Source organism: Mirounga leonina, unplaced genomic scaffold (assembly GCF_011800145.1).
Source record: "Mirounga leonina isolate KUSES-001 unplaced genomic scaffold, KU_Mleo_1.0 Mir_165, whole genome shotgun sequence".
NCBI lineage: Eukaryota > Metazoa > Chordata > Mammalia > Carnivora > Phocidae > Mirounga > Mirounga leonina.
In genome coordinates this window covers 36836624-36980802 of record NW_023270415.1, presented here as the reverse complement: position 1 = coordinate 36980802, position 144179 = coordinate 36836624, and positions in this window count along the sequence as shown.

Below are 144179 nucleotides of genomic sequence, written 5' to 3'. Positions count from 1 at the left end.
CTCACATTGAGGTTTTTCAACCATTTGGAGTCTATTTTTGTGTGTGGTGTAAGGAAATGGTCCAGTTTCATTCTTCTGCATGTGGCTATCCAATTTTCCCAACACCATTTGTTGAAGAGACTGTCTTTTTTCCATTGGACATTCTTTCCTGCTTTGTCAAAGATGAGTTGACCATAGAGTTGAGGGTCCATTTCTGGGCTCTCTATTCTGTTCCATTGATCTATGTGTCTGTTTTTGTGCCAGTACCATACGAGGATAACAGTATTTTCTTCTGAGAGTTTTTATAAGGAAATAAAATACCTGTAAAGTACTTACTACTGAATCTGACCTACTTTATCATATAAATGATAATTTTGTCCTTTGCTTTTTAAAAATGTTATACTATCCTTGAATTGTAACTACTAAATTTATTACTTTTTAAAAAATTGAAGGGTCATTGACAAACAATATCACATTAGTTTCAGGTGTACATCATAGTGACTTGACATTTATATTCATTAAGAAGTTACCAGAATAAGCCAAGTTACCATCTGTCACCAAAGTTAATACAATATTGACTATATTCCCCAGGCCATACATTACACCTCCATGATTTATAACTGGAAGTTTTATCTCTTGATTCCCCTTTACCCCTCTCACTCCCAACCCCCTTCTCCTTTGGCAAACCTCAGTCTGTTCTCTGTATCTGAGTCTGATTTTGTTTTGTTTTTCAGATTCCACATATAAGTGAAATCATAAAGAATTCTTCTTCCTCTGTCTTTTTTCACTTAGCATGATATCCCCAAAGTCCATCCATGCTATAGCAGATGGTAAGATTTTATTCTTTATGTGGCTGAGGAGTATTTCATTGTACAGTTGATCCTTGCAAAATGCAGAGGTTAGGAGTGCTCCCCTCCAGGTGCAGTCGAAAGCCCATGTATAATTTTGACATCCCCCTGCAAAACTTAACTGCAAATAGTTTAACGTTGACCGGAGGGCCTTACCAATAACATATAGTCAGGTAACACGTATTTTGTGTATGTATTATATACTGTATTCTTAAAGTAAACTAGAGAAAAGAAAACAATAAGAGAATCACAAGAGAACATACACTTAAAGTACTACACTGTATGGGGAAGAAAACTAGTATAAGTAGAACTGCACAGTTCAAACTTTTGTTGTTCAAGTGTCAACTGTATACATAAATACACCACATTTTCTTTTTCCATTTATCTATCCATGGACACTGAATTTCCTTCCATATCTTGGCTCTTGTAAGTAATGTGATGAACAGAGGGGTGCATATCTTTTTCAGTTAGTGTTTTTGTTTTCTTTATATATACACCTGGAAGTGGAATTGTTGGATCACATGGTAGTTCTGTTTTTCATTTTTGAGGATCCTCCATACTGTTTTCCATAATGGCTTTACCCCTTTACATTCCTCCCAATAGCATGGGTGTTCCCTTTTTCCACATTCTTGCCAGAACTTGTGATTTTTTAAATAGCCATTCTGACAGGTATGAAGGTGAAGTGGAAGGAGCCCTGGGGGACCAAGCCGTTCACTGGCACTTGGCGCATCTAGTGGTGTCATTCAAGCGGTGTGGGGGATGGGTCTGGTCACACAGAGTGTCTGGCAGTGTCTGATGGCAGGACAGTTAAATGTCCGCTGCATCTGGGTGGGCTGTAATTATTAAGTTTAATTCCCAAAATACTTGGCAGTAAGTATCTCCTAATGTTTCAAGTCTTTATCTTTCACTTCTATCCTAGTACCTACAGCACTTGAGTTATTTATTTATTTATTTTTAACATCTCGGTTGTTCTCCCACTCCCCCATGGAAACAGTTCAATATTAATCATTTTTAGAGTCCCGTAATGTAGCAAAATACTTGGTTCATAGTAGGTGCCTTATAATGTCTGGTGGATAGATTAAAAAAAAATAGATGCCAACCTGTTAGAAAGATACTTGGTAGTCGATGATTGCTGCAGGTGAGCGATTAAACCCAACATTTAATAATTTCATGATACCTGGTTAGGGCATTTTATTGCTATTACCTGCTATTGTTGTTGTATTTTTGTTGACTTAATTTTTTTTTTTTCCTGTGCTTCACCTCTATGGGTTGTAGTTGGAATAACTGTATGACTGTATTTGGGATAATTGGGATGTTCAGATTGCACGTCTGTGGCTATATTTGCAGAATATCGACATTTGTAACTATTTTAATTTGGGAACATTTGACTCCTTTATGGCAGAGTTTTAGGTATTCTAAGTTTGAGTGTTATTTTTACTAGCTGAAATCTCAGACGACAAATACAATGTTAAAGTGAATGGGGGCTACATTTAAAAAATGTGACGTTTTTATCTCTAACAGAGGCAGATTTTATTGGTGTTTCAAATATGGGTTCAATATTATAAGTGGGTAGCCATACTTCTCAATTCAGAATGAAATGTTTTCTCCTGAAACAAATCCATGGTCTATATAAGATAATAAGTCAAAGGGTTACTGAGAATTTTTATAGTTCTTTAAATCTTCATACCAACAACATGTGTAGGATTAGGGCTATTATATTTACATCTACCTTCATGCACACATACACACTAAGCCTAACAAAGTAAAATAAAATTGAAACAAATCAAAAATTTTCGATGTTATATCAGGTTCACATTTGGGTCTTTGGAGTGGAGGACTATTGGTTATGTGTCGAGGGCTTAATTTCTTTGGCATATATTGATCTTTCCTTCACATCTACAGTATGAACATTTTATTCCTTTTGAATGGTTACATCAAGGTATAGGAAATCTTTAAGTCAAGCTCCTCCAGAGAAACAGGACCAACAGAATAGAGATAAATAGATTTATTTAAAGGAATTGTCTCATGATTATGGAGGTTGAAAAATCTCATGATCAGCTAACTACAAATTGTGGCTGAGGTAGTATAGTTCCAGCCCAAGTGTAGAGGCCTAAAAACCAGGAGGGTGGATAGTAAGAGTGCCAGTCCCAGGGCAGTAGACCCATGTCCAGATAAATGGTCAAGAAGAGAGACTTCTCCATTCGTCTGTTTTCTATTGAGGCCTTCAATGAATTGGATGATGCCCATCCACATCATGGTGGACAATCTATTTTACTCAGTCTGCCTGAAACATCTCTCCCATAAACCTTGTCATTGAAAAACCCAGATATAATGTTTAACCAAATATCTGAGCACCCTGTGACCCAGTCAAGTTGACACACAGAACTAACCATCACAGATAAAGGAAAGCATACATGAACTAAAGATACTTGGGTAAGTCATGTATATTGATGTGTGGAATTGAGAGATGACTTCTATAGTGGACCAAAAAGCTTTGTACCTGTTTAGATGGTTATAATATTTTATGGTTTTTAATTCCTAACTTTATTTTTACTTTTGCTACTTATTATGTGCACACACATGTTCACACTTTCACACATATGTTCCTTAAAAGTAAACAGTCTTTATTCTTTCTATTTCAAATGTGGAAATATTTTTCTCTAATGCCAGGTACTTAAAAGGGAAAATCTATAAAATTCTGCAGAAAGTGAATAAAAACTTGAAAAATGAAGCCATTTATATTAAACAAGTTTTATATAAGCAGTTCTCTGGGACTGGCCTATGCTATTAAACATCAATGCTAATGCTATGACATGCCTAGCTTTTAGATTATAATAGATTCATCAAATGTTTGGCATACCAAAGAAAATGCATAATTCAATTTCCTTTTCAAAGCAGACTTTTTGAGCCATCACAAGACACAGCAATATTGTCACTGTATTAAAAGCTTTGTGGTGATGGTAAATTATTTTGAAGTACTGATTGTGTTGCTGTGCCAATTTCATTTTACAAATCTGCCTGGTGTATATGAAAGAGCTTCGTTAGATTTCTGCTCCATGGCTCATGGAAATTCTCCAGTGCTTTCTGAATATGCAGCCTGTTCCATACACACTCCTCCCCATCCACCCATCCCTTCATTAATACCCTACTGGTATATTTAGCCAAGACTGTGGTGCACAGCAGAGCAGTCAACTATTAATCTAAGGAATCTTTCATGCTTACAGAAACTCAGATATACCTAAACCTCTGATCTGCTAATATCTCTTCCACACTTTAAATGTATTCTCTTAAACCTTGTCAGGAAGGAAAATCTCAACAGATTTATGTTAGTTACTCAAAGTAATACTTGCTGTTTATATGAAGAATCACAAACTTGGTAAATGATCCCCAAATTGGGTAGGCATCCCACACGTAGAATAATTCATGCCTTGAAGAGAAAATATTCTTGGAGAAATATTCACATAACAAATGTGTCTCATTCTGTTTCACTTCAAAACAGAGGTGGTGTGCTCTAACTTAATGATTGGTGAAAAAGAATATGTAAATTTCCATGGAGTTTTAAGTCCTAGTATGTTTTCCCACTTGTTGCAGTTTGAATTCCATTTCTCCTGCCCCCTGTGCCACCCTACATCCTCATTGATGTCTTAATTTACATTTATTTGTAATATTCTATGGATTTTGATATGTGCAAAGTCATGAATCTACCACTCTAGTAATGATACAAAAACTGTTCCATCACCCCCAAAACTCCCTTGTGCTACCCCTTTAATCCCTTCCCATGTCCCGTTCTGGACAACTACTGATTTGTTTTCTTTGTTTCCCAGTTCTGCTTTTTACATAATTGTATATAAATGGAATCACAAAATAGATAGCATTTTGTGTCTGACTTAGCCAGATGGATTCAAGATTCACCCATGTCATTGTGTGAATCAATAATTTGATCCTTTTATAGATTAGTATTCCATTGTGTGGATATACCACAGTTTATCCATGGAACAGCTGATGGTCATCTGGGTCATTTCCAGTTTTGGGCAATGATGAATAAAGCTCCTGTAACACTCATGTACAGATCTTTGCATAAACCTAAGTCTTCTCTTTGGTTAACACCTGGGAGAGGGTATATTGGGCCATATGATAAATGTAAGTTTAATTTTATAAGAAACTGCTGAATTTCCAATGTTACCTTCATTATTTTATATTCCAACTAACAATGTATGAGACTTCCAGTTGTTCCACTTACTTGCCAACTCTTTTTTAAAAAGATTTAGGAGCCTCTGTTTATTGTAGCATTATGTACAATAAAGAAGATATGGAAGCAATGTAAGTGTCCATTGATAGATGACTACAGAAAATGTGTGTGTGTATATATATGTGTGTATATATATATACACACATATATATAATTTTATATATATAAAATTACTATACTATAAAATATACTATATATAAAATTACTATACTATAAAATATACTATATATAAAATTATATAGTACCTGGCCATAAAAAAGGATGAGATCTTGCCATTTATACCAACACAGATGAACCTAGAGTACTATGCTAAGTGAAATAAGTCAGAGAAAGAAATACCATATGATTCCATTTATATGTGGAATCTAAAAAACAAATGAACAAACAAAAAGCAGAAACAGACTCTTAAATACAGAGAACTACTAGGTATTTATCTCTTGCCAACTCTTACTATTGTCAGTTTTTTAAAAAAACAAAATACCCAAAGAGTAACAACTAAAGCTATTCTAAAATGTTTTGCTATCTCATTTTGATTTAATTTCCATTATCCTAATGACTAGGGTGTTTTGTATTTTTTCATATACTTGTTTATCATCCACATAAATTACTTGGGACAATATCTGTTCACATTCAGCTCAGTTTGTATTTATTGCATTGTCTTCGTATTGAGTTTTGTGTGATCTTCATATATTCTGGATATAAGTCCTTTGTCACAAATGCATTGACAAATATCTCCTGTTGGTCTGCAGTTTGTCTCATTCTCTTCAGTGTCTTTAACATAGAAATTTTAAGTACAGTCCAATTTTGTAATTTATTTGGTGCTTTTGGTGTCATATCTTAAAACCTTTTGGTTAACCCAAGGAGTCAGATTTTCTCCTGTGTTTTTTTTTTTTTTTTCCTCCAGAAGTCTTTCTCTTTTTCATTTTTACATGTATATTGATGATCAATTTTCAGTTAATTTTTCTATAATGTTAGGGTCATTTTTTTTGCATGTGGACATCCAATTATTCTTGCAACATTTGTTTAAAAAACCATCTTTCTCTATTCAGTTGCATTTGCATGTTTGTCAAGAATTTGACTATTTGTGTGATTCTCTTTCTGTACTCTATTCTGTTCCATTTTTCTTCCTGTTTTTGTCATCGATACCACATTTTTTTTGTAGTTAACATACAGTGTTATATTAGGTGTGTGACTGTTAAATCACTACATTGCACACTTTGCCCAGTGCTTATCTGGGCAAGTGCCTTCCCCAATTCCCAAATCAATACCACATTTCTTTTTTTAATTTAATTTTATTATGTCATGTTAGTCACCATACAGTACATCATTAGTTTTTGATGTAGTGTTCCACGATTCATTGTTTTCGTATAACACCCAGTGCTCCATGCAATATGTGCCTTAATACCCATCACTGGGCTAACTCATCCCCCCACCCCCCTCCCCTCTAAAACCCTCAGTTTGTTTCTCAGAGTCCATAGTCTCTCAGGCTTCATTTCGCCCTCTAATTTCTGCCCCTTTCTTTTTCCCTCCTTCTCCTAATGTCTTCCATGCTATTCCTTATGTTTCACAAATAAATGAAACCATATTATAATTGACTTTCTCTACTTGACTTATTTCACTTAGCATAATCTCCTCCAGTCCCAGCCATGTTGATGTAAAAGTTGGGTATTCATCCTTTCTGATGGCTGGAGTATATTCCATTGTCAATACCATATTTCTTGATTGTCTTAACTTTTTTTTTTATGATTGCCTTGACTTTATGGTGAGTCTTGGAATTGGGTAGTGTGAGTCTCCAAATTTAGTTTTTCCAAAGTTAGTGTGTCCTTTATTCAAGTTTTAGAACCAGTTTATGGTTATCTACAAAAAAAAAAAAAAATCTTCTGAGATTTTGAATGGGATTGCCTTGAATCTATAGACCAAATTGGAGAGAATTGGCATCTTAACAATATTGAATCTTCCAATCCATACACACAATGTATCTTTTCATTAGTTTAGCTTTTCTTGGATTTCTTTCATCCATGTTTAAAAATTTACCATCTGGAATCCTAAAAATATTTTGGAGAATTTATACCTAAGTATTTTTTTCTTTTCATGGTATTGTTTATGATGCTTTATTTTTAATGTCAATTTCCAAATTTCCACAAATATTTGTTGCTAGTATATGGGAATATAATTGATTGATTTATTTTTTTTTTTGTATGTTGACCGGTGTTCTGTGATCTTACTAAACTTCCGCCACCCCCATAGGCTTTTCATATCTTCTTTGCTATCAAAGAAGACTTTTTTTTTTTTTTTTTTGGGTGCCTGGGCGGCTCAGTTGGTTAAGCGACTGCCTTCGGCTCAGGTCATGATCCTGGGGTCCTGGGATTGAGTCCCACATCGGGCTCCCGGCTCAGCGGGAAGCCTGCTTCTCCCTCTCCCACTCCCCTTGCCTGTGTTCCTGCTCTCGCTGTCTCTGTCTCTGTCAAATAAATAAATAAAATCTTAAAAAAAAAAAAAAGAAGGCTTTTTTTTTTTTTTTAAGTCATAATCTGGTACTGCACTTAGTAAGTCAGTTGAAAAGATGCCTGTGTTTTTATCTTAAGGGAAGAGAGGCTAGTGCTACCACTGAATGAAGAAGATAATTTTTTTTTTTTAATCATCAGATTGGGTGGATAAATTAGTTAAATATATTCCAGACCTTAAGATAATTTAGTAATTTAAAGTTTTATTAATCTTCCTGCTTAATCTGTGTTAAAGATGAATTGTTTCTCTATTTCTTTACTGCTTTATTCTCATGGGAATAATATTCAATTTCAAGTAATAAAGGGAAACTCACTAAATTTACAGAAATAGGTTTTAAATTTTAGAATTAAAAAGATCATTTAGGCTAGATGCTTTTATATCTTTTACCTGTAGAAAACAAAACAAAAATAAAACTTGTAGAGAGGCAGATACTGCAAAAAATTGACAACTTTTATGTAATCCTATACTCTTCAACTGTTTTCTATAAACTAATGCCAATAAGGGGAAATTTTTTGTTGAAATTAGCTCAAAACAGTTTCAAACTAACATGAGAAAGTGTATTTATTGTTTCATAACAAAGTATCTCAACACAAGACAACAAACATTAACAATTTCACTTATTTCCTGCAGATGAATCATTTAGCTGGGTAGTTTTGGCTCATCACCAGAAATTGCAGTTAAGCTACTGGACAGGGCTGTAGCCCTCTAAGGGATTAACTTGAACTACAGGATGTGGTTCCAAGAGGACCTACTCACTTGGCAGTTAACTGGAAGTATCTCATAGATCTCTCTGTAGAGTTCATGACATGAGCAGTTGGATTCTCCCAGAATGATCAAAGAAAGGGCATGAAACAGCAAATGAGAGCAACAAAGATGAAGTATAGTGTCTTTGACTTACTACTGAAAGTGACATACAATCCCTCTACCATATTCTAGTGGTCACACAAACCAACCTTGGTACAGTGTGAGAGTGGTTCCACAAGTGTATCAATAATACCACAAGAGAGGGATCACTGGGGCCATTTTGGAAGTAGGCAGTTGTAATTTAGTACAATTTGATATTATCAAATGGCATGAAAGCAACTTTAATCATTTTCTATGTGAAAGTAGACCTTTAAAAAAACACTTAATCCTTCAGATGTTTTAGGGACAGATATAGTGATTCTACCAGTTTGGTTTGTTCGGAGAATATATTTCTTAATGTTTGCCTATTTTGAAAGATTCATTTATGATCATTATTGAGTTGTTTTGTGATTATTTCAGATGATGTATTGAGTGAATGATGGGGAAGAAAGATTTCATGAACTGCTTTCATGCAGAAGAGAAGAGTTCAGCAAAAGAAATACAAATCTGTCTCCCCAAATCACAAGACAACGAAAAGTTCTTTCAGACCTTGGTGGGACTTTACTATTGTGAAGTAATCAATAGAAATGAAGATTCCACACTGCTAAGTCACTGATACACCATTCCATACTCCCATTGATACTGAAAACAGTTCAGGCTCCTGAACACTTCTATTTTTCCTACTCTAATAACACTTAGGGGAAATCATTTGCTTCATTTCTCCTTCTTGACAAGGAAGAGGCTTCTTAGATAAATGAGAAATCAGAATTCCAGTCAGGTCTTGATTTTTCCATCTTAAATTTATCATGTGGAACTTTCTTAATCACTGGAGAGAGACATGACGTCTGTGAGCTCATTTTGGTCAGAATTTCATTTTTAAAACAAGAAATAATGTTAAAAAACACACTTATATTTTCTATAGAACAAGTAATGGCATAATTATTAGAGAAAAAAATATAGGTAAGTAAAATGTTGAAAAATGTTATCCCCAATTCCACCACTGAGATAATAATATAAAGCTAATTTAAAACTTTTGCGTATACTCATTTATGTAAATCTTCTGAAATTGTGTATGCAAAAATCTTAATATATATTGTTCTATGGATATGTCAATATTGAATAAACCCAAAATAAGGTAGATATTTTTGTTACCTTCATTATTCTAAAAATCTGAAATGAATGTTCTAGAATACAAAATGTATTCCTTTTAAATTCCTTAAATACTTTCTTCTTGTAAATTCTTAGATATGCAATTTACAATGGCTTTCCAGAAATCTCCACAAATTTACATTCCTGCCAATTTTGAATCTTAATTTACATTCTTGCCAACTCTGCATCTTAGCAACATTTACTTTAAATTATCCAAAAAGCAAATGATTTTGTTTTAACTTTGTTGAAAGACATTTGGAGGAACTTTAATTAGTGAATCTTTAAAAATATATTTGGTGTTTCATGATTTTGATTTTTTTTTTAATTATCTGTTTCACCTTTGTTCTCTCCCTTATTGTTCTCCTTATAAAGGACTTGCTTAATCATAATGCCCTCTAATCATTGGTCCATTTTTGTTTCTCTTTTTTATGTGTGTGTATTTTTAATAATAAACATCAAAGTACCCACCATATAATTCAGTAACTGAAATGTATCCAAAACTTTGCTCTGTGGACATATTATCCCCTTGCCTCCTGCAGAGTTAAACAGTATTCTGATTTTTGCATTCATTATTCTACTGCCATCTTATTTATTTATTTTTTTTAAGATTTTATTTATTTAGTTAACAGAGAGAGAGAGACAGTGAGAGAGGGAACACAAGCAGGGGGAGTGAAAGAGGGAAAAGCAGGTTTCCCGCAAAACAAGGAGCCCGATGAGGGGCTCAATCCCAGAACCTGGGATCATGACCTGAGCCAAAGGCAGATGATCAATAACTGAGCCACCCAGGTGCCCCTCTACTGCCATTTTAAATAGGAAGTTGTACAGTGTTTAATTGTGTGCCAAAACAGCATAGTATTAATTTGTCACTGTTAGATCTTTAGAAAAAGGATATTATGCGATAGTTTCTAAGAATTCATTTTTTGCCAAGCGATATGTTAATGTTCAATATTGCATAATATTTCGTTGTGTAAATGTACCACAGTTTATTACTAGTCATCTTCTGTGTGCATTTAGGTGGTTTTCACTTTGGGCTTATAATGAGTCCTTGTGTGAATGTTTTCATGTATGTAATTGTGCAAGAGATTTTCTTAAGTATGTATACAAAAGCAGTATTGATAGATCATGAGATACTTACCTGTTTAACTTCATAAAATAGTGCCAAATTGTTTTTCAAAGTGGTATACTAATTTACATTCCTAGTAGCAATATAGATCTTTATTTTCTACAATTCTTGGGATTGACACAGTCCTTAGTATTTGCCAACTGATGTTAAAAATTGATTTGCATTGCACTTACATCAGTAGTCCTATATATTTTTGTTTTGTGAAATGCCTGTTCATATCTTATAACCAGTTTTCTACTGGGTTCTCTTTTCCTTTTTGGTGTGAATATGATTCGGAAGTTAAGATTTATATGTATAACAACTATTTTCTGCCATTTGGGGGCTTCTCTTTATTTCTTCAATGTGTTTTTTAATGAAAAATTAACTGAAAAATAGTTGAATTGATAACATCTTTTTGACATTTTTGGTCTTGCTGAAGAACCCCTTTCTTACTCCAAGTTAAAAATATCTCCAGTTATCTTCTCCTTAATGTCACACGCTCCAGGGTTCAGTGTTTTTAGGCAACTCTGTTATTTCAGGGATGCCCATGTTTTTCAGGGTTCCTCCTCAATGCTCACCTTTTTTTCAGCTCTGGCCCTGACAATGTGCCTGCTCCGTCGCCCTGGAAGAGAAGCCCAGGCCTCAGGTTGCCTTGGGTTCAGTTTAGTTGTTGGTTGATACCTTGGAGGCTCACACAGAGACTTCTCTTTTCTGTGAGACCAATGATACCTCAGACTGTGAGGCACAGATGATGGGAGTAGCAGGTGTCGAGTGAGAGGCCTTTATCGGATTTCCACCCACTCATCTGGAAACAGACGACCAAGGGGTATATTTCTTTATCTTGCTGATTTGTAAGAGCTCCTTAATTTAAGATTCTTTTTCATTTGTGATAGCTAATTCTAAACATTGCTATTGCCTTTTAGATTTGATAGTAATGTATAACTTTTTACATTTTAATGTTTTACCGAGAGACTTCACCTTTATGATCTCTTTCCTTTTATATTTCAGAAGACCTTCCCTGGACAGATAGGATACAGATTATTACATGTATTTCACTCTCCTATCTATACACGTTATTTTTTATATTTAAATCATCATTCTTCACATATTTGTCTCCATTTAATGAAAAAAGAAGGGATCTATATTTGTTTTTATCAAATGTGCAGACTGATGATCAAACATCTTAATATAGGAAGAATATCCTTTACTTGGAAATGCTATCTACATAACACATATGCTCTCATTTAGCTTTTCTGTTATTTTATACAAATCTTTTGTTTATTTTGCCACCAATATAACCACCTTTTAATATCTAGTATAGTCTTCTCTCATTACTCTTGGAAAATTTTCTCTTTTGTATATATTTTTTTCTTTTGGAGGAAACTTTAAAATTACTTTGTCAAGTTCCAAAAAATCCTACTGGGACCTTAATTCAAATTGCATTGAATTTATAGATCAATTTAAGAGAAAATGGATAGCTTTACAGCCTCGAGTGTTCCTGTCCAGGAACATTGTATGTCTCTTCATTAATTCACAATTTTTTTTATGTCTCTCAGTCAAATATTCCTCATAAAGTTCCTCCAAATGTCTTGTAAAATTTATCCTTAGTCATTTCACAATTATGTTAATGTTTTAAACCTTTCATCAATTATTCAGTAATATATGAGCTCATGGTCACTGTAAATCAAACAATACAAACATATGAAACAAAGTGAAGGTCTGTGTGAAAAACTCTATGCAAATAATAATAACCCTCCTGTGCATATTTCAAGACAGACTTGTGTGTGTGGGTCCAGTGTTATTCTTTGCTAGTATTTTTAATAGAAGTAGGATTATACTATATTCTGGAATTTATGTTTTTATTAAACTGAAAGTATATTTTGGAGATAGTTTCATAACAATTCATCCAGTTTTGCTTCATTTTTAGTTGCTGTATACCTTTCTGACAGGGGCTTATCATAATTAAGCTATTCTGTTGGGGACCGTATATATAGTTTTTCCTTCTTTTATTTCAGACAACTGAAAAATAAACCTCTGAATACAAGTATATTTATGCAAATCTTTATTTTTCTAAAATAGATTTTTAGAAAAATCATTGGGTAAAAGATATGGTGCAAAATTGATCATTATAGCTAAATGATAGCCAGTTTATACTTTCTGATCATTGTTGACACCATTGCTAAAATTAGACTAATAACTGAGCAAACTTGATAATTCATTATTTTATCTATTGACTGGTTCTTAATGAAGTTGAACATTTTTTTCCTATTTTTTTCTTAGCTCTGTATGTATTTTCTGCTTGCAATCTGTTTGTATCCTTTACCATTCTTAACTATGTATTCTTTCTTGTCAACTTCTCTTTATTGTGCACCTTAAACTCCCAATTCAATAGGAAATCTATTTCTTCCATCCTTCCACCTATTTTTATCTTTCTATACAGAAGCTTCAAAACTTACATTGTAGAGTCTATGTTCATAGGAGAGATTTGTGTGCAGTTTATTTTATTGTGTTGCTCCCGTGGTCCAGGTTATGTAGCAGGGATTTTAGTGCCTTATCACAAATAAACATTCTTCAAGTATCTTTTTGCTTGCATTTAAGCTGTGGAATCTTTTAGTGTTCCATGATTTGGGTGGAGAAGGCATTATTTCCCTTTTCTCACAATTAAGGGTAAGTCCCCACTTGTAGCCTTTCAGGAAATGTTGAGTGGAAACTTGTTCTGCATATCTATCCACACCAACCCTTGCAATGAAGATGATGGAGGCCTTTTCCTGCTTAGTAGCTTTCTTGTGGTTCTAAACTCTTTCTCCATATTTATCTAATATTTGTGTGTGTGTCTAGTATATATTATATATTATAATGTCAAATAAGCCACATTATTTTGAGAAGCTTCATCAGAAGAAGGAATACTGCCCTTAGAATATCCATTGATTGTTATCAAATGCTTGTTCTTCTATCTCAGTTAATACACCCTTAGAGGTAGGTTCCTCATCTGTCCTGGTTCATGCCTGCTTCCTCTCATTTCTTCAGTTTAGGTTTTTGTGGTGTTTTGCTAGGATATCCTCTATTCACTTCATTTAGCATTATACTGCTTGCTTTAGAAGGGCAAGTGTTTTTGTGGATGATGACTTCGTTTTGTCTCATGCCATCTGTATTATTTAAAATTATGGTTTGCATTCTGTAGTTTACCTCAATCACGCTCCTGAGGATTTTTATTTCATTTGATCATTTACTTTTTTTCACCACTCCTGTGATGACAAAACTTGGAAGGTAGCTTTTTCTGTTGAATTCCTTTTACTTAATTTTTTTTTTCTTTGCCATCTTTGTACTAATAAAATTTGCTTTACTACACTAGTGAGGCCAGGACTCAATCTCTGCCTAATTCAAGATGTTAAATAAACTAGAAATTAGGAAAAAAGGGAAGAAAGTAAGTTAACAGTAAAAGAAATTAACAGCATGTAGAATAAAACAACAATCATAAAATTTTAAGATAGTTGAAGTTAGAAAAGATGAAATACTGCAAAAATTTTCTACTAAGAAAACTTTGGATTTTTAATTTATTATAAGTAAGGTTTTACCTCAAAACTTTGTCCTTTATTCATTGTTGAAGCAGAACCATACTTTACTACTGTCATCAGCAAGATCGATAAATCAAGGACATGGCCTTCACTAAAACGACTTCATGTAGTTTGAGCTTTCTGTTTTAAATGAATTTAGTTCTGATAATAATACACTTACATATTTGAAACTTTATTTCAATTGATTGTATATGATGTGACAGTTTTATTAGTAGGTTGCCTTAAATCATCTTATTAATGCAATCTAACTAAATGGGTACAAATTAAATCTTCATAAGTAAAATAATTTCAAGTTAACAGATTGAGGACAAATCTGTCAAAAGTGGTATGGGTGATCCAGAAGATACGGCTCTTGTTCAAATAGCTTACAATCAGGCTGGCAAGAGACAATGTATCAATGATGGCTCAACACTGGCTTTTGTAAGGAATCTCTGTTTTAAATCCAGGTTTTCCTTACCTACAGATTACTATAAATGTCTTTTAAAAATGAAGTGTTCACTAAAGATTGGCTCTGCTTTTCCATACTATGGCAAAGACCATCAAATTTCATTTCTTGAACATTTTTTTCCTTTTTAGTAACTTAATATTTCACTACTGACAAAATAGGCTCTTTAACTTTTTAATGATATCTTAGAACAGTGGTTATTTATCTTTTTGAAGTCTTAGACCTCTGAGAATCTGATCCATGTTCAGGGCACTCATGCCCAGAAAAATGCTCATGTGGATACACATTTACAACACACTTAATTGTGCATAAAATTTTAAGGGATTTATGGAAACCTAGATAGAGTAATTAGGTTTCTGTGGATCACATATTAAGAGCTCCTGTCTTATACTTTTCCATAATACTTATATCAGGATATCAATATATCAATGTGTGTGTGTGTGTCTATGTAATATATGCGTAGCAAATATTAGTCCTGGAGTGTCCCAGTTTATGTCAATTATCCCTGTCATCCATCTGATTTAGCATTTATCTTGTTTTCCTTTTTTAAAATAGAGGTATTAATAGTTGTAAAAAGTGAGGTTGTGTTGGCATACCTGTATTTGTTCTTCTGCCACAGTCTCCCTGACTAGTGTATGGACACATGGACAGTGAACAGAAAATTTTCACTTTGATATGTGTTTATCTTTGAAAAATGATAAACAACAATCTGTTTTCCTCGGTTGGTTTTAGGTGTAAGAATTGAACACTTGACTTTCAATAAAAGGATACTGGTTGCCTCTGATAAAACAAAGGACAACCTGAGTAAGAAAAGAAAGTGCCTGCTTTAATACCCATCACCAAGCTAACCCATCCCCCCCAAACCCCCTCCCCTCTGGAACCCTCAGTTTGTTTCTCAGAGTCCATAGTCACTTCTAAGAAAGGCCTCTTGGTGTATCAGTTGGGTCATAACTCATACTTTGAGTTGAAGAAAGCAAAATGGCACACCAGTCAGTGAGGTTATTAGAAGATGGAGGAGGGCCGGTAATGTATCCTCCAGACTGAGAAGACATGTTAAGACTGAAAAATGAAGCAAGCCACTCCATACCATTTACAGAATTTTTATTCAGGGTAACTTACTGACAGGGGTAAGCAGGCAGGTGGATGGATGATGCAGGGCTCTACACAGCTGTTCTCTGCCCCTATTTTCTGCCCATTCTCTGCAGCTGTTGTCCACCAAGCTTGGATCTCAACCCATAGTTTTTATAGAGCGAGGGTCATGGTGGTGACATCACAGAACAGTTGTCTAAAGTAGGCCCCATATGTGCACCAGTCATCTCTACTAGTTATCCAAAGTGGTGGTGCTTGTATGCCTAGGGGAATCTCTCCTAGTTATCTAATGTGGCACCATCTGTGTACGAGAGGGATAAACAAGGTGGAGGGCCAAAGATGGAGTCAGTGTGTCAGCTCTCCTACAAGGTCCGTTTGAAGCACTGGAAATTACAGGTTAGGTATACGTGAACACTGTGCAGGAAATACTTCGTTGCAGAGTTTACAGAGATAGTCTCAAAGCCTTTAGTGTTTACTTATTACATGATATAAATCAATAACTACTTTTTTAAATACTTGCTCATTTTGCAGTAACCTTAGCACTGAGTTCAAAAGTGCATTTTAAAGTATTAATTTTGATTTCTTCAGAAATTTGACGTTGAATGTGCCATCACACTTAATATTTGAACTTTACCGTCTGTAATCATCAGTAATGTTACAGTCATAAAAATGATACAAAAATTCAAAAAAGTATCTCAATATCTGTCAAAATTTGGTATCTGTTTTAATAAGACTGTACCTGTAGATTCTGAAGGTACACTTACAATTTGTGAAGCCTACTTATTCACTGAGATCAATGATTCAATTGTAAATTATAGTTCACTCACTTTTGATGATCTTGTTCCCTGAAACTGGTCTCTCAGTGTTCTCTATCTCAGTGAATGACATACCATAAGTCCTATTTAAAAATTTTTTGATACTCCTTACAAATAGTGTGAGTCTCAATTCCCTCCATTTGTAAATGGGGAAAAAATATTCCCACTTCATGGGATTTTTGAGCAGATTATATAAAACTGCATTGGTAAATAACCATAATTGACTCATAATAGGAACTCAATACATAGAAATTCTGTTTTGGATTATAACTTCACGGAGCATTTGGGGTTTTGCCTTTTCCATCAGAAACTTAGAATTGCCTAAAATGCTTAACTTTAATATAAGGCTGATCTTAAGAAGTTGTTGCCTTGTGCCAAATAATTCACCCTGGAATATTAGAATGAGTCTTGTTCATTCCCCTCTGTTGTGTCAGGCATGTCAGTGACTCTATTTGCATTTTCACCATGATTATTTGTACTTTGATTTATGATGCCATTTTCTCTTCTACAGTTTGAACTCTGGTATTAGCCGGCTCATTTCTTACTTTTGTCAGTGTCTTCCAGGGCTGGAATGTGTTGATAAATTTGTTTTGAGAGATGATTATTCTTATGTTTCAGGTTTAGATTATTTATTCATATTCCAAAGTTTTTGACTTCGTCTTTTTTTTCAAGCTTCTCTTACTTTCTTTGTAAATTTTACCTTCATACTCTTGTCACATGGACTAAGATTTGTAGGAAAATTAGAAAGAAATTGATATGATCATAAGATTAGGTAGATAAAGAAAAACTAATTTTTCATAACTTACATTCCAGGAATATGAGTTACATGAACAGTAGGCCAGCCAAATTTTGTTCAGGCTATAATAATTGATAAGGTAGTGACAGAAAGAATCAAATAGACTTAAACCTACAATTATAATTAGCTACCTTTCTACAGTAAGGCTTACTAGTAATAATTTAATTCTCTCTAAACAATTGGTTTATATTACCAGGAAACTCATGGCTGCTTCTAAATTGTAATGTATCTTTCCAAATTAAAAAAGAATCCATGCATCAAATTCCTTTTATCAAAATTCAGTGATAATAAGATCTTGTTTTTTGACTACTTCTCACCATGGAATAACAACCACTTACAAAAAGCTTGATAGTTTTAAGTTTTCTGTATTATACTCATTCCTCTGCCACTTAGGTTGAACTTCTTTTTCAAAATAATGGTCTTTTTCTAACCACTTTTATTTCTAAATCAAGGATAGACAAGTGTTACAGTTTGTTTGAATCAACGGCAGTTTGAACATAGTGAGAAATTCTAAGTTGGACTTTCTCTCTGAGAAGATTCAGTACTAATTCTGCAAAACCTGGCTGGACTACTTAGAGCATGCACAGAACAAGATTAGAGAAACCAAGGAAAATGTATCAAATCAATAGTAATCCTGATTTCCAGTTCATACTTACTCTTAGAAAGAAAGCACATTTGGAGAAAATGGTAGATTCTAGCATTAAATATACAAAAGAATCGAAAACTTCAGTTAATAGGAGAGGAGATATTCTTAAGTCAATTTAGATATTGATGTCAACAAAAAATGTCCTGAAATATAGCAAGAATAGGCTTTTAAGGACATAACCAGATATTAGATATATTAACTCTTCCCCAGCCTTTCTTAGCTGATATATTGCAAGGAGAAATAACACATGTCCATAGGTAAAGATTCTTTAAAACTTTGATTATTAAAAGAAGAATCATTTAAAAAATGATTTCATGCTTTATCCTTACACATATTATCACCCACATTTGTATATAAAGTACTTTCTTTTGGTTGAAATGAAAGAGAAAACTTTATAACTCTCTTGATTTCTGAGTTTTGACTTGCTGTAATTATTGTAAATATGCAATTTCTAGTATCTCTGCAGTGGAAGTAGCAATGTTATGTATACACTTAAGCATTTTAAAAATAGAGATTAATTAAGCACTGCTCACTCAGGTGCACTGTTAGAACTTACACGATGCAGTGGTGAGCTGTTCCAGGTCCCAGTTTTCCCCTTACAGAGCTGAGCTTTAAATGATCTCAAGAGTTAAATAAGCAGCATTTAAGTTGACAAATGAAGGATGAGTGTTCATGGGGGGGACCAGAGAAGGGTAGAAGAATGAGAGTAAGCTTGCTTTCTTTCTCAACCACACAGTCTTTCCAAACCTTCTCCCCTTTTTGTCTTTTAGCACCAGAATATGTAACATTGCTACACAGAGGACAAAGAAAATGGGAAATAATAATTAAGGCCAATATAGTATTTTTTCCATACTTTTAAATTTATCATATCTAAACGTTGTTTTTTTTAAATCTTGAAATCATATGCTTCCTATTTTTGGTGTTACTATTTCCTTTAATTTAAAAGAAAAGGTAGTTATATATGGTAGGCTTTTTTTTTTTTTTTTTAAATTTAAGTCTTGCAGTCCTATGTCAGCTCCTCCAATTAAAAAAAAAAAAAGGTATAGGGCTATGAAATCCAAATCTTAGGATCCTTGCCTCAAATTTTTTACATCACAGCAGTTTCTTTCCCCAGGGAGTCACTCTGGTTTCGTTGCTCGATTCTTATTTGGTCTATGCTCTTTGTTACAATTTAACCCACCACTTGACCTGGAATTCCAATTCTGCCACTTACTAAGTGAGTAAATTGAAGAAAATTACTTATCTGTGTCTATTTCCTTATTATACAATGGCCATTATATAGGGGACCTACCTCTTAAGGGTTTCTGTAATGTTTGAGTTAATCCATAGAAAGTGTTTGGAACTGTGCCAGTTAAGTTCCTACTGAATGCTAATTAATATTATAATCAATGCCATACTTGCATTTTCAATAGCTTAATGTTTATTTTACCTTTAAAACTAGAAATTGAACAGTTGCCTTACAAATAGCAGGTAGATCACAATTTTCCTCTACCTAGATGATCCCAACATATTCCCCAGAATCTCAAATCTCTATTTTCTTCAGTGGGAGACATAATTTGACTTAGTAGAAGAAGCACTGTTCTAGGCTTTTCCCTTGACTCTTCTTCAGGTGTGTGGAGATGAACTAGTTGCTGAAAAGTAATAATAAGTTCATCCTTATTGGTGGTAGTCTTTGGGTGCACTAATAGGTGGCCTCTTTAGACATCAGTCAACACAGATGCTCAAGCAAGGGGCACCATATTACAACTGAATCTAAGACCTAGTGCCTGAAACTCAAAATAAGAGTATCCAGGGGAAATCAAACAGCAAGCATTTCAACTTTGAAGTAATATAAAATTACTAAATAATTTTTCATGTCATAACACTTATAACAGTTATTCAAAAAATGTTGGAGAGGGGCGCCTGGGTGGCTCAGTCGTTAAGCGTCTGCCTTCGGCTCAGGTCATGATCCCAGGGTCCTGGGTTCGAGCCCCGCATTGGGCTCCCTGCTCAGCGGGAAGCCTGCTTCTCCCTTTCCCACTCCCCCTGCTTGTGTTCCCTCTCTCGCTGTGTCTCTCTGTCAAATAAATAAATAAAATCTTTAAAAAAAAATGTTGGAGAGACTACCATGAGTCAGATACTGCTAGGTACTTGGAATACAGAGAGTAATAAAATAATTTCTCTCTAGAGAGGCTTGTGGTGTGAGGATTGCTCTCTACATAAACAAATGTAACAGACTGTTCCAAGTACTATTCAAGATGTTCATACAGAATGTTTGATATATTCATTTCGTTGTATTCATCGTTGATCAATTTAAGACTTCCCTTTAGGACCTTGAGAGGGGAATAAGTATGACTGTCAGTCCACAGTTCTAGTAGTGGGGAAAAACAGTCTGAAACTCAAGTCTAAGAACAGGGTTTGATGATGAGGAGGTAGCCTAATTATCGCTGTCTGAGAAGATCAGATTCTATTTGAGCCAGGACAGGAAGTTGAGCCCATGTACATAGAGTTACAACTATCCGTGTACAGTATTGACTATCTCAGACTAAGGTTGGTTTGGGGGCCAGAAAGCAGGAGTAGCCAAAAAGGGGAGTAACCAATTTCTGCTATAGAAAAAGGGGATGTATGCAGATAAATTTGATACTAATGTCTTGAGGTTGGTCCCTTATCAACCTGAAAGTGTTCAGGATAAGGGAGAAACTGTGAAGTTCTAATTTTCCTGCTGTAATGTAATTCTCTGCAGTATACTTTGGAAAGTTTATTACATTTTGTCAGATTGACAAATTGTTCCTCAACTATATACTTGTTATATAATTTTACTGTTACTCTGGATAATAAAGGCAGTTGAAATGCTATTGGATGAGGGGAGACTTCTTAATAACAATTCCAAATAATTACTGCTAACTTTTAGTTCCTCAAAGCTTGTCTTTAGTTAAAATAATATATATATATATTATGCTGTATGTTAACTAATAGAATTTAAATAACAACTTAAAATATATATAATTTTACATTTAAATATAAAAATAAACATGTATAGTACTTTATGTGTATATAGGTACACACACATTATATATATCTACTTGACGTGTACTAATTCTCCCCTTTTCAACACACAACTATAAAATAGGTTTTGTCCATGTATAACAACAACTTTTTAACTGGTATTACAATTTAGTCTTAAAAATTCAGCTCTAACAAAGTAACTTGATACTTCAAATATCTGTCTCTAATAATTATGAAATTTTTCATAGAAATGTAAGATTTTGTCTTTGAAAAGAAATGCTTATATAATTAAAAGAGATGATTAACTTTGGTTTCTAAAAGTCAATTAAATGCATTTTTATGACTTTTAAGTTCATGCATTAATTCTGGATAGGCTTCTACTTCAGAAAACGTGGGTAGAATTTTTTGTAATTAATATCTTAAAAATGATAAGGTCCCCTCTTTGGCCATGTTTGTTCAGAAGCTGGATATTTATTATGAGACCTTATTACAAAATGATCTCTATTTTTAAATTTTTGTGAGTTAAATGTTTATCTTTAAGAAAATTCTCTTGAGGTATGGAATGTGTATACTGGGTATAATTAAATTCTGAATACCTTTTAGCCCATGAATAGTTGTAGATTCATCGTATGTGTATGTGTTTACGTGCATGCTCATGTGCATGCATAACAGCAAAACATGCACATGCAAGCTGTTTCTACCATAATATACTAGCTTCTGGCTTCTGTTTTATTGTTCAAAAGTTTGTTCTCAGTCCATTTGTGCTTCCTTTTTTCAAGATTCTCTTTGTTCTTCTGTTTCCTTAGGAAACGTACAGGTTTGGTGGTGGTGGTGTTGTTGCTGTTGTTTTTAAGGATGTATGCTGTATCTGAAAATCTAAGTAGCTGATCAATTCTGAATAACTCTCAGCTATTCTCCTACCATTCCCTCTACCATCTCCTTCAGGAAGCCTAAACATAGGTTGGCTTTGTCATTCTGCCCAAGAAGCCTCTGATGCTCTTTATTATCTCTATAAGTTACTTGCAGTTATCTCTATAAGTTACTTGCAGTGAGTTCTGCCTGTCTACTTCTGATCTACCACTCTCTAGATGTGTCTCATCTGCCTTTAACTCACTGAATTTTTCCTAAATATAATCCTTTGTTTTCACTTCTAGATATACCATTAGTGTTTTTTCTTTTCTATAAGTGCTTTTGTATGACTAATTGTAAATATCTCTAATTGATACTTCTAGCTTAAGAAATTCTTAGGATGTGTCTGGTGACTTCACTCATAGTAAGTTGTTCACTCATAGTAAGTAAGTTTTTGTAACTTGGATTTGAGCACATGTTCAATTTTTTTGTTGTTGTCTTTTAAGTTCAAATGCAAATTGTGTTGGAAGAAAAACTCTCCAGAAGGGATTGAATACTAAAAGCTGCTGGTGTTCCACCTAGATTCCCCCTGATCCTTTTTACAGGTTATGTGTATCCATCTCCCAATTTCTGTGTGCTTTGCCTCTTATGGTTCACATCTGTATGCTCCTTGAGATGACACTCTTTGGGCTAATGGAGCTATTTTATTTCTCTTTTCATAGACTGAGAGTCAAACTGTCTGAGTTATGTACCAAACCACCAGCTAGGTGGATTGTAGCCTATGACTGACTGGTGCAAAAGTAAAAAAGCTCAGCTCACTTGCTTTGAGGCAGCACAGATTTAAAAGCATAATTTATACTCTTGAGTGTAGGATCATAGGAGCAGGCTAAAGCTAGGTCTATGCCTAAGGTTGCAGGTTTAGGGGTCTTTTTTTTTTTTTTTCTCTTCCTTGTCCTATTTCCCTGACTTGTCTAACTGGTTTCTCTTGGAGAGTACTTGCTTTTGCATACAGATTCTCATCTCAAGGTCTTCTACTAAGGCACATGATTTAAGTCACTTAACTTTTTCTTTAAGATTTCCCAAGTGCCGCAGGGGTGTGAGCTATGTATGGCAATAGAAATTTAAATGCAAACTTATATGTGGGTAGAGTTTGGGATTGCAGGTTATTAAAGAAGACCTCTTACCTCAACCTTAAGCCAAAACTGAGAAAGGCAAACTTTTCATTATTTTTGATAGTTGACAGATTATTCCTAACTCATACTTTCGACAAGAATACAGGTCTTCTAGGATCCTGAATTCATATGGGAGCTCTTCACTTTTGACCGTCATCTTGCCCTGACCTAACCCAAACTCTCTTTCCTGTTTCTGTAAAGTCAGTGAACTCAAACTTTGAAATTACTGACTTTATTACTGAAATAGGTAAATTATCTTGAATTATCATAACCTAAGCTCATGATGTGTGTGTGTCTCTGTGTGTATACATTTGAAAAATAATTGAGTATTCAGCTTGACCTATTGATGGTGGAAGTGGCACATATTGTAGAAACTACCGGATAACACATGAATTCGTCATATGGAACAATGTTTTGGGAGAAGGTGAAGGTGCACTACAACAAAAGATACTGTGATCAGATAAACTTGGGGAACTCAGCTGCTTTATCATTGGATGTTATCTCTCATTCTTGAATTTCTGTGTTCCATCTACTAGCTTTTGGTAGTGAAATGTGATGATTACCCTGGCTATCCCACCTCCCTATTGCTCTGCTTTTATATTCTATTATATACTGCTATTTCTATTCTCCTGGCAGACAACCCCCTTCTGCTAATGTACTAGGTCCCATTCCTGTTCCTACTCTAGGAACTGTCCCTTCTCTCTCCTGTATTACCAATTCTCGTCTCTATACAGGATTATTCCTATCGCCATAAGAACATATTACTTCTCCCTTCAGAAAGTGAAAAACCTTTCTCCTTTCTACCTAATTCTTCCAACTATTGACGCTTCTCTCTTTTTATGCCAAAGATTTCCCTATGCTCTGCCCATTTCTCTGTTCCATTCTCTCTTGAATCCACCCTAACCAGACTTGTCTCTACCACTCTTACAAAGCATTTGCATCACCAAATCTAATGATCAGTTTTCAGTTCTTACCACACTTTACATATTGAACTACTTTCTCTTTCTTCAAGCACTTTCTTTCTGTTGATTGCAGAAAACCAATCCTTTTTGTTCTTTCCTTCCTACGTCTCTGATCATTTTTGGTCACCTTTGCTTGTTCAGTCTCCTTACCACCCTCATAGCTTCTAAAACATGGAGTATTCAGGGCTATTTTGGATCTCCTTTCTTCATTTCATGTCTCCTTTGGTTTCCTCTAACTTTTGACTGTAAAATACCATCAGTATACTAATGAGGCCCAACTTCATCTCTCTTCTACTCCAGATTGATATATATGCCTGCCTACTCACATTCCCTGTTAGATTTCTATTACATATCTCAAGTTAATGTGAAAAACAAGAAACTAATCTTGTTTACCTCAAACAGCTCCTTCTGCAGTCCACCGTTTCAGTAAATGAAAACTCTATCCCTCCAGGTACTGAAAAGCCGTACATTATTTCTCTTTGACTATTCCTCACATCCCTCCTTGAATACATGACCAAATTCTAGTGACTTTACTTTAAAAGATAGAACCACTTCTTAGCACTTGTGCAGCTGCTATGTCATCCAAGCCACCGTATCTTTTGCCTAAATGTTAGTGCAGGTCCCTCCTAACTTGCCTTTGTGCTTCCGCCCTTCGTCCCTCATTAGCCTGTTCTCTAGCTGGAGTGATCCTGTTGAAATGGAAGTCAAATCCTATTGCTCCTTTGCTTAAAATCGGTCAAGAGCCTTCTGTTTTCACTCAGATTAAACTCCAAATTGGTTGCCATAACCAAGTAAGCCCTATAGGTCCTGGCTTTCCATTACCAATATGATCTTTCCTCTTACATTCTCCTCAACCATTTTAATTCAGGGATATGAACTTTCTCTCTGCTTCTTCAAAGTATCAGTCATGCTTGCACCTCAGGGCCTTTGCATTGGTTTTCTGGCCAAATATTCTTCCCCTAGATATGCTCGTGGTGTATTCCCCTACCTTCACAGTGCATCACACAAAAGTCACCTTTTCTATAAGGCCTTCCTTGGTCACTCCATCTGAAATTGGTCTTTTTGTCATGTCCTCTATCTTTTCTGTTCCATTTATATTATTGAGATATAATTGACGTGTAACATTCTCAGTTTTAGGTGTACAACATGGTTTCATGTTTGTATTGTGAAATCACCATGGCAAGTCTTTTTTTTTTTTTAAGGTTTTTATTTTGAGAGAGAGAGAGGGAGTGCAAGCGAGAGTGCAAATGGGGGCAGATGGGGGTCGGGGAGAGAGTGCAAGTGAAAGTGCAAGTGTGTGGGGGGAGAGGAAGAGGGAGAGAGAGAATCTCAAGCCAACTCCACGTTCAGTGCAGAGCCCAATGTAGGGCTTTATCTCATGACCCTGAAATCATGACCTGAGCTGAAATCAAGAGTCAGACACTTAACTGACTGAGCCACCCAGGTGCCCCATAATCTACCACCACAAGTCTAATTCACATCCATCACCACACATAGTTAAGAATGTTTTTGCTTGTGATGAGTACTTTTATAATATACTCTCTAAGCAACTTTAAGATACACAATATAGTATTAATTACAGTCACCATGACTATAAAGACGTTTTATCTTGTGACTTACGTATTTTATAACTGGAAATTTGTGCCCTTTGACACCTTTTACCCATGTGCACACACCCCACTTCCTGCCAGTGGCAACCACCAATCTGTTATCTGTATCTATAAGTGTGTATTTAGATTCCACATATAAATGAAATTAAATAGTATCTGTTTTTCTCTGACTTCTTTCTCTTAGCATAATACTCTAAAGGTCCATCTATGTTGTTGCAAATGGCAAGATCTAATTCTTTTTTATGGCCAGATTATGTATGTATGTGTACCACATTTCTGTTATTCATTCTTTGGTAGACAATTAGGTTACTTCTGTCTCTTGGCTACTATAAATAAGCATGAGGGCACATAGATCTTTTCAGGTACGTATTTTTTGTTACCTTTGGATGACTATCCAGAAGCGGAATTGCTGCATGATATGGTAGTTCTATTTTTAATTTTTTGAGAAACCTCTCTATTGTTTTTCATAGTGGCTGCACTAATTTCCATCAGTGGTGTACAAGGGTTCTCTGTTTATCCTCACTAACACTTGTTACCTCTTGTCTTCTTCATGATAGCCATTCTAACTGGTGTGAAGTGATACTCTGTGGTTTTAATTTGCATTTCCCTGATTATTAGTGACACTGAACACTTTTTTATATACCTACTGGCCATCAGTATGTCTTACTTGGAAAAACATCTATTTAGATTTTCAACCCATTTTTAAATTTTATATATATAGCTATTGAGTTGTAGTTCTTTATATATTTTAGAAATTAACTCATTATCGGAGATAGGATTTGCAAATATTTTCTCTCATTTGGTGGGTTGCCTTTTTTTTTTTTTTTAATTTCCTTTGCTGTGTAGAAGCTTCTTAGATGGATGTAATCCTACTTGTTTGCTTTTGCTTTTGTTGCCTTTTTTTTGGTGTCCCATCCAAAAATCATGGCCAACACCGATGTCAAGGAACTCTAACTACCTGTGTCTTATTCCATGAGTTTCTCGGTTTCAGGTTTTACATTATTTTATCCATTTTGAGTTAATTTTTATGTATGGCATAAGATAGTGCTCAACTTCACTTTTTTTGCCTGTGGCTGTCCAGCACCATTTATTGAAAACATTATTTCCCCATTGTATATTCTTGATTCATTTGTCATAAATTAATTCACCATACATATAAGGGTTTGTTTCTGGGCTCTCTTCCATTCCATTGATATATATATGTCTGTTTTGATGCAAACACCATACTATTTTGATTACTGTAGCTAAATAAAATTTGAAATCAGGGAGGATGATGCCTCCAGCTTTCTTCTTCTTTCTAAAGATAGATTGGTATATTCAGCATTTATATGGTCTTCTGTGAAACCGTATACATTTTTAGGAGTATGTGTTCTATTTCTGTGAAAAATGCCATTGGAATTTTGGTAGAGATTGCATTGAATGTGTAGATTGCTCAGGGTATTAAGGACATCTTAATGATATTCTTCCAATCCATGAAGAGGGAGTATATTTCTATTTAATTGTCTTCAGTTTCTTTCATGCTTATAGTTTTCAGTGTACAGGTCTTTCACCACCTTGATTAAGTTTATTCCTACATATTTTATTTTTGATGCAATTCTAAATGGGGTTGTTTCCTTAATTTCTTTTTGATAGTTTATTATTAGTGTACAGAAACAGAACAGATTTTTGTGTATTGATTTTTGTATCTGGCAACTCTGCTGAATTTCTTTATTCTAACAGTTATTTGGTGGATTCTTAGGGTTTTCTATATATATCATTTGCAAGTAGTGACAGTTTTACTTCTTCCCTTCCAATTTGGACACTTTATTTTTTCTTGCCTAATTGCTCTGGCTAAGACCTTCAACACTATGTGGAAAAAAGTAGAAATAGTGGGCATCCGGTCTTTTTTCTGATCTTAGAGAAAATTAGCAAAATTTTGCCCATCACTGCACATCAATATAAAAAAGCTTATTTAACATCAAAAGATATTGATTGCCAAAACTATGCTTTTTGTTAATTTTTTTCATATTTATTGAGATCACAAATCCATAGAATGTATTTTTATGTTAAATTATCTTCATATAAATTTTAAAATTTTGTGATGTCTTTTCCTTTTTTCCAGTTTTAATGTATTGTTCATCAATGACATTTTTTGTCACTTTATACTTTTTCTGGTTATTTAAAAAAATGAAAAATTAAAAATGTAAAAACTATTGGATTATTTATTTTAGAAATTTCCTCCCTTTATGTTGGACTGCAAATTGAGTTTCTTCCTCTTCAGATTTTTTCACAGCTAGGACCGAATATAAAAGTTCTGTGACAGTACAAAAGAAAAACAACTTTAATGTATAGCTTTTAAAAGGGGAAAAAAAAGAAACCTTTTGACTTCCATGTGCCTATATCAAGACATTCTGACTGCAGATCTGAGGTTCTGGATGCCAGGTTTGGAGTTTTCCAATGTTAATGTAAACAGAACTGGCACACACACATTAAGATGAATGTAGTTATTCCTCTTGCTGGTCACCACCATTGCTTTCTATTCCTCTTTCTTTGTATGAATTTATTTAAAAGAAAAAAATTCATAATGACTATTTGCAACTTAAAATTCAATAAATCCCATTTTTTCAAGAAAAAAAAACTTCCAGTTTTTCACCATTGAGTATAGTGTTATCTGTGGGTTTGTCATATTGCCTTCATTGTGTTACGTTTCCCATGTGCCCATTTTGAGTTTTTATCATAAAAAGATGTTGAATTTTGTTAGATGCTTTTTCTGCAACTACTGAGACAAATAGGATTTTTATACTTCATTTTGTTTATGTGGTTCATCATGTCGATTAATTTATGTATGTTGAATCATTTTTGCGCCCATGGAATAAATCCCACTTGATCATGGTATCTCATCTTTTTATTGTTGAAGTTGTTTTGCTATTTTTTTGCTGAGGATTCTTACATCTATATTCATTAGCAATTTGGGCCAATAACTTACTTCGCTTGTGGCATCCTTGTTTGGTTTAAGGATCACAGTAATGCTGTCCTCATACATGATTTTGGAAGTGTTCCTCTTCCATTCTTGTGGAAAATTTTAAAAAGGATAGTATTCATTCTTCTTTTTTTTTTAAGATTTTATTTATTTATTTGAGAGAGAGAGAATGAGAGACAGAGAGCATGAGAGGGAGGAGGGTCAGAGGGAGAAGCAGACTCCCTGCCGAGCAGGGAGCCCGACGCGGGACTCGATCCGGGGACTCCAGGATCATGACCTGAGCTGAAGGCAGTCTCTTAACCAACTGAGCCACCCAGGCGCCCCTCATTCTTCTTTAAATGATTGATAGAATTCACCAGTGAAGACTTGTGGGCCTGGACTTTTGTTTTTTGGGAAATTTTGGTCACTGATTGATTTTCCTTACTGTCTATCTGTTCAGATTTTTTATTTCTTCATGATTCAGTCTTCGTAGTGTGTACATTTCTAGGATTTTTTCTTTTGTGAATTGTCCAATATGGCACATGATTGTTCATAGTAGTCTCTTATGATCCTTTGTATTCCTGTGGTATCAGTTTTAACAACCTTCTTTCATTTCTAATTTTTGAGTCCTCTTTTTTCTTGATCAGTCCAGCTAAAGATTTATGAATTTTATGTATCTTGAAATACACTGCTCTTAATTTCACTAATTTTTTTTGTCTGTATATTATTTATTTTTGCTCTGATCTTTGTTATTTTCTCCCTTCTATTAATTTGGGCTTCATTTCTTTTGTTTTCTAAGTCCTTGAGAGTAGGCACCTCAGCCTGTTACTTCTCTATTGTGGCCCAGGAGAGGTTACCAGCTAAAAACTTCTGTTTGTTACAATCCTATCACCCATGAGCGTAAGCCCCACTGGCTACCAGAGCTAGACAATCGAGAGATTATCTCATGGGTAGCAGCCACAGAACTCAGGGAACCAGATGAGTATAGAAGCTGCTTTCCAGGAGATACTGGTGAGCTGGAACCAGGCAGGGGGAGAGTATAAAAATGGCACTCAGATGCCTCAATTTTTGAAATATATTTCATAGGCCTCTAAATGTGTGTTAAATTAGGATGTCTGTGCCTCAAGCCAATAGTTTAAAATAAGCTGCTTCCACAAAAATTCTGGGTGCTTTTCAGTCAGCTGCCTTTGCTAGATGAGTCCATGTGTGTGAGCACTTTAAGAAAACAGTTTCTCAATTTGGTATAGCCTTGTGGGTCTTCTGGATGCAAGCCAGAAGTTAGCTTTCAAGCTAGATGTTTTGGGGACTTGTCTCTCAGATGCAGGTCTTAAAAGTTGTGCCAGATGTGCGGTTCAAACCCTTACCTCCTTAGGGAACAGCTCAGGGCTTTGAATCCCCTCCCAATTGTGCCTTGTCATGCTGGTGGTGGGGTTTGTGGTGAGATTTTCTAAGCTTCTCCTACCCACTTGGATTTGGGTTTTTTCTTCATTTACTCCATATGTAAAAGTCACTCAGCTAGTTCAGGGGTTAAATCAGAGGAGATTGCTGCATATGTAGCTGTAGAATCTGTGTATCTTTTGGAGGAGGTGAGTTTGAGATTCTCCTAATTGCCATCTTGAACTAGAACATTATTTTTTTTTCTTTTAGCTCTTACCATTCTCTAATATATCTTATTTATCTTTATTTTCTGTTTCCCCCTTAAGATCCACAACAGCAGAGATTTTCTGTTTTATCACCTCTTTTATCTCTACCACATACACTGGTACTTGAAGTATATGTGCTCAATGAATTTGTTATATTTTGTGTACTGAAGTGATCTGTAAATGACAAATATTAGAAAATTATTAGACAAGAAATACTTGGTGTACGTTTTCATTGAATCCATTATATTTTTACTTTATTATTTTGTATCTTTTATAGTCATAAACCTGAGTTGCTAAGGGCAGGCTCCACCAGCAAGAGCATTCACATGAGATAAGACTCTGCAGGTTATCAGAACACAAGTTCTGGCTCTACCACTTACGTGTAATTTTTGTCCAGTTACTATCTTATTTAAGTATCAGTTTTAAGCTACAAGTAGAAAATAAAGTAGCACCTACTTTAATTAAATATTGTGAAGATTTAGTGAGATAATCTCTAAGATAATTGAAGTAGCTAATAACTGGGAACTGCTGCTATTTTTACTATTACCATTATTATCTGACAGACTAAAACCTGGAAACAGCCTTTTCTAGTAATGGAGTTCTAGTGGATAGAGAAATATATGCCATCTGCTTCAGTAGATTAAGAAATTTATTAGAAGATAATTTGCATGACTAGTATTAAATAGATAATAGAAAAGTATCTCTTGGAGCATTCTCTATAAAAATTAAGAATTATCTTGATGAAGTCCCAAAAGTTCATTTTTGCTTTTGTTTCACTATCCTTTGGAGATGTATCTTGAAAGAAGTTGCCAATGTCAAAGAGGTTACTGCCTATGTTCTCCTCTAGGATTTTGACGGATTCCTGTCTCACATTGAGGTCTTTCATCCATTTTGAGTTTACCTTTGTGAATGGTGTTAGAGAATGGTCCAGTTTCATTCTTCTGTATATAACTGTCCAATTTTCCCAGCACCATTTATTAAAGAGACTGTCCTTTTTCCATTGCATATTTTTTTCCTGCTTTGTCGAAGATTATTTAACCATAGATTTGAGGCTCCATATCTGGGCTCTCTATTCTGTTCCATTGGTCTATGTCTGTTTTTGTGCCAGTACCATGATGTCTTGGTGATCACAGCTTTGTAATATAGCTTGAAATAAGGCAGCATGATGCCCCCAGCTTTGTTTTTCTTTTTCAACATTTCCTTCACAATTCGGGGTCTTTTCTGATTCCATACAAATTTTAGGATTGTTTGTTCCAGCACTTTGAAAAATGCCATTTGAATTTTGATCAGGATGGCATTGAAGGTATAGATTGCTTGAGGTAGCATAGACATTTTAACAATGTTTATTTTTCTGATCCATGAGCATGGAATGTTTTTCCATCTTTTTGTGTCTTCTTCAATTTCTTTCATGAGTGTTCTGAGGTTCCTAGAGTATAGATCCTTTACCTCTTTGGTTGGGTTTATTCCGAGGTCTCTTATGGCCTTTGGTGCTATTGTAAATGGAATCAATTCTCTAATTTCTCTTTCTAAGGTTGAATTGTTGGTGTATAAGAAAGCAGCTGATTTCTGTGCATTGATTTTGTATCCTGACACATTACTGAATTACTGAATGAGTTCTAATAATTTCGGGGTGGAGTCTTTTGGGTTTTCCACATAAAGTATCATGTCATCTGTGAAAAGAGAGAGTTTGACTTCTTTGCCAATTTGAATACATTTTATGTCTTTTTGTTGTCTGATTGCTGTTGCTAGGACTTCTAGTACTATGTCGAGCAATAGCGGTGAGAGTGGGCATCCTTGACGTGTTCCTGATCTTAAGGGAAAGGCTCTCAGCTTTTCCCCATTGAGGATGGTATTTGCTGTGGGTTTTTCTTTTTCTTTTCTTTTCTTTTTTTTTTTTTTTTAAGATTTTACCTATTTATTTGACAGAGAGACACAGTGAGAGAGGGATCACAAGCAGGGGTAGAGGCAGAGGGAGAAGCAGGCTTCCCGCTAAGCGGAGAGCCCGATGCGGGGCTTGATCCCAGGACCCTGGGACCATGACCCGAGCCGAAAGCAGATGCTTAATGACTGAGCCACCCAGGTGCCCCTGCTGTGGGTTTTTCATAGATGGATTTTATGAACTTGAGGAATGTTCCCTCTATCCCTATACTCTGAAGAGTTTTAATCAGGAAAGGATGTTGTATTCTGTCAAATGCTTTTTCTGCATCAATTGAGAGGACCATATGGTTCTTCTCTCTCCTCTTATTAATGTGTTCTATCACATTGATTGATTTGTGGATGTTGATCCACCCTTGCATCCCAGGGATAAATCCCACTTGGTCGTGGTGGATGATCCTTTTAACGTATTGTTGGATCCTATTAGCTAGGATTTTGTTGAGGATTTGGAATCCATATTCATCAGGGATATCAGTCTGAAATTCTCCTTTTTGATGGGGTCTTTCCCTGGTTTGGGGATTAAGGAAATGCTGGCCTCATAGAATGAGTCTGGAAGCTTTCTTTCTGTTTCTATTTTTTGAAACAGCTTCAGTGGAATAAGTATTCTTTCTTCTTAAATGTTTGGTAGAATTTCCCAGGGAATCCATCAGGCCCTGGACTCTCGTTTTTTGGGAGGTTTTTGATCACTGCTTCAATCTCGTTACTGGTTATTGGCCTATTCAGGTTGTCAATTTCTTCCTGTTTCAGTCTTGGTAGTTTATAGGTTTCCAAGAAAGCATCCATTTCTTCCAGGTTGCTCAGCTTATTGGCATATAGTTGTTGATAATAATTTATAATAATTGTTTCTATTTCTTTGATGTTAGTCGTGATCTTTCCCCTTTACTTCATAGTTTTATTAATTTGGGTCCTTTCTCTTTTCTTTTGGATAAGTCTGGCCAGTGGTTTACTGATCTTATTAATTCTTCCAAAGAACTAGCTTCTAGTTTCATTGATGTGTTCTAGTTTTGTTGATCTGATCTACTGTGTTTCTGGTTTCTAATTCATTGATCTCTGCTCTGACCTTAATTGTTTCTCTTCTAATGTGTGGCTTAGGCATCAATTTGTTGTTTTTTCTCCAGTTCTTTAAGGTGTAAACTTAGTTGGTGAATTCAGGAATTTTCTATTTTTTTGAGTGAGGCTTGGATGACTATGTATTTCCCTCTTAAGACCACCTTTGCAGTATCCCATAGGTTTTGGACTGATGTGTTTTCATTCTCATTGGTTTCCATGAATTGTTTAAGTTCTTCTTTGATTTCCTGGTTCACCCAAATATTCTTGAGCAGAGTGGTCTTTAGCTTCCAAGTGTTTGAATTTCTTCCAAATTTTTTTCTGTGATGAGTTCCAGTTTTAGAGCATTATGGTCTGAGCATATGCAGGGAATAATCTCAATCTTTGGGTATCGGTTGAGACCTGATTTGTGATTCAGTATGTAGTCTCTTCTGGAGAAAGTTCCATGTGCACTTGAAAATAATGCGTATTCTGTTGTTTTAGGGTGGAATGTTCTGGATATATCTATGAGGTCCATCTGGTCCAGTATGTCATTCAAAGGTCTTGTTTCTTTACTGATTTTCTGCTTAGATGATCTGTCTATTGCTGAGAGTGGAGTATTGAGGTCTCCTACAATTAACACCAGTTAGAATGGCAAAAATTGACAAGGGAAGAAACAACAGATGTTGGAGAAGTTGTGGCGAAAAGGGAACCCTCTTACACTGTTGGTGGGAATGCAAGTTGGTACAGCCACTTTGGAAAACAGTGTGGAGGCTCCTCAAAAAATTAAAAACAGAGCTACCCTATGACCCAGCAATTACACTCCTGGGTATTTACCCCAAAGGCACAGATGTAGTGAAAAGAAGGGCCATATGCACCCCAATGTTCATAGCCGCAATGTCCGCAGTAGCCAAACTGCGGAAAGAGCCAAGATGCCCTTCAACAGATGAATGTATAAAGAAGATGTGGTCCATACATACAATGGAATATTACTCAGCCATCAGGAAAGATGAATACCCAACTTTTTCATCAACATGGATGGGACTGGAGGAGATTATGCTAAGTGAAATAAGTCAAGCAGAGAAAGTCAATTATCATGTGGTTTCATTTATTTGTGGAGCATAAGGAATAGCATGGAGGACATTAGGAGAAGGAGAGAAAAAGAAGGGGGCAGAAATTGGAGGGTGAAACAAACCATGAGAGACTATGGACTCCGAGAAACAAACTGAGGGTTTTAGAAGGGAGGGGGGTTGGAGGATGGCTTAGCCCAGTGATGGGTATTAAGGAGGGCATGTATTGCATGGAGCACTAGGTGTTATATGAAAACAATGAATCATGGATCACTATCATGTACTACTGTATGGTGACTAACATAACATAAAAAAATTAAAATTTTAAAAAATTAAGAATTATGCTCAAAACTAGAACAGATATTTTCTAGGGCACAAGAACAAGTCATCCACTTTCCCTCAGATTTAGTTTTTCAGAGCAACCCTTCTTGGCATGGCTGGAAGGTTTCTGTGAGGTTTTCAGCCCTAAGATTTCTCTGCCAGGATTACTATACCATTTCCCTATCATCTTCATCTGTCCAATGAACGGTAGAGTTGATAAGAAGTAAGAAATCTTTTTGGCTCTAAAAAACTTTGGCCTCATAGTTAAAACTTGAACACCATTGAAACTAAGCATGGTCATTTATACCAATTCTAATTTTTAAAAAATATTAGCTTTCTTTTTGTGACTCTAATTTGTCTGAGTAGTGGGAGAGTGGCAAAAGTCTCTTGATCTTCTATCATTGCTCTCACTCCCAGGGCAAGCAGGACATGAACCAGCATCATGGTATCAATCCCATTTCTACATGTTCCACTTTCTTGCACAGTTCAGAGGTTGTGGAGCTGGAGAAGAAGTTCAAGGTCCTGGATGGCCCCTTCCAGAAGCAGGCAGTATCAGTATTGAGAGGTCTCATGGTATGAAAGCTAGAGATGCTTCTTACCCTGTTTATCAGAGAAAACCAAGTGTGAACACAAGGCAAGGGTGTAGAAATGGAGGAGAGGAGAAGCAGCCCAGAAAGGGCTTCTGTAGCCCAGAAAGGTAAAACCCATCTCAGAATTGAGGGTTATGTGCTTGGACAAGATACCATAAAGTAAATTTTAACTTAGAAGTCACAGTATGCAAATGGAAGAACATAACCCAAGGGTGAAACTGAAGTGTGCCAGAGCACAATGGAAGTACTGAGAAACCAGCTAAGTTTTTATTAGGCCCCTTATATTATCACTCTCCTCCTTCAGTATCTGCTGTTCATGTCCTAGTGCATCATAAAGACGTTATACTCAAGCTGTTATTTCAGTTATCATTCTCTCTTCCTTCAGCATCTGAGAACTAAAATTATATAACAGCTATTTTTACAGCTCTAATTTGTACCATTTTAGAATGATTCTATTCAAAACAATTTACTGAGGGCCTACTGTGTGCATTGCTTTAGATTGGAATTAGATATGGGTCATTGTCTTCTAGTAGTATACACTATAATGGGGGAGTTGTATCAAAAATAAAGATAAGAGGAAGATAGACTGCAACAAATGTTATAAAGTTTAAAAAAATTTATAACTTATAAAAAAGGAAAAGAGCTAGGGGAATGTGGGAATACTGACAACTCTCAAACCTCCATGGTGACTTACAACATGTTATTTACATTATAAAATGGGGATGGTAATGGTTCTGTACACATCGGGTGGTTGTGGGCACTCAGTGAGAATGATGCCCAAGTGCTGTGTCTGGACCAGAGCGAATAGTCAATGATATTGGCTTTTATTATTTTTTTTTACATAATTCTTACTTTGGAAGGCTTTTTGGGGGTAGATCTTTCTCAGTTTTAGGAAAGACATGTTTTGGGGCTTCCCTGTCTGTCCTTCTGTAACCCCTTGTATGTGATTTCATTATAGTACTTTACATTACTGTCACTGTTCCTCTCTACTGATAGAATGTGTTATTCTGAAGGAGCAGGATCATACTCTATTCACTTTCCATTTCCAAAGTTTAGCACAGAGGTTGGTACACAATAAGATTTTAATAAATGTTAACTGGAAGTTACTTAGCTTCTGTAATTGTTCTGTTTTCATATAGAGTGAACCACAGTGGCATAGCTTGCAATATGTCTCCAAATCTTCCTGGCATAGTTGTTTTGCTGTCATCTATGGCAGTGTTTCAAAGATTCAGATGAGTTTTCACACTTCATTTCACCCTGTGAACAATCCATCCTTTATTAGCTCACCATAAAGAAATAACTTTGGAATGCAGCTGTTCTCCATCAGTCTCCCATAGCCTACTCACTGAAGCTAAATCTCCGTGAATGTTGTCCTTCCTTCAAAAGCAGGCAAATTTCTGGAGCTTGGTTAGTGGCAGGGATAGCAGATAGGCAGCAGTACCAGAGATGGGAAATGTGAAGCAGGAGAATCCATTTCTGATCCTGGGGAGATGCTCAAAAGCCTCAAGATTCTTGGCTTAAACAAGAAAGCCAGGCAATGTCCTCATGCTCATGCCACACTTAATCTTTACTGAATGAGTATACTTTGCTTGGAGCTAATTTGTAAAATTGGAGGTGGGGATGCTCATCTCTCTAGATTTTTTTTTTTAAGATTTTATTTGTTTATTTGACAGAGACATAGAGAGAGAAGGAACACAGGAGAGTGGGAGAGGGAGAAGCAGGCTTCCCGCTGAGTAGGGAGCCCGATGTGGGGCTTGATCCCAGGACCCTGGGATCATGACCTGAGCCAAAGGCAGACACTTAATGACTGAGCCACCCAGGTGCCCCTCTCTAGATTGTTTTAATAAAATAACACACACACACACACACACATATACACACTCTGAAAAACAAAGCAATAGACAATGAAATGTAGTACTAGTAATAATCAATCTACTTGCATATTGGCCTGAGTCTGTTCCTGAGGAAGTATCATTACTGTTGATCGCTAATTTTTAAGTTTTGCATTTTCGAGGCCCCCAGGGTTGTTCATGTCTGTCTGTGAGGCATTGTTTGTGAAGGTTTGCAGGGCAGAGTGGTTGGTTCACTGGTGGTTGCTGCCCTGGTCATTGAGGTATGGCCTCTCTGCCTGCTGCCCCATGTGCTATGGATCAGTGGCTTCTCAGTAGACCAGTTGGTCATTGGTGGCTGAGCTCTCTGTGTGCCACACTGGACAGTGGTATGTTATGGGACTGGAGTATTGGCTCCCTCTGTTTTGCCTTCCACTTTTGGTAGAGGTATCTTAAGGCAGCATTTTGTGCCCCAATGTATTGTACAGTTTTCTGAAACACTCAGAAGAAACCAAAGTTCTGGGGACTGATTTAGGTAAAAAGGATCTTCCTGACTCTGAATCGCACCTCCCACTTTTTGTTTATGAGACAAGCTATTTACCTGGGTTCTTCTCCACTTAAGGTGCATAATTATGCCCAAAGAATCCCTTATATCCAATGTCTCACCTTCTCTACCCTCCCCAAAAAATTAGAAATACTTTGGTTGGACAGTTTTGACAGTCATACCCAGGTTATGTACAGCTATCAGCAATAGACTCAGCCTGTAGCCTTCCCCTGGAGTCTTCTCAGAAACTGCGGTCTTTCGTAAGGTCTATACTACAGTTTAATGAACAAATCTTAAACTTCCAACGATGAGTTTTAGAAAGTTACAGCTATACTCTGGAACATCTAAAACAATTGTAAATGTTTGTAGTATTTTAATACTAGTTTCTAGTATTAAATAAGTGGTGTTTCACATAATGATATTCATTTATACCAAGGGATGGGAGGAAAAGCCATTAAAGAAATCTGTTTATTGAACGTATTGGCCAACTCTGCACTTTAAAGAATCTTCAGTGCTGTTTGCCTAAGTTTGTGCCTGTACACAAGGCCAAGCAATGGTTTGGTATAGTTAACCATTTTTATTAATGGCAACCAATACTGAGCCATCTCTCAAAACTTGGCAAAGTTAGGTGGCGCCTGGGTGGCTCAGTCATTAAGCGTCTGCCTTCGGCTCAGGTCATGATCCCAGAGTCCTGGGATCGAGACCCGCATCGGGCTCCCTGGTCTGCAGGAAACCTGCTTCTCCCTCTCCCACTCCCCCTGCTTGTGTTCTCTCTCTCGCTGTGTACCTCTCTCTGTCAAATAAATAAAATCTTTAAAAAAAAAAAAAAAAAAAAAAAAACTTGGCAAAGTTAATGATAAAGCTCGTATCTTCTCTGTGTGCTCCTGTTGAACCAAAAACTTAATATGGTCTTTATATCGAGAATACTACCTGTTTTATTTTTGCTATATATGTATTGATATTGTCTACTTGCCTTGCCTAAAAAGTGAAAAGAATTTCATTTCCTTCTTCTGGTCACCCAGATACTATAGTTCATTTACATAGTGTTTTGCTTACTAGAACTTGACCTGGTTAATAAAGTGTCCTAGGAAAATAGAGAAAGCACCTATTGAATTTTTCTTAAAAGACCTAAACTTATAGATCATATTCTTGTTGAGAATACAAAATGTTTTCTTAGGATTAGGTCCTCCTATGCAGAATGTGTAGAGGATGTTAGTATTCCAGGCTCGTGTGCATTGCTGTGTACAACAGCTGCACCTGGCACATTTGCTGTTTTGGTGACATTGGCCATTTTGATGAGCCTGCAGAAAGGAAAAAAAATCATGCCAAATAGAGTACAAACTCTTATACAAAATGTACTTCAGAATTACCAGTTTGACTTTGCAGTATTTGCTTTCAGAGGAAAACAACAGCAACCCCTCCCCCCCCCCAAAAAAATTGACGAGGTAGATAGACTGAAAAAGGTATTCAATGACATACATCAATCCACTGTAAAAGCAGTATAATACAACATTAAATGGAGAATTCAAGGTAAAGTTTGTGTCTATAGGACTCACATATTACTATCCAGTCTGAAATCTTTTGGGGACTGATTATGCCTTTGATACAAGTCATTTCTGTAGCTCATTCCTTCCTTCTGAGCTGCTAATTAGCTGCCCATATTGGGTAGTAACAGTGGCTTCCAGAGTAAAGTTGTTTCAGCATTGAAAGGTTATGTCACAGTTGAGTGTGGCTTGTTGTAAACACTAAAATAACTCCAAATGCATATAACTTGCACATTCCAGTCACAATCTTTTCCAAAACTGTAAAGCTAAACCCTGAACTGAAGTTATGATGACTTTTCTAAAGAGTTCTGGAGAAAATTCATCCTTTCTTAAAAGCAGCCTTTGATATTAGAGAAACACTTTATGGGATAAAAGACATCTTTCCACATTTGAAAAGTACTTTTAAATATCATTAAAGTATATAGATAGCTGGCCACTTAACAAAATTTTTCTACTTCAATTTATGAGTGTTGATATAGTAAAAGCAAATGGTTTAAGGATGCTTCAATATTTGTACATTCAACTTCAGAAGCTTTCAGGGAGGATAATATGCCTTCATGCATTTAAATTATGCATTATATCATACAAACTGGGAACGTTCTGAAGAGATAGTAAGTGAAATTCCAGCTTCAGCTCTTGGATAATGAGGTCATTGAATAGAGAAGAGAAATTGAACAAATTATCCTGAGAGTTGAAGTGATGTGAATTTTATTTCATTTTATTTTTTTGCATGGGATTCACTTAAATTTCAACCCGTTTCAAGCTGAACAGAAAGAAAGTACCTGTCAGAAGACTTTTAAATGCCCACCTACTAATTGTAGAGATACGATAGATAGACCCAAACCCATAAATCTAGGGCTACTTCCTATATATAGTAAACTCAGTAAATACGGTTGACCAACTACTAACGGTATTATTTCTTTTCTTGAATGGCATAGGTGCTTTTATCCACATTCATTTGTAAATGCTGTAAATGGCATTTTAGTTGGCCAGCACCACAGCAGTGTTGAACAATACAACTTAAATTATTTGGAAAGCATACTAAAGAAGGCTAAGCCCTGTGTTTGGTAGGTGTGTAGGAATTGTAGAAATATCAATGCAGAGCAAGTGTAAGTCCAGTCCTAGAGAAATGTGCAATCGTAAACATGAGATCTATAGCATCCTGCAAAGGAGAATATACTATGGAATACATATGCAATCCAGAGGAAGGGGGATACATCTAAATTATTCAGAATTTATTACCTACCATCTTGGAGTTTGCAAGATTAACTTCTAGAAACAACTTCCATTTCTTTTACTGTAATGCTGAGGAAACTTTTGAGCAGGGAAGGAAAACAATGCGCTCCCCCTTCATAACTATTACCTATAATATCTGAAGATTTAGAATACTGGAGATTTTGACCAAATTACCACATCAGCTTTCAATTTTATTTGCCAGTGTAACCAGGCAAACTGCTTATTTGCTGAAAGCCCTGCTTAATAAGTTACCTCAAATAAGCATGAACCATTCATGTAGTTTTGCACCATTCTTAAACATAGTTAATGTAATTAGTTTAAAATAGTCCTGATCTATAATTCTAGATCTCTAATTGTTCCCTAATTCTCAAATTTTCTTATTCCTTCCATTTATATGCTTTTGAGTTAAATCAAACGTTTACTATAACACGTTTGAACACGCTTTTTTTTTTTTTTCTTTTTCTGTATTTTGGTGGCTCCTTGCCAGCTACTGCAGCTCTGTCAGAACTGGGCTGAATTCCTGGCAGGTGGTGATCATAAGCTGACTTAGAAATTTCCCTGAAGTGCTTGGGTTGTTAGAATGTGGGCCAAATGGACATCACATACCACTGTGTGGTGTGCTTCCAAGCTTTCCATTTGATCTTACTTTGATATGACTAGTTACAGAGAAACACGTACAAAAAGGCTCTCCTGAGAAATAGGCACACACAGCCGGTTCAAGCTGATACAATACTAACAACTGTCGTTTAATTTCAGGATCGCAATATCATCCCTAGTTTAATTGTCTTGATATGCTTTAATAAACCCTGAGCTGTTTACCCATGCTGTGTTATAGGGCTGGTCTTAATTAAGTCACTACACATTACTTGTTGTGTCAGCACAAAATGTCTATCTGGTCAAAGATTCATATTTTGTTATCACTGTCTACATGGTTATGAACAAGATTTTCTTCTTAGGATGTCTTTTGAAGATTTTACAATACTTCTAATTTAAACTTAAAATGTTAAGGGTCGGACTAGGCTCAGGTCTCTGGTGGGGAAAAATTAACAATGTTTTTTCCTTTGGGTATCATATATTAGAGTATAATCTTTTCCAATTCAAACTTATATGCTCAAGACCTTGAAAATGAAGAGGATAAAGACTATGTCAGCAAGAACATAAGAAGAGACTTGCCCCTTTCAGGCAGAAAGAGGAAGATTCCAGATGGAAATCTACACAAATAAATGAAGAGGTCAGACATGGTAAAAATGAGATTAAAAGTCCATTTTTTCCCATTTTAATGGCTGAACAAACTATTTGATCTTCTAAAAAAATTAAGTAAAATAAAAGTTTAAAATATAACAACATAGAAGATGAGTAGGTGGAAATGGAAGATAATAAAGGTTTATACTGTAGGTCTACTTGAAAGTAGGCTATTATATGTTCGCAGTGTAACATATGTTAGCTCAACCACTAAACCGATAAAAAAAAAAAGGGAGGTATAACTAATAAACACATCTTGGGTATTAAATGGATCCTTAAATACTCAATTCAAAACAAGGGAGGATAAAGAACACACACACACAAAATAATAATTAGTAAGACAGTAGTAGTTTTAAATCTATATGGGTAATTAAATGTAAATGATTGGAAACACCCCTTTGAAAGGCAGAAAATGTCAGCCTCAATTAGATTAAAAATGATACCCAGGGGCACCTGGGTGGCTCAGTCGGTCAAGTGGCTGCCTTCGGCTCAGGTCATGATCCTGGAGTCCTGGGATCGAGCCCCGCGTCGGGCTCCCTGCTCAGCGGGGAGTCTGCTTCTCCCTCTCCCTCTGCCTGCCTCTCTGCCTACTTGTGCTCTCTGTCAAATAAATAAATAAAATCTTTAAAAAAAAAAATGATACCCAGGTACGTACTCTCTATGGGAAATTCGTGTAAATATTAAGACAAAGACAACAGGATTGAGAAAAACATGCCAAACAAACACTAATCAAAAGAGGGCTGGAATGACTATATTATCACATAAAGTAAATACCAGCGTCAGGAATATTATTAAAGATAGACATTACAGGGCACCTGGGTGGCTCAGTTGGTTAAGCGACTGCCTTTGGCTCAGGTCATGATCCTGGAGTCCCAGGATCGAGTCCCACGTCGGGCTCCCTGTCAACAGGGAATCTGCTTCTCCCTCTCACCCTCCCCCCTCTCATGTGCTCTCTCTCAAATAAATAAAATCTTTAAAGAATAAAAATTAAAAATTAAAAAAAGATAGACATTACATAATGATAAAGGAGTCAATTTCTGAGAAGAAATAACAATCCTAAACATACATGCACCTAACAATAATAATGCCAAGTTCATAAAGAAAAAAAGTGATAGAAATGTAAATAGACAAACCACAATTATAGCTGGAGACTTTTTCTCTGTAACTGAACAAAGTAAGAATGTAGAGAACTTGAGCACTATCAACCATATTCAGAGCAGTCCACACAACTGTAAAACGAACATACTCTTCAAGTGAAAATGCAATGTTTATCAAGATATAAACCATATTCTGAGCCATAATACAAATCTTAACATGCTTAATATAATTTAAAAATATAGACTAAGTATTTTCACTGAACAAAAGAGAAGCTAAAAATTTAATAACAAAGTTATCTGGGAAATCTCCAAATATTTGGAAATTAAATAATAGCACACCACATGGATGAAAAAATAAATCTCAAAGGAAGTACTTTGAATTTCAAAAATGAAAACCACATACCAAAACTTGTGGAGCTCAAGTGGTGCTTGGAAGGAAATTTATAGCATCAAATGCTTTATTAGAAAAGACATAATCTCAAAACAATCTGAATTTTCTCAAACTAGAAAAAGAGCAAATTACCAAAGTAACCTAAGGAAACGAATAAAAAAATTAGGATGAGATATTAAAGAAACTGAAAATGGAAAAAAAGAAAAGTAGCAAACTCAAAAGCTGGCTCCTTGAAAAGTTCAATGCAAATTATAAACTTCGAGTTAGATCAAGAAAAGAAGACACACACTGCCAATATCAGCCATGAAAGGGAACATCAATACATATCTTCCATACACTTTAAAATATTGAGGGAAGATTATAAACTCAATGCCAATAAATTTGATAAACTTATGTGAAATGAACCTATTTCTTGACCAATCTACCTACAAAAGTCAAGAAGACAGATAATCTGAAAAGATTGCAGTTACCTTCCTGCAAACAATAAAACAACAGAAAACTTCAAGCCCAGATGGAATGGCTGGTAAATTTTATGAAGATATAAAGAATCAATAATATCCTAGACTTTTCCAGAAAATAGAGAAGGAAAGTACTCAAGTGAACAAGGCCATCAGTATCCTGATATTAAAAACTAAGTCAAAACACTACAAGAAAACTTTGACCAATATACCTCAAAAAATTAGACAAAGATCCTTAAACAGAATATAATTAGATTACATCCAGTGATACACAAAAAGACTATGGGGGGTGGAGGTCTAGACTAGTCCTGCGGGAAGAACCGCGCACGTCGGTACACCTGCCTTACTTACTGGCTTCCCCAGCGGAGGGAGAATTCACGCCCACCCTTCTAAGTGTTCACCTTTAGTTTCAGTTTTGGAAAAATGTTAAGCGTTTATTTTGAGGTAAAAATAAAAACTAATTTCATACTAAAAAAAAAAAAAAGGCAATAAATCATGACCCTGTAATGTAAGCCAGGAATGTATGGTTTGTTCACCGTTCAAAGGTTGGTGTACTTCCTTTTAGCAACAGACTAAAAAACACGTAAAAATAAAACACATGACCATAGATGCAGAAAAAGCATTTGGTAAGAGTCAGCATCCATTCATGATAAAAACTTTAAAACTAAAAATAGGGATTGTACCAATCTGAAAAAGGTCATCTATATAAGCTATATTTAACATCATACTTAATGGTTGAAAGACCAAATGTTTTCTCCCTAAAATAGATAAGAAAAGGGTGTCTATTCCCACTACTTCTATTCAAAATTATCCTGGGAATTCTAGCCAGTATGATAATACAAAAAAAAAAAAAAAAGCCATATAGATTTAAAAGGAAGAAATAAAATTATCTTTATTATCAGCAGCATGGTAATCCATATAGAAAATCATAAAGAATCTACTAAAAGCTACTGGAACTAATGAACAAGTTTAGCAAAATCAACACAAGATAAAAGACCAAGTGAGTAGACTGGCCAGACTGCCACTACCATGGTCATTTTAACAGTGTTTATGATAAGCACCAATTTTAAATAAAATTGATATTGACAGGGGTACCTGGGTGGCTCAGGCAGTTAAGTGTCTGGGTTTGGCTCAGATCATGATCCCAGGGTCCTGGGATCAAGACCCATGAGCTCCTTGCTCAGTAGCGAGTCTGCTTCTCCCCCTGATTGTGCTCTCTCTTGCGCTCTCTCTCTCTCACTCACTCTCAAATAAAATCTTTTTTAAAATTTTGATATTGACAGTAAACATACATCCACTTTATTTGAGTACAAAATGTGCCTTGTGTTTAAAACAATTTGAGCATTTCTGTTTTTGAGATAAAATGCCCATTAGGAGACATGATTTTGTTGGAATTTTCAACATTTGTTGAGTATGATCTATATACTAATTACCACAGTGCTTTGCATTATTTTAATTTTTAATAACAATTATGAGTCAAGAAGCAATTTCATATTAAATTTGTAAATGAGGTACTGAGGCTTAGAAAAGCTAAGTAACTTGCCTAATGTCAATTTACCTAATGTCATGCAATTAGTAAGTGGTAGAATAAGATTCAGATTCATCAATAACTATTAAAATTTTATTAATAGATATGGCCAAATGGTTCAGGAGTCAAGTGGTATTGGCTCTAAAAAAGCAGCAAGCATTTCAAATTACTGACCATACGGTTGGGAGAAAAACAGTGTAATTCTGAGGCATGATACAGAGTAGTGTTGATAAAAATTATAATCCATTAATATTGTATTGTAAAATCACTTACATAGGTGTTTAATTTTTTTATATATTTCATAACTGTTTTTACTGCTATCTTGAGCTATCATTAGGGTTTAGAACATTTACAATCCCCCATTATAATTTCCCTATTTCCATCTATCCAATACATTTAGAACTCAAACCAAAATTGTTCATTAGGTTACTGTCTGTTTACAGTTTTAGAGCTATGTTCCAACTTTTCTTTTTTTGAGGAGGGGGTTACTCTCGATAGATGAAATCATCCTTTGTAGCTTTATTGTGACTTTCCTTCAGCTCTCAATTTTTGTTTTTCCTGTCTGTTTTCTTTGCGTGGAATGTTCTCCCTTCCTGTCCCCACTCTGTCTCCCTGTTGGTTCCTACCACCTTAGCTCTATTTATGACTTCATAGGCTTCCTTCATGTCCTGACTTAAATTTCATCTCAGTGAGGTTTTCTGTAATAGTTTTGATGGTTTCCTAGCCCTATCACTAGACCTTATTTCTTTTCACCAATTCTTAGAACTGTGCTCATTTGTACCCATGTATATAACGATATACATCCTAGAATCCAGCACGTATTTGTATCTCAGGAAGCACAAATAAATTGAATGAAGGAAGGAATGCATGATTAAAATTGCTTGAAGCAATCCAATGAACCATAGAAATAGTAATGCATCAGAATAACAATGGAATACAAGCATATATTACTTGTAATATGAATTCGGAAGCTGATTGATGTTTTTTTCTCAAGAACATTCATTTCTAATTCTCTCGCCAAAACATATAGCTATCTTTTCCCTGACCTGAATCTAATGTTTTAAGTCTCCTTAAAGTTGTTGAGGTCTGAGAGAGATGCTTTTCTGGCACATCTGTGTTAGAATAAATGGAAGTTAGGCTTTGAGAATTCTGAGCATCAAATATGGTCAAAGCTGTTTGCCAGCTGGGAAGAATTCTTCTTTTCCTCTGAGAAGTGCATTGAATTCTTTTAGACAGAACTTCAGCCACAATTTCATTAAGTTCCTCTTCAGCAGTTTCTGGTAAATTGTCCTGAAAATTAGCAAACATTTCAATAATGCAGTCTGGGAAATTCAGTACATAATTTTTAGCATATTTTATTGCAATAATAAGGTCTTGACAATTTTGCTTTTGCTTAGCCATTATACTCTTTGTTGGTTTTAATTGAACACTGACAAGCCTGATTGCAGATCAGGGCAGTAAGTCCCAGCAGCAATGGACTGAGTGATTTGGAAAATTGTCCCACTGGAAATGAGGAAATAGCACAAAGAAGCCATTGTAGAAACCAATTAAAGTCACATAAAAGTAAATTCTAAGTTTATTAAACAAATTTCATTGAAATATAGCATAAACATAAGATGTGTACAAATCATACATGTAGAACTCAAATTTTACCTAGTACATATACGTGTAATAACCAGCTGGTTCAAGAAATAAACCATTGCTACCACCCCAGAAACCTCCTTTGTGACCTCTTACTCTTCATTCCCACCTAAAAGTAGCTACTATTCATACTTAAAGCAAAACAAATTACTTGCACAATTCACAGCAAGTAATTTGTTTTGCTTTAAGTATGAATAGTAGCTACTTCTAGGTGGGAATGAAGAGTAAAAGAGGTCACAAAGGAGGTTTAGTCTGTACGTCTGAAACAAATAATACATTATATGTTTTTTTTAAAAAAAGAAGATAGGAGGGGAAGAATGAAGAGGGGAAATTGGAGGGGAGACGAACCATGAGAGACGATGGACTCTGAAAAACAAACTGAGGGTTCTAGAGGGGAGGGGGGTGGAGGAAGGGTTATTCTGGTGATGGGTGTTAAAGAGGGCACGTTCTGCATGGAGGACTGGGTGTTATATGCAAATAATGAATCATGGAACACTACATCAAAAAACTAATGCTGTAATGTAAGATGATTAACATAACATAATAAAAAAACCCCAAAAAACTAAGGTTCTTAAAAGTATACATGAAATGACATAATAAAGCTTTCTAAAACGGTGCCAGAAAAATGATCTATTTAGATATCAATTGGATAAAATGGTATGATTGCATTACCTAAAGAAGCAAAAACATTGTTTTCTAATGTGTAAATTTATGCTGTTACTCAGGTTGTTTTTCAATCCTGTTATGTTTTATAAGTCATAAAATATTTTAAAGAAAAAAAATTACTTTTGTCTATTTTTCAGCTTTTTCTAAAAAGAAACCTATAATAGGTTCTATGCGCTTCTATGGGCTTCTTTCACTCAACATGACGTTGTTGTGCATAATAGCAATTTATTCATTTTCATTGCTGTGTAGTATTTAATTGGATGCAAATACTATTACTCATTTAGTCATTCTACAATTAGTGGGCATATGAGTTGCTTCCAGTTTAGGGAAAAGATACTGGTGCCAACCTTTTCATACGTAATGTTTGCAACTCATTTCTTTAGGAGTAGAATTGTTTCATAAACATTCACTTTATGATATTACCCCACACGAAACTTCCAAAGTTACATATTTTACATTATATATATATATTGTAAATATATATATATATAATTTCTTTCTTTCTTTTCTTTCTTTTCTCTCTCTTTTCTCTCTTTTCTTTCTCTCTCTTCTTTCTCTTTCTTTTCTTTTCTTTCTTTTCTCTTTTCTATCTTTTCTTTCTTTCTCTTTTCTTTCTTTTCTTTCTTTCTTTCTCTTTCTTTCTTTCTTTTTTTTTTTTTTTTTTTTTGCCAGCAGAGCATGTGAGAATTCTAGTTGTTTCACAGCCTTGCTAAGATTTAATATTTTTCATAGTTCTCATTTTACCTTTGGGTTGCATGAGTAGTTAGTTGTACCTCATTGTGGCTTAAATTTTATACTGATAATTTTTACAGCCCCTTTTGAGAGCATGTATTTTAGTCTTTTATCCATATTTAAAATAGGATTGCCTGTATTTTTATTTACTTGCAGGAGTAGTTTTTAAGTTCTGGATCTGTGTTGTCCAATCTGGCAGACACAAACCCCATGTGGCTATCAAGCAACTGAAATGTGGCTAGTCAGAATTGAGATGTCTCACATTATATTTCTATTAGTCAATGCTGTTCTTGAAAAAATTGTCAAGTACATGGTTTACAGATCTTTTCTCCCACTTGTGTGGTTTTCATTTTCATTCCTAATGGTTTCTTTTGCTCAACAAAAATCTGTAACTTTAAAGAAGCCCAATGTTTTGATCTTTTCCTTTATGATTATTGCTCTTTGTGTTCAAACAATTATCTATAAAAATATTTTAACATTTAATCTTCTAGAGGCTTTCTTGTTTTACTTTTCCCATTTATGTCCATAAATTCACCTGGAAGTGACTTCTTGTTTTTGGTGAATTCAAAATCAAAATTACTTTCTTTAATAATTGTTTTTAAAAGATAATTATATATTCACACGCAGTTATAAGAAATAAGATTCTGTGTACCCTTAAAACATTTTTTGCAAAACTGCAGTACAATATCACAAACAGGATATAAAACATCTCCAACACCACAGGTTTCCCTCATTATATCCATATATATAAAACGGATCCACTTTTATAGCCATTCCCTTCCCTTTTACCTCCACCCACATACCCCTAACTCTTGGCAACCACTAATCAATTCTTTATTGCTATAATTGGTCATTTAAAGAACATCATATAAATGGAATCATACAGTATGTCAACTTTGGATTGGCTTTTCTCAGCAAAATTCTCTAGAGATTGATCCAGGTTGTTTCCTGTATGTATGTATGTATGTATTATTTTTAAAGGTTTTATCTGTTTGACAGAGAGATAGCGAGCACAAGCAGGGGGAGCTGCAGGCAGAGGGAGAGGGAGAAGCAGGCTCCCTGCCGAGCGGGGAGCCTAATGCAGGTCTCCATCCCAGGACCCTGGGATCATGACCTGAGCTGAAGGCAGAAGCTTAACGAGTGAGCCACCCAGGCATCCCTGTTGCCTGTATTTATAAAGGTTTTTGTGTGAACCTGATTTCATGTCCAACAGTACAATTGCCAAATCATATGGTAGCTGTGGGTTAGTTTTTAAAGAAGCAGCCAAACTATTTTCCAAAATACCCATGCCATTTGACAGTCCACCAGTAATGTATGAGTGATCTAGTTTCTCCACATCATCACTAACATTTAGGATCACTCTTTTTTGAGCCATTGTAATAGTTGTGTAGTGATATCTCATTGTGATTTTAATTTGTAATTTTTTTAAAAAAATTGTAATTAATGATGTTGAACATCTTTTCATGTGCTTCTTTAAAATCTGTATATCCTCGGGGCGCCTGGGTGGCTCAGTCGTTAAGCGTCTGCCTTTGGCTCAGGTCATGATCCCAGGGTCCTGGGATCGAGCCCCACATCGGGCTCCCTGCTCAGTGGGAAGCCTGCTTCTCCCTCTCCCACTCCCCCTGCTTGTGTTCCCTCTCTCGCTGTGTCTCTCTCTGTCAAATAAATAAATAAAATCTTAAAAAAAAAAAAATCTGTATATCCTCTGGTAAAAACCATTTAAAATTTTTTTACTATTGAGTTTTGAGAGTTATATGTTCTAGATATTAGGGTTTTCTAGAAGAACAGAACCACTATAATGTGTGTATATACACATATAAGCATCTAGATGTATATTTTAAGGAATTAGCTCACGTGATTAGAGAAGCTAACAAGTCCTAAAATCTGCAAGGTGAGTTGGAAATTTGGTGAGCAGGAAAGCCAATGGTGGAACTCCATTCCAAGGCTAACAGGGCTCCAGGCCCAATATTCCACCAGATATTTTAGTTTAAGTCCCAAAGCGCGAGAGAGAGAGAGAGAGAGAGAGAGAGAGAGAGAGAGAGAAGCCAATATCCCAGTTTGAGGGCAGCCAGGCAGGAGAAATTCTCTTACATGAAGAAGGGTCAGGCTTTTAGTTCTATTCAGGCCTTCAACTGATTGGATGAGGTCTACCCACAGTAGAGAGCAAGATCTGTTTTACTCAGTCTACCAATTTAAATGTTAATCTCATCCAAAAACATTCTCACAGAAATACCCAGAATCATGTTTGGCCAAATATCTGGGCATACTATTGCCCAAATAAGTCGACATATAAAATTAACCATCACATTTGCCCTTGGTCAGATATGTGGTTTGCAAATATTATCCTCCAGTATGCAGCTTATATTTTCATCTTCTTAAGAGTTTTGATTATACTTTAAATTTGAGAAGTATACTTAATCAATATTCCCTTTTAGGATCATGCTTTTGGTGTCAAGTCTGGGTTGTATAAGTTTCTTCTATATTTTGGATATTAACTCCTTATCAAATGCGGTTTGCAAATATTTCTCCCATTCCACTGGTCACCTTTTTATTTTACTGATCATTTTTTCTGTTGTGCAGAAGTTTTTTAGTTTGATGTAGTCTCACTTGTTTTTTATTCTGTTGCTTTTGGTGCCATATCCATAAAATCATTGCTAAGATTAATGTCAAGAAAATTTCTACTCTTTTTTCCTAGGAATTTTACAATTTCAAGTCTTTTAAATCTTTAATCCATTTTGAATTAATTTTTTTGAATCGTTTAAGATAGGTGTCTAGTATCATTCTTGGGCATGTAAAAATCCAGGTCTCTCAACACTCTTTAGTGAAGAGATGGTCTTTTCTTCATTGAGTATTTTTGACTCCCTGTCAACAAATAGTTGACCAAATATGCATGGATTTATTTCTGTGCTCTCAGTTCTGTTCCATTTGTCTATAGGTCTGTTTTTATATCAGTACCATACTGTTTGGATTACTGTAGCTTTGTAATATAGTTTGAAATCAGGAATTTTATGCTTCCAGCTTTGTTCTTTCTCAATTATTTTGGCTTTTTGGCTATTTGGGTATTTTGTGGTTTGGTGTGAATATTAGGATTTTTTTTAATATTTCTGTGAAAAATGTCCCTGGAATCTTAAGTATTGCATAGCATCTACAATGGCTTTTGGTAGTATGTAAATTTTAATACTAAGTCTTCCAGTACATGAACATGGATATCATTCCATTTATTTGTGTTGTCTTCAAATTCTTTTATCATTGTCTTTTAATTTTCAGTATATGGGTGTTTCTCTTCCTTGGTTAAATTTATTCATAAGTGTTTTATTGTTTTTGATGTTATTATATACCAGATTCCTTTCTTGATTTCTTTCCCAGATAATTTGTTACTGTATAGAAACACAACAGATATTTGTATATTGATTTTTGATTTTTGTATCCTACAACTTTACTGAGTTTGTTGATCAGTTCTAACAGTTTTTTTGGTGAAGTCCTTATGATTTTCTGTGTGTGTATATATATTTACATTTAAATACAATATTTACATTCATATGTATAATATATCCGAATTTATATATAATATATATGAATAATATAATTTATATAATCATATGTGTATATAATGAATGATCATGCCATCCACAATACCTTTCCAATTTGGATACTTTTTATTTCTTTTTCTTGCCTGATAGTTCTGGCTAGGATTTCTAGCACTAGGTTTAATAGGAGTGGTGAGAGTGAGCACTCTAGTCTTATTCCTGAGTTTTGAGGAAAAACTTTCAGCCTTTACCATTGAGTCTTATGTTAGCTGTGGGCTTGTGACTATTATGGGCCTTTATCATGTTGAGTTACATTCCCTCTACATCCAATTTGTTGAGTTTTTATCATAAATTTTGTTGAATTTTGTCAAATGCCTTTTTTGTATCCATTGAAATAATCATATGATTTTTATTTTTCATACTATTATGTGATATCACAGTAATTGATTTGCATGTGTTGAATAATCCTTTCATCATAAGGATAGATTCTACTTGATAATGGTGTATGATCCTTTTAATGTGCTGTTGAATTTGCTAGTATTTTGTTGAAAATTTTTGTTTCTATTTTAATCAGGAATATTGATCTCTAGTTCTCTTGTAATATCCTTATCTGGCTTTGGTATCAGGGTAATGCTGGCCTCGTAAAGTGAGAATGGGAGTATTCCCTCCCTTCAATTTTTTTTTTAAGAGTTTAAGAAGAATTTGCATTAATTCTTTAAATGTTTGGCAGACATTACATCTGATCTTGGACTTTTTTGTTAGAAATTTTTTTAAATTTTATTTTATTATGTTAATCACCATAAATTATATCATTAGTTTTTGAGGTAGTGTTCCATGATTCATTGTTTGTGTATAACACCCAGTGCTCTATTCAATACATGTCCTCTTTAATACCCATCACCAGGGTAACACATCCTCCCACCCCCTCCCCTCTAGAACCCTCAGTTTGTTTCCAAGAGTCCATAGTCTCTCATGGTTTGTCTCCCCCTCTGATTTCCCACCCTTCATTTTTCCCTTCCTACTATCTTCTTTTTTTTCTTAATATATAATGTATTATTTGTTTCAGAAGTACAGGTCTGTGATTCAACAGTCTTACACAATTCACAGTGCTCACCTTAGCACATACCCTCCCCAGTGTCTATCACCCAGCCACTCCATCCCTCCCACTCCCCACCACTTCAGCAACTCTCAGTTTGTTTCCTGAGATCAAGAATTCCTCATATCAGTGAGATCATATGATACGTGTCTTTCTCTGATTGACTTATTTCACTTAGCATAATACCTTCTAGTTCCATCCACGTCGTTGCAAATGGCAAGATTTCTGGGGTGTTTTTTTTTTTTTTGATGGCTGCATAATATTCCATTGTATATATATACACCACATCTTCTTTATCCATTCATCTGTCAATGGACATCTTGCCTCTTTCCATAGTTTGGCTATTGTGGACATTTTTGCTATAAACATTGGGGTGCATGTACCCCTTTGGATCACTACATATGTATCTTTGGGGAAAATACCCAGTAGTGCAATTGCTGGGTCATAGGGTAGCTCTATTTTCAACTTTTTGAGGAACTTCCATAGTGTTTTCCAGAGTGGCTGCACCAGCTTGCATTCCCACCAACAGTGTAGGAGGATTCCCCTTTTCTCCGCATTCTCGCCAACATCTGTCGTTTCCTGACTTGTTAATTTTAGCCATTCTGACTGGTGTGAGGTGATATCTCATTGAGGATTTGATTTGGATTTCCCTGGTGCTGAGTGATGTTGAGCACTTTTTCATGTGTCTGTTGCCCATTTGGATGTCTTCTTTGCAGAAATGTCTGTTCATGTCTTCTGCCCATTTCTTGATTGGATTAGTTCTTCGGGTGTTGAATTTGATAAGTTCTTTATAGATTTTGGATACTAGCCCTTTATCTGATATGTCATTTGCAAATATCTTCTACCATTCTTTCGGTTGTCTTTTGGTTTTGTTGACTGTTTCTTTTGCTGTGCAAAAGATTTTTATCTCGATGAAGTCCCAATAGTTCATTTTTGCCCTTGCTTCCCTTGCCTTTGGCGATGTTTCTAGGAAGAAGTTGCTGCAGCTGAGGTCGAATAGGTTGCTGCCTGTGTTCTCCTCTAGGATTTTGATGGACTCCTGTCTCACATTTAGGTCTTTCAACCATTTTGAGTTTATTTTTGTGTGTGATGTAAGGAAATGGTCCAGTTACATTCTTCTGCATGTGGCTGTCCAATTTTCCCAACACCACTGGTTGAAGAGACTGTCTTTTTCCATTGAACGTTCTTTCCTGCTTTGTCGAAGATTAGTTGACCATAGAGTTGAGGGTCCATTTCTGGGCTCTCTATTCTGTTCCATTGATCTGTGCATCTGTTTTTGTGCCAGTACCATACTGTCTTTTTTTTTTTTTTTTTAAAGATTTTATTTATTTATTTGAGACAGAGAGAATGAGAGAGAGAGAGCACATGAGAGGGGGGAGGGTCAGAGGGAGAATCAGGCTCCCTGCCGAGCAGGGAGCCTGATGCGGGACTCGATCCAGGGACTCCAGGATCATGACCTGAGCCAAAGGCAGTCGCTTAACCAACTGAGCCACCCAGGTGCCCGAGTACCATACTGTCTTGATGATTACAGCTTTTAAAAGGATTATTCACTACGACCAAGTGGGATTTTTTCTGGGCTGCAAGGTTGGTTCAACATCTGCAAATCAATCAATGTGATACAATAGATTAATAAAGAACAAAAATCATATGATCCTCTCAATAGATGCAGAAAAAGCATTTGACAAAGTACAGCATCCTTTCTTGATTAAAATTCTTCAGAGTGTAGGGATAGAGGGTACATACCTCAATATCATAAAAGCCATCTATGAAAAGCCCACAGCGAATATCATTCTCAATGGGGAAAAACTGAGAGCTTCCCCCTAAGGTCAGGAACACGACAGGGATGTCCACTATCACCACTGCTATTCAACATAGTATTGAAAGTCCTAGCCACAGCAGTCAGACAACAAAAAGAAATAAAAGGCGTCCGAAACAGCAAAGAAGTCAAACTCTCACTTTTTGCAGATGATATGATACTTTATGTGGAAAACCCAAAAGACTCCACCCCAAAACTGCTAGAGCTCCTACAGGAATTCAGTAGAGTGGCAGGATATAAAATCAATGCACAGAAATCAGTTGCATTTCTATACACCAACAACAAGATAGAAGAAACAGAAATTAAGGAGTCGATCCCATTTACAACTGCACCCAAAACCATAAGATACCTAGGAATGAATCTAACCAAAGAGGTGAGGAATCTGTACTCAAAAAACTATAAAATACTCGTGAAAGCAATTGAGGAAGACATAAAGAAATGGAAAAACGTTCCATGCTCATGGATTGGAAGAACAAATATTATGAAGATGTCAGTGCTACCTAGAGCAATCTACACATTTAATGCAATCCCCATCAAAATACCATCCACTTTTTTCAAAGAAATGGAACAAATAATCCTAAAATTTGTATGGAATCAGAAAAGACCCCGAATAGGAATTTTTTTTTAATACTGACTTAATCTTTTTACTGGTCTGTTCAGATTTCAATTTCTTCATGATTCAGACTTGGTTGTATGTTTCTAGGACTTTATCCATTTCTTTTGGGTAGTTCAATTTGTTGCCATATTATTCATAGTAGTTTCATGATTCTTTGTATTTCTGTAGTATCAATTGCAATGTCTCCTCTTCTATTTAAAATTTTATTTACTTGGGTCCTGTTCCTTCTTTGTTAGTCTAGCTCAATGTTGCCACTTTATCTTTTCAAGATAAACTCTTTTAAGGTTTTTTTTTTTTTGTATTTCATTTATTTCTCATCTAACTTTTATTTCCCTTTTGCTAAATTTGTGCTTAGTTTGTTCTTTTTCTAGTTCTTTAAGATATAAAATTAGATTCTGTATTTTAGATCTTTTTCTTATCTATGCATTTGTTGGTATAAAGTACTCTCTTAGACTGCCTTGCTGTATCCCATAGTTTTTGATATGTTGTATTTCCATTCTTTTCTCCCTATATATATATTTTCTTTTTATTTTCCTTTTGATTACCTTTTTGATCCATCAGTTAAGAGAGTGTTGTTTAATTTTCATATATTTGTATATTTTTCTTTGTTTTCCCATTTTTCTGATTTCTAGTATACCATTCTGAGAAAAGATACTTGCTACTTCTACCTTTTTAATTGGTTAAATGTTGTGGACTAACATATGGTCTATCCTAGAAAACATTTCACGTGTGCTTGAGAAGAATGTGTATTCTGCTGCTGCTGGATATAATGTCCTTTATATGTCTGTTAGGTCCATTTGGTCTATGGTGTTGTCCAAATTCTCTGTTCCCTTACAGATTCTTTGCCTGAATGTTCTATTCACTGTTGAGAGTGTGGTATTAAAGTCCCAACTTTACTTTATTCATGTTTATTTCTCCTTTTAGTTCTGTTAGTATATGTCTTATATTTAGAGGTGCTCTGATGTTGGGTGCAGAAATATTTACAATTGTTATGTCTTCTGATGGATTGACCCTTTTATTGTTACATAATGACTTTTTATAATTATATAATTTCTATAATCATATGTAATTTCTATATAATTTCCATAATTTTTATATAATATCCATAATTTTTATATAATAGAATTTCCATAATTTTTCTATGCTTTCTATAATTACAGCATGGGAGTGGGGAGGGTGGACAGAGGGAGAGAAAGAGAGAATCCCAAGATGACTCTCTGATGAGCATAGAACTGATGCTGGGCCCTGGGATCACGACCCTGGAATCACAACCGTAACCAAATCCAAGAGTCAGTTGCTTAACTGACTGTGCCACCCAGGTGCCCCAAGAATTGGTCTGTCTTATGTAAGTTCTCAAGGTATGTGTGTAGGGTTGTTGGCAATAGCTTCTTTTACTACCTTTCTGAAGTCTATAGAGTCTGTAATGATATTGTTTCATTCTTCATATTGCTAATTGATATTTCTCTTATTTTCCTTTGTCAATCTTTCTAGAGACTTGCCAATTTTATCTTTGCAAAGAACCAACTCTTCATCATTGACTTTTCTTACTGTTTTTCTATTTTCAATTTCATTGATTTCTGTTATTTGATTCCCTCTGGTTGTTTTGAGGTTTTGTTTAGATTTTGTCCTTTTTCTAGATTCTTGAAGTGGGAGCTTAGTTTATTGTTTTGAGACTTTTTCTCTTATGTATGCATTCAGTGTTATAAATATCACTCAAGTGTATTAGCTGTGTGTTTTCATTTAGTTCAATCTCTCTCTATCCTTTTAAGTTTTTATTTAAATTCCAGTTAGTTAACATACAGTGTAACAGTAGTTTCAGATGTACAATATAGTGATTGAACACTTCCATACAACAAGTGCCCTTCTTAAGCCCCATCACCTATTTAACTCCTCCCCCCACTCACCTCTCCTCCCCTCTGGTAACCATCAGTTTGTTCTCAAGAGTCTGTTTCTTAGTTTGCCTATCCTTTATTTCCCTTTGCTCATTTGTTTTGTTTCTTAAATTCTACATATGAGTAAAATCATATGGTATTTCTCTTTCTCTGACTGACTTCACTTAGCATAATATTCTCTAGCTCCATCCATGTCATTGCAAATGGCAAGATTTCATTCTTTGTTATGGCTCAGTAATGTTCCATTGTACATATATACCACATCTTCTTTATCCGTTCGTTTACTGATGGACACTTGGGCTGCTTCCCTAATTTGACTATTGTAGATAATGCTGCTCTAAACATTGGGGTGCATGTATCCCTTTGAGTTAGTGTTTTTGTAGTCTTTGGGTAAATACCTAGTAGTGCCATTGCGGATTATAAGGTAGTTTTATTTTTAACTTTTTGAGGAACCTCCATACTCTTTTCCAGATTTTGCATTTCAGCCAACAGTGTAGGAGAATTCCCCTATCTCCACATTCTCACCAACACCTCTTGTTTCTTGTGTTGTTGATTTTAGCCTTTCTGACAGGTGTGAAGTGATAGCTCATTGTAGTTTTGATTTGCATTTCCTTGATGATCAGTGATGTTGAACGTCTTTTCATGTGTCCATTGGCTATCTGTATGTCTTCTTTGGAAAACTGTCTATTCATGTCTTCTGCCCATTTTTAATTGGATTATTCAATTATGTAGTATTGAGTTGTATCAGTTCTTTATATATTTTGGGTACTAACCCTTTATCAGATATGTCATTTGCAAATATCTTCTCCCATTCCATAGGTTGCCTTTTAGTTTTGTTGATGATTTCCTTCACTGTGTGGAAGTTTTTTATTTTGATGAAGTCCCAATAGTTTATTTTTGCTTTTGTTTCCCTTGCCTCAGGAGACCTATGTAGTAAGAAGTTGCTATGGCCAATGTCAAGGAGGTTACTGCCTGTATTCTTTTCTAGGATTTTGATGGTTTCAACACTCACATTTAGGTCTTTCATCCATTTTGAATTTATTTTTTGTGTATGGTGTAAGAACGTGGTCCAGTTTCATTCCTTTGCATGTTGCTGTCCAGTTTTCCCAATAGCATTTGTTGAAGATGGTCTTTTTCCAATGGATATTCTTTCCTGCTTTGTCAAAGATTAATTAACCATATAACTATGGGTTCATTTCTGGATTTTCTATTCTGTTCCATTGATCTATGTGTTTATTTTTGTGCCAGTACCATAGTGTTTTGATTACTACAGCTTTGTAATATAACTTGAAGTCTGGAATTGTGATGCCTGCAGTTTTGTTTTTCTTTTTCAAGGTTGCTTTGGATTTTGGTCTTTTGTGGTTTTGTATAAATTTTAGGATTTTTTTGTTCTAGCCCTGTGAAAAATGATGCTGGTATTTTGGCAGGGATTGTATTAAATATGTAGATTCCTTTGGGTAGAATAGACATTTTAACAATATTTGTTCTTCCAATCCACAAACATGGATTGTCTTTGTGTTTCTTTGTGACCTCTTCAATTTCTTTCATTAGAATTTTATAGTTTACAGAGTGCACATCTTTCACCTTTTTGGTTAGGTTTATCTCTAGGTATCTTATTGTTTTTGGTGCAATGGTAAATGGGATTGATTGCTTAATTTCTCTTTCTGTTTCTTAATTACTGGTGTACAGAAATGCAACAGATTTCTGTATGTTGAAATTGTATCCTGCAACTTTACTAAATTTGTTGATTAGTTCTAACAGTTTTTGGATGGAGTCTTTTGGGTTTTCTATATAATATCATGTCATCTGCAAATAGTGAAAGCTTTACTTGTTCCTTGCTGATTTGGATGCCTTTTATTTCTTTTTGTTCTACTGCTGTGGCTAGGACTTCCAGTACTATGTTGAATAAAAGTGGTGAGAGTGGACATCCGTGTCTTGTTCCTAACTATAGAGGAAAAGCTCAGTTTTCCCCCATTTAGGATGATATTAGCTATGGGTTTTTGAAATATGGCCTTTATTATGTTGAAGTATGTTCCCTTTAAATCTACTTTGTTGAGGGTTTTTATCATGAGTGGACATTTTACTTCGTCAAATGCTTTTTGTGTCTATTGAAATGTTCATATTGTTCTTATACTTTCTTTTATTAATGTGATGCATCATGTTGACTTGTGAATATTGAACCACCCTTGCAACCTAGGAGCAAATCCCATTTGACCATGGCAAATGATTTTTTAAATGTATTGTTAGATTCAGTTTGCTAGTGTTTTATGGAAAATTTTTGCATCTATGTTCATCAGTGATATTGGCCTGTAGTTCTCCTTTTTAGTGGTATCTTTATCTGATTTTGGTATCAGGGTGATACGTGCCTCATAAAATGAATTTGGAAGTTTTCCTTCCTCTTCTATTTTTTAAAATAGTCTGAGAATAGATATTAACTCTTCTTTAAATGTTTGGTAGAATTTGCCTGTGAAGCCATCTGGTCCTGGACTTTTGTTTGCTGGGAGTTTTCTGATGACTGATTCAATTTCCTTGTTTGTTATTGGTCTGTTCAAGTTTTCTGTTTCTTCCTGTTTCGATTTTGGTAGTTACTATGTTTCAAGGAATTTATCCATTTCTTCCAGCTTGTCCAATTAATTGGCATACAGTTTTTCATAACATTCTCTTATAATTGTTTGTATTTCTGTGGTGGTGTTATTTCTCCTCTCATTTGTGATTTACTTGGGTTCTTTCTCTTTAAATAAGTCTGGCTAGAGATTTATCAGTTTTTTTTTTTTAAGATTTTATTCATTTGAGACACAGAGATGAAGAGAGAGAGCATGAGCAGGGAGAGAGGCAGAGGCAGAGGCAGAGGGAGAAGCAGGCTCCCCACTGAGCCAGGAGCCCAACGTGGGGCTTGATCCCAGGACCCTGGGATCATGACCTGAGCCGAAGGCAGACACTTAACCATCTGAGCCACCCAGGTGCCCCATAGAGAGTTATCAGTTTTATTAATTTTCTCAAAGAACCAGGTCCTGGTTTCATTGATCTGTTCTATTATTTTTTTAGTTTCTCTATCATTTATTTCTACTCTAGTCTTTATTATTTCCTTCCTTCTGCTGGCTTTAACTTCATTTGTTGTTCTTTTTCTAGTTCCTTTAAGTGTAAGTTTAGGTTATTTATTTGAGCTTTTTCTTCTTGAGGTAGGCCTGTATTGCTATATACTTCCCACATAGGGCTATTTTTGCTGCTTCCCAAAGGTTTTGGACTATTGTGTTTTCATTTCTTCCCTGTTTTTTTTTTTTTTTTCTTCCCGGATTTCTAGGTTCATCCATTCATTGTTTATTAGCATGTTGTTTATCTTCCATGTTTCTATGGCCTTTCCAGATTTTTTCTTATGGTGTCTAGTTTGATAATGTTGTGGTCAGAAAAGGTGCATGGTATGATTTTAATGTTTTTGTATTTGTGGAGGATTGTTTTGTGACCTAATGTATGATCTATTCTGGAGAATGTTCCATGTGCCCTTGAAAAGAATCTGCATTCTATTTTAGGATGGAATGTTCTGAATATATCTGTTAAGTCTATCTGGTCTGGTGTGTCATTCAAAGCCATTGTTTCCTTGTTGACTTTCTGTTTAAATATCTGTCCATTAATATAAGTGGGATGTCAAAGTCCCTTATTATTGTATTTTTATCAATGAGTTCCTTTATGGTAATAATTGTTTGATATATTTGAGTGCTCCCATGTTAGATGCATAAATATTTATAATTGTAATATCTTCTTGTTGGATTTTCCTCTTCCTGATTATATAGTGTCCTTCTTGGTCTCTTGTTAGTCTGTGTTTTAAAGTCTCTTTTGCCTGATATAAGTATTGCTACTCTGGCTTTCTTTAGACATCCATTTGCATGTTAAATGTTTCTCCATCCCCTCCCTTTCAATCTGCAGGTGTCTTTAGGTCTAAAATGAGTCTCTTGTAGGCAGTATATCGATGGGTCTTTTTTAATCCATTCTGCTACCCTATGTCTTTTAATTGCAGCATTTAGTCCATTTACATTCAAAGTAATTATTGATATGTATTTGTTGCCATTTTATCACTTGTTTTGTGGTTGTTTCTGGAAATTTTCTCCGATCCTTTTGTAAAATCCTTGTCAGATAATTCTAACATCTGTCATCTTTGCATTGGCATCTATTAATTTTTTCAATGAATCTGATCTTTCTCTTTATGAAATAACTGATTGAATGTACCTGTAAAAGTATCTGTTCCTAGAATTTGCTTTTTTGGGAATATTTTTTATTATGAAAATGATTTTTAATATATGTGTACTATTTATATTTTGTATTTGATCTTGTGTCAGTTTTCTTAAGAACTTTTCAAATTTCACCTAAGTTATTGAATTTGCCATAATTCTTAACATTCCTTTATTGTTATGTCGTAGTCTGTAGTATTTTCTTTTTTCATTCCTGCTATTGGTAATTTGTTCTCTTTCAGGTTTTTGGTCAAACTGGCTGTAAATTTATTAATTTTAAAATTGGTTTCCTAGTGAAGATATGTGGATTAATTTTCCAGTTAAACTCTCAGAAAATAAATTTCCTGGGCTTATTATAATAAAGCTAAATATTAAAGGAAATGACTGGGCTGACTGTAGTATAAGTGTATTCCACATGGTAGATCTCTGTCATCCATAGATACTATAACCAAACTGACTTACATAAAATTGGTCAGTTAATGGGATTTCTATTTTTCTACTATTAGTACCTTTTATGCCCTTTTGACTTGTTACTGACAAGGCAGTTAATACTTTTGGGAGTCTTCTACTGAGGTTCTCCTCACCTATCTGGCTTCCCTTTGGGTATCTTTTGCCCAGCATCCTTGCTCACCCAGTCAATCTTCTCTTTTATTTACTTATCACCCCTGGTATTTTCATTCTTTGTCCATACACATAACCACCAACACTTCAAAAATTAGAACTGTATAAAGATTTGTGTCTTTCACACATCAAGCATTGCTGAAGATTATCATTAAACTAAAACACAAAAGCATGGCATCTAGTTAGTCATGGAAGAAAGATGACAATTTAAAAAACAGCATTTTAGTATTAGCAAATCATTTTATAGTATTAATAAAAATGCTAGATTCATGGGGTGCCTGGGTGGCTCAGTCGTTAAGCATCTGCCTTTGGCTCAGGTCGTGATCCCAGGGTCCTGGGATCAGCCCCACATCAGGCTCCCTGCCCCACGGGGAAGCCTGCTTCTCCCTCTCCTACTCCCCCTGCTTGTGTTCCCTCTCTCGCTATGTCTCTCTCTGTCAAATAAATAAATAAAATCTTTAAAAAAAAAAAAGCTAGATTCATGTTAACTTTTGTATATGGGAAATCAGTTGTGAATTTAAAGGCTGTCATTAAAACTACAACTGTGTCAATGATCAATAATCATATAATGAATCATGGCTTGTTATGGGCTTTGACATTTGAAACTATGGAATAATTTATAGACTGTGTGGCACTTAAATAAGACAGTTTCTGGATATATTACAAAGTAAATGAACAAGAAAGGAATTTGTAGCTATAACTTTATCTTAATTAAGTTATAGTTTTTATCACTGTCAGATTAATTTTGCTTATGCAACATAATTGTATGTGCAAATGGCTGCAGATCTAAATGATTTGAAGATGAATATTTAAAATAAGGTTATACCAGGAAAATACTGAAAATTTATTGAAATTTCAGAAAATAAGTATGAATAGGAGAGTTGTGACCTGGAGACATCAGTCCTAGGGGCAGCTATTCTCCCTGCCTACTGGGTCCATCTTTCATCCAAGTAGCACAATTTACACCAGGTATCACTCCCTCCAGAATCCTCCAGTGATTATTGATATTTTCTTGATACTAATAGCCAATACCTTGGTTCATTGTAGCCTCATTGGTATGAATCTTGTAATGAACAAGATTTTAAGCTTCTTAAATATAGGGGGAAATACGCTGACCTATTTAGTGAATGTCTCTGTGTTGAGCAACTTCTATTGCATGGAGCACTGGGTGTTATATGCAAACAATGAATCATGGAACACTACATCAAAAACTAATGATGTATGGTGACTAACAACATAATTAAAAAAAATCATTTAGTTGCATCATCATAACTATATAAGGTAAGTTAAAATGGAAACTTAAGGGATCTCCAAGAAAGACAACTATGAAGTACATTGCAAGATGCAATAAATCAATTATTCTCTAGGAAGATAGTATAGGTAGGGTGTGGAAAGTAGGAACTTAGTAGCTAGAAGAAACTGGCTCTTGTTTTTAACTATTACAAATTGTGTTACCCTGGGAGCTATTTGAACTATATGAACCTCCATTTTTTTAAACAGATTTTATTTATTTGAGAGAGAGCGAAAGAGAGAGAGAGCACATGAGAAGGGGGAGGGTCAGAGGGAGCAGACTCCCCACTGAGCAGGGATCCTGACATGGGACTAGATCCCAGGACTCCAGGATTATGACCTGAGCTGAAGACAGCCACTTAACCAACTGAGCCACCCAGGCACCCTGAACCTCCATTTTTATACCTTTCAAAATAAAATAGTATATACCTCATAAGATGTCTGCAGAGATTAAAAGCTATATTCAAACAGAATTCTTGCCTAAGTATTCAGTAAATGTTTAATGGCTCTTCCTATCATTATCTTTCTCTCAGCAACCAAGTGATTTTCACTGAATTGGGTATTATCCCAAATTTTGTATTTCTCCTACTGTCTAGAACCATGTGGAGCTCAGAATAGACATTCAATATCTCTTTTGTTCACAGATATTGATGATAATACATGTCCCTTGACTTAAGTCTGTTCTGAAATTGTTATTTTAGACTTATCATGAAGTAGATTAGAAGAACCTGAGTCCTTAACTGAGTAGGAGCTTCAGTGTGTTTTAATGGCTTGTTACTCTTAGTCACCCTTATAAGTTTAAGCAATTAGAGATCCAAATATCAGCATAGGGAGGCCTCCGAAACTGACCTAGACCACAGTGGTTGTCCATGTATATGCTTTGTTTATTTTTGCCATTACCCATCTCCACTGGCCTGTAAGACTAGGAATCATTTTAGTAATGTTAAATGTCGACAGTTTTAAGATAGTATGTTGGAAAAATACAACAAATGACTTCACCCTGTAGTATTTCCTATATGACCACAGAGCAGCAGACTAACCATGAATATAAGTATATGGCACTACTTTAGTGCCTGGGGCTGCACAGAGAGCATTAGATATGGCTTATGACCTCTATACTTGTGAATTCAAATTGAGAGAATAAGGAATCAATTATGCAATCACCATATGGACAGTAAATATAAGAATGTCAAAGGAAAAAATCTCATTCATTACTATACTGGTGGGATAAAGAAAAGAGAACTTTTTTTTCATAAAATTCTTCTCAGGTAATATTTAAAGGAAATATTTCAATTATCATTTTTGATCTTTGTTATTGGTAACCGTCTAACACTGAAATTAACTCATGCATATTGGTAGACTTGAAATTTTATCATTTTTGTCCTAAAATCCTATATAATATTACCTGCAACAGAGAAATTTCACACTGCCCTCCTCTCCTATAATCATTATTTGCATTTTTTCTACTTCCTTGTAAGATATATCCATATTCATAAATCATGTTTAAAAAATTGGTATGCATAGGAGATTATTGGTTACTCTGCTTTTAGGAATTTCAGAGCTCTTCTTGTCTTGACACATTCAAACAGACATAGTCAAGGCCAAAGTCTCTACTGATGAAACTGCAAGAAGGCAGATCCTTTAGTTGTGCATGCAATGACCAAAAAAAAATTACAGAGTTTTTGGGGGTTTTTTTGAGAGTTTTCTGAGCTCTTGTATTTTTAATCTCTGGTATTCTTTTATTCTTGTTTTCCTCTTTATTTATTCATCCACTTATTCATTATATAACAATTCTTGAGCCCCTGTTTTATGCCAGCTGGGGATATAGTATGGACCAAAACAAATAGTTCTTGCAGCCATGAAGCGTACATTCCAGGGGAGGGAGATGGACACTGAAAACTTAAAAATGTCAAGTGACAAATGTTATAAAGAAGGATTAAGGAAGGTAAGGGATAGAAAGTATGGGAGCTATTTTATGTAGGGTGGTTTCTAAAGATGGTACGTAAAGATTTTTCTAGAGTGAGAATGAACCCTGTGGTTATCAGGCAGAGAGAACGATAGAGCAAAGGCCCTAAGACACAAACATGCAGGGTCCATGTGATTAGAAAGAGTAGGGGTTGAGGTCAGAGATATAATTGGAGTCAGACCATGTAGGATCCTCTATTCCAAGGGAAGAATTGAGTTCTATTTGAAGCTGAATGGGAACCACTGCGGAGTTTTTAATGGCAAAGTGACATAATTTGATGTAAATTTTAAAAAGGATTACTCTGGCTGCTGTAGAGAACATAAACCATACAGGGACACAAATAAAATCACAAAGGAGAGTTGCAACCTTGTTAGGGTCCAGGAAGAGATGTTGTGCTTTAGGTTGGGAATTTTGGAACTAGATGTCAGTCAACTTTGGATACACTTTGATAGAAGAGCCTACCATTTTCAAGGCTGTTGAAAACATGGTTGTTGACATCTTATTCCATCTAGGCAGTAAGAAGTCTCCTAATGAAACACTGGACTTAGTTATCTAGAGTGAGACACCATCTAGAGGTGTGTAGCCAAACATTTGTATTGCTTTTTCCAAATGATGTTCCCTGGAACAATAGAGGAAATGCTTGATGATTAAAGGTCATGGTCAAATAAATGTTGAAAATCCTTTTTTGTTGTGGTTAAATCACCCAAACATAAAATAATCTCTTTGTTACCTTGGTATTCTCTGATGATTAAACCTGGGAACTCTTGTGTAGTTTATCATTTTGGGAAAGAATGCCCTACAGCCTTAAATAGTATGCTTTACTTAGCAAAGTCAGCTATATCTGACTCCTCCAGGAACCTGCAAGAGCAGCAAGCAGGTCATCAAAAGTTCAGAGATTGAAACTTCTTAGTTCAAGAACATTTTCTTCACAATATAAATATAATTGTTTTATATCTTTTCAACATTTTTTGATAATAGAACCAGTTTTCTTGTTGTTAAATGACTATAATTGTTATAATAATTTGAACTATATGATGCTGATATTTTTGTAGGTTGAAAATGCTTTACTACCTGCAATTTTATGTTTCAGTCTAGTACTTTTTAAGTCATAGCTAATTAAAGAAAAAAAAAGTCATAGCAATTTGAGTCAACATTTTTTTTTAGCATTTTCTGTCTTCCAGGCACTGTGCTTAGTGTTTTTTATATATCACCTAATTTAATTATCAAAATGGCTCTATCAGGAAAAATTGTAGAGCCTTTAAAACAGGTAAAATACGGTGAGTGGTTGATCAACTAAACTCATTCATTTGGGTGTGTCTACACCTTCCATTGTCTTTGTCAATTCTGGAAGTCTTAAAGTGGTGTCAATGCAAATTAATCTTGCCTATAGATATGCAAAATAACCATATTTACTCTTATAACTAAAGAGCATTTCTTTCCTTCTTCCCTGCATTTGGACTGTAAGCTTCATAAGACAGTGACTTTTATTTGTCATCTTCATGGCTTTATCCCCAGAAATAAAAGATGTGCCTGGTGCATAGTAGGCATTCAAAAAATACAGTTGAATTAATGATGAGTTGTCTTCTCTTCCATTTGTTTAGGTCTTGTTACCTGGTCTCTTGCAGGTAAATATAATCAATAGCTAATAGGCACTGAAGGCATATCTGTAAGAAAAGAATATTCCTCTACTGAACAGATTTTCCTTAGCTTTTAATTTTCTACTCTCACATGGACTGGAGAAAGGGCACATGCCCCTTGGGGTGCAAATGGAATAGAAGAAAGTTTGAGAAATACAAGAACAATACCATTGCTACTTGTAGATACAGTTCTGCCACATGTTTATTCATCCATTTATCGAATATACATTGAACACTAAAACTCCAAGGAAGGGAGTCATACAAAGAAAACTAGAACTAGGAACAACTACTGCCCTACAGGTATAAGTGATATTCTCTGATAATTATCCGTTCCTAAATTTGCTATATGCCTAGAAACTATGCTAAGTATTATACATGGGTAATTTTCAATATTTATAATCACCCTTGAGGATAACTGGTATAATTTGTGAATGAAAAAACTAAGGAACTGGAAAAGACATCAAGAGTCAGAAGTAAATTGCAGAACTGGAATTTGAAGTCAAGTTTTTGTTCTAGTTCCTCTTTTTTCCATTTATGAGTTTGCATACTTTCATATAGTTATAGTATTTAACTGGTGTTTAGACTATTCCTAATAAGTTATATAGATATGTTATATTTTTCAAAATAATTAAATATAATAAAATTGTTATTACAATTAGCTTTATTAGTGCGTGATGACAGATTATTTAATATATATCCAAAGAATCTATTTCATTCTCAGTGATGAATAATTTGAATTGTAGGTCAGTTTTACATTTGATTTCTATTCCTACATTTTGTTTTCACTAACTTAGAAAATCCCCATTCACAATTATGTATTGGCAGGTAGTGATTATTTGAAGACTTTGTTAAATAGCTATGGTATTCAGATAGGAAAAATAGCCAAAAAACGTGGAAGGTTATCTTATGGGATTTCATTTAACAGCTCATCAAATGAAAATCAACAAGCATATTACCCTCAAAAGCTGAAAAGTTGACTTTTGCAACTGAGAATATAGTTGTGAAAGTGTTCCTAATCTAGTCTTTGATGGCAATCAAGGTGTTATGTATTTCTACATGTTTTATTATAGTAATGGGATCTTTTTAAAATATGCCCTAAAGCAATACTTCATTGATTTCTTTCTTTAACAAGTGAAGGAAATTATTTATGAGAAAGAGTCAAATTTTTGACAGTTCAGACACTTGTCCTATAGTGTGGTTGTGTTTTAAAATCCTGGTATTCTATTCAAAACATTTAACCTTGTGGTATTTTAGCCCTGAAGAAATAGATTCAGGCTACTTAAGATTCTGAATATATCACTGAGATATGCCACTTGAGCAAACACTTGAAATCACAGATGTGAGTTCGAAGAAATGTTTTTATCTCATTTCACATTTCATAAAGTCATGAGTACCTTTCCCCTTGACAGCTAGCATGTTTGATCTAAAAAAAAAAAAAAAAAAAAAAGGAGTCATGAACTTATTGGCCATTTCTCTGCTCAGCATGCTGAAAGAGAAACAGAAATTTAGTGAGCATGGTCAGATCATTTTGACAATTTCCATCAATACTGAATCAGCTCATGTGGGACATTGTTGGCAAGCAATTGTTACCACAATGAATAAATCAGTGAGTGGATTGGCCTACAGAAACAACCTCCCTTATTCATATGTCAACACTATTTCTTGCTCCTATGTAATACATGCTTGCTCAGAACTGAACCAGTTCTACTTTTCTAGTCTGTCATGTTTCATGAAATTGACAAAAGTACAATATAGAATCATGTGTTTGCAGTGATTAAACAGAAGAAAGCGTCCATCCATCTTGTATTCTTCATTCATTGGTTCATCAAGTATCCACGATTCACCTGTTACCTTGAGGGCAAAAGTAGATGTGTTTTCACGCCCTCGTGAACTATACACATACTAATACCTCACCATCTGTACATGTTAGTCATTCTGTTACTTTTGAGGAGATACCATTCTCTCCTGTTCTATGACATCAATGTTACATGGCCATCTAACTCTGTTACATGATGGAGGAAACTTGCCAGTCATACATTCTGGTTTCTCTCCATGGATGATATTTGACAGATGTTTTAGGCTTGCTTTATATGCTGCTCTGCAACAGTGTGAGTCATCTGTTTTTGCCATGAAAAATCTGACTTTGAATGATGAGTCTGTAGTTTCCATCTCTTCTCTACTTTTAATACCATCATGCAGTTTTGTCCAGGCTCTCTGCTAGGTGCTCAAGATACAATACTAAACAAACACGATAAAAATGTTCCCTGTGTAGGGGCGCCTGGGTGGCTCAGTTGGTTAAGCGACTGCCTTCGGCTCAGGTCATGATCCTGGAGTCCAGGGATCGAGTCCCGCATCGGGCTCCCTGCTCAGCGGGGAGTCTGCTTCTCCCTCTGACCCTATCCCTCTCAAGCTCTCTCTCTCTCTCAGTCTCTCGCTCTCAAATAAATAAATAAAATCTTTAAAAAAAAAATGTTCCCTGTGTAGTCAATTTATCAGCATGTCCATTTGGTTCTCTCTAAAATACAGACTTTTTTTTCTCCATTTATACAGTTGCCACCTTAGGTCATTTAGACTATGGTAAAACCTCCTAATCTTTCTGCTGCTTTGTTTATCTCCATATTCTATTCCAAATAGAATAGACTGGGTAACCTTTTTAAAGTATAACAGATTATTTCACTTACCTATTTCTAACCCTCTAGTAGCCTTCCATTACAGTTAGACTGAAATCTAAATACTTTCCAATGGAATTCAAGCTTCTACAGACCATTTCCTGTCTGACCTCATTTCCTATAAATTTGTCTTGTATTCATGGTAACATAGATGCACTGGCCTTTTCATTCCACTTCACAGCCTTTTCACTTGCTTTTCTTTGTCTGGGATGTTCTTCCCTCAATGTTTCTACTTGACTCTCTTTTTGTCATTCTTCAGATGCCAGTTCAATTGCAATTTCTACTTTGAGCTTCTCATATGATCCTATTAAGCAGAGATTTGGTCTATTTTAAGAGTGCTAGGCACGTACTACATTGTTGTAAATAGCAAATGAAGTAAAGAAAATGATGAATTGTAAGAATAGAACAAATGGAGTAACTTGGGAAAGGGTACTACTTTAAACAAGAGAGGCCAAGCTTTTAGGAGTTTGATATCTTAATTCAAGTCTCAGCTAAGATCTGAAGGATATGCTAGGGCCAGAACTGAGCATTCCAGTTAAGGTAAACAGCAAATGTGAAGGCCCTGAAATTGGAAATTGTTGGATGCTAATTAGGTACATGTCCACTGTGGCCAGAGGACAGAAAGTAATAGGGACGGCAGTGGGATGATGTAGGAGATGTGTGTGGTTTGGCCGATGCTTATAGACCATGGTAAGGTGTTGAGTTTTATTCTAAGTGCAATGAGAAAATAAAAGAAAGATTTGTAAGCAGAGGAGTAACATGGTTTGATTCGTACTAATAATCACTCTGGTTGCTCCATTAAAAAAAAAAAAAAATAGAGCAAGGAAGAAGGCAAGGAGTCCAGTTAGAATATTATGAAGTAGATCAGCTGGCAAGTAATAATGGCTTGGTTTTTCTGTTTACATTTTTTCACTGCTTTGTTAAACTGTGGACCTCAGGAATTCCCATGGTCCAATACTCAGAGATTCTAATTTTATATTTGTATGAGTGTCTTTTGTGTTACATATATTATTCTAAGTCATAGTATTTACAGAAAACAATTTTTTGAAGGTTACCTAATTGGAGTCATTTATTTAATTTATAAACCAGGACTGTATCTAGGGTGACCATAGGTCCAGCTTCCTAGGAAAGTTCTGGCTTATATCTCCTATTGTTCCATGTAATTAATAACATTAGCTCTTTTTATTTCCAAATGTTCTGGTTTATATGATATATGACTACTCTACCATAATAGTAACAAAAATGCTAAATTAAAAGAGGTAAGTAAATGCATTATATGCATTTGCACATATATGCAAATGCAAATAACCTTATACTGTGTGACATTGGCTATTTATATAGGATGCCACAGGAACTCAGAGATGAGGTGGGAAATGATCAGTAGGCCATGTCATGCTCAAAGAGCTGTGACAGACCTCTTCTTAATTGGAAGGTATCTGCCCACAATAAGTTTAATCTCTGAGCTGGCTTTCAGGCTTTGAGTAACAAGGAAAACCAGAGCACTAGGGCATTTTTACTCATTGCATACACCACCTCACCACAACCAAAATGGCCATGTGTTTTCCATTTGTTAACTTTCCAGTAGATCAGTGATGTCAGGTACAGAGCATTGCTTGCCTGCTACCACTCACTTTCGTCCTGAGGGGGTTAATAATTCTCCATCACTGCCCTCTGAGCCCAGAAAATTTCTCAAAATTCCTCTGAACATGGTGTTCCTGGCACTCACTATCCATCATTTAGGCTGGCTGGGCTGCAAGAAGAAACCTATTTGCCATTCACACAAGCCCATTCTCCTGCCTGCTGTGTTTGTGCCCTCATTCTGGAGCTGAGCATGTGGAAAGACAGACATGTGCATATTTGGACTTAATCTTTGCTCTTTATTCTTAAGATATTAACCTGAGCATGGACTACTTTACATTTCAAATACTTGTACCATTTGTCTTTAGAGCTAACAAGAATTGAATTTTGACTTCCAATGAGGCACATGTTGAGAGGAATCTTAACTTTTTTCTACAAAATTAGAAGACAGGCCAGTGACACTGATTACTTAAGAAGATTTCAAGGGTTCTTACATCTTCTAACCTCTTTAATGGCTGGGCCACTTCTCCAGACTCTGTGCTGTCATGGTTTCCTGTTCCATTAAAAATACAATAAAAATATCATGAATGACTTAGTGCATCCAGCAATTTCCAGGTGTTTTCTTCTTGATCTATGTGGCCTGTTTTAGTAATGCTCTTGAGAGATTTTTCAAAAAATAATGTCAGAGTACTCTTGTGGAAAACTGATTGTTCCCCATAGAAAAGCTGGAAGGCAAAGAGAAAAATAATATTGTTCCTGTGTACAATATCAAAAAACCTAGGCATAGAAAGTCTACATTTTTTTGCCAAGGATTTACTTGTTGTAGGTTGCCTGGAAGTGGCAAAATATAATTTATGGCAGCCGTCTGATATATTTTCTTCCTGTCTTTCCTCCTAGCAATTGCTCCCCGCCGCCCCCCAGCCTTAGTAAGCTTCACACTTCACACCCCACAACCCCCCACATGCACCGGCAGAGGAGAAAGGACATTGTATGTCCAATCCAGGAAGGGATAGATGATTCTGTGGCTGCTTTTATTTTGTTCTCCGTGCAACTGCTATCCAGACTAAGACACAAATTAAACTAAGAAAAGGAAATATTTATACACTGTCTGAAATTATGCCAAAAGAGAAACCATTATTGGTACTTCTTAGGAAAGAAAGGAAAACCTTTTTTTATCTCACCTGAAATTCCTTGCAAAAATATATACTTGGTTTCAGCCACTACAAAAGGGAATGTTCACTCATTGACATAACTTGGGGGAAAACACTGAGCCAGTTCATTATTTGTTGATTTTAGCTTTCATGTTCTAATTTGAAATCAACCACAAGATACGCAGCAGTACTCTTAGCTTCATTCATTGTAATAGGAGAGTTAATCATTTGGTAACATTCTGTCTAATGAAATACATGATCTCCTCATGTGAAAACAGTGTATATTGGCCAGAAATGTTCATCCTTGCAATTTCAGCCACCATATTCTAGAGGGCATCCAAGGACACTCTCTAGAGTAAGAGAGCTATGGGAGATGTATAGAAAAGGAAGATGACCTAAAGGTAAGACTGAGGCTAGGGTGGAAGGAAGCCCAATGGAGGAATAAAGGTAAAAAGAAGCAGAAGTTTTGGACCTGACTTTATCAGCTCTCTCTCTGTGTTTTTGGTGTGATATAGTGATAATAAAAATCACTCTTGTTCTTTGTTTTCATTATAGATTCCTCAAGGATTGAAAACAATGTAAATACTGTTTATGTAGAATAATTATAGTATGATATTGGCTTTTAATATTAGATGCCCCTTATAGACCCTATATCATTTTTTACTAATATTGAAATTTGATGCTTGTATTAAGGTACGCTGAGTCATGTAACCTCCAGATTCCAATAATTATTAACACAACAAAGGTCTGTTTCTCAGGTAGATCATGGTTTAGTGCAGGTCAACAGGAAAGCAATTTCTACCTTTGGCTTCAAGGTAATCAGAAGAGAGAGAGAACACAGATGATCTCACAAGAGGGTTTAGGGACCAGGTCCTGCATCTCTCACTCTTTGCCAGTACTCAGTCACATGGTACCATCTAACTCCAGAGAGACTGAGATGTGTCATTAAGCTGTGTGCCCCCCAAAAGGAGGACCTAATACTAGTCTGTCACAGCTAGTTCTACAATATTAGTTACTGAAGAGTAAACTATTTTATGACCACATGCTGGTTTTGGATCATCACAGCAGTCTTTGCATTTAGCAATTTGTGCTGCTTTACAACATATGTTAAAATGACTTTTTTTTTTTCTTATTTTGTCATCATTGACCTGGATTTGCATGGCAAGAGGTTATATGTTTGTTTAAAATCAGGTTTCTTTCTACTGTTTGAGGAGTTGCCCTTTGGAGAGTTCTATATTCCTGTTTACCAGAAATACCATTACTTTGGCAACAGTACAACTGAATATATATGTAACCATACTATTACTCTCTACTCTGAAAGTGGTTTTCCCCTAAGTACTGCACTGGAAACCAAAGTTATTGGGAGCTGTGACTTTATTCCTAGATGTACCACCATTCACTTTCAGTAAGAATTTTATTTTCCAGACCATTTCTCAAAAATATTCAAATACAATAACAGCTCCAAAATCAATTTCTTTATATTTTTGTTTTTTTTAAGGGCATATGCCCTCGTGTTAATTTTCAATCTGCTCGCTCTACCCTAGTCTCATGCTTTTTTTGGCCCTTGATGTTAAACCCGGTTTCATGAAACTCTAGCTTGGACAAAAATATAGATTAAAATGTTTTGTAGTAATTCATATGCTGTTGATGGTAAAATAGATGTATCTAAAGTCCACATGGGTCCAATTTTTCTAATTTGAATTATATTGGCATGTCACTGAGAACCTGCATGGAATCATATATAAACGTTATAAACTAAAAGAGAAATAGCTTCTTAATTCACCTGTTTCATAATATCACATTTTCTTTATTGCTCATTTTTTTTACATTTATTTATTTTAATTCCATAATAATTAACATACAGTGTTATATTAGCGTCAATACAATAGTGATTCAACAATTCTATACATCGCTTAGTGCTTATCATGATAACTACTCCTGATCCCCTTTATCTATTTTATCCATCCCCCTATTCACCACCCCTCTGGCAAAAACCAACTTATTCTCTATATTTAAGAGCCTGGAGGTTTTAGGTCTATTTTTTCTCTTTGTTCATTTTTTTTGTTTCTTAAATTCACAGATTTTCTTACACTGAGTGTTCTTAAAATGTAGTTTTGCTTTATTGACAGGATTTCAACTGGTGTTACAAATTCATTAACAACAATATCTGCCAAGAATAATTTGACCTTCACACACATATCATTTAAAATTTGAGTCCAGGATAAAGGAATAGAATATAGAGGCATATAGGACAGTAGACTTAGTATTGACTTTGGATTTACCTGAATCTGAATGCTAATTTCTCTACTTCTGTAGTCCTGAGGAAGGGGAGTTAATTTACTTCAGCTTAAGTTTCCTCCTCTGCAAAATTGGAATACTGCCTCTATTGCAATGTCTTTGTAATAATTAAATGAGGTAAAGTAATGGCTTTCAACCTTTTAAAACTGTGACCCACATTAAAAAGATAAAACAAAACAAAAAAACTTCATCATTTAACATATACACTGTGTGTATAAAAATATAAAAACTAAAAATTCATAGAATGATACTTAAGTTTACACAATAAAGATATTTTACTACATTGAAATGTTAATTGGAATTTACATTAAAATGTAAATATAACATAATTTGACTTCACCAATAATGGATGAAGATATTACATTTTAATGACACCCTGGTACTCTGACTTTTTGCCTAAAAATTGGCTTTGTTGATGAGGCTGACTGGATATAAAATAATAAAGTTTACAATCATATCAACACTATGATGATTTCTGTGTATGGTTTTTAGACAGTTCAGGAAAATTAAAAAATTGTTTTGTCCTTTATTATTATATAACTGTCAAAACTTCTTCAATTTCATGCCACAGATATGGCCCATATTACATGTGTTGAGATTCTGGGCAACATATTTATTTTCCCTCTTCATTTTCATTTATTAAGAGTAGCCTCTTTCAAGTCTTAGAAACTGATGAGAAATTCTCTATGAAACCCAAATCATGGAGCAATTGGCATGATTTTTTTTTTTGATGACTCTATACTTTATTCTTAAAGTAGATATTAACATTTTCCAGGGAAATAAGAAGCCACTCTCCTGGTGAGAGTTTAAGATCTATGTTGGTTAGTTCTGTAAAAAAAAAGTTAGGTAAAAATGGGTAGAAATAGATGGTAGAGAACTTTACAAACCTAATAGAGAAAGTTGAACTTGTTTTAGGAAGCAAAGAAAATCTTTAGACAGAGAAAAAGAGATTCTTAGATCATTTTGCTAGATAAATGCTCAAAAAAAATCACGAACAGAGAAAAGATAAGCCAGGGAGAATTGTTATAAATATTTAGTGCAAATAGAAGTATGTGTTAGTAAGGATTCAGATTAAGTGGTGCTAACGTGACTAAAGGAGAAAAAAAAATATTTAAACGTATTTTTTTTTTTAACAAAAGAGCTTGATATATCTGAGTAACTTCTCTTTTATTCCCCCTAAATTTCAATTACATACATCCAAAATTTCCATCCTGGAAAAGTGGCATAATGGCGGTAATACCAAAAGAAACACATACAAAAAGGAGCTGGTCTTTGAAGGAAGATACTGTGTTTGCCCATACAGATTCTCATGCATCTGAAGTTGAGAACAATGTGTTAAAGCAAGCCTGTGATACAGAATTAGATGTTTAACCTAAGTTAAATCAGCAGTATGACAAAAATCAAGGAGAAAAAAAATGGCCAAGAATAAAAAGGATTTGCCTTGGAAGATAATGTTCTCTTACTGGAAGGACTTAAATAGACTGCCTACCACTTTATAAAGGAAGGAACTCCTTCCTTTGTAAAGGAATCTATGCATTATATAGGAGATTGAATGAACTGAGATCCCTTCCTCTGGTTATTTGCAGACTAAGCTTGAGCGTAATCATACGCCTGGGAAGCTATTCTGGACAGGGAGACCAAAGAGGAGTTCCTTCCCCCTTGATATTTTTTTGTCCACAAATCCTGGTCTTAGTAAATAGTGAAAGATGAAGATAGATTTAGGCTTCCCTTTGTTCTTAGAGCTGATCTGAATATCAGACTGTTTCCTACTAATCTAATCCCAAGTATGTAATGATTTACCCAGGTGCCAGGAGCCTGTCCTACCCTCTAAGTTGTATGGTCATTTGAGTGAAACCCTAGAGCTTTAACCACATTGTTAGGGTGGACAGAGGGTGAAGGAGAGAGTGGCTAGGAAGCACTTAGCATCCTCTAGCCCTTTACCTGGGATTGAGCTCTCATTCTGGATGCCACATTTTTTCTTTAGACTTTTTAGATACTATAAAAAACAAACCCAGAATAACCCTGACTTTGTCATACCCCTTAAGATTTGGCATCCTGGACAGTTGATCCTTTTCTGGGTTGGGGGAATAAAGTGGGGGAAAATGGCTCTCCATGTTGCTATGTTGTGTATTTCTTGTACTCTTTCCTGATGTGTATTTTCTCTCAATCCATCCCTCTTCATCATCCTGATGGAGGCTTGTTAAAAATAGGCTTTTTCAAGAAGGAACTAAATCCAAAATGTGATTTTTACAGGGGTACCCAGATGTATGAATACAGGAATACTGGGTTTGAAATGAGCAGTAATAGAACAGATTTAATGAGGGCTGCTTTAATCAGATACTTTAGTCATAAGTAGAGCTTGCCAATATGGGACTGAAATGAAGATGACAGCTCAGGACTGAAGGTTCAAATATGGCAGGTATCCACCTAAATATAATGAAGAAACAGAATGGCATGTTCATATAAGGGTGAGATGCTTGGCACATTCACAGAAGAAACAGAAGGAGGTGAAACAAAAGAGCCAGTGGAGTCAAATCCCTTAAAATGCTAGAGAATGATGAGAACAAAGGACATTCAGTAATTCACATATAAAAGAACTAGGAGTGGTCGAATGTTACAAGAGGAGAGACAGTGGATGGAGAGAAATAGGAAATGCTGAAGGAGAAGAGTAGTGGGAAAGAGTCTTGGAGAATGTGGGCAAGGGTGACGTGCAGAGTGCCAGGACAGGAATGAGATTAAGATAGTAAGAGAAGAGCCTAAAGGAATATGTGGAGAGAGATAAAGGAACAGTGATGTGCTGCCATAAAAAAAGTGAGGGGCACCTGGTGACATCAGACTCTTGGTTTTGGCTCAGGTCATGATCTCGGGGTCCCGGGATCAAGCCCCATGTGGGATTCTAGGCTCAGCACGGAGTCTGCTTGAGATTCTCTCTCCCTTTCCCTCTGCCGCTCCAGCTCATGCCAGCACTCGCATGCTCTCTCTCTCTCTCTCAAATTAAAAAAAAAAGTTTAAAGAAAGTGAATTATATTTGGATGCTTGATGGAAGGTCCTTATGCCAAAAAGTACTGGGCTTGGGTTTTATGGTATGATGCTGAAGTAGATAGACCACTGTCCTAGCTCCATGGAAAATTGTAAAATGGTGAACCCATAAATGTCTCTTTCTGGTAAAGTATGCCTAAAAAACTTGTAAATTATTTTTTGGACTTTTAATGTCAAGTTTCAATCCTAAAATTGACTTCTTGACATTCTCACTGTACATTGAGAATTGCAATCCATTTACACACTATTTGTGTTATAATTTTAATTTTTTGTTACACAGTTCATCATATCCATAATCTAAACTTCTAAAGAAGTAACATTTTGTTGTCTTCCCTGCTAATAAGGAATGAGGCAGTTTGTTATAAATCTAGTGCTACTGGCATTAGTCATCTCAGTGCTATTATAATTAAATATGTCTTGTGCCACAGTTGAATTGGAATAGAATCGCAAAAAGCCACTATTGAACTATAAGCAACACAGGTTTCTGTCCTTTCATTATGTAAATCTAGGTTTTGAGACAATGTCTGATCAGCAGGAACTGTCAGGCCACCTGCAATTACCTGCCATAAAGTCTCTCTCCCCCACTAGCAAGAGCCTCTTTCTCTGCAGGTGCTATAATTTCCTCAGGGGGAAATTTATTATCAGGTAAAAAATATCTATATATGTTTAATCACTCAGATATTTCAGAAGAATTTTAAAATAAAATTTCAGTCTTTGTATATTTCTCTTTACTAGTAGCTTCCACAAGCATTAATTGAGTCCCTACTATATGAAAGGCATGATATTATACAATGGGTATAAACTAATACCATGCATTTACATAGTTCTTTAAGGTCATCTGAGAACTCCCATAGATAATCCTCTCCTTTGGGCTTCAAACAATTATGTAAGGAACACAGGAGGGCAGATGAAACTATGTGTGATAGTTGAGGAAGTTGAAATTCATAGATGTTAATCTTTATTCTTTCTTCCTTACCCTATATACTTTCATCAAAATATCAGTAATACTGCCTCATAAACCCATATATTTTAAATCCTGAGGAATTTCAACTATTCATGTAGAAACTTCCTAATATTTCACTTGGGACTCCAATTGTTTATTGAAAATATAAATAAATTATTAGAATAAGAGTAAAGCAATTATCCTAGACAGGAATTTTTTTAAACAATGACTTTCTGTGAGAAAATTTTCCATTCTAATGGAGCATATCATCTTGACAGATTAGAAAATATTTAAAAAAATAACAGCCTAAAAACAATTCTGGATAATGTCTGTAATATGGGAAGGATAATTAGTAAGATTAATTTTACATTGGTTTACTCCTCTCTAACAAAAGCCAATTAATTATTCAAGAGAAATTTCCACAATTTAGATTATGCCATAAGCATTTAAATCTGTCCTGAAATGAGAATCACTGCATATCCTACTTCTGTCATGATCAGTGAAGGTATTGGCTAGAGTACATGTGAGACCTCTGCACACAGCAGTCTGGGAAGCAGCGAGGTGAGAGAAAAGGCCTTGATAAAGAAAACTGATACCTAAACAAGATGTCACAAATGTAAGAAATCATGTAAAGGCACATTGAAAGCTCTGGTATAACCGAGAATTGATATGAAAGGTCAGCTCTGGTTGGAATGTTTTTCAGGTGAGAGTTTTCATGCCTGCTATGTCAAAGGTAGGTAGGCTGAATGACAGTATTGCCTTGTGAAAGCTGATTATGTGCATTTCTTCTCAACTCCCTGTTTGGTAAGGTTAGATTTTTAGCTTTTAACCACGGTGGGAGTATTTACAGTATAGAAATTGGTAACTTACAAATCAGACTCTTGTCTCCATGCCTGCTACTCTTTTCCCCACAGAGCCAGTTCTTAAACGGAATATTAGTCTAGTACCTCGCTTCAAGGACCTTGTGCTCTGTGAAGCAGATCACAGCCAACATTTTTGGGACTGGGGTTAAGGTTAACGTTCTTATCAGGGGAGTGGGGTAAACTTGGAGAGGTAGGGACTGGTAACAGCCAGCTTGTAAAGGCTTGAGCCAATTAAGTGTTTGCAAGGCAAGAACTTGACAACTACTCTAGGGTGTGGAGGAGGCTGAAGAATAGTGAACATGTGGGTATTCAGGAGGCATTACTATAGCGACACTAATCTGGAACGCACACTCAGTCCAGAACCAATGCTTTAGTTAATTAAGATTTTCTAATATGTTTCCAGTCATTGTCAAGATTAGCTTAGGAAAGAATGGGGCTGAGGTTGTAGGAGATAAACTTCATGGTTGGTTGAGACTTTAATAAAAGATAATGTATTATGCTATGTATTTTATATAGGTTGCTTAAATCATTAAAGTAATCTTTCAAAGGCAGTAGGATTATTCAGATTTTGTTGAGTACAAAGAGCCTCCCAGTGGCAGAAGCCTTCCTCCAAAATCGTGCAGCTGGTAAATGGCAAGTTTGATTTGGCATAGTGATCTTTTTGGCATTATCTTTGCTGTGCCAGATTGCGGTAATGGAATTATGGACCAAGTACCCTTAGTATCCAAAAGATGAACCAGTTCTGTTTACTTAGAAGTTTATTCTATAGATGAGAATTTGTTTGTGGAGGATGGCTCCAAGTTGGTAAGGTTGTAGGTGAGAGATAATTAAAGAGAATAATTCTATGGTGCAGATGACAATTGATGAGATCCTATTAGGGTATCATAGAAAGAATGTTGAGAAAGGGACAGATTCAAAAGATGTACAGGAAATAGGATTAGATTGATTTGAGGGTGATAAAGAAGGGGGTACTCTTCTTTTTTAATTTTTTAATTTATTTTATTATGTTAATCACCATACATTACATCATTAGTTTTTGATGTATTGTTCCATGATTCATTGTTTGCGTATAACACCCAGTGCTCCATTCAGTACTTGCCCTCTTTGATACCCATCACCAGGCTAACCCATCCCCCCATGTCCCTCCCCTCTAGAACTCTCAGTTTGTTTCTCAGAGTCCATAGTCTCTCATGGTTTGTCTCCCCCTCCGATTTACCCCCTTCATTTTTCCCTTCCTGCTATCTTCTTCTTCTTCTTCTTCTTCTTTTTTTAATATACAATGTATTATTTGTTTCAGAGGTACAGGTCTGTGATTCAACAGTCTTACACAATTCACAGCGCTCACCAGAGCACATACCCTCCCCAATGTCTATCACCCAGCCACCCCATGCCTCCCACCCCCTACCACTCCAGCAACCCTCAGTTTGTTTCCTGAGACTAAGAATTCCTCATATCAGTGAGATCATATGATACTTGTCTTTCTCTGATTGACTTATTTCGCTCAGCATAATACCCTCCAGTTCCATCCACGTCTTTGCAAATGGCAAGATTTCATTCCTTTTGATGGCTGCATAATATTCCATTGTGTGTGTATATATATATATATATATATATATATATATATATATATATATATACACCACATCTTGTTTATCCATTCATTTGTTGATTGACATCTTGGCTCTTTCCATAGTTTGGCTTTGTGGACATTGCTGCTATAAAAGGGGTACTCTTCTAATGACTTTGATTATACACATGAAACTTCCTGTTGAAATATACGATCAGTATTTATCAACAGTATTTAAATTTTCTGTAGATATTTACAATCATTTTATGTTCAATTTCTTGCTTCCCTTTTGAAAGAATTTCTTGGACATGTGCTTTTTGAACACTCTGCCAATGTCTTAAATTAAATGAGGGTCATTCTATAATCTGTTGATCACCTTTGCCCCTCACAGCTTCTCTCCTCTCCCCTTCCCTTTTCTTATCAAGTCCAAATGCTGTTCTTAGTGACAGTTTTGTGCCGACTTCACTTTATATTTCCCACTTTACAAAATTAAAACAAACAAACAAAAATAGGCCTGTCCCTCTTGGTTTTGTTTTACTGAGTGTTTTCTCTCTAGTACAGAATAAATATACATGCATTGTTATATTTAGTACTTAGGATAACAAAATACTTACCAAACTCTTCCTGTGTGACCCCGTAGATACTATTACCCACTTTACAGAATTTAAACCAAGGCATGGAATGTTTAGCACAGTAATGTGCCCAGAGCCACACAGCTAGTAAGTGGTGAAATGAAAATCAAACCTGGGTTTCTTTGACTTCAGGCTTAAACTTTTAACCACCATGCATGTGTGTTATCTTCTACTTTCCTACAGTGGGCTTAAGCAGGTGTTCTGCAGATGTGGCATTTAGAGTCTACACTCTAAGTATTTATCTAATAGATAACTGAGACATACATGAGACTCTGGATTTTTCTCTTAATTGCTGGAACAGATTAAGACACATTGCTTTAAATAATTATATGACTTTTATCATTCTAACCATATTTTTATAGAATTTTTTGCTTGGAACTGCTAAGTTAGATTTCTTTTTTTTCAACTTTTTCCGTCAATACTATTAGAGTTATTTTTAAAATTGATCTATGAAGAGAATAATTCAGGAGTCATAAATCTGTTTTTGCACCATCATTTTCACATGTGCATCAGAGACAATCTGTTCAAATGTGCATTGCTAGTTTTCATTAATTTTTTTTTTTTTAATTTATGGTCTTTACCTGGGTGTAATTTTGTGCAATGCCCTGTGAAGAGTGGGCTTTAAAAAAAATTATCAGAGAAATTAAAAATAATAAACTTAGAGAACAAAGCCATAAGGAAAGTCATGCTTGTTTAGAATGTCTGCAGTGATTATATTTTACTTTTTATCGTCAAGCACAGCTCTAACATCGTAGCAGCTTTATTAGTAGTAATCATTGGGCTTCTAAAAAGTAAAATGGCATTTAAGTGTGGGGATTAATGTTGCTAGAGAGAGAAGATTCCAAGTGCTTTGTGAATCCTACAGTAACTTATCTATATAAATCTTGTTTTCCTCCATAGAAATACTACAGGTATTAGGCTGAGGTTTAATAAACATTACAATCAAATTATTGATTCCTTTCTCCTATTCAAAATCTTAGTTTTCTCTCCTAACAGGTTACGTATATATCATATGTATATATTGCTAAATATATCTGTATATCTAGCTATATAGAAAGATATGTATCACTAAATAAATATGTAAAATACATAATGTAATATGTATGTATGTATGCATTTTTTAAAAGATTTTATTTACTTGAGAGAGAGAGAGAGAGCATGAGTGGGGTGAAGGGCAGAGGGAGAAGCAGATTCCCCGCTGAGCAGGGAGCCCGATGTGGGGCTCGATCCCAGGACTCCTGGATCGTGACCTGAGCCAATGGCAGACACTTAACCATCTGAGCCACACAGGCACCCCATGTATGCATTTTTAATGACTGTGTTTAATTACCATCTGTATAAATGACAATAGCAGAAAGCTGCCTATCCCAGGTCAGTACTAAAATGAGCAATTAGCTTTAGATTGATTTTCTTAGCAGGAAGAGATACAATGAGAGAGACTTCTGCATAGACTATTGTTTAAAACTCAGTGAAACCCTGGATCTAGAAATAGCTGCCCATTTCATTGGGGTGTCACAATTGATTAGTGAAATCAGTAAACACAGGAGATAGAAATTTGCCTGCAGTCACCATTCTTAGTCTTTCAATACATTTTTCTCTAAAATTTTAATATCTGAGACCAAAAATTCAAAACCAAAGAAACTATGTTCATAAAATATGTAACTCTTGAGAATAATTCTGCCTACTTCATTTTGTACTTTTAAAGAGATTTTTTTTTTTTTTTTGCCCCCAAAATCCTGCTTGCTAAAGCACAAATGATCTATCTCTTTCATAGATAATGCTTATACGGTAGTATATATAGCTCTAGCTATATTGCAATATCTTTTAAGTCAAAAGATTTTAAATTGCCTGCTATCTTTCAATGAGTACTCTTTTGGTACATTTCCCATTCTGATCCTGTTAAAACAGCTTGCTAGTTGCCAGAATTTTTGCCAAGCGTCAGCATGTTGTTATCGTGTTTCTCTTTGTGTAGCCATCTTTCCTCTAATCAACTTATTGCTAAAACACTTCATATGCCTACCCAAATTAATTCAAGTCCAGGCCTACATTAGTTAGGATCCTATCATATAATTGCCAAAGAGTAGCAGAGCTAGGTATGATTTGCTCCTTACTAAATAATTAGACATGTCAACGATTTAAGACCTAACTATTGGAAGAAGGCTGTCTTAATGAATGAGTCTATTATTTTAAGAAGATTTAGCAATTATGCATTTTTCTCATATTGATTTCCACTAAATTCTACCTTGAAATTAATGAGATTGATAATAAGACCTTTCATTCAGTTCTCTGACAATAGATTTAATGAATAAATTGCCTGCATGCATAGCCCCACATCCAGCTTCATTTTGCAATAAATAGCATAATATAATAGAAGACATAATTTCAGTAAAAAAAAAAAACAGGTGTGGCTGAGCTCAGAAATATGTTAATCAAAGATGAAAGAAAGGGAAAGCATGGTATGCTACAGATTGGTTTATGTCATTTTTATATTATTTAGAATTACTCTTTGGAGTATAATTTCTTATTTTATGTAGTTGAAGTACATTTACCTATTACTATGGACTGACATCCAAGAGTGGGTCCTTAAAGAAAAATGCTGCAATAAGATGAGTAAGATCAAAAATGTGGACACATGAGCTGTAGGTATGACACATTAGACCAGAAACTGCCACTTTGAGCTACTTGAGACAATATATGCACAGTATTAATTTCCATGAACAGTTGAAAACTGAAGGTGACTTATTTTCCTGACTTAGTTCCATCTACTAAAAACTAATTGATTTCTAGTCCTTGGATGCATTGCTAAAAAGCTTCAATTTATAGTATATATATCTCATTAGAATTTCAGATTGAGACTGTCCTATAGTCCACCTTCTCTCTTTGGGAAAATTAACTCATTCAATTATAAGACCAATGAGTTTAAATAAATCTCAGTCTTTATAATATCCATATGTTTTTTTTTAATCTAATTCAAGGACAGCATTTAATATTTTCTAAATAATAGCTTTAGTGAGGTACATTTCACATACCATAAGACTCACTTTTTAGCAGTGTACAATTCAGTAATTTTTAGTATATTCATAAAGTTGTACAACCATCACCTCTAATTTCAGAACATTTTCATTACCCCAAAAAGAAACCTAGTACATTTTAGCAGACACCTGCATTCACATCTCCCCCCAGCCCCTGTCAACCACTAATCTATTTTTGTCTCTATGGATTTGCCTAATATGGACATATTACATAAATAAAATTACCCAATACATGGTTTTTTGTGGCTCTTTTTTCCACTTAATGTTTTCAAGGTTGTAGAATGACTCAGCACTTCACTCCTTTTTTATTGCTGAATCGTATTCCATTGTATATATATGCCACATTTTATTATTTTTTGTTTTTTAAATTCCAGTTAACATACAGTGTAATATTTCAGGTGTATAATACAGTGATTTTACAATTCCATACAACACCTGGTGCTCATCCCAGTGTACTCCTTAATCCCCATCACCTATTTTACACATCCCCTCACCCACCTCTCCTCTGGTAACCATCAGTTTGTTCTCTATAAAGAGTCTGTTTCTTAGTTTGCCTCCTTCTCTCCTTTCTCTCCCTTTGTTTGTTTTATTTCTTAAGTTCCACATATAAGTGAAATCATATGGTATTTTTTTCTCTGACTTATTTCACTTAGCATAATACTCTAACTCCCTCCATGTCATTACAAAAGGCAAGAGTTCATTCTTTTTGATGGCTGAGTAATATTCCATTGTGTATATATGTATGTATGTACGTATGTAGTATGTGTATATATATATACATCATTTTTATTCATTAGTCAATGGACATTTGGGCTCTTTCCATAATTTGACAATTGTTGATAATGCTGCTATAAACATCAGGGTGCATGTGTCCCTTTGAATCAGTATTTTTGTATCCTTTGGGTAAATATATAGTAGTGCAATTGTTGGGTCATAGGTAGTTCTATTTTTAACTTTTTTGAGGAACCCCCATACTGCTTTCCAGAATGGCTGTACCAGTTTGCATTCCCACCAACGTGTAAGAGGGTTCCCTATTGTCCACATCCTCACCACCACCTGTTGTTTCCTTTGTTGTTGATTTTAGCCATTCTGAGAGGAGTGAGGTGATCTCTCATTGTAGTTTTGATGTGCATTTCCCTGATGATCAGTGATGTTGAGCATCTTTTCATGTGTCTGTTAGCCATCTGGATGTCTTCTTTGGAAAAATGTCCATTCGTGTCTTCTGCCCATTTTTTTATTGGATTATCTAATTATGTAGTATTGAGTTATATCATAAGTTCTTTATATATTTTGGATACTAATGCTTTTTCTGATATGTCATTTGCAAATATCTTCTCTCATTCCACAGGCTGTCTTTTGTTGATGGTTTCCTTTGCTGTGCAGAAGCTTTTCATTTTGATGAAGTCCCAATAGTTTATTTTTGCTTTTGTTTCCGTTGCCTCAGAAGACCTATGTAGTAAGAAGTTGCTGTGGCCAACGTCAGGGAAGTTACTGCCTCTATTCTCCTCTATGATTTTGATGGTTTCAAGACTCACATTTAGGTCTTTCATCCATTTTGAATTTATTTTTGTGTATGGTGTAACAAAGGAGTCCAGTTTCATTCCTCTGCATGTTGCTGTCTAGTTTTCCCAACAGCATTTGTTGAAGAGACTGTCTTTTTTTCCATTGGATATTCTTTCCCCTTTGTCAAATATTAATTGACCATACGGTTTCCACATTTTGATGCCTTGTACATAGCAGTTCCTTAAATATTTCTTGAAGGCATAAGTGACAAAATAACTAAATATTTTCCACTCTGAAAGAACTTTGCACTTATTATGGAAAATGGGACAAGAGAATAAATAGCCATAATAAAATTAAGAGCAAGACCAGTGTCAGAAGATGTGCAAACAAAATGCTATCAATGGGTGAAGTCGGGAGAGGGTGTAGCCATAACACACCTGGTTGAAAGAGTGAGACATGGAAGTATCATTCTTGTGATTATTTTATACATGAATTATACACTTTTAATGTAGTTCAAAATTATTCTGTCAAAATACCTGTTTTTCCTAAAAAAATTATCCAGTATATGGTAAAAGGGAAGAAAATTCTTTTCACAGAAAAAATTCAATTGTAGGCACCACAAATTTACTAGGGAACTCTAGCCTTCTTACCCAAAGTATCTGTACTGCCTTCTGTGTTGCTTCTTTCTGGGTTCAGGTGTGCTTGCTACAAGACTGGGGTTGGGTAAGACATAGGTTTCACTTTTATTTCAGATTCTAGACTTCCCAGAAGCCACAGTACATGGGCCCAGCTGAATCATCCATACTTTGGGTCAGTACAGTTTTCTACAGTCAGCCTCCTTGGATTATTCAGAAATTTGTATTTTGATTCTGCCATTTGTGGCTTGGGGGCATGTCAGACCTTAAAAATCATGTGTTCCTCCTGCATTCTTTCTATAATATAAAGAGTTCAGGATGGAAACTCACTGAAGGGGAAACAAAGCAGCTCTGGTGACATAATTAAACAAGAGATTTCATAATGGGCTTTAAAGTCAAATGATCTGGGGTTGAATTTGACTTTGCTATTTAATATATGTGGATGCTACATGAATTCCTTACATGTAAGATTTACTTCCTATAACCTTGAGAGGTATATATTTCAACCCCCTTTAACCAATGTATTTGAAACTCAGAAGTAAAGTAACATGCCCAATTTTGTACAGCTACTGAGGATACAACAAGGGGAAGTTAAAAAAATGTCTTGTAAAACCATATTGGCTTTGGCATTAAGGCAAAACTTATCACTTTCCTTTTGTATAACAAAATATAGCCTACACAGGACCTTAGTACATTACTGATTCAGAGTATTGGTTACGGCATCCGAGATTTCTGATTTCTACTGTTTGTGCAGAAAAAAAGAAACATTTAGTCAGTAAATAATATTAATAATCTAAAAGCTGTGATCATTAAATATATTTATTTCTATTAAACATATGAGCTACACAAGATATTTTACTTTATAACATTTAAATAATTAGCAGCATATATTTCATTTTCATGTAGTGAGGAAAACTATGCTATAACATTTTATCAAAGCAAGTTTCTCATTTTTTAATTAAGTGCTTGGTAATATTTATACCAATATTCAGAATGTTTCTATTATAATTCACATGCTATACTATGATGTTTTATAATGGGAAGGTTGCTTTTTTTTTTTAACTGTTCAAATATTCTGAGATTAATGATACTTAAAGTGATAGTGAAGTTATCCTATTAACAGAAATCAAATGTAGTTAAGGTAAATATTCACATCTTCAACTGCCTGTAACTCTTGCATTTTGTTTTGTCTTTATGGAGATGGTAGAAGACCAATTTTATATACAGGGATGTGAGAGATCTTACTCTGCTACTACCGTCAGAGGTAAGGAAAATGGCAGTATGGTCTTCCCATGGTACAAGAAGAAAGATCCTTTAGTAGGCATTTGAGGATGGTATTTAATGTGGGGAGGCGATTGTGATGGTTAAAGTAATACTCTATTTATCTGGGAATCTCATGTGACAACCAACCATATAGAAACACTGTTCGAAGTAGTTCAAGAAATGGTTTAACCAAAAAATATTTTCTCAAAGTGAAGTAATCCCTTGAGGTAGAAAAAAAATAGAGACTTAGGGACCTGAGAAACCTACTTTTGAATTACTAGTGTTGTGACTTTGGACAAGTGACTTACCTGTTATCTCCTCATCTCTAATATGGTTTTAGAGTGAGTTTTGCAGTAAGAAGAAATAAACTGTGTAAAGCCCCTAGCTCAGTGACTGACATGCAAAGGACAATTAGGGAATGGCAGGTATTAGCAAAGTCCAAATACTTTCATCTACCACCTGTGATTGAGCAGTAGGGAGCTTTTGTGAGATTATTTTTTATGTAATGCTGTTAGCTTGTTTCCTGCAGCAGAGTATGGGCAGGGCTTTGTTGGGCCAGCCCACTCAATAAAAATAAAGCAAAGGTGTATTTTTCAGTAGTTTTGCAAGGATATTCTAGTTTAATATTAGGCTAATGTCACAAAAGGCAAGGGCTTTTTTGTTGTTGTTGTTTACTCTTGATTTTTGTGGGTTTTTTTTGTGAGGGCAATATTGACCCTACCTCTGAATTTAGAACCTACCTCTGAAAAGAAAGTGGCATTAGAGACCTGGTACACTCTCTTGTGTTCTTATCCATGAGATTTATTGTTATTTTTTTATGGGTGGGTGGAGATTATTTATTAGTTTTATTGCTTTTCTTTTAGAAATGGTACCTCAATTAAAAAAGATAAGTCCTAACTGGCTGAAGCAAAAAAATAAATAAATAATTGGCTTGGGTAACTGAAAAGTCTTGATGTTGAGCTGGCTTATTTTATGCCTTGATGTGAGACTCACATTGCAACTCTCAGACTCAGTCTGTATTTCCAATCTTAAGTCCTCCTTCCTCTGGATCAAGGGTTCCATAACCATTGGTAGTATTTACGTATAGGTTCTGTCCCTTTGTCTAGATTTCCCGAGATACTCATTCTCTGAATTGTTATCTATCCATAGGGAGAGGTCAGTTAAATTCATTACTAGTTGGAGCATAGACAGCATTAAATTCTGAGTTAGAATGTTGCCATAAAAGTGTCATTGGAAAGAATAAGAAAGCACTTCTGTGAATTCTGGAATAATTTCTCTAGTTTGTCTTTTACTTTACTGATTAAATTTTCTGCAGTGCCTCAGGCAGATTTTAGTTTTATTCTGTAGTTTTTTCAAAAGCTTTGCTTAGTTGATTTCATTTCTTTCCATCTCAACTTGTACTTCTGTTAGATTTTCATCACACATTTTACTTTTCATTTCTTAGGTTTATTTTTTAATTGTATTGAATCTACAAAGAAGACAATTTCCAGAATTTTTATCTGCTTTCTGTAGGAAGTTATTGTCAGTATTAGGCTTTCCCTTAGCATATTCAGAAAATTATTCCATTTTTGTTGTGCTTCAGAATCTTTTCATGACCCCATGATGTTGTCTCTTCCCTTAGTTGATCTGTCTTCAAATGGTGCATAAAATTCTATTGCCTTTCTTGTCTAGTATTTAGAGAAATTCTTTTCTGATATCTTCTGGATGATAAAAACATCCGTTTATTAAATCAACATACTATTATTGAATGGACAACTAAGAAATTTAAAAAATGCTGCCAATTAACTAGCATACTATTTTCCTATTACTTACAGTATTCCTCTAGTTAAACTGCTATAGAGAGTCAAGATTTTTTTTAAGGCCATATAGTACAATTTGTAAACTCCAAAGGAAAAGGTAAGATAAGTACATAAGGCATTCCAAAAACTCTTTCACATTCAGTCATTCTCTGAATCAGTGTCATTTGTATCTATTTTTCTCTACATTTCACACTCTATGCTCTAAAGAGAGTTGGTGATGCAGCATTTATTTAAAAACCATTCACTATTGTCATAGAAAATGTTTTTCCAAATAGCTGACACCTATTCTGTAAGTTTTGGTGCTAGTATTTTCCTGCTCTTACCAGGTGTTGGTGGAAAGCTTTCAGACATTAGTATGAATACATATACATGGATACTCCCTCACCAAATACCCTAATGGTAGGAAGGCTGAAAAGTTGAGGAGGTCCAGAATGGCTCCAGGAATAACCACCAGGTTCACACATTGATAAGTAGTTTACACCAGGAGTGTCTCCATGCAAAGATTGTAAAATGCCATAGATTGTAGGATGAGTTCTGAATTTCACATATGGAGTTTAAATGTGTACATCTTGGAATTGATGAAATGTTTTATTATCCTATTAATATAAAGATACCTAACCAGTCTTAGAGTTAGCTCTACTTAGGAAGATAAGAGACATGTTTACTATCTTCCATTAAATTCAACTGTAATCTCTTCCCTACCACTAACCTGTATAGTCTTTAGTTTCATAGTGAATTAAGGGCTTCACTTGGTTATATTCCCTCCTTATATTAATAATGTGGAAAAGAAGACCTCTCCATGCAGCCAGAGATGAGTATAGTAATCTATACACTCAGCTACTGGGACCAACTTTTCTTTGCCTCCTAAGTACTCACCTCATGTGATTTGCCTCATGTTAGACCTCTCCCTCCTTTCATTCAAAATTTCATCTTGTACCTTCTCATGCTTATTTCATAATTTAAACTAAATCATAGTAAATTATTGGGTTTAAAAAGAAACTACTTAAAGATAGGAGAATAAAAGAGACCAAAGAAGTCATTTTGCTTATCCATTCTCATTGTTCTAAAGAAATTTCCAGCTCAGATGGATTTGAAATAATGGAATAAAAGCATATTTCATCACCAGTTTTACGTGACTTTATAATGTACATGCACATGCCTTTTCTTTTCCTCAGTGAAAATGTTTTTAGGGTGCCTGGGTGGCTCAGTTGGTTAAATGTCTGCCTTCGGCTCAGGTCATGATCTTGGGGTCCTGGGAATGAGCTCCCCCACGTCTGGCTCCCTGCTCAATGGGGAGTCTGCTTCTCCCTCTCCCTCTGCCCCTCCCCCTCAATTCATGCTCACACACTCTCTAATAAAATCTCTAAAAAAAAAGAGTGTTTTTGAATAATTGCTTTTCATTAATGTCATCAATCAAAACATCTAAATATGTCAGATGCTCTGCTATTCACACATGAATCTGCTTGTAAATTCAACAATCATTCCACATATTTCTGGCAGGTGGTTTATGTGTATGAAGAGACTTTAGATCAGGCTTGCTTCAAGTAGAGCCATTTGTTTTCTTCTCCATTTTTCTATCTGTTAGCTTTGTTTACATAACACATGCAATTATCTAAATGCAAAGAGATATTATATCTAATAAGAAATATATTTTCCTTTCAGCATCCTCTGACTAGCGATTTCTGTAATTATGCTGAGAATCAGAGAGGGCAGAGTGATACTAGAAGTGGGGTAAGTTTGATGCTTTATCCACGGATTACTGTATCAAATTCATAGGGTCACCACCTGCAGAATATTTTCTTCAAATACTAAGTATGACTCTAGTGACTGTAGAGCTTGAACTTTTTGTCATTAATGGCCATGTTTCTTTTTATTTAGAGGTTACCAAAAAGAATACCTAATTTTGCTGTTAGCAATGCATACACTCTTTAGAGAATTCTTTAGTAGCTGGTCTAAGGAATATGTTTGTCCTTTAAAAGGAAATTGGTTAATTCAGGGAGAAGAAAAACCTTCATTTGACATCAAGGAAACATGGGTGTACCACTGGTTTACTACAGGTCTTTCAGCAATTACTGCCCCTCTCTGAACAAAATTGTTCCTGTTTGCAAAATGGAAGCAATAATATTTACCTCCAAATTCACCTTAGAATGAGAGCTTCATGAGAGTAGGATCTTTGTCAGCTTTGTATACTGATTAACCAAGTACCTAGAATTACCCATCTGATGATCATAAATTAGTCAATAAAGAATGAACTTTGAGACATAGAGGTATTGTGATTATGAAGTATCTTGTGTATAGTAAGTACTTAACTAGGATGACCAACTATGTCAATTGCTTGGGACCATCCTGGTTTTAGCACTAGAAGTCATGCATTCCCAGGAAATTTCTGTCTTTGGCAAATTAGAGTTACCTCAGTATAAGCTGGGGGTTATGAAAACTGCAAAGGTGAGTGAGACATCATCTAAGCGACCCAATACTTTATAGTCTAGTCAAGAAAACAGATGTAGAAACGTGAGTTATAATCTAACAAGGAAGGGTTTTAAGAAATTTGAAAGAAGTGCTGTGGAAGACCAGAGAAAAGGATAACTAATGTGGTCTAAGGTTGTTGAGAATTCTACAGAGAGTGTGACATTGGGCTGCTGCTTGAGTAGGAGCAGGGTCTGGTGATTAGTTGGTGCTCAGTTTTATCTCCTCCAGGCACAGTTATGTTAGAGATGCTTTGCCTTTAACATGTCTAGCTGTTTCAATTAGATCATAGTACCCATAATACCCATCTCATGTGAAACATGACAAAGAAGAGGGAAAGTATAGGAAAGTGATTTAACTGCTTTTTGTCTTCTCCATCACACTCAGCAAAATACTTTTTAGAGCAAATCAGCCTACAGTATTTCCTTCGAACACTTAGTTGGATAGAGGCAGTAGTGGATTTCAAACACATTGTTACCACTAAATAAAAAGGTAACTTTCTATTGCAGTGGTTTTTATGTTGGTTAAAATCAGCAACACTATTAAAGTCTTAATATATTGCCAATTTGCATGTATAATGGAGTGAGATTTAGGTTTTGAATAAAAATGATAAAAAGAGAAGGAATAGTGGAAGATGATGGCTATGTTGAGTTGACAGACAAAATAAAAAATGTAGAGAATGCAATGTAATATTTAAATGCGTATTTCTCACACATGTGAATCAGTGCAATTCTTTTCAGCAGTTTCTTAGCTCCAGTCCCTTTTTGGATCATTTCTCTACCGAAGAGGTTTTAATGAGTGACCTACTTTGGGATTTCTTTCATTTTTAAAAAAATTATTTGCTGATGCTTTTTACAAATATCCCACATGGTTAATATCAGACTGCAGTAGGAACCTGAGGGAGCATATGTGACCCAGAAAACTTTTATATCAAGTCTGTTTAGAAATGATAGGCTGCAATGCCCAGTCTCTTAGCTCCAATGGACTTCGCAAATAAAATGAAGGAATGAGGCTCTGAATATAATGCCCAGAATTGCCGTGGAGGGAACAAGAATCCTTGTAAACATTACTGAATTAGTTATCAGGAAATCTTGTATCAGACTTCCCTTCCATATACATTTTTTCCATATATATTTTACGTATATTTACAAAATTACTATGTTTAAATCCCTTTAAATATATATATATATTTAAATATATGTATATATTTAATTTAGATTTTTGGCTTACCTGAAGTGTAACCACAGTGAGGTAATACTGAGTTCATCAATTATTTTTAGGCTTTTAAAGTCTTATGGGTGCTTATTTTATAATTAAATGACAAGAAGTAATTTGGAGCAATACAAGGATCCAAACATAGGGATTTTTATTATCTTTCCTCTTAGCCATGAAGCAACTTCCTTCCTCAAAATACATCTGAAGAAGAGAAAGTTAAAGCACATTAAAATAGGAAAAATATTCAACATGCAAATGACATTATTTTGAAAGTAACACAACTATAAAGACCATATTTCACATACACACATTTTTTTTTCTTTTTGGAGTTTTTGGTGTAAACTGTCTGAAAAGGAGATATGCTTTTTATCATTGCCATCAGTGGCTAAGGGGGTAGCTTGGGCTCCCTGTCTCTGATAACAGTGATAAAAATAACTCTCCTATAAAGAAAAATCCTGTAGGTTTGCAAGGAATCAGCAAAAGAATTTTAAAATTTACAGCCTTGGGGTTCAGAGAAATTATTTTACAGGAGATAAGAAGAAGGAAAGGTAGTGAGCTCTGGGGTCTACTTCCTCTTTCTCCTCTCCCCTCTAATGTTTCAAACAACATTTAGTAAGGCCACAGTAAGTGTAAACAATTATAAGGTACACAAAGATCAGTAAGTCAGTTCTAGAAAACATAGAAGATACTGAGAAGCCAGCCAACTTCCCCTCAGGGTCTCATGGGTAAGAGTTTGGAATCTGAATGAAGTGGAACAAACCCTAGAGAAAATAAACTGGAGAATTGGGACATTAGTCCAAATCCTTCATAAAGCAAACACCAAGATGGAATTAAAACGCAACCCATTTACCACTGGAAACACCCGTTAGAGAAAATGGAGAAGGAGTCAGAAGAAACTGAAAAAAAAAAAAAAAAAAATCAGATTACAGTGTAGGTTTGATTCTGAGTGAAAGAAGGAAGGATAAGGGGGTAAGAAGGGAAAGGAAGGTAGGTTAAGTAGAACCTGTATAGTTCCAAGGACAATTTGTCAAGTTCTTTGGGAATGTGCGTGAGCCAAGGGTGAAGGTGTTCCTGGAGCCTAAGTTGGCCGTCACAGTTGTCTAGCTTCTGCCAGGACTGAGCATGCCTTACTATCCCTGCTGTACTCATTAATTGGCTGGGAGAAGCCACTGGCAAATGTAGCCTCAGCATGAAATTAGTGATGGATTTTTGAGAATAAAACAGCTGGAGTCATTGGTCAATTATGCTCCCTGCACTTGGAGACCTGAAAGATGCATTCTCATGCCAATATACCAGCCTCTGCATCAAAAACAAAACAAAACAAAACAAAACAAAACAAAACAAAACACCCATCTTACAGGTTAGGGGAAAAAATTAATTTTATTTCTAAGAGGAATGAAAACCTAGTCTTGATCTAGACATACTTCCTCTCTTCCTTTCTTTTATTCTTCCTTAAAAACATTGACTAAGCACCACTCTGACAGGTTCTATATTAAATGCTTTGCTAATGTAGGGATTCAAGCTGGTACCATACATAGAGTTGTCTAGGTGATAATGGTTTGGACAGTTGATAAACAAGTGTCCCAAACATTGTCTACTATTTGGAACAGTTCAAATGTTGCTTTTAGGCATATGAGAAAATTACTATGTTTAAATCCCTCTAAAGAAGAATGGCTAGAAATGGCTGGACAGGAAATCATGGACCTGGCCAGATGACTTGTGGTTGAATATATTCTAAATCGCTCAATCACAAAACCAAGACAATAGTCTAATGCAGCAGATCTCAAACTTTTTGGGTCTAGAACACCCTTACACTCTATTTACATGTGTTATATCTATTGATATTTACCATGCTACAGATTAAAACAAAGTTTTACAACACAAAAATATACAAGCACACATTTCATTGGCCACCAGAATATAAAACATAGAAGATACTGAAACATGTCAGAGCAATGATGTCATCACAGGTCCTGTAGCCATTTTAACCCCATTGCACACTCAGGAAATAGAGTGCAAAAGGCAAATAATACATTAACATTTTTATGGACCTGAAAAGGTCTTAGGGCTCCCCAGTGGTCCCTAGACTTCAGAGAACTGCTTGTCTAATTTTATAGACTGACCACAAAATACTGCTGGGATTTAGGAGATTACAGGTCATTGGGTATGTATGTGCCAAGTAGTTCATGCCTGTGGACAGCAGATACTAGACTTAAGGTAGGCCCTGCTTTGGTGAGACTGGGGTTCCTGATGTAATAACTGCTTCACTCATGTTGGGACAAGGAATTGTTTGGGGTTAAGTCTATAGATGTACACTTACCAACACCTACACTTGAGGGATGACAGGCCAAGGAATTAGAACTATCAATGATAGACTTTTCCAACTGTACTTCTCTACTGGAAGCAAATAAGGGGAATATCCAAGAGAATTTCACATAGACTGGGCACCTATCTATAGGTGATGGGTAGGGCAAAATCATGCAGATTCAGATATTTCTTGGGAATATTGTTTGTTGAATGGATAAATAAATAAACCTTCACAGAAGGATAAATGGATAATTTCAAGAAATATATATAAAGATAATATGTAAGAGAAAAGAATCAATGCTTATATTTTTTCCCTTAGTATTGATCTCATTAACTCGCCACAGGCTTTATCCTTACTTTTAATCATTGCTTTGAATATCACGATGTAGTTGATATCCCAACTTAAACGTTTTGTGAATAAGGGAGTTGCAGATCATACAACAGTGTCTTTTATAGGGTTTTATAGACCAAGGCAGGGAAAAGGAAGTCTTTTTTTTTTTTTTTTTCCAGACTCTCTTGTTTCAGAAGCCTAGAACCAGATACAAAAGGCCATAAATTTTATGATTCCATTTATATGAAACTTCCAGAATATGTAAATTCATAGAAACAGAAGGCATAGTGGTTGCCAGGGGTTTAGAGGAGAGGAGAATGGAAAGTGACTGCTTAATGGGTTTCCTTTTGGAGTGATGAAAGTGTTTTGAAGCTAGATAGTATGGTGATGATTGCACAAAATTGTGAATGTACTAAAATACCACTGAATTGTATACTTTAAAATGGTGAGTGGTTAATTTTATGTTATGTGAATTTAACCGCAATTACAAAAATTATAGGGCCCAAAGTTCAGAGTGCTTTGCAGGGCTATTAGGCAATGGTTCAAGTTTTGGGTGGTTTGGAACTACCCTTGTATTACAATTACTGCCTCATTTGTTGCTTTATTCAACACATATAAGCAGGTGCTCTGAGCTGTGCACTGTGCTGTCTTTTCAGAAGAATGCATAAACCGGACTGATAGGGTCCTTACCCTCTTGCAACTTATAGCCCAATCAGAGATCTATACATTAACTTACTTTAACATAATGCTACTTTAAAAAATAGATGTAAAGGTGTCACTTTTGGAGAAGGTGCTCTGATAAATTCTGATTAGTTATTATTTGTACCAATCCTGTCAGAGAGTTAAATACATTTTTCCTTTGTAAGTACAGAATTCGCCTTAATCTTTATTTAAATTAAGAAACTTGGGGCACCTGGGTGACTCATTTGTTAAGCATCTGCCTTCGGCTCAGGTCATGATCCCAGGATCCTGGGATCGAGCCCTGCATCCGGCTCCCTGCTCCGTGGGAAGCCTGTTTCTCCCATCTTCCCCTGCTTGTATTCCTTCTCTTGTTGTCTCTCTCTCTGTCAAATAAATAAATAAAATCTTTAAAAATAAATAAACTTAAAGCCAAATATCTCAAATATTGTATTTTAATTCAATTTCTCTCGCTACTGATCTTATTTTCATGCATAATTAAAAAAAATTGATTATTCCCCCCTTCCCAAATCTGCAGAATCAGTAGATTACCTTGTACAGTCTGAAATGCATAGCCATAGATGTAATTCCAATTTTTTTTTTATTATTTAAACTGTTCGGCAAAAAAGTGTTGGAATTGTAAAAGAATGAAATTCAACATGGATTTATTAAGCATATATTAAGTGACAGATACAGCACTAAGCCCTATGACAGAGATTCAACGAAAAAGATTTAATTCTATACTAGATGATTTTACAGTCGTATAGTCAAGTAGGGAAAATCTGATAACCACATAGATGACTAATAGGAAATGAAGGAAACAATATCTTAAGCAATATGCAAGCCTGAAATAAAGGCTGGAAAGAAACACTCATTCAGTGATCTAATGACAGATTTCACTGAATCTTGGTGGCTAGTAATAGAATTTTGGGAGGAGATTTAGCATGAGAGAGAGGCTGTTACAACAATAGAGAACACAGTGAGCAAGTGCAGTGAATCCTGAAGGTATGTATAGGGAATAGGGAGTATTTCAAAAGGCTGCTGTAGTGTGTTTGAAATGTCAGTAATACATATCCTTCTTAATGATTGGGCCTTATTTTCCATATTTTCCATATTTGCATATGTATATTTCCAATGTTTGTATGTTATTTTTTAAAACTACTTTTAATATTTTTTAGTATACCATCCAGTTTTGTATTTTTCCTCTACAGTTTTCTTTTTTTTTAACTTATTTAAGTTTAACATACAGTGTAACATTAGTTTCAGATGTAGAATTCAGTTATTCATCTGTTGCACGTAACACCCAGTGCTCATTACATCACGTGCCCTCCTTAATGCCCATAACCCAGTTATCCCATCCCCCCACTCACCTCCCAAGTACATTTGCATTTGAAAAATACTTCTCCTGATTTTAAATTCCCATGAATAGAATATAATTATAAAATTTAACATAATTAAAAGAAACAATGTTATTCAATTTGAAATAGTAAATTTAACAATAAATAACTAATGATCTGAAAATAATTACAAAATCTCACTGATTTATAAAAATGCATATATGAACTCTAATTCTGCATGAGAAGAAATAGAATCTTTTATGGTTAGTTGAAACAAGGTGTTTCATAATGCTTAGTTTGAAATTAAGATGAAAGTTCTATATCAATAAAATGATTCAACAGCTAGTTGAAAAGGGCAAAACATTTTAATTAGTTTTCCTAAGAGCCTGGGATCCTGACTATTGATTTACACTGAAACCATTTATTGAGCACATTTTCCAAAAATGTCATCTTTTTAGTGGTTTTTATAAGCTGATATGTTTGGCAAAACTGATGTTAAAATGGATAAAAAGGTGTTAGAGCAAACTGCAAAGTATGATTGAAGGAAATATTGGGAATCATCACGGGTGGCACCTTTTTCTTAGGTTCCTTACAACCACAGATTTGTGCCCCAGATTGGCCCCATTCCACAAAACTCTCACTCTTGAGATGAGAACCTGGCTAAATCTCTGATAAAGGAGCAGGGGAAAGTAAGGGCAGGAAGGAGAATAAAACCGAATTCTCTGGTTGGCGTCTGCATGAGAGTGTCAGTAATAGGAGCATTTGAACCAGGTTTCTGGATCCTTCTTACAAATAGTATATTGGGTTCTAAACCTAAGAGCAAACCGTAAGAGCAGCAGAAGTGCTAAAGCAAGATCAGAATATGATACATGGGGTTAAAGCACTATATACGTGTCAGTGTTTGCCAAATTTTTATGTTTTACCTTCCATGTTCTGCACTCTCACAGGTCTTTTTTGCTTTTAATCAATGACTTTTTCTAGATAAACCCTTTATTGCATTATATAATTCCATAATTGACATTTAAAAATGGAATTCAATCATTTTTATCTGTGAAAGAGAAGGGACAAATTAAAGTAATAATAGCACATTTCTTTTTTGCTCAGGGTGGGATTGGGAGTGAGGGATAATGAATAGGCATGGTTCTTCTTTAGCTTGTCCCTCTTCTCATTTTTCATCTCAATCTCTCCTCCAACTGGATTATTTGATGAGAGGGATATGTGGCTGTTAGAAAGACTGCTTATTTTTTAAAGTTTATTATTTTTTTTTAGTAATCTCTACACCCAGGAAGGGGCTTGAACTCATGGCCCTGAGATCAAGCATTGGTGCTCTTCAAACTGAGCCAATCAGGCACCCAGAAAGCCTATTGATATAACAGACCAGATAGACAGAAAAAAGTCTGGGGGTATTTACCCAGGCAGGAAGTAAAGGAAGAAGCAAGTGAGGAGAAAGAGTGTCAAGATGTAGCTGATATTCCAAGTTAAGCATTTCGAGAATAAAGGAGAAAGAGACCACACAAATACATACTCTGATGAACATTTATCATTCATTCAAAGTATGGACGGAAGAACAGAGGCTGGAATAGTAGGGTGATCTTTGTCTACCCCCTTGGAATTAATTAGTATCAAGTTTTATACATGAAACTAAATGGAAAATGAGTCTAAGCATTTGTCTGTCTTTGGATCTCATTGTGTATTGGTTTGTTCCAATGATCCCTTAGATTATATCTCACCTTTACATATGGGGTCTCTACCAGGATTCCTTACCCTCAGCTGTTGATAGTATGGTACTCATAATCTCAAATATTTCCTTTTTCCTCTCCTTTTCCTCTCTCAGACTCAGTAAAAGAAATAGGAATTAAGTAAATAAATAGATTCCACATAAATTGCAGTTCCAGAAACTAATAAGGCATAACATAAATCAATTCTAATAGCAACTACTAATTTTGGCATTTAAGTATGTATGAAGCATGTTTATGTATGTTACTACATATAAAACAATAACCCTGTGAAGATATTATTAATACTATTTAACATGAATCACTTGAGGATCAGAAAAATTAAATGGACTGCCCAATATAGGACTTGAAAGTAATGGGGCAGGCATTTTAACTTGGGTCGAATTTCCAGTATCATGGTCTTTCTACTATAGTGTAGGTCTGAATTATAATTGATATGGTATGAGATTCACACACACACACATACTTTTTGGCATAGCAAACTACCACTGAAGTACATAAACATTGTTTTAAGTTAACACTATTTCCCTACTCAGTTATGCTTATCTGTTGCTACTTGCTGGCCTCTCCAAAGAGACCACCAAAACCAAAACTGTTCATCACGGAAAGCTAAATTTGTTGCTTACTACAGTAAGGGAAGATATTGCCTTCACAATATTAGTACCTCCTTGAAAGGCAAAGTCAAAGGCAGGCTAGTCATAAGATTTTTACTTCAGGCAAGTCTTTCAGTGTAGGGGGTCCTGACTTGGATTTGGTAAAGTTCATGTTACAGTAGTAGGTATGTCTTGAGGTGTAAGCATTTTCTTGATGAGTCCAATTGAGCTATTTACTATTGTGAGAAGGGGCTATTTATGTGATGAAAGCAAGTTGAGTAGTCTGTTTCTTGAATAAATATTCAAGAAATTCCTAAAATGATCGGTTTATTTGCAACTTTATCTTCCTGGGCAAGAATCTCCTTGGAAAGTAAACTCCGGTCAAGGTAGATTGTCAAACAGTAAGCTAAGTGGATATAGATGTTTCATTTCTCTTTACAAAGAACATATAAAAGTAAGGTAGCACTAAGAAAAAGAACAGAGGTAATGCATCTTTAGCTCATTATCTGGCTCAAAGTAGAATTTAATATTTGCTTTGATTAAAGAACCAGTAAATTAATGCAAATTGATAGGACAGGGCTTCCTAAAATTCATTGTAAGGAATGTTGGTTCCCATGAATTACATCTGGGCAAAAGGTTTATATACTTAGTCAAATAGGCTTAGTAAGTATTGCATTTTATATCCTTTCATTAATGAGTCATAATATCCATAAGATTGGAGTGTTTGACCCCAATGCTCTGCAATAAAATGAAGCAGCCCTTTTTAGTGTTACATGGAGTGGCGAGGCCAGTGGCAAACTGAAAACTTCATGGCTGCTTAAAGGCATTCAAACATGAAAATATAATGTTGGGTAAGACATACAAGTATAGAGGGAGAGAAGAAGGAAAAAAGGATGGAACAGATGAGCTAAATTCAGCCCTAGGACTAAGTAGGTAAGATTCAAAGTCTTATATTAAGTGAAACTATCTTGAATAGTGAATGAGATGGCTATATGTAATTTACACCAGGACACTTCAGAATGTGAAAGGAGGCTCTGCTCAATTATATTTGGACAACATGCATAATCTAGGACTATGTTGGGAAAACTATATTATACTACCACCTTGTACATCTTTATGCACTATGTATTTGGAGTCCATATTCTAAGTGACAACTTTGAGGAATTCTGAGAATAATCAAAGTCCTATCTTAGAAGTTATTCCCATAAGAATTCTGTAAGAATTATTATAGCTCTAAGGGTCATGGATCAACTTCTTGTCCCTAACACCAAATCACCTCAGCTTACCAAAGATTTTCTAGAATAACTTTTAGAATACTTAGTTAAGTATTCTATGTATCTATGGGCAAAGAAAAAGGGGCTACCAATTACGGTTTCTTGGCAATTGTATTATTTACTATAAATTTTAAGTTTTGTTTTTTTTTGTTTCAAAAACTAATGGCAATCCAATGGTAATAGCAGATGACCAGGTAGGCACAGTTAGAAGAGCTAAAAGATTTTGGTCTTTATTGACATTTATTTTCTTTGGAATCTCTTAGAGCATTTACAATAAAGATCACCAACTCAAAATGCATCAGAGCCAAATAGATAAGGAAAGGAGAAGACCATGCTAGTAGAGTAGGGAGGTATGGCGATCAGGGCCTGGTTACCAGGGCAGCTATCATTTAGCTCCAGAAAACTGTAGTCACACAAGAATGTAGTAAAACTACTTATGGATATTTGACATTTTCAGAAAAGATAGATATCTTCATTTTATTGTAATTACCCAATTTTAAAGCACTGATACAATTTTAACAACAATAAAGACATAGCCCTGGCGAAATAAAACATACCTTCATTGCAGTTTGGGTTTGTGGGTCACTGGTTTTTCAAACTTTTGTGTAAAGATTGATCTTACTTATTAAATACATGAGCACTTAATCCTCTATTATTTTTATTAAGTTGTTTTATGAAAGGGTGATGGGTGTTAACTAAATTTAGCTTGGTAATCATCTTGTAATACATACATATATTAAATCATTACTTGTATACCTTAAACTTCTATATTATACATCAGTATTTCCTTTCTTTATATGGAAGAAAAAGGTATTAGAAAAAAGTATTTCCTCTAGCAACACCAACATGAAAGATGATTTTACATCATAAGCCCAATATATACTAAGACAATATCTTAAGCTTTTACATGATTCCACCTTGACCATTGTCAAGACTACATATATCTAAAAGAAAAGCTGACAAATCTAGAGCTTCATAAAAAAAAAAATATGGGTAACTCATAGCCCAGAGCAGTTATTCTTTAAATTGAACTTCATGTTAGTTGCCCTTTTTTGCCTGAATTCACAAGAACTGCTAGGCTAACACTATTTTGACTGCCTGTAATTTTTATATTATTTTACAGCTTATTTGATTGAGAAGGGTACTGAAAAATGCTACCATGCCTCAGTGCTACCATGTCTCAAAATTTTGTTCACAATAAACTTTGGACATACCACTGTTACTTGGCCTACTTTTATTATGTTCATTTTTTGCCCCTATAAACTCTCCTGTCCCTTGGCCGCCCTCCCTCCTTTAGGCCCTTTGGAAGATGACTTAGAGAGTAATGAGAAAACCAGCAGAAGGCAGGGGGCATATATGGCAGCAGCAGGAGGTGGCTGACAAAATCACAAATGTTCTGGAGAAAGTGTTTTTGCTCTTTGATTTTCTTAATAATATATTGTTGGCATGTAATCTACCCTTAACAACAGAAGAGGTAAAGGTACAAAAGCTGAGGCAAAAAAGAGGTTTTAGAAATGTTTCATATTCTCCTGCTCAACTGGTTATCTCTATAAAATATGCAGCAGCAGGGGTTCTTTGCCTTTGAGACTATTCCACTTAAGGTTATTGATGGGGGGCACCAGTAGAATTTGTTGTAAGGTAATTTATTTCTCCTTCAGTAAGAAAGCTCTCTGAAAGACAACTACAACTAGGCTAAAGGATACAGAGAAAGAAACTTAATGGCTGAAGTACGGAGAACTGGATGCTGGGGTATATGGGATTTTCTGCCTTAAAGGTTTTAAGCAATAAAATATAGATTAATTGCTCCCTCCGTCTCTAAATAAAATAGCAATTAGAGTTTAGGAAACTTGATTAAAAGGTCCTGACTCACAGCTTCACATTTCTTTTTGAAATGTACTTGTTCTTTTCCTAAGTATGCTGGGTGTCATGTATGTACTATTGGGCATCATAGGACAATGCTACTGAGCTGACGTTTTTACGTTTTGGGACAGCTGAAAGGACTCAGCCCTCACCTGACAACTGCTGTAAAAGGCAGCCAACCCCACTTGAATCAACACCTTGGTAAAAGTGAAAGGCAAAGAAGTTAAGAGACTTGTATTCTCTAGCTCTCTTTAGAGCATCTTTAGCCCTTAGGGACCTAGAATCCAATGTCGATTCCAATGGGGAAAATTCTAAGCATTTAACTTGCTTTTAGTTCTGCTGGTATTTCTTCTCTTCCCCAGCCCCTGTCTTATGAAGGATCTATTATACGATTCTGTGTCTGTAGTATTGTTTCAGTATATCCTATTATCCCAATCTGTTTCCTTTAAGTGCTTTGTTTCTGCTGATTTTACTATATTTTACATCTTTTCTAATTTTCTTGATATCTACATATTTTTCTCTTAATATTTTACCTTATATTTTCAAAAGCTTCTTCCTTCACAGTCAATGATTTTGAATTATTTACCTTGGGCTATATTTTTTTATTCACCTTCTATCCAATTTCATAAATATTACTCCTTTAAAAATGTTTTTAAAGTTGATTTTTTGTTTCTCTTTTTTTCACAACTATTAGTTTTATTGATCTCATTATATTGATTATCTAATAGATTCCATTTATTTATACTTCAACTCAATTTGAATTCTTTTTTTTTTTTAAAGATTTTATTTATTTATTTGACAGAGACAGCGAGAGAGGGAACACAAGCAGGGGGAGTGGGAGAGGGAGAAGCAGGCTTCCCGCTGAGCAGGGAGCCCGATGTGGTACTCGATCCCAGGACTCTGGGATCATGACCTGAGCCGAAGGCAGACGCTTAACGACTGAGCCACCCAGGCGCCCTTGAATTCTTATTTTAAAGAAAACTTCAGGCTTTATTTTTATTCTATTCTAAATTGGAATTGTCATTGTATATGTCATATATTATATATATGTCATTATAACTATATGACTTATAAAATTATGATTATAAGAAATAATTATACTATATATGTCATTTTTTAATGATGTTAGCTATGGGCTTGTCATATATGGCCTTTCTGATACTGAGATATATTCCTTCCATGCCTAAATTCTTGAATTTTTTTTTATCATGAATAGATGTTGAATTTTGTCAAATGCTTTTTCTGTATCTATTGAGATGATTTTATGATTCTTTCATTCTATTAATGTGATGTATCACATTGATTTGCATATGTTGAACTATCCTTGCATCCTAGGGATAAATGCCACTTGATCCTAGTATATAATCCTTTTAATGTGCTGCTAAATTCAGTTTGCTAGTATTCTATTGAAAATTTTTGCATTTATATTCATTAAAGATATTGGCTTTTAGTTTTCTGGTAGTGTCCTTTTCTGGTTTTGGTATCAGGATAATGTTGGCCTCAGAAAATGAGTTTGGGAGTGTTCCCTCTTTTTCAATTTTTTTTTTTTTTTTGCAAGAGTTTGAGGACAATTGGTATTCTATTTTAAATGTTTGGTGAAATTCACTAGTGAAGCCATCATCTGGTCCTGGGCTTTTCGTTGTTGGAAATTTTTTTTTTTTTTAATTATTACTGATCCAGTCTCCTTTGCAGTAATTCATCTATTCAGATTTCTATTTCTTCCTATTTCAGTCTTGGTAAGTTGCATGTTAAGAATTATTCCATTTCTTCTAAGTTGTCTAGAAGCTATAGGTCCTTTATCTTTCCCTTGAGTTAGTTTAGCTAAGGATTTGTCCTTTGGTTTATCTTTTTAAAGAACCAACTTTTAGTTTGGTTAATCTTTTCTATTTTTTTTTTCTGTTCTCTATTTCATTTATTTCTGCTCTAATCTTTATTATTCTCTTTCTTCTGCTAACTTTGGTCTCAGTTTGTTCTTCTTGTTCTAGTTCCTTAAGATGTTGAGTTAGGTTGATTTTGGGGAGCTTTTTACTTCTAAATATAGGCGTTTATTGCTACAAACTTCCCTCCTAGAATTGCTTTTGCTGCATGCTGCAAGTTCTTGTGTGTTGTATTTCCATCTTCATTTGTGTCAAGAAACTTTTTCCCTTTAATTTCTTCTTTGCTCCATTGGTTGTTTAGGAGAGTATTAATTTCTATGTGTTTGTAAATTTTTCAGTTTTTCTCTTGTTAGTGAACTCTTGTTTCATTCCATTGTGGTTAAAAAAGATACTTGGTATGATTTTTGTCTTTTTGAGTTTTCTGATATTTGTTTTATGGCTTAACATATGGTCTATTCCAGAAAATATTTCATGTGTAGTTGAGAAGAATTTGTATTCTCTTGTTGGATATAATGTTCTGTATATGTCAGATCCATTTGGTCTGTAGTGTTCAAATCAGTTTCCTTATTGATTCTGACTGGACTATCTATCCATTGTTGAGAGTGGGATATTAAAGTCCCCAACTATTTTATTACAGTTTTATTTCTCTTATTAGCTCTGTAGCTTTTGCCTTATATATTTAGGTGCTCTGATATTGGGTGCATAAATATTTTGATTGCTATATTTTCTTAATGCATTTACCTTATATGATGACCTTCTTTGTCTCAATTTATCATTTTTAGTTTAAGGTCTATTTTATGTGACTTAAGTGCCCTTGCTCTTTTTTAGTTACTATTTGCTTGAAATGATTTCTTCTATTCCTTCACCCTCAGTCTGTGTCTTTAGCGCTAAAGTGAGTCTCTAGTAGGCAGCATATTGTTGGACCTCGTTTTTTTAATCCATTCAACTATTCTCTAACTTTTAATTAGATAATCTAATTTGTTTATGTTTAAAGTAATTACTGATAGCTAAGGACCTACTATTGCCATTTTGTTAATTGTTCTATGGTTGTTTTGTAGATTGTTGTTGCTTGTTTCTTATCTTGCTGTCTCTTTTTGTGTTTTGATGTCTTTTGATATCCATATGCTTTGACTTATTTAGCGTTTTCTTTTACAAAATTACTACAGGATTTTCCTTTGTGGTTACTGTGCAGCTTACATAAAATATCTTAAACATAAAACACCCTATTTTAAACTGACAATTTCGGTAGCATTTGTCAACTTTACATTTTCATTTCTCTACCTCACATTTAAAGTTAATGCTGTTAGAATTTGTCTTTTATATTATGTAACTAACAACAGATTATTGTAATTATGGTTATTTTTACTGCATTCATTTTTTAAACTTTCAAACTAGAATTATAAGTGAATTATGCACCACTATTACCATACTGCAGACTACATATTTATAATTTATAATATATACTATTACCATACATATGACTACATATTTACCATTATTAGTGAAATTTAATCTACCTTTTTTGTTTTTATCATATTAATTAGCATTCTTTTACTTCCTTCCATAGAACTCTCTTCAGCATTTCTGGTAAGTCAGATCTGGTGGTAATGAATTTCTTTAGTTTTTTGTTGTTGTTGTTCTGGAGAGTCTAAATCCCTCCTTTGTTTCTGAAGGACAGTTTCACTGCATATGGAATTCTTGGTTGACAGTTACTTTCTTTTAATATTTTTTATATGTTGCCCAATTCTCTTATGTCTTGAAGATTTCTGTTGAGAAATCTGCTGGCAGTCTTATGCGGGTTTCCTTGTATGTAAATTTTCTCTTTTGCTGTTCTTAAAGTTCTTTGTCTTTGACTTTTGGCAATTTAATTATGTGTTTCAATGTAGTCCTATTTGGGTTCAGCATGTTTGGGGGTCCTTTAGGATTCATGGATCTGAATGTCCATTTCTCTCCTCAGGATCAAGAAATTTTCAGCCATAATTGCTTTAAATGTATTTTCTGTCCTTTTCTCTTTCTGGAATTCCCATAATGTGAACACTGCTTTGTTTTGTTTTGTTTTTTTTCATTGTGTCCCATAATTCCTTTCTTCCCTCTTTTTCATTCTTTTTGTAACTCTGAGTAGGTAATTTCCAATGTTCTATCCTCCAGATTGCTGATTCTTTATTCTTCTTGAAATAGTCTATTTTTGAAATCTCTGTTGAATTCTTAGTTATTGTATTTTTCAACTCTAGGATTTGTATTCTTTTTTTATGGTTGACACTTCCTTATAGAATTTGTTTTGTTCACACTGTGCTTTCCAATTTCATTGAGTCGTCTCTATATTTTCTTTAGTTCACTGAACTTCCTTAAGAGAATCATTCTGAATTCTTTGATTCCCAGATTTCCATTTCATTAGGACTAGTTATTGGAACTTTATTAGTTTCCTTGATGGTGTCATATTTACCTGATCTTTTTGTACCTGATTTCTTATATTAGTATCTGCGCATTTGAGTAATTGGGCTCCTCTGCTGACTTCACAGGTTTGCTTTGGCAGAGAGAGTTCTTTAAAGGTTAGCTCAGTTTGGATATTTGGGTATTTCTGCTGGTAATATCTTTGGGCAGGTGGGGCCTCCTATTGTCTATTTTTGGGCAAGGAAATTTTGAGTTCTGAGGATGGGTATGTGGGGGTATGCCACTGTCAGAGAACAGTTGGATAGGACAGCTTGCTTGCTTCCCTACCCAAGTGAGACTAAAGGACTATCATAACAACTGACACATAGATTATAACAACACTGGTCTCCATAGAGACACCTATACTGCTTATTTGGGAACCCAAATCAGGCCAGAGCATGTATTGCATTATCCAGTCAAGTGAGGTCACTGATTTTGCTGTAGAGATGAGAAAAGCCTTGGGCTGCTCTCTCTTCTCAAGGGCCACTGTAAATAGGGCTGTTGAATGGGCTGTGTAGCTTCCTGTGTGCTTTGGTTAGGTTCCCATGTTGGGCAGACTGAAGGCTGTGCTCAGTGATGAGTAGGGCTATGAATCAGGTTCCCTGCCCAGGCACAGTGGGGAAAAGCAGCTCTCAAGCCAGTAAAGCTCATTGTTTATTGTCTTAACTCAGGCTAAGCTGCACCCCAGTGAGGCCAACTGGCTTTGCTCTACAAGTATCAGCTCTGCCTGCTTGCCTCTTGGCAAGTTCCACTGGCCATGCAGCTTCTAGGAGTTGTCTCCAGGCCTTCTGGTCAGATGGAGCCAAAAGACACTCTCTACAGCATTTGGGGCTGATTATGCCTCTGCTCCCTTGCCTGAAAGAGAAGAGGAATGTGAAACTGGAGGTTCAGGGGAGACCTCTCCAGGTAATGCTATGCTGGCCTGGGGGAGGGCCAATGTGGGTCAATGTGTAGTAGCTTCTCTTAACTTTTTAATTCAGTCCATCTTGGTATCTGTGGTAGAGTAGGGTACTCCAGCCTCACCTTTGTGTTCTGACCTCCTCACAGTGGTATCTTGTTCTTGAATGATTGTTAGCTGTTTTCATTGCAAGGGTAATAAAGTCATCTTGGTGATGTCATTTCTCCATTATGTTAATTTAAACATCTTTGGTCTTTTTATTTATTTCAAGGATTAGGAGACATGAACTGGCATAGTTATATGGTGAACTTGTATCACTTGAGTCTTGAAATTTTCTTAGGCTTTTAGAGAAAAATGTTCACTCTATTTCTTAATAAATAATAACGATTTCTATTTTAGTTTGAGAAAACATAGGTGCAGTCTTCTAGTTATCAGTTTGATGAAGATGGTTGATGGTTGTATGTAAACAAAAAGTAAATCTTTATATACATAAAAATATATATGAAATATGTATGAAATATAAGATCATATATATATATACATATATATATATGTAAAATTGAATGTGCAGGCTACCTGAGACCATACTGTATTTAAGTTCTATAAATATTTTGTTGCTTTTAAGAATCTCAAGAATGATAAACTCTTACACTTGGTTTTGGGAAATAGGACAAAAAATATAAGTAGTGTCACATGTATTAGCTTCCTAGACACAAAGCTGGAAGCATTGAGAAGTGATTGCGTGTGACACTCTCCTCTACATTTATTTCATAGTTTCAGACATTTTAATTTGTACCAACTTGGTCATGTGAAATGGTTCTTGATAACTAATGACACTGGATTTCTTTTCATGTGTTTATTACACATTTATTTTTTATAAAATTCCTAAAAAATGTGGCTTTTGTTTTAAATGGATTGTTTATATTTTCTCTTATTAATTTATAGGAGTTCTTTATATAATTTGGATAATAATCCTCGGTTGGTATCATGGGTTGGAGATGTCTTCTCTCAATAGGTGGTTTATTTTTCACTCTTTATCTGGCGTTTATTTGAAGAAGAAAAAATAAGTTTTTATGTTTAAAGTAGAATTTTTCTTTTTCTTAAATTTTTTTTTAAAGATTTTATTTATTTATTCATGAGAGATAGAGAGAGAGAGAGGCAGAGGGAGAAGCAGGCTTCCCACGAAGCAGGGAGCCCAATGCGGGACTCGATCCCAGGACCCTGGAATCATGACCTGAGCTGAAGGCAGAAGCCCAACCATCTGAGACACCCAGGCGCCCACTTTTTCTTAAATTTTTAAAATTACTTTAGTTCTGGTAAGTCAAGGGAAACAAAAACAAAAAAAAAGTAGAATTTTTCTATTTTTCTTATGGTTGTTGTATTCAAGGTCTTTATAAATCCTTTCCTACTTCAAGATGATAAATAAATGTTCCTATATTTGGCTTTAAAAGTGTCAAATAATGACTTTCACATTTAATGCTCAACAATCCAGAATTGATTTTTTTTTTGTGTGTGGAACATGATGTATAATCCAATTTAATTTTTTCCATATAAATGACAAATTATTTCACTTCTATTTGTGGAATAGTCCTATTTTTCTGTATTACTAGCTTTTCCAACTAAATCCAAGTTGGCTTTACATCTGTGCATTGGTCTGCTTTGAGTTTTCAATTATCTTGCACTAATCCATTTGTTCTTCTCTGAGTCAGTAGCATACTGTCTGATTCACTGCAATTTTATCATAAGATAATATATGGAAGGGAAAATCCCCCCACCCCTATCTTCTTTTTTAGGAGTGTCTTAGCACTTCAGGACCATTTGTTTTACTACTTTAGAATTAACTTGTCAAGTTTCCTGAAAACCTGACTGTGATCTTGTTCACAATGGAAGCAAACCTATAGATATGTTTGAGGAGATTCGATGATTATAACCATGGTATCTTTCAATTTATTTAGATTTTTTTGGACTATTTTTCAATAAATTTTTATAAATTTCTGCAGTAGTATCTTACACACTTTTGGTAGGTTTATTCCCATGAACTTCATAGGTTTTTGTGTTTTTGTTTTGTGTTGTTTTGTTTTTTGCTATTGTAACGATCTATTTTTTATTGTAATTTCCATTTGTTGCTGGTGTGCAGAATTTGACTATTGTAAATGGATCTTATATCCAGAAACTTTAATCAGCTCCTCTTAATTCTAAGAATTTGAATGTTGATTCTTATTATTTTCCATGTAATCATATTATTTGCCAATAATGATAGCTCCATTTATTGTACCAACTAGTAAAATAGTAAAATGGTCAGTAACAATGATGATGAGTATCATGTTTTGTTCATTTTAAAGAGAATATAGTAAGATTTTGCTATGGGAGCCACATTTGGTATAAATATCTTTTTACAAGTTAAGGGAGTTCCCTTTTTATTATTAGTTTCCTGAGATTTCTTTGTGCAAGAATAGTTGCTGAGTGGTATCCATTGAACTAATCACTTGTGCTTTTTCCCTTTAATCTGTTTAATTAATGTTAATATTTAAATTTTCTTACTATTTTTATGTTGAACCAGTTTTATTCCCCAAATAAGTTTAACTTTTCATACTTGAAATTATTTCAGTATTTTGTGCAACTTAGATATTTAACGTACAAAAGTCTAATATAATTCTGTTTTGAATGTTTGTCCCCTTTTCTTGAGCAATAAAAGGGTCTGAAATTGTTTAAAATCTGATCCCCTGTTCTCAGATGCTATTGTTGTCCAGTCTTATTGATGTGTTTTAAGCATCTAAGTTGCAGATTATCATTTACTGTCAATGTTTGTTTATATTTATCCAGATAGTTATAATTTATTCTATGTACCTTTCTTTTCAGACATTCTCTCTTACTGTTTTTATCTGAAGTTGATCTAATGTTTCTGTAGGTAGCAAACCTTCTCATGCATCCTTTTTAGAAAACATCTTCATTTCACCTTAATTTTCAATAGATGGCTTCACAGGGCATGCAGTTCTGTATTCCTGTCTATTTTCTCTCAGCACTTTGAATTTATTATTCCACTGTGTTTTTCTCAATTGATGTTCTGCTTTCAGCTGTCCTAAATACCAAGCCTTTCTAGTCTGATTTTTCTTTTTTAAAAAATCTCCTTTCTTTTGTTCGTTCAATGTGTCTGAATCTGTTGTTTTGCATACTAGGGATTTGTCATCAATTTTGAAGGATTGATAATTTTTATAAATTGTGTAAATGTCTCAGTTATTATTACTTAATATTTTTCTCTTGCATGGTTTCTATTATCTCCTTCTGGAACACGAACCTTGACTGTACCTTCTGGTGTCTCTTTCATTCACTTTCACCTCTTTATTTTTCTGTCTTGATGTGAGTAATATTTTCAGTCATATCTTCTACTTACTAATTCTCTCTTCATTTTGGTCTAATCCATATGATCCATCTGTTGAATTTCTAATTTATTATATTTTTCATTTCTTCCTGTCATTTTTAATACTATTTTCCATTTATACTACTTATAATACTTTCATTTCTTTAAGCATATTGAAATATTTATTTTATATTTTATGTATGACAATTCCAATATCAATCATCTTTTCAAATCTGGCACTGAATGTCTTGTTCATGGTGTTTTATTTCTATGTATGTTTGTGACTATAGGCTGTTAGCTCCAACTTCAGAGTAGAGAAAATCTTTAAAGCTTACAATAAGTATATTTGTTTTTCCTTTTCCAACTGCCTGGGGGAAGACTATTTTTTCAAGACCACTTGAAACTAAGTTTTTGGCTTAAGCAGATATGAACATTGGCTGGTTTTAGAAGTTCCCTGGGTAGAATGTTTTCTTTCTTTTTTCAATTTCACCCAGACCCAGGGCCAAGACTGACAATTATTCCTACTGTCTTTCTCTTGGGGACATATTTTTCTTTTTTTCTTCCCAGTATGCATATCTATTGCCTCATCATTCATGGATCTTAACTTTATTTGGTGTTCTCCAATCTGATCTTCTAGCCAATTTTTTTCCCTATCCCTCATATGCATAGAACAGGCTTAAAGAGCACTGAGACTTGGCAAATATCCCCAGATAATTAGTCTAACCTAGTGTTACTTACCTTATAGGATTCATGTTTGTATTTCTTTGGAGACAATAAATGATATTCTTAAAAAAGAAATCTTTTTTTTTTTGAACACTAATCAATAAGGTTGTCCTCTTTTGTCTGGGTTTCTACAAATACCCAGTTTATCATATCCCTAGAAACAGAATTAAGATTGTTTCTGCCACTAGTTACTGAAAAAAAAATTGCAAAGTAAAGTTAGTTAAGAGTTAAGTGCCACTCTGAATGGTGGCCCTGATAATTTTGAATTTTTTATCCTATAAGGTTTCCACAAATATTTTCCCATGTGTAGGAATTCAGAATTTAATAATCTTATTTTAAAAGATCTAATTCCTTAATTTACCCAAAATATTGAATTATTACTTAGAATGGCTTAACAGTAGGAGGGAGGTCCTTTTGCCAAACTGCCAGTGTTACTTTTCTGTTCCGTACATGGAACGTGAGTTATTGCTATTTTATAACCATTACACTTTTTCATACAGATTTGTATGGAACAAAATGTGATTGTACACTCACTTGATTTCTTTTTGGATCTTGAGTCTATTTTAAGGAATTGTAGTCTGAGCATAAATATGTGATTATTGAACATTTTCGTGGGGGGATAACAAACTCACATTTTAAAATGAGTATAAGCATCAAAAAGCATCAAATACTTAAGAATATATCTAACAAAGTAACTGTAGGACCTTTATGCTGAAAAGCACAAATATTATTGAATTAAAGACCTGAATAAATCAGGGATATATCATGTTCATGGGTTAGGAGATAACGATATTTTATAATGTTAATTTCCCCAAATTGATCTATTCATTCAATGCAATCAAAATGAAAAGTTTTTTTGTTCTTTGTTTTTTCAAAATTTAACACATAGATCCTAAGATCCACATGGTGAATACAAAAGCCTAGAGTTGCTAAGGCAATTTTGGATAAATAAAACAAAACTAAAGAATTTATATTAACATATATTAAGACCTATTAAATATCTATAGTATTTAAGAAAACATGGCATTTGTGTAAGGATAAACAAACTGACCGATAGGATATAGTAGAAAGTCTAAAAACAGATCTGCACATTTACTCTTTACTCTTACCAGATTTGTGACAGGCCTAACAGTGCAGTACGTGGGGTAAGAGTGTACTGATCAATAAATGATACTGAATCAATTGAATACTCTTACTTACATGATATGTAGATATATAAATATGTATATAAATTTTGTATAGATTATAAAGCTAACTTGAAAAACTAAACGTTTTGGAACAAAACATAGGTTAAAAATTTTGTGGCTTTGGAGCAGGCATAGATTTCTTAAGCAGGACAAAAAAATCGTAAACAATTAGATTAAAACTTTTAACTTGTACTCATTAAAAGACACAATTGACTCCTATCTGAATACACATGCTATGTATGTATAACGTATGTGTGTATTTATCTACAATTCTTATGAATCAGGAAATTGAGAAATCCACTAAAACAGGGACAAGTCTTTAATAGACTCTACACATGAGAACATCCAAATTATTAATAACTACTATGGTCCTTAAAGAAGTATAAATTAAATCACAAATAGATATTATTTTATAAAATAAGTAAGATGAAAAAACAAGTGTATGGAGTAACTAGAACTTGGATATACTGCTGGTGGAAGTATACATTTATAAAACCAACTTGGCAAACTATTTGACAGTACCTACTAGAGTTAAACATACCAAAACTTTAACAATTTGGAACAATCTCACACAGCTAATGTTGACAACAACGAAAGAACTCCACAAAGGAGTACATCCTGTGTTTTTTCATGTATATGGAGTAAAAAAACAGATAAAACTAATACCCATTGTTAGACGTCTGGGTGATGGGTTAGAGTTGGCTAGAAAGATGCCTAAAGGGAGTTTCTGCAGTACCCAGTGTTCTGTTTCTTACTGGCCTCACCCTTGTGTTTATCTTAATAAAGTTCTCCAAATTGGATTTTACAACATGCTTTTTCTTTATGTATGTTATACTTCAACAAAACTTTTTAAAAACTGATGAGGGTTAGCATTTGTAATACTGTGGCTATAGATAAGGTGTTTTTCAAGCAATGTACAATGTTTTTGTTGCTTATCTCTAATGCAAACATGAATGAGCACCTTAATAAACACAATTGTGATTGAGATGAATACGTGCCCACTGCCACTGAGAGTGGAAAGAGCTACACTATTTGGTTATAACACTGTATTGTCACAAACAAGTTTGAGTCTTAATGGATCATTTTCTCATTCTTTACTGTTAGAAAAAAACATTCAAAGGCAAGTATTGTTTAAACCCAATTTATCATTTTTAAATGATGTCTTTTCATGATTAGGTCGGCTTATTTCCAAAAATGTTGTCTAGTAGATCAGATAATTCAATTATCTTGTGGCTAATTTTGTAACTGATCTAGCTTGGAGAGCATTTCAGGAAATCTCAGAAACATTTCTGAAATTGGAGATTGTTGAATACTTTTTCGGGATTTTATTTATCGTCATGCTGACCACTTGATTTTATATGGTTTGAGGGCTATTTAAGCTAAAATTATTCTGGCTGTAGTTTATGGTGCAGACTTTGGTGACCACTGATTGCCCGATTTTTTAATTTTGGAGGAGACCTACAAATTGTTTCTGAGGGAAATAGAGACCCTGTCTGCAGTGAGCCCCTTAAAGAAAGGGGCTAGGTCTCACTCATCACTCATTACTGTTTGTCAAAGTCCACATGCAGGAAATATTGAATAAAGAAAATAACAAAGGTAGGCCTTATATTTAGACTTCTACCTAAGTAGATGCTTTAATTTTTTTTTAAAGATTTTATTTATTTATTTGAGAGAGAGAATGAGAGAGAGAGAGAGCACATGAGAGGGGGGAGGGTCAGAGGGAGAAGCAGACTCCATGCCGAGCAGGGAGCCCGATGCGGGACTCGATCCCGGGACTCCAGGATCATGACCAGAGCCGAAGGCAGTCGCTTAACCAACTGAGCCACCCAGGCGCCCAGATGCTTTAATTTTTAAAACAGGTCTTTATTCTTTTCTTGTCAGGTTATTCATATATAAGGTTTTTGTCCTCCTGGACTGTGTAGCCTCACTATGTTAGTGTAAAACTAGCATCTCTAACATACAGTCCCTGACATCTATAATGCCTTAAACACAATAATTTATTTCTTGCTTACATTGCAGTTATAATAAGAGGCTCACAAGATTTATCACTGCACTCATACCTAGCCAACCAGAAGGTGAATAAAGCACAGAGAAACGGCCCAGGAGGTATTTTTTGTTGTTGTTGTTGTTGTTTGTTTGTTTGTTTGTTTTTATGAATGAGGCTTGGAACTGAAATGCTTTATTTTTACTCCATTCCATTACCTATAACTCAATCACATAGCAACACTTAAGAGCAAGGGAGGCTGGGTATGCAATCAAGCTGTGTACCCAGATAGTTAAAGAGAATATGGATTTGGGTGAATATCTAGTAGTCCCTGTTATGTAGCTAATCTACAAACTATTCTAAATTTTACTCTTCAATAAATGCAGATACTCTAAAAGCTATGTGCTTGTACAGTATGATTTTATCATAATTATTTTATAGAATTGGACTTTGTTATTTTATCATTGTCTCTCACTGAAGACTGTTACAAAAAGAAAACAGTGAAGATAACTCACTGTTTTACCTACTGAAGGTATATTGGGCAAGAGATTCTATACAATATGATATATGTCTCCTCTATGACTCTCCATGTGAAAAATTTCTCTCAGGTTCTAAAACAGATAAATTTCTCTTGAGCATATGGTTTAGTTTTACCTCACATATTTTCCACATCTTGGGATTGTGTTATTCTCTTTTTGCCATAGCTCCAAAGAATTTTACATTCAAAGCTTTGACCTTTTTCTAGCTACTTTTCAGCATTTTTTATGCATTCATGTACTAGCTTTATTCTCTTTTATATTTTCAAAATTCATTTCCACTTGCAATGTAGCATAATCTTTATTTTTTTTTAAGATTTTTATTTTTATTATTTATTTGACAGAGAGAGACACAGCGAGAGAGGGAATACAAGCAGGGGGAGTGGGAGAGGGAGAAGCAGGCTTCCCGCAGAGCAGGGAGCCCGATGCAGGGCTCAATCCCAGGACCTGGAATCATGACCTGAGCCGAAGGCAGACGCTTAACGACTGAGCCACCCAGGCGCCCCTAGCATAATCTTTAAATCATAGCGGTGCATTCTTAGGCAAATACCTTTGTTTAGCCTTATTTTGTCATATATGAACTGTAGATATTAATGAGGTCATGAATGTGGACTTTTAATTAGAGATAAATCAATACTGGAGGAAAGGGAGATTTTAGGATATGCTGTGACAGAGGGAGAAGATAGTGTCCTGGAATTGAATAGTGTAAGTAGAAATAGGAGGAAGAAAATTCATTTTAGGTATCAATAAGAGGCTGTCTATAACATAGAAAAAGTGAAAAAGCTGCCAAGAATAATAACAGGTTTCCATCTGAACATCTGAGTGGATGAAGGAATGATTTGCTGTGATGGGGAACATTGGTGGAGGAGCAGGTTTTGTATGGTGATTTCAAATATAAGGGGGAAAGTGGAAAAAGCAATAAATTCCATTTTACTGACCTTGGGACACATGTTTTGGTAAGTTTTGCATTTTTGTTATTGAAATGCATCTTAGTGAATGATATTTTAGAATCTCCGTTGTTCAAGCTGCAGTTTTTATGTGGTTGCCATGCCTGTTGTATTGAGCTTAGTTGTTATTCCCATTGCCATGATTGGATATCTGCAATCCCTTAGTGTTTCAGGCAACAAAGTTTGTAAGGGCCACAGGTGAAAGAAATATGAATCCTGATCATTGGTTTTAAGAACTGTTTAAAGACATTTTCTTGTAAGTTCAAGGTGTAGGCATCAAACTTTGCAGGATGGTGTCAGCAGTCTGGAAAAAGATTTCTGAGACAACAGTGGAGTACTTACAAAAACTGCTGCATCACCAATACTTTTGATAGTATCAAAGATGATGCTGTATGAAAAACTGAGGCATAAAAAATGATTCAGAAGTGTCTAAATATAAAGAGGTTTTAGGATTCTTTAACCAATGAGTTTCACTAGGAATTTTTACACATGTTCAATATTGATAGGTGATAAAATAATTGTATGAAAGTCTAAAATGTATATTAAAATACATGATAAACATTAAGAAAACACTGATTAAGTAAGAAAGCACTGAAATTATTAAGAAGCCTTTGTTTTTCTTTAGTGATAGACAAAAATAACAGTGCATCTTAAACTAGAGAAAATTTTGGAATCAAAGAAATACAGGATATGAAGGCAGAGCTCATGAGAGAAACTTGGTCTAGGCTTGTGTTTGGATAGGATGGAGAGAGTAATTTTTGGTAGGTGACTTCTCTTAGAGGAAACAAGTTCTAGAGGAGAGCCTAGAGGAACAGAGACATTGAAGGATGGGCAAGAAAAGTGCGCATAAAGGAGACTAGAAAAAGATGATCAGAGAAGTCAAAAGAAATTAGGACAGTCATGAAGCCAAGGAGAAAAAGGGAAAAATCAACAAGGTCAAATACTCCTGATAGTTTAGAAGGATGAAGATGAAAGAAATTTGTTTGAAGCAATATAGAAATAATCATTAGACATGGGATTAAGGAGCAAAAAGAACTATGAATGGGATTGATCATTAACTTGGCCATTACAAGTTATGGTGGACATTACAGGATGACGGTGATGTTTGGGGTGGAGACGATGAGTTACATGTGAGTACTTTGAGAATTGATAAAGATGGGTTATGACTCAATGGAAGTATTTACAAGATAGCCACGCACTCCTCTGAAAGTGTTGGTGAGAAGTCATTGATCTCCGTTCTAGACTTGGAGCGTGTGTCATCTTTCGTAATGATTCTGTAACTTTATTGATGAAGCCACCTATTGTGCGTGCATATGTGTGTGTGTGTGCATCTATAAAGATCATAGTTGTTACACTCCATGTGTTCCTAGTTTTGTGATAGTCACTACTTTTGATTTAAATAAAAATATGGCTGCATAAGATTTTTCTCCTTTCCTGCAAGATACTTCATGATGGCAAGAAATGAAGTGAGCACAAGTTAGAAACCTCTTACCCATAAATTTGAAATGTAAATAACTTTGAGTATACCCATTTTCTTCCTCCAGATAATCACTGAAGCTACCTTCCAAATATTACATTATTCTAAGTTTAAGATGAATTCTTACATTTTATAGGAATTTATTTTATATAAATGGAAATGAGAATGAATTCATTTCTATTTTTATTCACTACTTACAGCAGATTTACTTTCTAAGCTGACTTCCACCAACATCCCAATCTGCTGTCACAGAAGGTGTGTTTGTATATGCATGTGTACGTTGGTACGTGCATATATAATTGTACATGTCAATATTCTATTGGAAAACTCCCAACACTCAAATGTGCACTCATTTGTGGTTTCGATTACCCATACATTACATTATAATCCACTGGCGTGGATTATGATGAGCTGAATTTATTTAGATTTCTTTATTCCTTTGGGATTTCAGCATTAAAGTAGTTGCCGGTTGTCTAAGCAATTGATTTATTCTAGTTTCATGTAGTGGGGCGTAAAAAATCAAGATTTTTTTGCTCTTTTTTGGTGTGTTTTGGTTGTTACTTCAATAGCTTTGTGAAAGATTTGCCATGGTAAGGTTTATATATTGAGAGGGGTGGTGATAGTCGTAGTACTTTGACTTTAGTCAGTAGTTTTCTTGGTATTTCCGTCCACATTTGACAATTACCTGCAGAAAAGAAGCAATCATCAACTTAAAAATATCTGATAAAAAAAATACTTGATAAGACTTACTGTATGACAATGGAGTAAAAGCTGCTCTGTCCAAGCTGTCAACACATTTTACTGTGACATTTGTTGGATGTTTTAGGCAAGAACCTGTCTCAGTGAATTTAGTGGTAAAGAAATCACTTGGCAAATAATTCTCCATTGCCCATAATTCATTCCCCCACCCCTGTAGTCCTATAAGATAGTCTGACATTCATTTTGTACCCTTCCAAAAATGATGTCTTGCATTTGGGGGTTATTTGGAGCTGCAGACAGGTGGGAATAAGAGATCCTTTATTCTCCTTGTCTAACCCATGACTATGGAAAGCTGTCCAGAATTAAACTCCAGTTCTCTCCTGTCAGGTTGTATTACAGAGCATGGTGTCCAGATAAGAGCGACAAGTGTGACAACATGGACTAGAGGTGGTAGAACATAAATCGAACTCAGTTGATTACTCTTATTCCAGAGAAAAAACGAATTCCCCGTGGAGGCTGACAACTGTCTCATGTTGCTTCAGTGTTTACAAAAGCATGATGGACTGTGGTGTGTGTGTCTGTGTGTAGATAGGTGTTGTGGTGTTGCCTTGGGCTTCTCAGTGTGTAGATCATTCATTTATGGGCACAGTTTAGAAATTTATTTGGGAATCCTGCATATATAGCCCATATGATTTGGGTGCTTCCTGGGGGCAATGTGAATATTGGATACACTTTAGAAATCTGTATCTTGATTGAGCCCTTTAACAGTAAATATTTTAAATTTTTATTTCAAAATAATCTAGTCCTGTGACTAGATTTACATTTCACAGACAACGTGGAGACACATAGTTTACCACAAGAAATGCTTTGTTGTGGTTTTCTTACCTTACCCACTTTCCTTCCACTGTAGACAACCAGCTGGGTATATTTACTTCCACTCTTTTTTTTTTTTTAACTCGTGTGTGTGTGTGCGTGTGTGTGTGGTTTACATTGCTTTATGTAAATTGTTCCATATATACATTTATCTGAATCTTGCTTTTGTCACTTAAAATATATTACAGAAATATTTCCAGGTAACAGGTATAGTTATAAATTATAGTATGAAGATATCCTAATTTATCAAACTATTCCCTTCGGTAGCTTTCAATTTATTTCTAGGTAATAGAAACTGCCATAAACTCCCTTGCTATGTACTAGCATTTTGATTTTATGAGATAAATTTCCAAGAATGAGATTACTGGATTGAAAATTATATGTACTTTTAATTTTAGTAGTATTACTAAATTTCTCTTCCCAAAAGATGTAAGTGTTCTTATTTTCACAGGCAGTGTGGGATCACATATTTCCCTGTATATCCTGTTAACTAGGTGTTGGCATTTTTATATTTTACCAATGTCAGTGGTAAAGTGATATCCTGAAATTGTTTTAATTTGCATTTTACTAATTATTGAAGCCCAACCCTTTCCTAATCCATGAATTTCTTTTTAAGCATTATTGTCTATGTTTTCTTGTTTTTCATTCCTACACAGTGTAAGGCCTCTTTGTATATTATAGATACAAATCCATCTGCTACACAGATTTAAATATTTTTCCAATGATCACACACTTTTTTGTTAATTGTGTGTTTTGCCGTACAAAAAAATCCATTTTTTAAATGCAGTCAAATATGCCTTATCTTTACCTTTATAGCCTTTAAGTTTCCTGTTTTGCTTCAGAGGTTTCCTTGATCCTTAACTGTTATATCTTATTTTTAAAGGGAGCTTATTCAGAGGTAAGTTCTCTTTCTCTCTTATTTGAGACGCTCTACAGTAAATGAACAAGTCAATAGTACTTTAATTTCTCACTTACTATTTGAATATTTATAGATGTTCTCAATGTGCTAAGAACTGTGGTGGATAAAAGGGCAAATCAGATGAAAAACAAAGTATAACAAATCTATTGCATTACATTATTTTTTATTCCATTGAATATCATTAAGCCTATGTATTTATTAGCTTTCTCATGTACACACACACACCCCACATGGTTATTCCCAAGTTATATATTTCCTTAGTTTTTACCATTTAATACCTAATGATCCAAAGATGACTGTTTAATATTGAATATATTTGTATTAAAAATGCACAGAGATTACAGTCACAAAAGTTTACTGAGCAACACAAACATACATTTATAATATTAAGTTCTCTTCTTTGTTTTACAGTCACCACATGCCAAATTCTCTACATACATTATTTTATTCATTCCTCGGAGGAGACCTATGAGAGGTTTAGCTACCTCAATTTAATATTATAAAACTGAAGTCAAGGGTAACTTGTCCATGGTCAGGCTCCTGGGTGGCTCAGTCAGTTAAACATCTGCCTTTGGGCTCAGGTCATGATCCCAGAATCCTGGGATCGAGTCCCACATTGGGCTCCTTGCTCAACGGGGAGCCAGCTTCTCCCTCTCTCTCTGCCCCTCCCCCCTGCTCGTGCTTGCCCTCTCTTGCTTGCTCTATCTCTCTCCTCTCTCACTCTCTCACTCTCAAATAAATAAATAAACCCTTTTTTAAAAAGAAGTAACTTGTCCATAGGTCATAAATGGGGCAGCTAGATCTGGGATGCTGATCCAAACCATTGACATTGTGTCCTGTGTTTTTAAGCACATCAGTGTACATTTGGTCATGAGCTGCCCAAACCATAATGTATGCAGGTGAGTACTCCAGTTGTGGTCATTTCATCCTTCATCCTTTATTCTCCTTTTAGGAAAAGAACTAAACTAAATTTTAAAAATATGTATTAAATCACAGTTGTGTATGTCTTATAGTTATGCAACATTGCTTGTTGTCCATTCAATTTTCCAAATAACACTAGGAAAGACATAACACTTATTTATGTTATCTTCCTCTAGAGAAATGAGGCCCATTATTTAGCCTTTACAGTAGTGTTTTTCCTATAGCTTAAAATCAGAATAATATCTACTTCATATCTACCATGTAATACAAAATAGCAATCACAGAGGAGTCCCAGTAAATTTTGAGTCTCGTTGCTCAGTCTTATTTGTCTGATATTATAAGCATCATGCACATCTCTCTAATCTCAGAAATCCCAATGTGTTTTTCTATGTATATTTCACAGTGAGTAACAGCATGACAACTTTTTAGGTAAAAAAAAATAAATGTCTAAGGTGAAATTAGGTTGAATCTAGAAAAATTCCGTGCAGTGTTCTCAAGTCTTTATGTGCAAAATTTGGTTCAGGAGATAAGCGATTAAAGGGATAATATTTTTACTTGCCCTTCCTGGAATATGCTCCATTGAGGTAGAAAGAGTGAGCAGCTGCTTAGTGCCAGAAATCTCACTCTTAAAGTTCCCATTCTCATTTAAAAGAAATCAAGTGTCCTCAGTTCTCTGATGAAAGCAAATACCATCTCTGTGAAGGTAAACTAGTTGTTATCTACTGTTGAAATTTCAACACGAATTTGATTATTTTGCTTTGTAGTACTTATGAGAAAAGGACCTTGAACAAACATACACAAAAGAGGTTAGGTTTTAAGGATAATCACGGCCAAACTTTAATCTTATAATTTTCATCTGTGGGATGAAGGTGGAGGCACCGTGAACTGGGAGAAAGGGACGGGTAGGAAAAATGGGGCACGACCACACCTCAAACCTACACCAGCTGCCCAAATGGACGTGCAGCTTGACCTCAGTGCTTTCACTGGGTGGAGCTCTCTTACGCTGTCTTCTAGATTATTTTATGTTTATGTATAATCAGCAATAATTGCTGGCAACCTTCATCAGCTTCAATAATGATAGGCTATTTATTTATTCAGGAGAGTCTTATTTAACAGTTTTTATATAGCAAAAACTAAGGGAATTGAAATGAGTCATTATTCTCAGGTTGCTTAGAGCTCCTGGAAAAGAAACACGGTATTTCTGCCTTTGGCAGTAGTGGTGGCGATGGAATATTGGAATATTCCAAAAAACAACCCAGGAAGCAAAACTGAATTATTTTGGAATAGCAGATAAATTCTAACAATTGTTGATATATATTCTTCAGCCAGAATTCATAGGGGAAAACTAAAATGGTAAACAATTAAGTGCGTGCCTCTTTTTTCATTTTCAAGAAAATGATGACGGCAGGTAGGTTGACACCAGAGAAAGGTAAACACTTCAGGAAATTTGTTTCCGAAAACATTTATCTACCAGTGAAGGAGCTGCTGCTGTGGTCAGAAGCCATGTAAAAACTAGTTTCCAAATATGTATAATTGACCAAAAAAAAAAAAGAAATTTTAATTTCATTTGAAAGTTGGGCTTATTTTAACACTGCCAGAATCCCTATTGCCATGGAGTTGAATGATTGAAGAAAACAGCTCATAAATGACATTTTGCTGAAATTTTTCTAAAGGGATTTTAACCCCCAGTGAATTTTCCTGCCAGGTGTTATACACATTTATTTTGAACAGATGTTCTGTGGCCTGCTCCTCTCAAATGTCACAGTTACTCTGGGCATCCTTTCCTGAAAGCACTTTTTCTCTGGCCTGGGCCTCCCAGCTGAGAAGTGGTAGAGAATGGGGTTCAAACCTATGTTTAGAAAGATGCTGAAGCCTTTTTACTTCAGGCTAGTGGATTTTCCAGATGATATCAATCGCCTCTTTCCTTGCTCTTGGTAAAGTTAATTCTAGGTTCTTTCTGTCCTCTCTAATGTAGGGTAATGCATCATTTTCAGGATCATTATAAGCATCAAGTGATTGAAAAAATATGTATACACACACACACACACAAATATATACACGCACTAATTTAGAGCTAACATTATAATAGCACTCAATACATTTAGGATTTTCAAATATCTCCTGGGATACAATTTGGGTTGTCTGGCAGTATTTTTTGAAGCGATGGCCCCCTCTATTCTAAGGATATTGGAAGGGCTCTGAGGAGCAAGTTAGCTTGTTGATTACCACTTCTTATTATGGAGAGGGTAACGTCTACCCAAGACATATAAAGAGTTCTATAGATGAGGAAGATCTTAGTATAGCTTAGTAAAAATCTGTTTCCAAGGGCTTGGCCAGTATTACCATATTTTTAAGCTGTAATTGGGTGGAGGAAGCTTCCATTTCTGTAATTGTATTAAGGAAAACATTTCTTAAAAAGGAATACCTAGGGCGCCTGGGTGGCTCAGTCGTTAAGCATCTGCCTTCAGCTCAGGTCATGATCCCAGGGTCCTGGGATCGAGCCCCGCATCGGGCTCCCTGCTCGGTGGGAAGCCTGCTTCTCCCTCTCCCACTCCCCAGCTTGTATTCCCTCTCTCGCTGTGTCTCTCTCTGTCAAATAAATAAATAAAATCTTAAAAAAAAAAAAAAAAAGGAATACCTAACTGATGGTGTCACCCATGTCACATCTTTTCACCCTAGTCAGAAATGGTAAAAACTTTCTGAGTTGCTTATACTTCTCCAAAAACCTCCATTACTAGCCTTGTACTAGGTACTCTCAAATAGTTTATAATCCTTGAGAACCAAGTTGGTTTTTTAAAAGTTTTTATTTAAATTCAGTTAGCATACAATGTAATATTAGTTTCAAGTGTACAATACAGTGATTCAACACTTTCTTACAACACCCCTTGCTCATCATAACCAGTGCCCTCGTTAATCCCCATCACCTGTTTAATCCATCCTCCCACCCACTTCCCTTCTGGTGACCATCAGTTCTCTATAGTTAAGAGTCTGTTTCTTGGTTTGCCTCTCACTCTCTCACTCTTTCTTTTCTGTCCCTTTGCTCATTTCTGTTCATAAATTCCACACATGAGTGAAATCATATGGTAGTTATTTTTCTCTGACTTATTTCACTTACCATAATACTCTCTAGCTCCATCCATGTTGTTGCAAATGGCAAGATTTCATTCTTTTTTATGGCTGGAGTAATATTATATAGGTGTGTATACACACACACACATGTAAATATACATACACACCACATCTTCTTTATACCTTCATCATTTGTTGGACATTTAGGTTGTGTCCATAATTTGGTTATTGTAGATAATGCTGCTATAAACATATAACCATTGGGGTACATGTATCCCTTTGAATTAGTATTTTTGTAGGAATCAAGTTTCCTTTTTGTTTTTTTGTTTTGTTTTTTTGCGGTTTTTGGTTTGTTTTTGTTTTAGAGAGAGAAATGGGGGGGGGGCAGAGGGAGGAAGAGAATCTTAAGCAGGCCCCACACCCAGCATGGAGCCTGAGGAGGGGCCTCATCCTATAACCCTGGGATCATGATCTGAGATGAAATCAAGAGTCAGACACTTAACTGAATGAGCCACCCAGGCACCCTGAGAATCAAGTTTTACAAAGAACGATCAATGACCATTGGGTGAGTCATTACACGGGTTTTGATAAATAGGCTCCTGAAGCTTTACCAAAACTGATAATGCAGAATGATATTGGTAAAATATCAGTTAAGAAAGACAGATTTTCATTTGGGATGATTTATGCATGTACGAAAGAGTCTGAATGCCTATTTGTCATTATTATTATATTGCAAAATTCCATGATTCTATTTAGATATGATTAAAATTTGATATTTATGGTAAGTAAGTAAAATTATTTTATAACCTAATCATAAGCCATATTTCTACAATTCAGAGAACACCAAACTCAATTTTACCTATCCAGGGTCAAAATATGGAACAAAAATATCAGTATTACTAAAACTTATATCACATTTGATATATCAATTCAGTAGTATTTTAATTCGGTGTGGGATGAAGATTGTTCTATTTCTAAGAAATTTACTGTTTTATACTGCAGCCTATATCATGACTGAGGCAATAGTGCCAGTTGATTTCAGTCTCATGTGGAGGTAATTTAATTTCTAATTAAATGTCTAACAAAATGTCACTTGACTTGCAAAAACCAGTTCATCCTCAAAGCAGAAGGATTAAGTCTTGGTACCAAGGGTTCTTGTTTACCAGTATGGATTGTGAAACCTCAAGAGATGATTAAAATATTCTTTGTATTCAGTATCTTCATGTGTTGAGTAAAAACCATCTACTGGTTAGCTCTGGATTAACTCCAGAGGTACAGTTTGTGTCTACAGATCCTACTTGTTAAGAGCAAGAGTTTTGGAGTCAAATACTAACTCCTCCTTAACCAACGGTCTGACCTTCAGACAGTTCAGAGATCTTAACACCTACTATAGAGAACTGTGAAGAATCAATGAGGTCAGCCTTGTAAGGCACTTAGAATAGTACATAAAAACTCAATAAATGTCAGATATAATATTATGATGGAATTAATTTTAGGGCTCATTCATGTTTCTAGTTCCTACAAGTACAGACTGCTAATAAATGTTACCTGAAAATAAAAAGATATGCCTGTGGTGGTGACGGGATGAGGAGCTCAATTCTGTGAGCCCAATTAACACATAGGGTCCTTGAATATTCTAATTTTTGATAATATTTCTTTAGTTTTTTTTTTTTTTTAATCTGATGGCCAGGTAGCTTACTACATTAGGAAATCTAATTTATTTCTTAAACTTATTTCAACTGAATTAGCACCAGCAGATAAGCCATTTTTCTTGAAGACTCCTTTATCTAAGTTCATAGCCCTGAAAAGTATTGAAATCTCCATCAGTTGCCCTGATTTTAAGACCTGCATAGGTACAACTATTTGTGTCACTGTAGGTGTCTGGTCGCCATTCTATTACCTTGAACTGTAAAATGTTCAGAGCTCAGATTTCCCCCTTTCCTAATATTTCCCTACCAGTAGCTAAGTAGTTTTTTGGAAAGTTTATTGAATAATAAAGGTTAAGTTGAAACACTACTGGAAGCAGAGGAAATGAAACTAAAGAGAAACAGGGAGAACACTTAATTTATCGTATCACAGTCGATAAATTCTGCAAAAGGTTGGGTGGTTAAATTAACGTTTTCTTCTTTCTCTTGCCTGTGCAATAAAATAGAATTACATACTATATCTTTGTATAGGTTTTGGCACTTAATATATTAAACAGACTCACTAACCTGTCTCTTTGGGCAAACAAAATGTATCTCCTCCAGGTTTGGATATCTCTAAGTACTGGAGAGCACGGGTGGTCTGTTCTTGGAATCAGTTAAATAGCTCACTGATACAGCTGGTCTTTAGAGGAAACCATCCCTTCAAGTTAGACTGCCCCGTCATTTCTTATCTAAAAGTTTCTCTCAAGGAGGGGAAAAAAAGAAAATTTTCATTCTTATAGAGAAAAGCTAACTGGATTTTATCAGCAAACTGAATAATAAAGATGCTGAAAATAATGACCAGACTTCTATGAATTTTTAAAATTCCTATTTGCATCAAAAGCATCTAGTAATTTGCCACTAAACTGTCAAACTTAAAAAGGAAACTCTTTGCTGTTATAAACAGGAATCTTTATGTGCTCACTTCGGCAGCACATATAATAAACAGGAATCTTTATATTTTACTAATGGGTAAATGAAAGTCAAATAATATTTTGTATTGAAAAGACTCTTTTTTTTTTTTTTTTTACTTTTTGGAGGCCCAAACCCACACACTCCAGAGCGTGTCATTTTGGCACTTACAGAAGATGAAGGAAGTAAAAAATACTTTCTTCCTTTCTGCAGGCGGGCAACGGCTGCCCTCAGGTCTTTCCGCTACCCCTGCAGTTTCAGACCATCATCTGAACATTGTACTAGTTCGGCAGGATGATTTTTATTGTCCTTGAATAGACAGATCTTTTTCCATTCTGGAGTAGTGTAGTTGTACACATGCACCCAGTTCTTCCTTGGTGTGGGAATGGCCAGCAATCCCTGTACCGAGGATGAAAGATGACTCCAGACTTTGCCATGAAAGAGAAGAGAAGGCAAGGGGGTTCAACGCTCAGAGATGAAGACCCTTTGCTCTTCTTTGCTCCCACTTTTATTGGTCCTTCCAGAGAATCACAAATCCTTATTACTGTGTCTCATGCACAGGACATGTGACAAGGGGTCTTACTGAAGCTGGGATGATCTGTTTACGGGAAAGATATGAGATGCTAATCTGCGTGTTCTACCTGTGAGTTCTGCTAGCCATAGCCTAAGGGACAATGCAGACATCTCTTAGATCAAAGGGCAGCTGTTTGGGCTAAGAAAGCTTCGGGGAAGGCAACAACCAGCGGCTTGCGGCATTCCAACTGCAGAGTGGTCACGCAGATCCGGCATTCCAAAGGCCCACGCCCTTCTCCGAAACCTTCCCTTGCCCCCAGTGGCCTCCCTGTTACATTTTGGCAAGCCAGGTATTCTGGCTGATTTCACGCTCTACATTAACCCCAACACCTTGGAAACAGCTGTGTTAAGCACAGATGTAAAGATGAAAGAATGACTTTGAACACTATGAAAATGTTAGAAGTGAGCAAATTTGTTAAAAGTGAGACCTGGAAGGGGGCACCTGGGTGGCTCAGTCGGTTGGGTGTCTGCCTTAGGCTCAGGTCATTATCTCAGGGTCCTGGGATTGAGCCCCATGTTGACCCCCGCTCAGTGGGGAGTCTGCTCCTCCCTCTCCCTCTGCCCCTCCCCCCTGCTCATGCACTCTCTCTCTGTCTCTCATAAATAAAATCTTTAAAAAAAAAAAGTAAGACTGGAAGAAAACATAGGGGGTATAAGCTTCTTGACATGGGTATTGGCAACAGTGTTTCTGTTTTTGTTTTTTTTTAATTTGACATGAATAGCAAAAAACAAGAACAAGAAAAGTAAAAAAAAAAAAAAATAGGACCAAATCAAACTCTAAAGGTTTTGTACAGTGAGGAAATCCATCAGCAACATGAAAAGGCAACCTATGGAATGAGACAAAATATTTGCAAATATCAATAATATGCAAGGGCTAATACAACTCAATAGCAAAAAAATCAATTAAAAATGGACAAAGGACCTGAGTGAGTAGACCTTCCCCCCCCACACCCAAAGAAAGCATAGAGATGGCTAATAGATGAAAGGGAGTTGAGTATCACTAATCATTAGGGAAATGCACATCAAAACCACAATACCACCTCATATCTGTTAGGCTGTTGATTATCAGATAAAGATTAGAGAACAAATGCTGGCGGTGGTGATGGGGAGGAAAGAGAACCATTTTACACTGTGGGAATGTAAAATGGTGTAATCACCGTGGAAAAAGAGTATGGAGGTTCCTCCAAAAGTTAAAAATATGACTACCATATAATCCAGCAATCCAACTTGTAGATATATATCTGCAGGAAATGAAATCACTATCTTGAATAGATATCTACAATCCCATGTCCATTGCAGTATTATTCACAATAGCCAAGATGTAGAAACAACCTCAGTGTCCACTGATTGATGAATGGATAAAGAAAATGTGATACACACACACACACAGTGGGATATTATTCAACCTTTAAAAGAAGAAAATAGGGGCGCCTGGGTGGCTCAGTTCATTAAGCGACTGCCTTCGGCTCAGGTCATGATCCTGGAGTCCCTGGATCGAGTCCCGCATCAGGCTCCCTGCTCAGCAGGGAGTCTGCTTCTCCCTCTGACCCTCCCCCCTCTCATGTGCTCTCTCTCTCATTCTCTCTCTCAAATAAATAAATAAAATCTTTAAAAAAATAAAAAATAAAAAAAAATAAAAGAAGAAAATGATGCCATTTGGGACAGCATGGATGAACATAGAGGGCGTTATGCTAAGTGAAATAAGTCAGAGGAAGATAAATACTGTCTGATTTCATCTATATGTAAAATCTAAAAGAGCTGAACTCATAAAAACAGAGGCTAGAATATTGGTTGCCAGGAGCTGGAAAGTGGGGGATATGAAGAGATGTTGGTCAAAGGGTAAAAACTTCCAGTTGTAAGAGAAATAAGTTCTGTGGTTCTAACGAGCAACATGGTGACTGTTGCTGATAATACTGTATTGTATTACTGAGATTTGAGAAGAGTGTAGAACTTAAGTGTTCTCACCCCCCCAAAAAAAGTTAAATATGTGAGGTAATAGATGTATTAATTAGTTCAGTGGTGAGAATCTTTTCACCATGTCTCTGTAAATCAAATCATCATATTGTACACTGTAAATATATTATAATCTCATTTGTCAATAATACTTCGATAATGCTGGAAAAAACACTTCCTACAGTAATTGGTTTAAATAAGATTTTATGCTGAGAATTTTGTGTTCAGATTTTTTTTTCTGTAATTTTATATTGTCTTAAGTTTGTCCCTTTTAAGCGAGGTGGAAATGACAGCTAACAGAGCTCTGGCAGAAGGTTTGTTCAGCGCAAGGCTGTTGCTACTGAAAAGGCTTCAGAAATCACTTCAATCTGGTCTAAGTATAGGGCACTGCAGAACTGTTGATGATGGCAGGACCTGAGGTTGGAAAAGAAGTAAGATGAAGGTAAAGAGCCTTGAATGGGGAAGCAACGTATATATCTTTGTTATAAACAACATGGAGCCAAAAATGTTTTCTAAGTAGGACAGTAACCGAGTCAAGTTTAATTTTAGGTCTCCCACTCAAGTGCTGACAAGGAAAGTGGAGTGGAACAGTGAAAAAGCACTTGTAAAGGTCCAGGACACAGACGCTAAGAGTTTTTATTTTTTTAATCCAAGCTAATTTTTTTCCTGAAGAACTCTCTACGAATGGAAAACTCTTCTCTGAGATCTTATAAACCTTGAGAGTAAGTTGAATAGTACCTACCCTACATATCTATGTGATGAATTACCACAATCGGTCATAATTTTTCATGAAGAAAATAAGAAAAACAGAAAAAAGAGAAAGTGGAGAGAGAAAAATGGAGAGAGAGGTAGAGAGGCAGAATAAAAAAAATGAGAAAAAGCAAAAGAAAGCGAAAAGAAGGATGGATGGGCTGAAAGGAAGATGGGAGAGAAAGGAAGTGAAAGAGAAAAGAGAATATGAGAATCATGAATCGGGCTCTTTAGCATCTCTGTGATGTCAATATTTCATCATTGCAAATAATTTCTTTGGAAGAAAACATTTTCTGCTCTTAAAATAGGATTGTTCCATATAAGATACCACGCCATGGCCTATAATTATCTTTAGGTAACGGTGGGCTTACAGCTTTTTTTTTTCCCCAACAACAACAACAACAGTGGCAGCAACAGTAGGAAAACCACCTCCTCTCTTTCTTCCCCTGAGAATATTTTAAGTGGGGCCTCTCTGTGTATAGTAGGTGAAAGTTCAACTGCTCTGTTTGAAGGATGAAAAGCCTGGAGGCCCTTCCTATTAATTTCACTCCCATTTTTCACAGCAGCCCTTGAAGTAACCGTGGAACCCTGGCTCTGAGAAGCATCATTTACAAAGCTCTTCCTTAATGGGGATGATTCGATGGTCGAGTTTTACGAGCATGACTTTAGGTGCAGATGAGGCGGAACGTGAGGACTCTAACCAGCTGAGAGAAGTTCACTGGCAGACTGGTTCAGAAAGGTGCCCCCAAGAAAACAAGGGCTTTCTGCCTCATGATGTTTGTTTGATGACTTTGCAGTTTTGCAGAGCTTGACTCTGGGTTTGTGCTCAGGCGAGAAGCAGTTATTGAATGTCTCTTGCAGGCAGAACAGTGGTCAAGCCTCAGCTTTTATTCTTACCACCTGAAAACAGGACATCTTGCACTCCTCCACTCCTGCCGAAAAATTTCCCTTTTAAAATATCTCATGATAAATATCAATAAGACTGGTGAAGACTAGAGCAAAGGAAATGATTATATTTAAAGCACTGAACAATCTTGTACGCCTCTGTTCAGTGATTACGTGTATACCTGTCTAGTCAGTTTTTTTATCCTGCAGTGGATTTTCTCTTAAAGCAAATAAACACCTTTGATGGTGAGCCAGAGCAACAAAGTACTGAAGCAACGTGGCAGAGTTTTGATTTTCGTCTTGTTGTTTTTGATCTTTTATTTAACAAAATCACATGCTGGCATTCAATGTAAAATTAGTTTTTAACTGGCTTATCTTTCCAGGAGTATTCTTCTCTTTTCTCCCTCTTGCTCTCTAAAATTTTGTTTCCGGAAATGTAAAGTGTCATGGTGTCATGGTTTATTTTAATTTCCATACTCCATGGTATATTTCTGGAAGACTCAAATGCTCATTGTAGATTGTTGAATAACATATGTCTTTGATGTACTGATAAAAGTATGTTTTTTCTCGTGCCTTAACACTATAGAAGGCTAAAATATCTCTGAAGCCTAAGTCCCTCCCTGATATCAACTTAGGCATCTAGAAAGAAGCCTTTTTATTTGCCTTGACCATTTTAGTTGGAGGTGACAGAATTTTAAATAAAAAATGGCTAGAGAGTGAGGAAGAGAGACAGGAAATGAATGTGTTGACCGACCTGTGAAGCAAAAAGCCCACAAGTAGACGTTCCTTCACATCTGCAGGAGGCCCAAATGGTAGTGTTGGAACACAGTTTGTCTCCATCTTTTAGCTCTCTGTTTTTCTCTGTTAGGTGTATTCTCAATGAGTCTCTCCCTTTGGTGAAAAGATACCCAGGAGCAGCTTCATATCTATGTACTACCAGTTCAGCATACTTAGTGGAATGACAGTGTGTCCTTTGTAAAAGATCCGCAAATGGTCTTGGGATTTCTCTTCGGTCCATATGGGGTCATATGCCCTTTTCTGAATTACTACCATAAGTAGTCCCCTCTTAGAGCTGGATGTCAGATGAGCCATTGCATGAAACTCATGGAGTGCTATTCTGGCAATTTTTTCCAAGAAATTGAGGGTTCTCTTGCCAGAGGAAGGGAAGTGTTGGACAGCCAAAACCAGCGCATGCCTTTTGTAGCTACCTACAGAGGGCAATGCCTCCCTCCTTCAGTTAGTTTTCCTTCCTCCAGACAGCTGTTGTTCATGACACGTCATTCTCTTGGCATTGTCCGAGGAAGAAGAATGGATGGATATTAAGTAGAAAAATACTGCAGATTTCAGACTATTTCAAAAAGCACTCATATCCACTGAAAATAGAGATTTCAAAGGCACCCCCAAAATTGTATTATGTACAATCTCCATGTCAGCTAAATCTTTTAAATTTCTAGAAGGTAGCTTGTCAAAATCACTCTCTCATATTTAAATATCTAGTTTTCCTGATTAAAACTTAAGAAGAAAGCATGATTTACTTTTCTCTTGAGTTCTTTTCTACATGCTTTGTCTATGGTATAATGTTGTGGGTCCAATGGGCATTTAGCATATTTTGAATGATGGAAGGAAGGAGTAAAGATAAATGAAAGATTTTCTTAGTTATTTTTGTATACTCTTCTTGTTCTCAGTACCATCTACCATCTTGTTCCCAGATACCATCTACTTAAAGCATGCTTTAGAAGGGCCCTTTTCTCATTACAGTACAACCTTGAATATGTTCCCAGAGCTATTTGAATTTTGCTACGAATGCTCTTTTCTTGTAGAGTTCATAAGCCATTTTCATCCACTAGTATCAAAGTTGGCAACTTTCTTATATCCCCAATTTACTACCATTTAGTCAGTCAACAAATGATTATTTAAACTTTATATATGCAGGAGGACATGGGTGGCTATGGTGTCTAGTGAATAACCAAAGTTGTAGACAAGTAATTACTACTCTGAGAAATGGTTTTATGAGATAAAGGCAGGAAAGTGTGATGAACAGCAGGTTATATCTGTTTAGTGACTGCCATTTTGATTTGCCTTGTGGCTTCTCATCTACTTTGTTCTGATCTCTCTTGGGCTCTAACTTACATGTAGGTGCTATCCTAGACAAGTTCCTTGTCCATGAATTACTCCTTTGCTGCCTCTTGGCAAACAACTCTTTTTAGGGGACTAATTTAACATGTTCTAGACTCAAGAGTTGCTTTTGAGAATTCTCACACAAGTAGATACTGCCACTTCTTTGAGGGTGGGGCTCACCACAACTTGATAGCCAAGAAATATTTATTAAAAACATTTTTTTCAGGTAATTTGGTAATATTCTAAAACAGAAAATACAGATAAAGAAAAATAGAATGCATTCTATAAGAGTTACTCTCTTTCTGGGAGCTGTAGTCATTGCTGTGTCTTTTGACAAGACACTTGTTCTAGAATCTGATGATTTGTATTTACATTAAGTTAAATGTTGGTTTTGCTTTAATTTGGTAAATTTGCCTGTGTTTAGATGTTTGTATCATCTTTAAACTATTAAATAATTTGGTAGGGTATTGTTAGTCTTTTACAGAGCCAGGGGCAGAGGTCAAAAGTAGCTATCTAAAGTGGTGCCTTCTGGGCGTCAGTTTAGGGAAGATGAGCAGGAGCCTTCCCACATTCTGGTCAGGGATACATTAACCTCCAAGGGGCCTGGAACACATAGTCTCAAGGTAGGCATTGTGCAGATATGAACAAGATGGAGGGACAAAGATGGGGTCAGTGTTGTCAGCACTCTACAGATTTCCAACCTTAATCCTGTCCATTGGAGGTGCTGTAAGCCATGTGATGACCGGTTATAATACGTCCATGTGAAAGTAGATGTTTTAACAAATGAGTCTTATACTGTAATTTAAAATCTTTATATGATGAGGATGGGTGGATGCCAGAATGCTATAATCCATCTATACCAGCTGCAAGATTTTGAGCTATTTCCAAGCTCTTATTCATGATTTTCTGAGAGCAGGTAATGGGTCTCCCACATTGTGTATTTGAGCACAGCATGTCTCAAATCTAGTCTAGTCTTCAATAGAGAACAATTTCATTTACAAAAGCAACACGTTCACATAAATCAATGGTAGAATATGTAAATACTCTGCCTCCAATTTTAGAGAAAAAAAATGCTTACAAATGCTTACTGTATATTTGGATGGTGAATAGTGATAAATTTTATTAAGCATGAAAACTCTGTTCAGAAATTCTGTATGTTACTAATTTGCTGATTAGTGGATAGGCCTATCTGTACATCCTACACTGACTGAATTTGCATTTACATTCCTAAATCATCTTTGTATAGACCATGCAATTTCATTTTAGTTCAGTTTCTGTCAAACAACATGGCACATTGTCTGATGCCTAAGCACAGTGGGAATGATACACTTTACAAATAGATGAGGAAATAATTTAAACTCTGCCTCTCTGAGATGCTGAGCTGAAGGCAATCTTCTTTATGTTTGTACCCTAGTTTTCATTTAATTTCATATCAACTTTATTGAAAGTATAATTTGTGAGCATCCACTTAAGAGGCTCTTATTTAGGTTTAATTAATTTATTCAAAGAATAATTATTGAGAACCTATTATATATAAACCCCAATTTAGACATAGGAAAACAAAGATGAAATACAAAGTGTCCTGCCCTGGGAGTAGAAGATGAAAACAGGAATAATTACAGTATATGTGATAATTTTAAAAATGTATTGGGAAGGGATACCTGAGTGGCTCAGTCAGTTAAGCATCTGCCTTCAGCTCAGGTCATGATCCCCTGGTGCTGGGATCCAGCCCTGCATCTGGATCCCTACTCAGCAGGGAGTCTGCTTCTCCCTCTGCCCCTCGCCCACCTTGTGCACGTGCATGCTCTCTCAAATAAATAAAATCTTTAAAAAATGTATTGGGAAATATAGAAAGGGTCTTAGGAGAAAAAAAAAAATGACTCTTTGAGTCCCTACTTCCCTGCCAGTCACTCCTCTAGTTATTTCTGTTTTGTTTTTTTTTAAGATTTATTTATTTATTTTAGAGAGAGAGAGCATGAGCACGAGGGGGAGAGAGAATCTCAAGCAGACTGCACACTGAGTGCAGCGCCGAACATGGAGCTCAATCTCACGACGCTGAGATCATGACCTGAGCCAAAACCAGAGTCTGATGCTTAACCGACTGAGCCACCCAGGCACCCCTCTAGTTCTTTCTTACATGCACATGTATTTAAGTTTCCCTTAAACCCTCTCAGTTAAGCAGGTATCACTCTCATTTTGGCCTTATATAATTTACAAATAAGAAAATTTTCATTTTATTTTCGTAAAGTTCTAACATTCTGCATAGATAAAATATTCTCACATTACTCTTCTCATTCCTAGCTTGACTGGTGTGTCAGACAGTAATTGTCTGGGAACAGTGTATGGTTTCTTAAACATTCTAGGAAGTGAGCTGGCACCAGCTGCACACCTTTGATAATGCTACACAGCAAGGGAGACACACAGCTTCAGTAGGGATCTTGGCCCTTTCACTCAGTATCAGACCACATACAAAGAAGTTTTCATACTATCGGGTTGTTCAGTTCATCTTCTGTTTATCTCAGTTTTCAAATAAATTCCCAGTTGGAAAATGAGAATGAAGTTAATTTGTCTCATCTTATTAAGTCATCGATCTATGCTATAAAACAAAACTAAAATCAACAAAACAAAACCAAGGTGAGGGAAAATGTCTTACTTTGTCTTTTTTTTTTGAGAACTTCCTCTTCTCCAAAGAGTTCTCAGGACTGGTGATTGAGGCAAGAGAAAATTGTGGGAGCACAGGTTGGTCTTAGAGCCATTTCTAGAGCTTTGTCCCAGTGACCTATTTTAACTTGTGGTTCTTTTTCGTCAAATGGGTTTTGGAACAGCAAAGTTTTTACTCTAAGAAAAAAAATCTTCCCATTCAGTGAACAGAAGTCAAGACCACAGTTTGAAGGACTGGTGCTCAACTATTAGTTAACTTCCTGAAAATACTAAATTTTCAATTCTTTTAACTCATTTGAATATCATTGAAGATGATAAGACCAGGTCTTTTGGAGTGCAATTGAACCTTTCCTAGAAGGCACTCAAATTTTGTATACTTTTTGTTAAATTTTCCACAAATTATATCTCAGCAACAATTTGGTGGTTGCAGAGAATTTTACTGTTTTAACAAATGAAAACCTGAATGCATTTTTTCCCCTAGACTTAGTATCTTTTGTGAAAATGCATACTCTACTTTCTGAGAAATTTGGTTTTGTATTCTATTCTGTTCATATGAGGAGTGAGCATATAGTCTGAAATAGGTTTGGGTCTCAGCTCTGTCACTTCCTATCTCTGTGCCTTTGGACAAATACTTTACCATCTCTCAACCTCCATTCCATCATCTGTCAAATGAGGATAAACCTAACTAACCCACAAGGTGGTTTTGAGAATTAATTAAGCTAGTATATGAACATATCTAGCACAGTACGAGACATGCAAGAAAACACTCAATATAAGCTTTTTTCCCCCTCCTCTTCCTTGGAAGAGGAATGTTATGGGCATACAGATCATTCCATGGGTCTCAGTACTAGGAAAAAGAAAGAATACGGGAAAAGTTTTTCTTCCTAAGTTGAACTTGCAAGTAATAATGAGCAGTGCATACTAAGTTAGTCTAGAAAGGTGAATTTAGTGTTTCTATTTTTAAGGGGAAAATCTGGTGAAAGTAGTTCACACCATGTAGCAATCACTAAGTACAAAGGACTGTCTAAGGGGCTCATCTTCCCAGATCGACTTTCACCACTATTCTTGTCTTTCACCTGAATTTTTTTTTTCTCCCAAACTGGACTGAGTTTCCTACTATCCTTAAATCTGTTTGGAAATTTTCCTATGACTCATATCCCTTACAGTTGTGATAAAGTTTATGTGTTCAGGGTCACTAAGCTTGAGTACTAAGCAAGAGGATAAATAACTAAGAGGAGCTTACTGCAAAAAATTAGTAACAACTATCTCAAATGTAGAAATAAGGTTACTTTGTATACATTTTCTTTTGAGCATTGCTTTATATCTTACTTTATTCTCCAGTGATTAGTAATTACAGCTCCAGTTTATGCCCTGTCAGCTGGAAGCAGTTCTTAGGCTTATTGAGTTCGAAAAGTATACTCCAGCTGCATGTTAATATATGATCTCTTAGTGAAGTCTATATATATAAAGATTAATACTGATCAAAAACATCTGGCAATGCTTAAAAAGGTCCTATCTACTTAACATCATTGGATACGTGGTGGGAAAATGCTAATCAAAATGAATTTATGTGTATTCATCATTGTTTGTATAGGTGCTGCATTTTAGTTCAGTCTAATTAAAAGACTTTATTTAAACAGTAAATCTCCTCTGAGAAGACTTGCACTGTTTTCTGTCCACTGCTTTTCCAGGGATTCAGTTTACTTCCTTGTAACTATAGTGGTTGAAATGCCAAAATGCCTGAAGAGATTACATGTATATGTACTTGTGTGTATACATATATATATACGTACATTATGATTTATATAAGCTTTTTTTCAGATTCTAAATACCAAGGAGAGTTAAAATGTTAGACTTATTAAAACTTTTAAGGTATGCTAATATACTTTTGCATCATATATTAATATCCTTCAGACTTTAAAAGTAGTACTGTTGATGAAAAGTATAGGTTCTAACATTTATAGCTACATAATGGACGCCTGAAACACGTCTTTCTTGTAGTTTCAACAACTATTGCTATTTTATTTTTTTCCTTGCCTTTGGAGTTTCACATGATACCCACATTAAAGCTGTATCTTTATGTTTTATAATCTATTAAAAGTCTCACTTAGTTCAATATTCCTGACCTATGAATATTATGGAACGGATTCATCTGAAAAGTGAGTACTAGGAAAAAATTTTTTGTGTTTCTGTTTTGTTTCGTTTTGTCTAAAGAATAGGCATACTTCCTATAAATAAATGAAAAGTCTGAGAAGCATCAGTTTCCCTTTTTGCCTTGGCCGCCAGAAGACCCCGAATTAAACACACAGTTCCACATGGTTAGCCTAGGGTTTCTAGTACAAAAGTGTCCCCTCTCTTCAGTTTTTATTATCTTGACAAATCTTCCCCCACCCCAGATGTTACTTACTGCACTCCTATTTTTTTCTTATTTTAATGTTTCTACTGAATATGGGTCTTTATTATAAGTGGTCTCTAGAAATAGAAATGGTGTAAATAATAACTTAAGGGCTGCATACAGCCTTTGTTATAAAGAATGCCTTATGTTCTTTATCAGTTGCTAGTTGCTTAAAGTCATATTTCATTGTGTCTCTATAATACTGATTGCATTCACATGCTCACTTTAATAATTTTACTTAAATCCAACTATACACGAGACTGTGGTTATGGTCATGATTCAGTTGTGTCAAGACATTCTCTTCATCAGGACAAGATTTTTGAGGTAAGCCTTTTAAAGTACGTCTGAGGAAGAAAGGTAAGCCTCCTGTTCACCTGCCTTTTCTAGTTAATAATGACAGAAAGTTAGCCTATATGTAAGGAGGTTTTTGTAAAGCAACATTTTTAACATCCATATTATCTTTGGTAGGTCTATACTTTGGCCCTAGGAGACTATCCAGAATTTAAAGGGTAAAATAAAGAGCATTTATGGGAGAATAAAAATAAAAATAAAAAACAAAATTTGAGCTTATTTCCTTTAGGGAGAATGATTGAGCTACCGACTAACCTGAGCTCTCCTGACTAAAAATGGAATAAATATGGGCAAGCAATTTCAGCTCTTAGTTCACAGGCACCTTATAAATCAACTGGGAAAATAGCACAGGCTTGTATTTTAGGTCCTCAAGTAAGATGATTTTTAGCTAGCAAAGCTCTGATAATAGGCCCAAGGAAGGCCTTACAAATAAAGTGCTAAAATACATGAAATTGTATTGCTCTATTATTTTACTCCTGTTCTGAAAACGTAACTGAAATCTTTGCAAGGGAACCAGAGTCCATGTCTAAATGAGGCCAAATGAATATTTTTGATGTGGATAAGTTATCAAAACTATTATTGAGAACTAATGTCTTTGTATCTGAAATAGCAAGAAGCATTTCATTGTTTTTATGCCCATATTTAAAGATTTACTTATTTTTATTTTTTTAATTTTTATTTTATTTTATTTTTTTATTTATTCATGAAAGTCAGAGAGAGAGAGAGAGGCAGAGGCAGAGGGAGAGAAGCAGACTCCCCGCCTAGCAGGGAGCCCAATGCGGGACTCGATCCCAGGACCCTGGGATCATGACCTGAGCCGAAGGCAGACGCTCAACCATCTGAGCCACCCAGGAGCCCAGATTTACTTATTTTTAGAGAGTGCATGTGCACACGGGAGCTGGGAGAGGGGCAAATGCAGAGAGAGAAAGAGAATCCTCAAGCAGACTCCACACCTAGCACAGAGCTCATCACGGGGCTTGATCTCAAGATCATGACCTGCGCTGAAACCAAGAGTCAGACGTTCAACCAACTGAGCCACCCAGGTGCCCCACCCATATTTAAATAGCTACTTGTATGATTTTTGCTCTTGGTGTTTGAGCCAGTATTTTGGGACCCACTTTAAGGTTGCCATAAGAGCTAGTCCTTGGGTTCCACGTGTCGCTGCAGTAGAATTCTAGGGCTGTGTGAAACCAGACAAATTTACTACTACATTGTAGACTGAGTGACAAGACTTGATGTATATGCTGGGGCTGCATTATCAAAGAGATAGAGAATAAAGTTAAAGGAAGATATAAGACATACTTTAATAATGATTATTAATCTTACTGTAATCATAAATAACATCAGCCATATTTCCATCTCACTTTTACACACCAGTGATTTCCCATATTGTATAATCAAGTCTAATCTTTATCTTACATGCTCCGTGCCTGCTCCATCCCATCCTTCCTGAGCAGAATTCAGTCTTTCACATAGCAGCCACTAACTGGTGATTTCAAGGAATTGTAGGCTATTGTTGCCTGCTGACAGTGCTATGAAGGTGAAAGTGTCTCGTTACTACCAAATTGTAAAGCAACATTTTTAACATCCATATTATCTTTGGATAATAGAAATGGTGTAAATAATAACTTACACCATAGTCCAAACGATACAGAACCTGTAGGAGGCACAATTGGGATTTTATAATTTGCTTAGCACCTGAGAATTCATTTTCTAAACATTTGTTTTCTTTTCTTTTTTTTTTTTTTAATTAACATATAATGTATTATTTGTTTCAAGGGTACGGGTCTGTGATTCAACAGTCTTACACAATTCACAGTGCTCACCATAGTACTTACCCTCCCCGATGCCTATCACCCAGCCACCCCATCCCTCCCACGCCCCTCCACTCAAACAAACCCAGTTTGTTTCCTGAGATTAAGAGTCTCTTATGGTTTGTCTCCCTCTCCGGTTTTGTCTTGTTTCATTTCCCCCCCCTTCCCCTATGATCCTCTGTCTTGTTTCTCAAATTCCTCATACCAGTGAGAGCATATGATAATTGTCTTTCTCTGATTGACTTATTTCACTTAGCATAATACCCTCTAGTTCCATTCACCTTGTTGCAAATGACAAGATTTCATTCCTTTTGGTGGCTGCATAATATTCCATTGTGTGTGTGTGTGTGTGTGTGTGTGTGTATACACACCCCACATCTTCTTTATCCATTCATCTGTCGATGGACATCTTGGCTCTTTCCATAGTTTGGCTATTGTGAACATTGCTGCTATAAACATTGGGGTACACATGCCCCTTCGGATCACTATATTTGTATCTTTGGGGTAAATACCCAGTACTGAAATTGCTGGGTCATACGGTAGCTCTATTTTCAACTTTTTGAGGAACCTCCATACTGTTTTCCAGAGTGGCTGCACTGGCTTGCATTCCCACCAACAGTGTAGGAGGGTTCCCCTTTCTCTGCATCCCCACCAACATCTGTTGTTTCCTGACTTGTTAATTTTAGTCATTCTGACTGGTGTGAGGTGGTATCTCACTGAGGTTTTGATTTGGATTTCCCTGATGATGAGTGATGTTGAGCACTTTTTCATGTGTCTGTTGGCCGTTTGGATGTCTTTGCAGAAATGTCTGTTCATGTCTTCTGCCCATTTCTTGATTGGATTATTTGTTCTTTGGGTGTTGAGTTTGATAAGTTCTTTATAGGTTTTGGATACTAGCCCTTTATCTGATATGTCATTTGCAAATATTTTCTCCCATTCTGTCATTTGTCGTTTGGTTTTGTTGACTGTTTCTTTTGTTGTGCAAAAGCTTTTTATCTTGATGAAGTCCCAATAGTTCATTTTTGCCCTTGCTTCCCTTGCCTTTGGCAATAAACATTGGCTTTCAAAGATTAATTTTTTGCATACTTTGACAAAAATTATGTAGAAAATAGTACATTGATATTGAAATGTTTTTAATTTTCACTTGGGATTAATTATAAGAGAATAAAATGAAAAGCAAAAGGGTCAATATGAGAAGAGGTAGCATACATATGAAGAACGTAGTAGGAAGTAGTTCATCATTCAAAGAAACAGATGAATCCATAGATTGCATGGATTGAACATTAGAATTCATATCCTTATAATTCTAGAGGTTAGAATTTCCAAGATCAAGGTGTAAACAGGGTTGGTTAGTCTTCTAAGGCCATTCTCCCTGGCTTGCAGATGGCCATCTTTCAGTATCTTTACATGGTCCTTTCTTTGTGTATCTATGTCCTAATCTCTTCTTCTTATAAAGAGATTAGTCCTATTGGATTAGGGCCCACCTATCTGAACTCATTTTACTTTAATAATCTCTTCAAATGTTCTGCTCCAAACACATCACATTCTGAGGTAATAGAGGCTAGGATTTGAACATATGAATTTTTGGGGAGACACAAGTCAGTTCATTATATTCTTTTTCTGACATTTTCTTTTCCTCTGTTTTTTGGTTGGCTTTCTTTGGAATTCATATTACTTAAATGATGTAACTCCTGGACTGATGCTCTAATATCCACCAATTGCCATGATCCACCAATCTCTTTTAGTTATATTTACTAAGAGACTTTTTTTAAGTTTATCTTTGCTCCCTTATTTTTTTTTTCTCCTATCATGTTTTCAATTTCCACATTCACTCCTCTCTTATTTTGAGATGTATGACCTTTTCTTTTGATTGACATTGGTAATGGATGTCTAATGATTTTCTTGCCTCCTCTATGTTTCTTTAAAATTGCTCTGATTCTGTGTCCTTTTTAAATCTACAGTTTTCCCATCTTATGCCTCCTGATCCTTGACTCTGAACTCATGTTTAAGAGTGAATCACTGAGGGGCTTGTTACTAATGATGTTCTCTGTAGGATCATCTGGTATGAGGGTTCAATTGAGAGAATTGTTACTTTCAGTATTTTTGAGGCTTGGTCTCCTCAGCCAGTCAGATTCATCAGAGGAGTTTTGTTGTTGTTGTTTCCTTCCTGGAGAGTTTAACACAGTGTGCCAAATTTCTGGAAACACTATGGGAGAAGTAGGCTAGGGTTCTGCTCTTTGATATGTAGAAAATCCCTGAACCTCGGTGATGGTAATTTTCATGTGTCAATTTGACTGGGCCATGGTCCCTAGATATTTGCTTAAATAGTATTTTGGGTATGCCTGTGTGGGTGTTTCTGGATGTGATTAACATTTGAATTGATAGACTGAAGAGAGCAGAATACCCTCCCTAATGTGCACAAACCTCATCCAATCAGTCCAAGGCCTAAATAGAACAAAAGGGTGGAAAATTTATGCTTGTTCTCTGGCTCTCTACCTGCCTGAATCAGCCTGAAAACATACCTGACTACAGCCCTTGGGACTTCTCTGCCTTCATACTTGCATGAGACAATCCTTTATAACAAATCTCATATGTACATATATATACACACATACACACTTTCTTGGTTCTGTTTCTCTGGAGAACCCAGACTAATACAACCCCATGTTTTCATAAGGGTA